This window comes from Strongylocentrotus purpuratus, unplaced genomic scaffold (assembly GCF_000002235.5).
Source record: "Strongylocentrotus purpuratus isolate Spur 01 unplaced genomic scaffold, Spur_5.0 spur5_scaffold_4, whole genome shotgun sequence".
Lineage (NCBI taxonomy): Eukaryota > Metazoa > Echinodermata > Echinoidea > Camarodonta > Strongylocentrotidae > Strongylocentrotus > Strongylocentrotus purpuratus.
The window spans coordinates 12647429-12791607 of NW_022145610.1; the positions used below are offsets into that span (position 1 = coordinate 12647429).

The following is a 144179-nucleotide window of genomic DNA, read 5'->3' on the forward strand; positions in this document are numbered from 1 at the left end:
TCATGAATAATAGAATCAAAGGATGATTAGAATTGGGTTATATTTATGCAATTATTATTTTTGTTAATACTGAATAATGATGATACAGAAACGTATGTAATGCAATGCGGTAATGTTTATTTTTATATATATTTACTTCAATATATATTTACTTTAATATGTATTCTCTTTAACATATAATTACTTTGATATATATTTACTTTGATATATATTTACTTTAATATATATTCTGTACTGACATTAAAAACAGAATGATGATTTCAATTTCTCATCTGAAATATTGATTAAAGATAAAAACGAATATATATGCACCAATGTGTCTTGTAGGTATATTTCTCTACTCCCATTCAACGATGAAATTGAATTAATCTGTGCATGTTTCTTTCTATCCAAAATATTGATTGAAGATGATATAGTGATGCATGCACTGCTGTGCGGATTATTCCACATGATATGTCACCCTAGGTAGTCTCATTTCCAGTCATATAATTTTCAACCTTTATCATGAACCTAATCTAAATATGTTGTTAAAAAGGCTATAAAATATCAACAATTTAAAGCTCCCCCTAAAAATTTTATTTTTTTATTTTTTTATGAAATACAAAATCAGGATGTGCAATAGCATATTCAGTCTATAATCTCAAAAAGTCTCAAAAGTCTCAAAAAGATAATTAGTATGTGCAGTGTCTGGGAACAAGACTAGAACAATATTAACATTTTCAAGTCTCAAGAAAGATAATTAGTATGTGCAGTAATGCATGACTATGCCGGAGGTGCTACATGCCGTTTATGGTATGCCCGGAAAATACAAGTCAAGCTCTTCCTTCTTTATGGCTTAATATTGAATATTAATTGCTTGTTTTTCCTTCAAGCACACATAGCAGTCCGTCATATTTGTTAAATCCATCATTGCAGGTTTTGTTGTGTTTTCATTTTGCCATATCTTATTAAATATTACTTCATGATCTTTGTCTTGCGATTTGTAGTTCATTATTTATTGTTGATCTAGAGAGGTATAACTGTGGTGTGTCTTCTACACATTTTTTTGTTTCCAGCTTTTTCATGTCCATCTTTATTTGAAGGGGACAACTTGATGCTCCATTTTTGCATGATCTATTTCTAGAGCTTTGAATATTACTGATTTTGTTCAATAAACTCATGTGTTTTTGTGAGTTTTTTTGTATGTCTTGTCTCGCTTCATGCACAATAAAGGCACATAAAAAATCTGTGATTTTCCTTTGTTTAATGTCACCCGTAATCCCATTTGTGTCTGTTTCTTTTCTTCATTTTTCTCCTCCATCTCCCTCATTGTACCCATCTCTCTCATTCTCTCTCTCTCTCTCTCTCTCATTCTCTCTCTCCCTCCCTCCCTCCCTCCCTCCCTCCCCCTCCCTCCCCTCCCCTCTTTCTCTAGTGTCACCCTCTGTCCATTTCTCATTCTGCCCCAATTTCCCTCCCTCTTTCTTTGTCTCTCCTTTTCTTTGTTCTCTTCCTCTTCCTTTCTATCCCCCTGTTTACCTGTCTCCCCCTTATCTCTCACATTTTTTTCTTTCCCTTGGTCTCTTGTTGCTTTCCCCTTCTCTGTTCCCTGTTCTTCTCTCAATCTTCTCTCTTTGTTTACTCTGTCATTCTTGACCTTTGTTTTTGCTTCTTTCTGTCCTTAAGCCGTGTTCTATCTGCCCTACTCTCTCCCTCTTGATTTTCCTCTTTCTCTCTTTCCTACTTTCCTCATCGCAACTCCACTCTCCAATCTTCCTTTTTCTCTATCATCCTCATAAACGCAATCATATTCACTTCTTCAAGGCTTTGAACTCCACATCACACAGCGTGCCACCGGAGATTCCTATACCCCATACACACACTCTCACACACACTAACACACCACAAAACGCACGCACACAAACCCTCACACACACACACACGCACACACCACCCCACCCACACACACACACATGCACCAACCCACACGCATGCTCTCACTACAATACATCCACACAATGCGCATCCCTGTCCCCTGTATTAAAGTGCTGACGGCTCCCAGTCACATATGGCACGTACATCACATCATCACCGGCCGGGGCTCGCTCAGTTTAATTCTTTTTCCTTTGTGGCATGGGTAACAACCCTTATTGGAGAGGAGTAGCTACATTCTCTTCCCATCATGGATTCCCATAAGGAGGAGGAGGAGGGTCAAAATACCGTTTGGAAGGAGCGAGCGTTCACTTCGATCATTGGAGGTAAACAAAATACAAAAATGGGAAATAAAGTGGTTGATTTGTGCACAATCATCACTTCGAGAATTTCTAAATAGTCTCTGGGGTTCAGATGCCATTATGTTTCAGCTGGAGCTCATTTTGCAGTTGGATGACCATATTGTCGTTGGTATTCTCGTCTCGTTGTCCGACGTTGCTCAAGGCCAATTGTTTATTGATGATGTTGGGAAAGATACAGTTATTATGTTTTCTCATCACTGTGTATGTTAATAAGGTTTCATTCAGGTAGGGATTGTGCATGATGTGATGAAGCAGCTTCAAAAAGATTTGTTCTTTTATGATTTGTTTTGCGTAAGGTCAAGTGGTTGTCAAAGAAGATGTCCTTCTAGTGATCCAAAATTTGCTCCGACAGTAATTGATACAGGATTAATTTTTTCATCTTGCAGCTTCAGAAATATTTTTCTTTTATGAAAAATATGTTTGTTTGTGTAAGGTCAAGTGGTTGTCAATGAAGAGGTCATTCTAGTGATCAAAATTTGGTCAATAGTAACTGCCTCCGGATTAATTTTGTCAAAGTTATAGTGTAAGGACTTGGGTTGCAATTATTTTCTAATAAAGGATTAGGGTTAGAGTTCTTGGTGGGTGAACTTTTGTTTCCTGATTTGTAGTTAAGACTTTAGTTAGTGGATTTTAAAAATTGCCACAAAGAAATTTTAGCTAGATCATGTGTCACACAACATTCCAGTTGTATATTAACGTTGCAAGTGATGATTCTAGAAATACTGTGAAAAATTTACAGGAAAAGAGTGATGTGTTGTGATGTGTTGTCATTTTAATGAGAATCCACATGCTGAGTAGGTTGTAGAGATTTCTGGAATCATTAATCAAATAAGATTTCACTTAAATCACTGTGATGTGATAAAGCATTACATTTCTTTTGTGATTTTAATGATGGTAATCATTTTGATTAATCACATTAATCAATTGATGTCACTTTCATTATTATTTCACATACAGAATACTCACCTTGTAAGAGAGTTGAACTACACAGTTTTACATTCTCAGTTACAGGAAGTGTAAAAAGGTCATTCATAATCTGGCTTTGTTTCTGGTATATTTTTGATCAATGATATTAGGTATCATGATTGCAAACACGATCTCAGTAAGATGTGAACTTTTTTCATCATCTGTAAAAGAGATGAAATTGAAGAACTGCGCAGTTGAATATTCACGACTACAGGGTAATGTATAGAGGTCATTTATATTATATCTTTGTTTCTGGTATATTGTTGATCAACAATATTAGGTATCACGTTTGCAAACATGATCTAAGTTAGATGTGAACGTGTTTGATCATCTCTCAGAAATACATCAGGTTTTTAAAGGTACTATGTCCCTTTTGCAGCCAACCTCAAATTCTGTAGAACTTTGCAGGAATAATGAATATGTCATGTATGTCCTATCTGTGAAATTTAAACGTTATCAGTGTCCTCATATTCAAATTATGCAAGGAAACCCGTTTACTTGCTAGACTTCACTATCAGACACTATTGAGTGACTGACTGGTTTTTTTCTTCTTTGGTAATAACATACATGAAAAGAGTTGTAAAGGGTACATGAGCATTTGTCTACATCAATAACCCACTTCTTGTGATGGCCAAAATTAAACTGAATCGGTACAATTGTCTGAAAATCAAGACTATTACTTTTGGGCTCTATAGCCCTAAAGTCGATTTTACAACTAATAGTCCTTATTTTCCCACTTGAAGACATTTTCAAGCCCCACCTTTTTTAGGGAAGTTCTAAATTAGTATTATCTTTCAAATGCAGTTGGAATTTAACTTTTTCATTTTTTTGGCCTGCAAATGGGACATAGTACCTTTAAGTCACATTTGAGAAAATCTTTTCACGAAAACAGATGAGATAATGAGGGCTTCTTTGGTGCCATTGACCTCTCACTTCGTTCAAGAAATGATTGTAAAATGCTTTTGTGACTCATATGGCAAGTGATCTCAAAACAAATGCTATTACTATTCTCTGGATTTTCAACAATCCACTGAAAGATTGGTCAAAAAAATGGAATTAGGTAATAAAGCAATTTTTTGGATCCATCCAAAACTTCAGCAAAAATCCTAAAAATGAATATTTGATATTGATATGTATTGCTATTATATGTTATTAGAGATGAAATTTTTACACTTCATAAATTAAATAGTGTCAGAGCATTCAATCCTTAAGGCATGCTTAGGATACTTTTAAAGGACTCTTTTGTGATAAGAATGAATCAGGTAAATACAGTGTACTTATACCCTGAGTAGTTCTGTCTAATGCAGGGAGATTTAAAAGGAATGTGGCAAGCCAAAGACTGTTCTGTTTTATCCTGTCTTATTTCTTCTGTCGCAGTGGGATACTCAAAGAAAGTAGCAAGCTTACAAGACTATTCTTATCCATCCCCGACCTTCCATCAGTTGACAGGTTTACAAGATTTTCAGGAGCTTAATAGTCTTCTCTTTTATCCTGAACCCTTTTATCTGTCACAGTGAGATGTAAAGAAATGATAACAATCTAAAGGTTATTCTTTAACGGTCTTGTTGGTCTTGTATCCTGCATTCTTTGAACTGACTTGGCAAGATGTAAAAAAAAAATGTTGCAAGCTCAGGAATACAAGGTGTTGACATTGTACTTGTGTCGTAGTATGTGTCAAACCTTTGAGGATGCTCTTTTGTCTAAGAAGGGCCATAGGACTATAGGTTATTCTTCATTGCTTTTGTATCCTGTGTTCTTTATAGTGACTTGGTAAGATGTAAAAAAAGAATGTTGTAAGCTTAGGAATACACGGATATGGCATTGTACTTTTGGTCATAGTGTGTGTTGAATCTTCGTGGTAGCTCTAGTTCCTTCTCTCAAAAGGCCATAGTACTTGTCAGGTGGATCAAATGCAAAATGAAAATGCCATTGAGTGAGGAGGGTCTGGAAAGGGAGTTGTATCATTAAATTGTGATGATGCATTATTCCCATTCCAGGAGTTGTCTTTCTTTTCTCCTTTTCTCCAAATGCGATCTCAGTAAGATGTGAACTTGTTTCATCATCTCTCAGATAGAAATGAGATAGGATTTAAAAGAACATTTAGGAATACCTTGTCACTAATACATTAGGATGAGATAATGAGGGCCTCTTATGTTCACCATTTGATGAGGGGGAGAGAGACATGTGTCATTATGTCTGGTGCAGGAAATGAAATGCTTTCAAAACATGACAAAGAAGTAAGGGGAGCGTGTGGAATGGCTAATGGGGCTTTATTGATCATCTTCCTTCTTTTGATGTTGCCTTCCAAATTCCAGTTTTTATTCTCTTCTCCCCCCCCCCTTTGCTATGTAATGGGGGAAGGGAGTGTGATTGTGCCCCATGCCCCTCAGTAGCTGCACCCCTGATACCTACCAGTAGTAACCAGCAGTAAGACAGAGACCATTTTCCTGCATCTCGCGTCCTTCTCTCCGCCGCAGCTCGATGTTTACCAAGCTGTAGTCGTGTCGACGTGCGTCAAGACAGAAAAGGGATATCCTCCGACCTGCTCGTTGTGTGAGCGCAACGCATATGTCACCATCCGAAATCAATATCCAATATGCTACTCAATTTATGGCGGTGCCCTCTGTGCCAGTAGCAGGTGATATATATTAGAAGGGAAATGATGCAAGGCTTGTCTTCTCGGAGAGGACGATAGGAGGGTGGTGCGTCGTTGGACAGAATTCCTCTTCTTGATAGTTCTTTGACATTTAGATGGGGTTGTAAACTTGGGGAATATAAATATGAATGATGTTTGGTGTGTGGAATGCAGATCATAAATCATTCTCAGTTTGTGTGATAAAGAAATTTGAGATGACTAGAAACAGGCTTAATACCAGGACAGTAACACTATCTATTCCCCCCCCCCCCCCTCAGTTCTAAAAAATGTAAAAATCCAATACTTTTAAGCTAATTATAAAGTTATAATATAAGACCATTTAGCTAAATTGAATGTGCATGTGTGGCATTCATTTGCATGTGCTGTATTTGTTCAAGTACCTTACAAGTGATGTACCGTTTTCAGTTTTGAAACAAATCATTTCAAACTAATCAACAATAACATTTTCTTGCTCTGTATAACACCTTATTAATTATTAAATTTAATTTGTGTATTCAGAAATTAATTAATTGGAGGGTGCACGGGTCTTCAAAAAGACGACGCATTATGTGTCATGTCAGACTCTATGTGCTCTGGACCAGTTGCTATTGTTATAAATTTTATGGTTTTCCATCAAAAGGGGAGGGGGGAGTGGTGGAGTATATGCCAGCTTCACCTAATGCTGGTTGAAATGCTGATTTGTACCTAAAAGCCCTTGTAATAATTACTGTATGAATAATTAATGAGAAATGTCTGACTCCTATGTTTAGATTCATTCTGTATTCACTTTAAAGATTACCCTGTTCTTTTTCTCTATCTCTCTCTCTATCTCTCTCTCCCTCTTTCACTTTCTCTGTTTTGGTCCCTCTTTCCTTCTCTCTGCTGTCTTCCCCTCACCATATCTTCACTCTCCCTCTCTGTCCCTTTCTCTCCTCTCCCTTTCTCCCTTCTCCCCTCTCTCTCCCTATCTCTCTCTCTCTCTCTCTCTCTCTCTCTCTCTCTCTCTCTCCTTCCCTTCCCTTCCCCTAGCTCATTATGTCTCTCATTAGTATCTGGTTTCTTGGTGAGGATGGGGGGGGGGGGGGGGGGTATGTAGTTACTTTCAACCTGAAAGCTAAAAAATAAGCCAAATGGGGAATCGGTAGTAAAGAAAACCAGCATGACCCCCAACCCACATCTAAATGCTGGCTATGGGGATATGGTTTCTCTATTTCTCATCTATCTATGTCTCCCTCTTTATCTTCCCCACCCTATAGCCTGGCCACTAACTTTATTAAGCTTTTTATTCCCCATCTGCCTCTCTCTCTCTCTCTCTCTCTCTCTGTCTCTCTCTTTCTCTCTCTCTCTCTCTCTCTCTCTCTCTTTCTCCCCTCCTCCCCTCCCTCTCTCCCTCCCTCTAGCCAGAGCTCTGGGATCTGTGTTCTTCACAATTAATTAGTTTTTCATCTGCATCCATATTTCATAAGAATCCATATTTGATGAGAATGCATATTCCCAAGACTCTTGTGGTCTAGACAGACAGAGAGAGGGAGAGAGATAGAAATATATTAATAATTGAATATCCCCAAGTAAATGTAGCTGTTTGCTTCAATAATAATATATATATTTCATCTTATGATCTAGAGAGAGAGAGAGAGAGAGAGAGAGAGAGAGAAAGAGAGAAATATATCAATCATAGAATATCCCGAAGCAAATGTAGCTGTTTGCTTCGATAATACTATTTTTTATGAGAGACTAGCTGGGTCGCTGGATCTAAGCATCAGTTGTACTATACATCTGCTTGCAGAGAAATTTCTTTAATGTCTTTTTCATGTTCTATGTTGAGACATTTTTTTCTTGCTCTATCTTTTGTACCTGAATGACCTTATACTTGTGTTACGAATGAGCACATTTCTGTTTTTACTAATATCAAAATGTGAAAACACATTATGGTGAAGTTGCATCCTTACATGTTACATATTTATAAAGAAGATTAACAATTGAAATTTGATGTGTAGATGTACGTAAAGAATCATTGACAGTTCATTTTACAGACTTTGCAAAATCTGGCCTTCAGGCAAACACATAATAAAAATGGTATGTTTGGAGCAATGAAGGTGTGAATTCATATACCTTAACGCAGGTAAATGCCCTTCATGTTCATCAAGTTTCATTCCTATACCGTTTCACTGCCAGATCTACTCACTCATTATCACCAATCTTTGAACTTGACTACTGCAACTAGATATTATCAAAAACCTGTGTGTTTATGTTTAATTACCAGAACTAAACTTTTTTTTAAAGCTTTGTTCAATATCTCTACCAAAAAAAAAAAATATCACAAACCTTTTGTTAACAAAACAACCAGAAGGAAATGCATCTTTGATTTTTGTTTGAATTTCACTACATGAACTAAAATATTATCTTCAATCTTCATGTTGAAATTTCATTACCAGAGCTAAACATTATTTAAAATCTTTGTCAAAATTTTACTACCAGAACTAAATATCATCATAAATCTTTGTCTGAATATCACTACCTGAACTAAAAATTATCTCTAATATGAGTGTTTTTATTTCACAACTAGAACGAAACATTGTATTTTTTGTGTTTGTTTATTTTTTTATTCAAATATCAGAACTTTAAAATTATCTTCACTTTTCATCAGAATTACATATTTTCTTCAGTCTCATATTCAGATTTAACCACCAGACCTCAATATTGTCTCCAATCTGTTTTGTTTCAATATCACTTGATCATGATTATTAACACTGGAAGTAATAGTACACAAACTTTTATAGATACTACAAAAAATATATAAAAGTAGAAAAGAGAAAAATCCCAGGTCATGTTTTATTATTAACAATGCAGGGCTGATACTTCATGTTATTCATTATGGCATACATGATACATCACATTCACAAATATTAACAAACTCGTTTAACCATGTCATCTGTTTGGGGGTCAAAAGGGCGTTAACTCCATGTCAAAGTAATATGGATCAGTACCATTGTAGCTTCACACAGATGATTATTATATTCCACCACCAAAACTAAATATTTTGTTTAATTTTTGTTTTTTCCTTTAGCTGGTGAACCTGATGGAGGGATAGGATGTTGTGGAATGATCTTAACGTTTTTCTCATGGATTGTTCTCATCTGTACTGTGCCCTTTTCACTCTTTGTCTGCATAAAGGTGAGTAGCAAAAGGTTATCTAAGGTCTGTATCTTAAAAAAAAAAATTAAAGCACATTTTTCTGCATTTATTGATAAATCAAGTACAAAACATTCAAATAATAATAATAGTATATAATATTAATGATTTACATAAAAAGTGACAACTGAAATACACACACACATATATAACATATATAATTGAAACTTGAAAGTATGGAGATAAGAAAAAGAATCAAGATAAATGCAGAGGCCAACTATCATAAGCATGAATGCTTGAGTCGATAGCAGCTGGGAAAAGGGGGAGGGGGGTACATGGAAATGCCTGTCAAATCCCAAAAGGATGTAAAAAGATATCTAAGGTCTCCAACTCATGGAAAATTGTATTGCAAAGATTTGTCTCAGTCATTGAGTAGCAAAAGAATTTTAAAGGAAGTTAAAGAACGTTGCTCGCCGGGAAGGATTTATGATCTTATCTTTCCTCTTATGGATTGTTCCCAGCTGCACTATGCCCTTTCACTCTTTTTCTGCATTAAGGTGAGAGCCAATATAATATTGTATGCTGTATTAATGTCACTGTGTATGAATAATATTATTATATTAACTCTTTAAAAGCCACCCAAAATAATCTCCCTGTGCCGAATTGGATAGATATACCAGAGGCTTCAAGATTTTAAAAACTGTTTCAAGAGCAATATTGATCTACACCAATGTTTATAAAAGGGTTGTCATCAAGACCACAAATGTGAAATGTTGCACATATTTTGTCTCATTCAAAGTAATCCTTCTCTCAATTGGTGCCTATTGTTTTGTGCAAAATTGCACGTGTGGCAAAGGAGGCAAAGAAAGCAAACAAGTGCCGACAGAGCTTTAAAGGTTAGACAAATCAAAATGAAAAGACAGAGATGTGAAAAGCAATATGCTTGTTAATTATGATTGATGGTAATGTGTAAAAATCATGTTTTTGGTAATAATGATAGTTTTAAAAATAGTGTTGTCTTGTGTAATGCTCATGTCTGGCACAGTGTCACTCCTGGTGCTCCAATATTATTATTACCCTGGCCTTAGCATGGCTGCCATTTAAGCATTATGAGGAATGTAATTCCTAACAGATACCCATTTAACTCACCTGGATAGAGTGTAGCAAATGTAGATTAATGTCTTGCCACAGGACATAAGTGCTGTGACATGGATTTGTACTCCGTACCTTGGGGATCACAGTCCGGAAACGTATCTACTGGACCACAACACCTGTACATGTTGTACACTAATATACCACAGTCTCACTGAAAGAGCTACTAATTTAATAGTCTTTAAGAGACAGACAATATGATATAAGATATATTTTGTGTAGATATAATGTAATGTAAACTTACAACTTTCTTCTCCTAGACTCTACACAAACACTGTACTCCTGCTCCTTCAACTTAAATAACTCTTGCACGTCCTAAAAATGCAACCAAGTTCTAAATAAAGGAGACAAAATGATGAGACCTTGATGTTTGAAGTTTCACACTTCACTATCTATACTTTAGGGCTTACATCACTTTTGTATGTTATTTATATTGCAGCTCTTGACCTTTATACTTTACTCGGGGAAACTCAATTTTAACCAATCAAAACATGTGTGACATAATAAATAAAGAACCAATGAGACACATACAAAATGGCATAGTACAACATAATGGAAGAACCCAGGGAGAAATAAGAAGCAATAGACAGTATGGAAGGGTGATCATGAGGTGTTCTGAATACAAATGAGAACTAAACAATAGAACAATGTGAATCGGAAATGGAGTGAAAATGAAATGGAAGAAACTTAGCATGAAACTGGTAGCTAGAGCGGTGTGTGAAAGTGGAGAAGGGGAATTAAGGAGGTCATGAGTTGATCTCTAAATGTAATGTAATGTAAGTCCTAGAGTATGGAAAGTGGAGTGTGAAATGTTAATTAAAAAAATTAAAGAATAATCACTACAACATATAACGGTTACGGTGATATCTATAAAAAAAACATGAAAAGACATAGCTGTGAAAAACAATATACTTGTAATGATTTACATGATAATGTTGAGACGTGCATTTGGTATACATACACTGTATGTGGTGCAGCAAGGCTATTGTTTACATACGAGCATGCATGCCAGTGCTATATACACAAGGTACATGCACGATCTTCGATGATGGTATTGAGTTTCATCAAGCGTGAAGTTCTTATTGGATCAGGGCCCCCAGGAAAGCAAAGCCCGTGCCTCCCCTCAAAGCCAGAACGTCATTAACTCATCATTTAATACAAGACCTACGCCCTTCTGCCTGTCAACGCTTGATTGGATCAGTTGAATGCGTTTTCTAAAGTCCCCTGTGGTTTTAGGCTGGGCAGTATCAACCAAATTGCAAGTTATTGCAAAGTTAGCACATAATGGTATTGATTTTGTCGCCTTCCATCCAGGCTAACGAAACAATTGAAAGTGGATTTAAGTAGGTCACCAAAATTCTGGAGCACATGCACTTAGTGCATCTGATATATATTTTGTTAAAAAGGGCTGCATGAGTTTGACAAATATTTAAAATATTTAAAAAGGTCAAATTAATTATTTCACTGCTGAAATTGTAATTCTTGCAATTAATACTACAACAATGCATTTACTTCCATCAAGCCTGATGATACTTTTTGGTCTATCAAAGTTGCGGTCATGTGTATTGTCATTGTTATTCATTAGGGTATGAGTTAAATCATTGATATTTAGAATGAATAAATACAGTAAAAATACTTTTCCTGTTGCCACCCACTGTCCCGCCATGACCACTACCACCACCAGCACTACCACTATCACTCACTAGCACTGCCACTGTCACTACTTACCACCTCCACAACCTGCCATTACCTATGCTATCATCGCTACTACTACCTTTACCACCTGCTCTAACACTACCGCTACCTCTACCACTACCACTATCCCCTACCACTACCATCTTCACTACTACTTTCAAACCCTCTACCTCTGCCACTCCTGCCACCACTATCACTACACCACTGCCACTTAAACAACCACTGCCACTACCACTACCTATGCAATACCACTACCACTAGGACAAAAATTATTCCTACAACCTCTACAACTATGATGAAAACTACCACTACCACAATCACAGCCACTACCACCACCACTACCACAACCACAACTTCTACTCCATATACCTATTCATCTACTACAAATTTTTACTAATCTCCATGTTTCTTGCGCCATGCCCTTTCCAGAATGAATCTAGCAGTCAGAAAATTTGGCTAGATTGAAAATGATATCACGCATCACTCGCTGTGTTGAAATATTTCATTAAGGGGGATGCCTAATTAACAAGGTGAGCTCAATACCACTTCAAGTGTGAAATTGTAATTGATTCTGATCATACAATCTCCCAGGTAATCAAGTTGTTATTCTGAAGGGTAATGAGATCAAGGAGGAGGGGAGAGAGCAAGGGAGAGAGGAGAGGGAGAGAGAAAAAGTATTAGGAGATAGAGAAGATAAAGAGATGGGGATAAAGAAAGAGATGGGGATAAAGAAAGATATGTAGATCAAGATAAAGTTATAGATACGTAGAGACAAAGAGAACTACTAGAGATGACAGATTTGGAGAGAGAGAGAGAGAGAGAGAGAGAGAGAGAAAGTGAAGTAAAGATAAAGATAGAGATAGTAGAGAGACAAGTGGGAAAAGTTATTAATATAAAGTAATGTTAGGATAGCAGGGATAATACAAACAACAAAGAGAGAGAAAGAGAGGGCGAGAAAGATATAGAAGTAGAAGAAGAAGAAAAAGAAGAAGAAGAAAAAGAAAGAGATGAGCATAGAGTTGAGTTGGAGACACTGGGAAGATAGTGGGGAAAAAGAGTTAAAAGATAGATAGAGAGAGAGAGAGAGAGAGAGAAAGCGATAGAGATATAGAAACCGAGGTACATAGCAAGAGAGAGACAGAGATAGATAGATAGTTAGACTAGTGGCGGATCCAGGGGGGTCTTAGGGGCGCACGCCCCCGCCCCCCAGGACAAACAAATCTAAGAAATACTCACGTAAATGTTCAGTTTACGCTTTCAGAATTCCCACAGAATTTATCATAGAGCATCTTAAGTTTCAACATTTTCAGGAACCCTCGAGTGAAGCCCAGACCCCCATGGCATAAAGGCTTATTGCTCTCAATTTTGTTCATTTCACGCCCATGCCCCCCCCCTTTCGGAGAATCTACGATCCACCCCTGTAGGCGGAGAGATAGAGAAAGACTGAGAAGGAGGGCAGTTCAGATGGACGGAGGAGGAGGGAGGGAAAGAGATACATGAAGATAGGGAAAAAAGAAAGAAGGGAAAAGAAAGGAGAAGAGAGAAGAAAAAAAAGCCTGGAAGTCTAATTAGCTTCAGTAGATGTGAACACATTCCTGTCATTTCCCCCCCTACCAGGGCCTTGCCTATAATTGGACCGTGACATTTTAGGGCTTGAGAGCGCTACCACTTCTCCGGCCCTACGTTTGGCGGGTTTCACACCATCTTAAGGTAGAAAAATGATCACCAGTCTAGTCTCGCCATGGTTTTGGTGATTGAAAATTACACAGCCTCTCAATTTGACATGATCTAGATTGAGGCATGACGTAAAAGTTATCGAAAATCTCTCTCCTCCCGTTTTAGCTCTAGCCGATTCCTGAATTTATCATTTCTGCATGGCCTTTAATGCGGTTCATGCCTTGGAATAAATCAGGGTTCTTTGGAAGCATGTTTTCCTGAATTCAAGAAACTAATAGATTCATGCAAAGACACGAATTTGCTTCTACATGTAGCAATTGGTTACTATTGAATCACAGAGACAGAAGACAGAGAATTACATTTTTATTTACAAGAGATCTATTTTTCTTTACAAGTGATTTCCCCACGGCATTTTAGAAGGTTACTGTAACTAGCATTTGTGAACACTTACTGAAATTGGAATGATACAGAAAATAAGGGCCCTGTGTAAAAAGATTACATGCACAACAATGACAAGTATTCCAAAATTATTGGTGCAAATAATACACAGGACTTTCTCCCAACGAATTGAAGAGCACCATTAACTTAATATTTGTTGTATTTGCCATGGATTGAATCCCTAGACTTCTATGTGTGTCTGTGAGTATCATACATGTGCTCTATAGGTGTATGTACATTTATGTGTGACAAAAATCAAATATGGCTGTTCCATTGGTCGACCAAAGCTGACAGAGGGTTAAAAATTAAAACAATAACCAAACCAGGCATAGAGATACAAATTAAAATAACAGTCATAGCTGGCAAAGACTTAATTCAAATAAAAAATAATAACAGGTGTATATGTATATGTGTGTGTGTGACAATAGTCAAATATGGCTGTCTCGTGTTGCTTCCATTGGTAGACCAAAGCTGACAAAGGGTTAAAACTTAAAAATACAAACAATAATCAAACCTGGCAAAGAATTCAAAAATGAAAACAATAATCAAAGCTAGCAAAGAGTTACAAATAAAACAATAATCAAAGCTGGCGTAGAGTTAAAAATACAAGCAACAAGAACAAAATCATTTAAAAGATGTTTTTCCCTTCTAAGTCAGCTATTTGGTAGAGTCAACAAGGCAATTTAATTAGGGGGTGGTGTAAAGAGGTCTGTCGTAGGCTGATCCTACTAAAAGGGTTCCCTGGCATGATTTTTGTCAAGAAGGGCAGGTGCTAGGAGGCCAAGATGAACATTGGGGTATCCCTAGAAAAGCATCGAGGGATCCCAAGGATTGAGAGAAGGGGAGGGAGGGGGAAGGGGAGGAGGGGAGGAGGGGAGAGGGAAGAGGGGAAGAGGGGAGAGGGAGGAGAGAGGGAGGGTGGGGGAGGGAGAGGGAGGGAGAGGAGAGGAGGAGAGAGCAGGGGGAGAGGGAGGGGAGAGAGGATGAGAATGAGGTGTAGATCTAGGGAGGAGGAGGAGAGAGAGGGGGAGAGGTAGGGGGAGAGGAATGAGGGTGAGGGGGGGGGGGGGATAGGATTGAGGTTTTGAGATTGTAAGAAGTTCATTATTTTTGAGAGCCAGAAGGGCATTAACTAGCTCTCAGCAATTAAAATGTATCCTGTTTGATTTGAAGTTATAATGATGAATACTGGACATGAATGTTTCAATGTTAAATAAACCTGCCTATAAAGCCCAATTTTCAAGGGAAACAAAAATGTGTTCTTTGTAGATGGATGGTCTTTATATTCAGGTGGTCACTAAAGCAGGTTTAATTTTATCCAGAAGTTATTCTGAATGGCTGATTATGAAGTGAATATAGGCAGTAGGGACCATAATCATTATGTATTATGAGGTTTCTGAAGCATTAAAATTGTAACAAATTGACTGAATCTTGTTGAAATCACAAACGAAACAACACTGAACACAATATGAGCCTACATGAGACTAAAAATATATGGCTTCGTGATTTGTTCCAAAGCACGTTGGAAAACTACATGAATTTTTTTTATTTTTTAAAGCGAAACATCCAAACTTGTCGTAGCTAGTGGCCACCTGTATATAGTGGTCACCTGTAATGTTTCCCTCTTGGATGAAATGTGTGTTATAGAACCTGTCTAGAAAGGCCACCTGTCTACAGTGGCCAGTTTTTCCTGTTTCCCTTGGGTGACCTCTTTAGACAGTTTTGCTGTAATAACAAGAATAAGAAAGCTGTTTTTTTTTTTTGCTCACCTTCACCAGAACCCAACCTTCTCTTTAAGGTGAAGGATAAAAAACGCACGAGTCTGGAAAATGCAATAATTAGATTCCTCCTTATCGGTACTGGCGTCCAAGGCAATGTACACACGCCGCTATTTTGAGAAGGAAGACTTGTAGGGCCGACCCAGGGGCGGACAGTTTACTTTCAATTATGCATTCTGGGCAGTACCGAGGTATTGTGTGATTGGTTCGGAGCAGAATGTTGTGAGAGTATATACCTGGAGCCTTGTTCACATTTGGCATGATAAAACACCTTTAAAAAGATCACTGGCGCAAAATATTTCTTCATCGTTCAGTACTTTTAAATAAAAACTGAGAGCATTTATATTTTTTTCATTTCACTGTTTGCAGTATAGCTTTAAGCTCAGCTGGGCTCTTCTGTGCTTTATATTCTTATATTATTATCTTATAAGACACAGATGAGAATTAGATAGTATAAAATCAGAAAATTTTGCTCATGATAAGGACAGCTATTTCTATAGCAAGAAACTTTTGCAAATTTCACGAAGCTTTGGGTATTGTCAAATCATGTAATTCAATTATTTTGCAGTATACGTCTAAGCCACTTGTAAAATTCACGAACATAATGAGATTTCTTGGTTTTACCCTATGAGGAGGAGACTCTGATGCTTAATTTTCTCACATCCATCAGCCATTTAGATTTACACATGACTGTTTGCTACAGATTTGTATACCTTGTCATATTTGAATGTGGCTTTCGTGAGAGACTTGAATTCCCTCATGATCTTTGAATACAATCTTTCTGTGAGAAAGCAAATTCCACATTTTTTTTTTTACTGAGATTGATATGAATCTTTGCTGCAGAAATCTATTTTCTTGAGGCAGTTTACCTTGTCATATATTAAGAAGGCTTTAGTGAGAGACTTGGATTCCCTCATGATTCTTGATAACAATATGCCTGTGAGAAAGCAAATTCCACTTTTTTTTTATTTTACTGAGAATGATGCATCTTTGATGCAGAAATCTATTTTCTTGAGGCAGTTTACCTTGTCATATATTAAAGATACTATGTCCCTTTTGCAGCCAACATCAAATTCTGTAGAACTTTGCAGGAATTATGAATATGTCATGTATGTCCTATCTGTGAAATTTAACCTCAGCAGTGTCCTAATATTCAGATTGTTCAAGGAAACCCTGTTTACTTGCTACAAATGCTAGACTTCACTGTCAGACACTATTGAGTGGCTGACTGGCCTTTTTCTTCTTTGGTAATAACATACGGGTACATAAAATGAGCTGTAAAGGGTACATGAACATTTGTCTACATCAATAACCCACTTCTTGTAATGGCCAAAATTAAACTGATTGAATCTTTGGCAGCATAAAACGTACAACCATTCGGTACAATGGTCTGAAATTCAGACTATTACTTACTGGCTCTATAATTCTTATGTCGAGTCGACAACTAATAGTCGTTATTTATCCACTCAAAGAAATTTTCAAGCTCCCTTTTTTTTTAAGGGAAGTTCTAAATTCGTATTTTCATTCAAATGCCATTGGAATTTAACCTTTTCATTTTTTTGGCCTGCAAATGGGACATAGTACCTTTAAGAAGACTTTCGTGAGGGACTTGAATTCCCTCATGATCCTTGAATACAATCTGCCTGTGAGAAAGCAAATTCCACATTTTTTTTAAAACTGAGAATGATATGAATCTTTGATGCAGAAATCTATTTTCTTGAGGCAGTTTATCTTGTCATAATTAAGAAGGCTTTCGTGAGAGACTTGAATTCCCTCATGATCCTTGAATACGATCTGCTTGTGAGAAATCTCACAAAAGAAATTTGAATAACATGTTTTGTTGTGAAAGTGACATTGAAACGATCAGATAGTGACAGTTTCAAGATTTCAAGATTTATTCATTCCATTCAATAGAAAAACATATGGTTAAGATATTACATGTGTAAAAAAGAAAGAAATACAAGTTATACAAACATCAGAAGGTCACTGATCAATACATTTAAAGGTAAAGAAATTAAATGGAATTTGGGTCACTGCAAAAGTCCAAATAAATTTGAACTTGTCGAGGCTGTGCCAAAAGTTTGAATTAAAATATTTTTGCAATGGATAACTACGTACATGAATAATTTACTGGACAATAACAAAACAAAACAAACATTTATATATAAGTAAAGAAGGAAAAAAAAATGAAAATTCATTTTATCACATCAAATAATATTACAGGGGTTACGTACTTGCTAATAAATAAGATTTGAGTTTCCTTTTAAATCCATTAAAACAGTTTGAAGCATGCATGAAGGTTGATATGATTTGCCTCAAGGGAATCGTCCATTCTGAGTTTGAAGGGACTTTAAGTCTGTGTAAAATGATATGACTTAACACGTACCCTTCTGGCTCTATAACAGATGAAATGGGGAATCTTGTGCATGCTGAATCACTCAATGAATTGCTGTTGCTTTACTTCCCTAGAATGTTACCAAGCTTTTAAGTGTCATCTAAATTAGTGAGCTACATTTTAGCTTAAGCTGCCTTTCAGGTACGCGGCCTTTCGCGAAACAGAAACGTGATCATGTGAAGATGCAAGTTAAGGACACAACCTTTCGTAGATTTGCTATAGGGTTTCACACAAAATGTTGGATAAATTGGACCAGACCAATTGTAGATGAGAGGGGTTTATTTGACAAACATTACCCCAGACAATGTGCGAATAAAGGGGCATATATTTTCACAAAAGGTCGGGTACAGTGACCACCCGAACCGATGCGATGACCCAATGATTCTGATTTAGCCGGATATTTCTAAGCCATCAAATTGTCCAACAATACGTTTTAGGTTGTGCAGGCAATTTCTGGCTATTGTATTGATTTTCAAAGTTGATTCCACTTTTACATGTATAGCTTGTGTTGATGTATGGTGTGGATATGTGGAGTAGTATTTCAAATAGTAGATTTCTTTCTAAAAAGGTTAACATTTGTGCTTGGCTGTAACAAGTCATTATTTAATTGACATATTCTTATTTAATCATCAATTTGTCTAAACACATCACACTGAAACGTTATTAAGTAGTATTAGAAAAGTTTTAAGAAAAGAAAAATGCAAGTTTAAATATCCAATGCTTCTCATTAATTTTACAGGTTGTTCAAGAGTATGAGAGAGCGGTTATTTTTAGATTGGGTCGGCTACTCGCTGGAGGTGCTAAAGGCCCAGGTAAGTCTCTCACACTTCCTTACGTCAATGCTGTCTATGTGTGGTGTTGTACTATGTGCTCAGTACAAATGTCAACTCCGCTATAAAGCAAGCGGGGGCGATGGATATTTGCAACTCGTGCTTACTTTTGCCAAAGAATGCGTATCACATTTCAGAATGCCCAGGTATAATAGTGCATTTCTCTGGATTTCCTGTCTTAATTTATTTAAAATGCAAAGGCAGACAAAAGAACAAAGAAAGAAAATACATATTTTGCCTTCAGTCGTTTGACAGGTATTGTCACTCTATATGAAGCTTGATGTACATCTTCTTTGTAATACTATACTGTGGATATAAATGTCAGGTGAACAAAGTGGCCATTAACAGAATATGTATGTGACTAACTTTGACAGTTTTGTGTCCCCAATTTATAACTTGGCATCACTTTGTCCAAAATTGTCATCAAAAAACTATTAAGGAAAAGGCAATTCTGCTCGATTGATAAAAATATTTCCAGAATCGAATATAATATGTATAAAATACCGGTAGGCATGGAATCGCCCAAAGATGCTTAGACACACAGTTACTGCAAGGTCGGGCATATTTACCCATTGTGTGAAATTTTCAAAATGATATCAATTCATTATTGTCTTAATGTCTTAATTATAACACAATTTAATGTTATCTTTGACAGGTATTTTCTTGATCCTGCCTTGCATTGAGAGCTACACTAAGGTGGATCTCAGAACTGTTTCATTTGATGTACCCCCTCAAGAGGTGAGTCACTATATAGTTTAAATTTGGAGATCCACCCCAAATCAAGTTTTTTTTTTAGATAAATAGGTAAAAAGATCGGGGGGAATAAATGATGTAGAAGTCAGGAAGGAATCTCTTGAAGAATACCAAAGCTATCTCGATATGTATCTCAAGTGTTGAAGATCCCTTCACATAGTGGCAACACTATAAATGCAACGCAATGCTATATATTACGATCTTTTCTCCAATTGTTTTCCACTGGAAATGTTGGATAAAGTAATATATTTATTTAATGGAGATGGGTTGCATAAAAGGGAGATAATACATTTATTTAGGTGTCAGAGAGCTACACAGGGTTTAAATGTACACACATATGAACTATATGCAACACATGTTGCATTCTGACTTACTTATCATTATGGCTATCCTGATGAAAATCTTGATGCACATGAATGCTTGAACAAGATTTCTCAATTTCCAGTCCATGTTTGAAATTCTTGTTTGATTGATGAACCAAGCCTTTTGGATTCTTAAAGGTAATACAAAGTTTTGGTAAATTTTGAAAATTTGGTGGATAGTGATTCTTTACAATTTTGATATATTTGGATGCCCATGTGGATTTATTATAAGCATTAGAAAATTTAGCCACTAAAACACTTCTGCTTTTGAGAAAAATTGAATATAAATATTTACTGGTGCTCCCGGTAAATTTTGTTAAATTTCAAATAGCGCCTACGGCTGTACAATAGTAGCTGCGACCATCAAAATCTCAGAATATGTAGTTGTGATATGTAATTTTCAAACGGGAATAGCTAATTGGTCGATTTTATTCAAGAAACATTATTTTACAACTTAATTAATATCTTGACCTTGAGAGGGAGCTATACAACATAAAAAGTTTATTATTTACAATTTCATAACTTTAGACTTGATTTCAACCGGGACATCGATCACAGAATATTGTAGGGTCGCATACGCTTCCAATATGTCCATTTGAACCAAATACATGACCGCATACTAAAACTTTGTATTACCTTTAATTTCCATATCTCTTTAATTTATGATTCCCTAGTCCTGTGTGTTGTCAGACTACATATCTTGTCATCATGGAAAGCTCGTAGATTTGTTCTCGACAGCGAGCTATAACGGCGACATAGCTCGGTGGGTGCCCGATGCCTCCTTGCTCCTAGCCTATTAGCATAATGAAAAACCCTGATCTTGCTCTTCAGGAGCTAGTTGCCTAGAACAAGCCTCAGTTCATGCTCTGGAATCCTGACACAGCCAAAGGCTGAATTTAGCATGTTTACATTGTCTTGAATACATATTTCACATGAGATCATACACAAAATATTATTACATATTACTTTGAAATTTGTATTTGTATTGCATTCATAGAATATTATACAAAATTACAAAATGTTAATACATTTTTTTCATAATGTTATTAAAAAGATTACTAAGTATTATTACAATTTACAAAGTATTATGAAAATTATTAAAATTTACAACAACAACAAAATTTTTTTTTTAAATATTAAAAATTACGGAATATTATTAAAATTTACATAATACTATTAAAATTATACTTTATCATTACCCCATAGTATCCTCCATTTATCACAAGAAAAGTTTGACTGCAAATCATAATTGTCTTGTTCATGGTTTCAGATGATGATTTGAGTCAGTGGCCCCAGGAGCAAACCACTTACCTAAATTAATGGATATCTTACCTCAACCGTCTTCAGAGAGTCAGCAATTCTTGAAATTCAGGAAAACATAATCCTCAAAAATCCTCATAAAGTATTGGAATATTTTCATGGATTATATGTGCGTATCGCATCCATCATGTTACATACTGTATGTGTATCTCATGGGTCAGTGGGAATTCCTTGATAGCATGTTAAGTATGATGCGATGCAGGTGCTTTTTAATGCCTTTACCATGATAGGCTGCTTAATGAGTAAGAGACCTATTGTGTGTTCGGAGCCAGAAGGGCATTAAGTCGTACCCTTTTACAGAGAGTTAACACCCTTCTAGCTCCCAGTACTACCCAGTATGCCTATTACCCGATGTGATGGGTGTTTACAGGAAGCTGCCATGCTATCATGATGATAAATACATCATTATGACACCAATATTATGTGGAACTATAGATGCCTATGTAAGCCTTCTGCATTTTTTTACAGAGAGCTAATGTTATGGGTTAAACAGGTTTTTGTAATATTTGTAACCCTTTTATTATTTGCACGATGTCGTGTGAAACTTTGCCTAACACCACATTCTGCAAATTAAAAAGTGGCCTTAATATACAAGTTTGACAGTAGTTCGACAATTTTAACATTGCTTCTTTATGCTGGCCGGGGTACACAGTAGTAGGGTCTGTGACATAGACTAAAAATACACCATACTAATGCTCATCCTATTGCATGCAAAGTGAACATGAAAGACTGTATATGCAGGCAGACAAATTGGGTAGATGGGACTGATCGGTCTGGATTTAAGACTGATACAAACAAGATTAAAGATATATCTGGGCAAGGTAGGGTTACGGGTCGGAGAATTCAGGAGGATCCATCGTCAGGCGTCGACTACGTCGGATTCATTACCGAGATACGATCTCGTTGTTTTGGATGGTTTAAATGTGATGGGCCCATGCATACAGCTCTTCTATATTCAATCTATATGTAACTGATGTGCCTCATAATATGGACATTTTGTGCTCCAGATTTCTTTAAAGGTATTTTGTGTATGTGGATATCATGATGAGTTAAGAATTCTGATTTAAAATCCCTTTGAAGCACACGTATGCGAATTTGAGAACAAATGAGCAAATATTTAGACCACATTTGTTTTCTAATTATACTTTTCTTGGCAATATTATTGGAAATTCAAATTGGCCATAGGTCAAAAATGCTTTTAAAAAAATCAAATATTTCATATGTGCAAACAAACAATTGTATCAAAATCTTCTCTAATTAAATAGTCCCTTCCTTGTATGGGAAATCGGAATTACCAAGTTCAACATATATTTCAAATCATTCATACATGTACTGGTATTTGCAAGTGTATGAATGTGAGAACTAAATCATTGCAAGTTTTTTTCATTATGTGAAATCAGTATTGTCTTGAGGCCAATTAATCAAGCTCAATACCTGTTTTGAATCTTTAAAATGAAACAATATTTTTATTTGATTCTTGTCATGATCCTTTGAACTCACCCAGAGGTGGATTTAGAAAGAAGACCAACTGCCCCATTATCCCCCTTTTAAACCAATGTGGCATAACTAAACTTTCAACCAACTTTTTCAACATTTTGTCCCCCCCCCCTTTTTTTGTGTGGGCATATCCTGGATCTGCCCCTGCCCCTGCCCTTTCCTTGCAATACTCAACCTCCTCCCTTTATCTGAATCTGAGCTTGCTTAGGACTTGATAAACAGTAATTCAATGCAGGAGAGAGGAGGCAATTTATTTGAGCTTATACCAAAGCAATCCCCTCTATAGCATAAGTGCCGTGCACTGTCAAATATGCAGGAAAGAGGGCCGGATTTGAACTTGTTGACTTGGCTTTAAGTCTATTTGGATAGAGAGAAAGGGAGAAGGGGGGGGGGGGACAGATAGAGGGATATAGAGAGGATAGTATGGAGGAAGGGAGTGAGGGAGGGAGGGATGGATGATGGGGGTGGATGGCAAGAGAGGAGGGGTGCCAGAAATAAAAAGTGAGCAAAAAGTCAGATTGAGATAGACAGTGAGGAAGTGTATGTGTGTGTGTGTGTGTGTGTGTGTGTGTGTGTGAGGGAGGGGGAGAGAGAGAGGGGGGGGGTAAACAAAGAGAGATAGCAAAGAGTATAGAGATAGAGTAAGATTGACAGAGATGGGGAAGAGAGAGAGAGAGAGAAAGAGAGAGAGAGAGAGATTGAGACAGTGACCCCAGACAGACAGAAACAATTCAGCAGAGATAGCGAGTAAAAGGGGGTGGGGATGGGGGGGGGGGGGGGGGGGGGGCCACTTTGGCCTGTCATGGGGGCACAAGGTCCAAAATACATTAAATAGGCTTGACTTAAGTTGTCTTTAGTGTCATCATTTTTAGATGGTCATCGCAGTCACTAAGAAGGACATTGCAGCAAAATGCCTTGCAGTCTGTATATGTAATCAAAACCGTGGAGAGAGAGAGAGAGAGAGACGCACATACACCCACACTTTACAAACTTACAATGAGACGGACATATTGACAGGCCGGCATAAATTACAGAGACGGGGTAAAAGCGTGATCACATAATGGGAAAACAAGGCATCTAGCTGTGCTATGAATGTCTGGAGGCTGGATGGTACATGCATCAAGCCCTTGTTATGCAGCTTCATAATCCATGTGCATTACAGTTATGTACATGTAACAAAATTTACATCTCTTGTTGTAAACATGCACTTTGAAAAAATGAATAATTCATCTGTTTGGAGCAAGAATGGCAGTATTATTTATGGTTATACTATATAATACAGAGTAAATGCCCTTCTGGCTCTGAATAGCGAAATAAGACCTAAAAAAAATAAAATTATAGTCATATTTTCACCGTTATGTTTAATAAAGGGTGCTTAGGGAAATGCAATGGTATGTAATTATGCAGCCTGAATACAAAAGGTGTTTTTTTAATTCGTGATGTAATTACTTCAAGCTAGAACCGCTACAGTGTCTGTTTGGAGCCAGAAGGGCATTAAATCATGTCATTGCAGAGTAACTGCAACAAGCACAAGCAGTCCTTGAGGGTCATGCCATTTTGTCAGCTGAGAGCCAGAAGGGGGTTGACTGCTAGCACTTCACATTGAGATAACACCCTTCTGGTTTAGTTCAGAAGATTTCTCCTCGGTACCTTCTGACAGAACTCTTCTTTTTTTTCTTCAATTGTTTACGATATGTTTAGTAAAATGTGTCACTTAAAGATAACCCTCGTGTAATCATATGCTTTAGTAAATATGTTAATTCAGATACCCTAATTCATATATTAACCTATGAGCCGGGACCTACATAATACAAGCTTTGCTTTTTAGTAGATCCCCCACTTTATTGATTGATTTATAGGATTGTATTCTCTGTTATAACTATTATCATGTACATTATGTTTTGTATATTGTATGTTTAGTTATAATAATTACCATTATTCATTATGTTCAATTATGTTATCTTTGATAAAGTGAAATAAATAAACTTGAAACTTGAAACTTGAAACTTGAAACTTGAAACATGATCTAATGCTGATGTTAACCTATACCCTTCAAAGCAGAGTATGTTGCATCGACTACAAGCCAAATTTCTACCAGTACCATGGCAAAGGCATACTTTACAAAAAAAAATGTGAAATAGAGGTGGCATTTGGTTGATTTCACCTAGTCTATATAAATAAAACAAAATTTTGCAAAAAAATGTCTTCATTGCCAAGAGTGGAAATAGTCTTTCAATACCATCACTAAAATGCTCAAAATTCACTATCCAAATGAAGACATTAAGTACTGTGTTAACTATTGTCCTGAATTTGTGTCTATTACACAACTTTAGACCATCTGTTAATTGTGCTCAATCATATGTTTTACCTTGTTTATTTACTGTTAATGTCTAGAATTTTTGTAAATTGTTAATCTGTATATGTTTCACCAGCGAAGAAATAAAATATCCAGAAATGGAAAATAAATACTAAATACAATACATATCGCCTAAACTTTTCCAGTATTTTCAGCTTAAAATGGATTATGCACAATTAGGCACTTTCACTTTTTACTAAAAGAAATTAGAACATGACTTTCGAACTTTTCACTGTAGAACATTTTTTTATTTTGGAATATATGTGTTGACATTGTGTTCAAAACTTGGGAAAACAGTTTCGTTTTAGTGTGTAATGATTCATTTTCTTCTCCTGTTTCATAGATTCTCACCAAAGACAGCGTGACGGTGTCTGTGGACGCGGTCGTCTACTACCGAGTCCAGAACGCCACCATCAGCATCGCCAATGTGGAGGACGCCAATGCCTCGACCCGCCTCCTGGCCCAGACCACCCTGCGGAACGTGCTCGGAACCAAGAACCTATCAGAGATCCTCTCAGACCGGGAGGGTATCAGCCATTATATGCAGGTATGTCCGTCTGGTTACGGATCTGATTATTATTACTATTATTATTTATTTGACGTATCAGAAATCATACAATGGGTATAACAATCAGATAATACATAGAAATTTCATAATACATGCCAATAGTTTTAGGAAAGGGGAGAGGAGAGAGAGAAGGATACAATCTGCTGGTCAGGGTGACAAAAGAAATTTAAATTGCTATTACTCGAAAGCATGTCACCCCCACAGGCTGCATCCTGGAAAACAAAGAGTAAAGAACAGAATAAGAATTCACAGTATGACATGTATCAGGATAAAATTATGATAATTTCAACAATTACCAATATATACATCATTACTTTCATTACATTATTTTGTAATTACGATGGCTTTACATTTATCACATAAAACTAAAAACTTTCAAAACAATAAAGTGGTGCCTACATTAATAGAGACATTTGATTGGATTATTATCAGGAAGAAAAGGACTGGTAATGTAATAACATGATACGGTACAGTACCTTTTCTTGCAACATATTCCATCCAATGACTATATCGCTGGTTTTGAGACAGAAGGGCGTTAACTCCTATACTTTGATACAGAGTTAATGCCCTTCTTTCTCCAAATACAAGATATTTTGTCACAGATCTGCTACTTGTTCTCGTGACATATTTTGTCCATTGACTATCGCTGCTTTGGAGTGAGAAGGGTGTAAACTACCATACTTTGATACAGAGTTAATGCCCTATTGCTCCAAATAGAAGATAATTTCTCTCCTGACATCAAAGAGGGTAAGGGCATGGGTGATGATTGGGTGTCAGATAAGGTATAAGATAAGGGTCAGTCAATTAGCAAATAGATCAATGTCATCTGACCATTGAGCAGTTGTCACAGAAAGAGCATCATTGGGGTACAATCGTTCAGTCACTACTGTGTCATTTTTTTCCTATATGTCAATTATGGAATGTAACCTACCACTATGATCATAATAATGGGACACAGAAATGCTACATAGTGTCAATGGGACATGGTTCTAATTCGTCTGTAACTTATCAAATGTTTTATCTCTGAGGAACCGATAGCAGTCTTAAAAATGTGCTGTATAAATAGATAGCATACTTCGAAGATACAAAATTGCAACTTCTGTAGATGGCTGTCTAAAATTGCGCTTCACTTTTTCCAGAGCTGATAAAAACAAAACAGTACGAAAACAAGAAGTGATTGTGTAGTATCTAGATGTATAAACACATGTCTTTTTCTAATCGTTACAGTCAAGTTTGGATGAGGCGACAGATCCTTGGGGTATCAAAGTCGAACGTGTTGAAATGTAAGTATTGAAGCAGCCATTTTGTTTCTTGATGTCAGATAGACAGTGTTGGCCATGTGCAACTCCTAAAGGGGTCAATGTAATCCTGAAACAAAATCTATGTAGGCTTTTATAGGATGTATAATTATAGCCTAAAGTAACCTCTTGGTTTTTTAATACTCCTTGATTAAACGAACCCTGTAGGAAATAATATGCATAAAGCCAAAGTGCCTCATAGACTTCTAACAGCCTTATGTATTTTATTGCTTAGGAATTGCAGAAGGGAGGCAGGTTATTTAGGTAGCTTAATAGCGAAATCCAATGGCATGAAAAGATGCGTCCAGAAAGTAAAAGGTGAAATAGTTAGTGATGTCTGTTAATCAAAAGTTCTTTTTATAACATATCTGAATGAAAGTGTAGCTAAATTTAATGTCAGGAATATTCAAAAGGTTTCACTATTTTTAAATTTCAAAAGGCTTTCATTATTTCTAAGCAATTGCTCTTCGATGAATCAATATATACCCTCTGAAAATGATGAGTCTTGACACTATTAAAGGATGCATTACATTATGGAAATGTAGGAAATCAGTTTTTTATAATACGAGCTTACTGGAGTATGCAAAAAATGTGTATTATTTGAACAAACACTTTTTATTGCATTAACATTTACCCTCAGTGTATGATAATTGATGGGAACAACAACTAAGGGAGAAGAAAGGAAACTAGTAAAGTAACAATACTGTGGCAAACAGATTACCAATCATGTCTTAACCTCTGTGAAAAAAAAGTATATGCAGTGGTCATTAGCGTGCATTAAACGGCAGGTGGAGAATCTATTATCTATAGAAAGCCTATTTTGGATGGCCATTACATGGACTGGCGTTAATGGGCAAATGGACGTACAAATATGCTAAAAGCATAAATTATAGACTGTGATGGTAGTTTCCATGGGGATAAATGTAAATGAAACTAACGCTATTTACCCAGACTGAAGTTTTATGCTCTGTGAGAATTTGAGTTTAGCTTTTGGAATAATAGGGAGGAGAAAACGAGACAGGCTGTTTTTGAATATAATTTAATGGAAATCTGAAGGACACATGTGATAGAACTTGTTTGTCTGGCTGAAAAGTGCAAACAGAGGCACGGCCAGGCAATGAATATTTCTAGCAGAAAATCATTTGTGATATTTGTATCGTTCTTTGAATACATCTACTCAGTATATTTCAGTTTGTACATTGTCTGATTGTAATCAGTGATTGGTTTTGAACTTTTCCACATTGTTTCTTTATCGTTTCATTAGAAAAAACTAAATCATTGAAACATATAGTAGAAATTCCAGTTTGTGACTTTGACAGGGAACAAGAGTAGTAAGATTTCTGACGGTACAATGCCATCTCCTTGAAAACCTATCCTTTATCCTTGTCCAAATTAATGCTAATTTGATTTTTCTTTTTTTTAAAACAACGTCCTATACATAGTTATGTCATGTGCCGTAAATTCAACACTGCCTCTTTTCAGAATTCTGTCATAATTCCTTTTCATGTTGTATTTTTTTGTCATTGTCTTAATTCATCCTTGTGGCTAAAACCATCAGTGCCACACAAACTTATCCTATGTGCCAATAAATCCCACCCCAGGCTTCCATTATACAAAGTTTGATAGCATAATACATATCCATGTTCATCATCATCATCATCATCATCATCATCATCATCATCATTTCCAGTCATCACACAACTACTTCCCACTATCTAGCAAAAGGAAGAGCCACATCGATCGTTAGCCTCTGCCAGGCCCCTCCCAGTGCATGTGTCAGGCAGCGTGTCAAGGCTCACTGTAGATGGTCCATGGTCTGAGGGTGCCCTTCATGCCCGCACTCCAAGTGCATGAAGCAAAGACAATGATGATACTGTGGGTCGATGTCCTTTTTTGTGAGTCAATGTCCTTTTGTGTGTGTGAAGATTCTGATACGTTACATGGACTTTATGACTAGATTACAGAATTGGGGCCATCTGTTACCATTGTCTACCTAGATCCAGAAGGGCTTTACCTCTGTGTGATATGATATGAGGTAAGGTCCTTTTGACTCTCAGCAGATGATACATGCAAATGATCACTCTCTATACAGTAGATTCATGAAGTTTTTTGGCTCAAAAAGACGCTTCCGTAACGCAAACTACATAATTGTTGAAAATCATAATGTTATCTTACAAAGGTGGATCCATATCATTAGTATAAGGAGCTGGTAAGAGCATATACCATCTTGATGAGGCTTAATATTAGCTAAACAAATATTCTGATATATATTACAAAAGAATTTAAAAGAATATATAACGGACATCATTATTAAACTATTCTACATTTTCCTAAGCTACCTAAGACTTAGTTTGACAAACAGGCCATTACAAGCGATATCATCTGAGTTTATCCAATTTTGCACGAAGGTGGAACGGAGCATGCAGGTGTAAACCTTGCCATGGTTTCATTATGATATATCAAGGAGCCATTAAGAAGTGCAGAGACGATGCATGTTTGCGTACCCTCTGCTATTTTCTGCTATTTGCTCCTGGGCTTCAACCAAAATGACATCCACACCCTCGCCAACACTCTCTCTATATCATCAACGTTTCAGACATATTTTGTTATTATTGCTCTTGAGCTGTTCCTTATTTCTATTCAAAGAGGTGTGGTGAACTGGATGGCCATGTAGTCTGTCCTCTCCCTTTCCAGAAAAAATAGGATTCAAATGGTATTCTTCAGACCTTTGTTTGCTTAACAAATAATTTGAAGAGATAACACATTTCTGAAAATTAAGAATGTCTTCTTTTATTTGTCTTATTACATGATCATGTGTACCCCCGTCTCCCCCTCTTTGAAAATTACTGGATCCATCCCTGTTCAAAATCAGTTATTGCTTTAGAGATATGGCTATCTTTATCCATGTCATTCCCTCCATTGCAACAAGGATGCAAGCTTTGATGTGCTTATGATAATATCCCATAAATGTTTTTTTTCATTACAGCAAATATGGTCATCTACCTGTTCACCTATAATGTAGAGCGTGATATAAAAACAGAGTCTAAGGCATCACTATCAACCTAATTCTCTCCATTGCAGCAGGGATGTTCCTATACTAACATAACCTGTTCATAATTCATATTTATTACAATACTGTATGTTGCCGGTTCATCTTCAGAGTGCTACATTACTGAGACTTGGACATCGCTATCCATCCCATTCTCTCCATTGCAGCAGGGATATTCTTATTTGCTTATTGTGACTTGACTTAGATGCGTAGGACGTTGTGTACCTAGCTTGCTCTGCTACGAGAAATCATGCTCCATTCTGATCTGTCCTGGGCTTGTTGCTCTGCGTCTTGTGTGGGTAATCCCACATCTCACCAAACTTGGTCCTTCCATCTCGTTGGAGGGCGTCCCCGAGGTCTGCGTGCATCAAAGTCATTCTGGCATGCTTGGTATAGTTGGCAATGATGCGGCATGCGTACAACTTGGCCAAACCATTTCAAGCGTGGTTTAGTTATTTCTTCGCATATGATGCTTAGGATCATCAGCCTTATAGTGCTTAGGATGAACAGCCTCATAGTGCTTATAGTAATATCCTTTAACATTTTTGTTTATTACAGCAATATGTACCTGTTCAGCTTCAGACAGATACAATATAGTGACTTGGCCATCTCATTCTCTCCATTGCTCAGGGATGCATTTATGTGTCTATTATAATCTATTTCACATTTCTTTTCATTACAGTAAAGATGTTCGTCTACCTGTTCAGTTACAGAGAGCTATGGCTGCAGAGGCTGAAGCTGCCAGGGAAGCAAGAGCAAAGGTAGGTTTATCATTCTCTGGCCACAATTTTTCCACGGTCATTCTTAAAGGTAAAGGCCAGTTTTGGAAACGCACCCCTCTCAAAAAATGAAATGGAAGCTCTCATTACCAATCATGTGAAAGAATATTTTTTGACTAATACGTGATGATACAAATTTTGACGAGAAACTGCCTACTAATTGATATATTTGGTAAATTATTATATCTATCCGGACCGGATAGATATCGCACATGTTTTGCGTAGTCCCATATACATCCGGAGTGTTGGCTCAGTCAGTAGAGCGTCCGCCTCACAACCGGGAGGTCGTGGGTTCGAACCCCGGCCGCGTCATACCAAAAGACATTAAAAGATGGGAGTTGTTGCTACCTTGTTTGGCGTTCAACAATAAGGGATAGAGCAACGTCGATCTGGCGCTACTCAGTGGCTGCTGGGCTCACGATCAATTGGGCAAAAAGAATTTCCGTTTCGGTTTAATAAAATTTGGAGTGGACTATTAGGCTATTATTATTATTATTATTATTATTATTATATACATTTTTCTGTGTACAGTGCTTGTAACTTTACCAAGACTGGGCCAAATTTCTTATCGTTTTGATGATTCCAGAACCTTGCAGTACACACTAATACTTAAATGCTAGATGATCAACCTTTTCTGATCGATTCGACAATGTTTCTTTCACAATGCAATCGCATGACCATAACTGGTCTTTACTTTTAAACTGTATTCCAAGCTTTAAATCTTAATCCAAAATTATACCTAACCCAAAGCCTTTCCCTAACCTAGAACACACTCGCACGTGAACGCTATCTGCATATATTTTGTTTATGAATTAGAGCATGGACTAAAAGTCTTTTGCTAGGCTCACAGTAATGCCATCATTTCTATCAAGGGTCATTTTTTTCAACAGCTCTTAGATTAAAGGATCAGAAACATATCGTTTTCAAGTCCACTCAATAATTGTACACAATTAACAGGGATTATGAATGTATACAGGCTTCATGTATATGTATCTAGTATGTATCTAGTATAACTCTTCTGTAGACCTTCCAAAAATCTTCCATAAATCACGTCATTGTCCCAATAAATTGGCAAAATACTCTAGGCAAGTAGAATAAATATTGGGTCATTAGCTATTCAGATCAAACAATCTTTTGTATCAAGTACCAAAAAAAAGGGTTGTTTTGGTAGATATTAAAAGAGCAAAGCTTGATGTAGTTAATCATTTGTTGATGTTTTAAATTTTCCTTTTCATATAACAATGTATCATATTGTAAGTTTTAAATCCCCACTGCACTAGTTTGGCCAGGAGGGATTAGACCTCCCTGCATGGTCACTGACAGGTGGTTATCTAATCAAATCAGCCCTCACTTAACATAAGAAAAAGGGGATCATGGGGGACCAATGGTCACCGCTTAGGCATTGTTTGCTATATAGAGGGCACAAGTGGATACAAGTAGTGCAGACGGGCTTTAAAGTTTCCTTTTATATGACATTGTATCATATTCAAGTTTTCATGAGAGAAATTTCTACTTTGAATCTCCACATACGTTCTTAGGTAATAGCAGCAGAGGGAGAACAGAACGCCTCGCGAGCCCTGAAGGAAGCTGCTGATACCATCTCAGAATCCCCTACCGCTCTCCAGCTTAGATACCTTCAGACCCTCAACACTATCTCAGCCGAGAAGAACTCAACAATCATCTTTCCTCTGCCAATTGATCTTCTAAAGTAAGTCTCTCCAGTATCTTTACAAGTTGATCTTCTTCCCCTGATGGTATCACACTGTATCTGATGGCTACCGTGTGTTTCAATGGTTCTTAAAGTAGAGGTCCTAGCCCTCTGGGATATTGAATAATGAGGGTAATTTTATTTTTTTTGGTGGGGGATGGTGGTTTAGGGGGTTAAATAAATCTTGAATTGTATGCAAAAATATCATTAAAGTCTAATGACCCCATATGTCGGGGGGGGGGGGTGCCAAAATGTGACATTGGCATGGAATGCCTCATGGTTTTGGAACCAACAGAGTCAGAGTACTGACCAAAGATTTTTTTTTTTTTTTGTTTTTTAAAACCATTAAAAACACCCATTTGTGGTGTCTACACCAACAATCTATTTCCTTCTGGATTTGAGACCTGACCTTGGGATTATTTATAAGAATGTTCGAATTTTATGATGACACAGACTTTTCACCTACGATATCTTTAGAGGGTAGCTGTTACAGCCATTAGTAAAATCAAATTTTTAGAGAAATTACATATTTGTAACTTTTCATGCAATATGTATAAACACTTGGCTTTAATACTACACATCACTTGCTTGTATTGAGGAAATTGCTTTTGTATTTCTTGTGTCACACATGTTGCACAGTTTTTGATAGATGCAGGGATGCATGTTGAATTCCCCTTCTATTTTTCTGTGACTGTCCAAACTTTAATTCTCGACTGGGCCCTTCAAACTGTTATGTCCCGTGTTTTATGATAAGCTTAACGAGTATGAAGAGAGTCTGAACAAGCTTATTTAATAACAGCAGCTTGTTAAATCTCTAGTTCCATGAAGTTTAATTTTGTTGGTGAAAAACAGTAAACGATCTAGTTCCTTATTTTCTGCATTTTCACTCTCAATCAGAATCTACTCCTTTTAATATCTACAACATCTGTAATTTCTCAGGCTTTGCTACAGTTCTGGAATACAAAATTATGATTGTTCTGAATTTGTTGAGCTTTTCTTTCTCTGTTTTCACCACTCATACACCATATTTTTCAAAACTGTTCACTCACATGCCTGACCTGGGGCAAGGCATGTTGCCTGTCAATTACTCACATTCTCTCCTTCTCTTTCTCTCTTCCTCTCTTTTTTTTTTGCACTGCTTTTCGTATCAGGAGCCTTCAGAGACGGAAATAGGGGACACTTTGCATCTTTCGGCCAAACTTTCATTTCTGTCATAGGTATGCATTGCTCAGCACAGTTTGTACCTTCTTTTACAGCGTTTTTTTTCTTCTGTATATCCTTCATCTGATCGAACTTTGGTCTTTGTTTGTGAATTGTGTTTTATTTCATTCAATCATTGACTGAAAGATTGTTTTGATCTTTGTTTAAAGGGCAAGTCTACTCCAAAAAACAACTTACTTTCAATAGAAGCAGAAAAATCAGACAAACCAATCAGAAAAGTTTCGGAGCAAAATCGGATAACTAATAAGAAAGTTGTGAATTTTGATGACATGAAAAACTTTGAAAATCACAAGATAAATGGGCAACTCACTTGTGAGTCTGTGACGTCATTGCCTCACTATCTGCAAATTGTTTTCTTTTATATTGATAATATAATTTCCAATTTTCCCCCTAAAAATCTTATTTCCTCACACCAGCATTCAAGTTAATATATTGTTAGTAATATATTTTTGTGTGGAAGAATTATTAAATATAGAGTAATTTTTTTCAGTTAGATAATGAAAAATGTGAGGTTTCATAAACTGATTGTGAATATACAATATTCATAAAAAAAGTATAAATTCTTCAAAGTTCATAAAAGATTTTGTGAAACGTCATGCATGCAATATGATACAAATCATATTACCTGGGTAAAGGCATGGGGAAATTAAGTTTTGGGGATTAAAAAAGGTGAATTAATGGGACAAAAGATATATAAAGCAATTTATAAATACCAGTAGTGAGGCAATGACGTCACAAACTCATAACCAAATTGGCAATTAGTGTAGTGATTTTCTAAGTTCCATAGTTATACAGTAGCTTGCGGATGCACCATGTGAGAGAGGGAGGATTGAGGAGTCCTGAAAAGGACTCTCGGTAATCTTTTTTGAGGGAAAGATTACAGAGAGTCTTTTTCAGGACTCCTCAATCCTCCCTCTTTCACATGTCATGGTGCAACCGCAAGCCTACTGTATATCTACATCACCATGCAAGCCGATATCACAAGCAGCATCTAAGTTCCATAGTGTTTCATACTTTTTAAAAACTTCATAACTTCCTTATTAGTTATCAAATTTTACTCAATTCTGTTGTTGCTCTGTTTCTCCAGTTTTTCTGCATCTATTAAAAGCATATTTTGGAGTGGACCTTTAAACACATCAAAGACAAGATACACATAGTGTCTGTCAAGAACAATTTATTTCAAATTTTTTTTAGTATCTTTGTGAAGAATCTACGCTCTTACAATCACTTTGAATCACTGTTTTTTAGAAAGCTGTATGTATTCACGCTAAATTAGATATTGTTATTTTTTCTTCATTTTAAACAACGTTAACTGATGATGCAAATGATTACCATCGATATTTGAAATGAAATATGTAATTTTAATGTACACATGACATGTTTATTCAATTATTTCTATCTTTTTCTTTCACATGCCTAGTGTCATGAAGAAGTGGTAATGCATAGGAGACATTGGATTGCATTGCTAGATCTCAAGGCCCAGCATTTTTTCTACGATAGGAGACCACCCCCCCCCCTCCCCCTCCTCAAAATGGCAATGGTATTTTAATCCCATTCTGTGTTTAACCAATCAACCAGTGTATTGTTCTACATGATGTATAAAACTGAAGTAGAATAGAACATAAAGCTGGAAATAAACAAGGAATGCGATGTCAAGATGTTATCTAAAGTTTTAGCAGAATTTTCAACAAAAAATTATTTCACTTTTTAATTAGATTCTTGTGCAAAGTAGGTGCTTAATATTCGTGCAATAGTGGTATTTTTCTAGATGCTAAAATGTTCCTCTGACAGCTGATATTTATTAAAGAAGTTAATATTTTGTTTGCCAAAGTTATCCAGTTTTAATTTTGATAAATACAAAACATCTGTTTGAAAATGGATGAGAAAAATTTCTAGGTATGCGAATATAGTTCTTAAACTACTGGCAAATGAAATAATTTTGCATAGAAATATTATTTAAGAAATATTTAAAACAAGAAATTAGATTAAAAGGTAGCATGCTCCTGTACATGGAAATGTGCAAATTCGATGTTGGACATGCAAATGGAAAGAGCTCTTTTTGAGAATAACATGACCAAAATTCATTGAATGTTTTTTGTTCAAATTAACCCTTCATGATTATTTTTTAACATTGTAATGTATAATATTATTAAGTTGTACTTGTATTGTTTGTGATGTTGTTATTTTCTGCATGATAGCAATGATGAATATGTGATTTTCACACTGTTATTGTCATTTTGAATTATTATTGTGTCAAGATATTGTAGCAAACAAGAAATTCCAGTGGAACCATTTATCTTTATTTAAACATTTTTCTTTGTTTTATTCCGATCGAAGTACCTGCATTTAAACTTTCAAGAAAGTAAACTTACTATGAAAATGTTTGAAGATTCATGAAGTATGAAAATGGTAACTATATACTAGAATCAAATGGAGGTATCTTACCATTTTAGGGGGCATTCAGCGTTTTGAAGATTACTGTAGCCCAATTATTTGTGAACACCCTCCCTAACTCACAAAATGAATCAGTTATACCCTTAGATTTGGCTCTATGAATGACTGCTACCTGTGATAAGTTTCATATAAACCGTTTAAATTATTAGATCCTTGTCAGTTGAGAAAGGTATTTGGAATTTATTGGAAGAAAACAGATGTGGTTGAATCTAATGTTGTGTTGTAAATATCAGCAACTTGTAAAAATACACAGAAATCATATCTATTTATTACACAGCACTGTATATTGTGTCACATTAACTGAGCAAAGCATATAGATAATTAAAACTTAACATGCTTTGGTAGACATGAGTATCATATTGTTAATGCAAGCATCTGCCGATGACATGATAAGACAGTAATAGACAATCTTGAGAAGCAGTTTGTAGATTTTTGTCTTTCATGAAAGTTTAGATAGTTTGTTTATATCATTTAAACTAAAAAAATGCAGAGTTTGCATTGCCCCTGTTTAAGTCATAATCCAAGTATGAAACATTACAATATATTGCAAGTATGTGACAATTTAGACATATATAAATTATGTTGAAATTTAATTAGAACAAACAAACTAATTTTTAAGTATTCCCATTTAAATCAATCACCTTTACAGTGAAGATTATGTATGACGGCCTGCCTGTATATCTTTTTTAAGAAGAAAAAATATGGGTAGAAAAGAAATCATATACATGTGGTTTGTGTATTTGTCATATATTTTCTTAATAATTATATATTTGCATGTTTTTTATCACTTTTTGTTGATGTTGTTACTTAAATCTGTTAGCACCATACCCATTGTAAAACTGATTAAAAATTTCCAATATGTTCATGTGTACTAAAGCCCAATTATTTAATTTGGTCATGCATATAACGAATATGACTACATTATGTAGAAATTATGTTTACTCTGATAATATATTCAAAAGTAGAATAAAGTGTATATCATGCACTTAAAATAACAAATTTTCTTACTTTTTGAAATCAAGCTCATCATTTTTATTTGACTCATCAAATTTTGATGACTATGTCAATTAAACCAAGAACCTACTAAATATACTTTAGACTGTATTTTTACTTCACTAGGTAGCATTCTTCTGTGTGTTACTAAATTTATATCTTGTAAAAAATAGCTGCTGAAATCACATTTTCTTTTCATCTTGCTGTTTGATTTTCCTATTTTCCAATCATATCGACCAATAGGATTTTATATCTTCCAGGAATTTTTATCTGGATTGTTCAGTTGACAACCTAGTATGCAATACAAAAATATTTAATCACAAAATAGTAGCATTACAGCTGTTTTGCTGAGTGACTTCAATTTTGTTTTATATATATATGCAAGTATTCTTTTTGGTGAGTAAATGGATATTTAAATGTGACAAAATTAAATCTCATGCCGATTCAATTGACCTCAAATTAGAGTTCAATGCCACCGTCAAAATGAGGCGTGTCAAAATAGAAACATTTTATAACCTACATTAAAACAAAAAAAGACAATTAAAAAAAGATATTATTTGGACTTTTTGATCATTAAAAAAACAGAAGAAAAAAGATGGTATATAAACTTTTCAAATGTCCCTCTATTTGGAGGCTTTCCTATATATTTACAGTTAGACCCTTTTTGCTTGTGTTTCATTTTCATAAGTTATGGACATAAATGACAGTTATTTCATACAATGTATACCTGTTAATAAATATTGATACTCTTTCATGTTATATCGCTGTGTTTGGCTCATTCTTTTGTTGTGTTGATAACTTTTTATTTATATATTTAACACGATTCTTTATACATGGAATTAATGAGATAATGTCATGTACATGCAAGAAGGTATGAGGAGGCAGATTCTGGATTCTGTGGCCAGGAGGGGGGGGGGGGGGGGGTGGATGGCAACATAAGTCAGAAAAGTCTGTCAAAAACAACAAGAACATATAATTTTCTTCTTCAAAATTCTCTGACAAGAGACCCCCCCCAAAAAAAAAAAAAGTGTTTAAATTGTTCAGATGCCTTTTGGAATCTAAAACTGCTGTTCTAAGGGCCGGGGCACATTAAGGGGGCATTTCTTTTAGGGGAGGGGGGGGGGTCTTTATTGTGTATATTTAGGTTTGCCAGATTGGATTTTGCTAGGGAACAAAGAAAGTAAGAGAAATAATTGGAGAGGTTATAAGTCGGAAGATGAATGTTTTTTCACATTTCGTAACTTACAAAGAGTCCCGATATATTCATATGAAATTTAAAAAAGACAACGACACATCCCTTTAACAAAAAGCAAATAAATTATAGACTGAGGAAGAGGGGTGGGGGGGGGGGGGTCAATATGAGACCCCTGTCAAAATTAGTGACTACTACATGAGTTGATTCAAACGGTGATCACAATGTTTATGACTACTTTAATACAAATCATTCGCTCCTTGAAAAAACCGAAGTCATCAAAGATGTGACAATTTCATCACCTGTTAAGTGGTGGTGGTGGCCCCAAAGTGAGCTGAAATAAATTAAGTTTGTCTACAAAGTACAAACATACCAAAACCAATAGCTTTCCATAAAAATTAAAATTTCTTAAATGGGGGACCAATAAGACATATTGTATGACATAAGATCACCACCGCTGCCCCCCCCCCAACACTAAAAGGAGAAATTCAAACGAGCATGTTCAACTAAGAAGCCTAAGGGACATAATAATGATATCTAGCAATGTGTTTCTACAAATCAGTCATATTCTAATTCAAAATAACATTTTAATTGTGGCAAATGAAATCCCTTTGTTCTTGAAATGGACATCCTGAAAAAAAACAGCATTAGATTTTAAAAAAGATAGAGAGAATAGGATAGTGCAATGATTGCAGATGATGGTTTGGCTCCTACTTCCTATCTTTGTTGTTGTTGTCTATAAGTTTTGAGGGACAAGCTAAGCTTTAATAAGGTCTCCCCGTCTTTTTTTTCCTCACTTAAATGCATTATATGAACTTGATCCCTAAAAGTGTACCTTTTATACACTCTACATGTTATAGATTTGTTAAATTGTATTACATTCATGTTGGAAGAGAGACAAATAAACTCGAACTTGAACTTGAATCATCTCTCTATTAATCAATAGCCACACAATCGTTCGTTCGTTCGTGTCTCCTTAGATCAAGATAGTTAATATGTAAAGTTCCTTAATTAAAAGTAAATTAAATTAAATTAAGTTCTTCCATCGCCCGATTGCTGCAATGGCCGTTTCATTAACAAGGGCCAGGTCTTCATCTGTGCAACCCGTGCACAGATGAAGACACATCAATGAAGGCCAGGGACAAGTCAGAATATGGAGAGAGAAAGAGATAGAGGAGACAGGGAGAGAATCCGAGAGTGATAGAGAGAGAGAGAGAGAGAGAGAGAGAGAGAGAGAGAGAGAGAGAGAGGGGGGAGGGGGAGACAGGGAGACAGGGAGAAAAAGAGAGAGAAAAGAGAGACAGAGAGCGACATAGAAGGAAGGTAGAGAGAGAGAGAGAGGGAGAAAGCGCGAAAAAACGTGACATACATGTCCCCTCCTATCTTCTCCCTCTCTTTTTATCTGCATTTGACAAACCAGAAGGAACCTCCTCCCCCATGAACTTGGCCTAGGTGTATAACTATTAGGGGAATATGCCCCACCCCCACCTTCCCCAACTTGATGGCGAGTAAGGAAAAACAAACAGAAAAGAAAGAAAAAGAAAGGAACAGGAGAAGGTAACATGGAGGGAAAATGAAGCAACACCATATATTCCTCCCGCCCTTCCCATTCAATGGCCTTGATCGAATGTATTTCATCCACAAGTTGTAAGATCGCCCCCCTCCCCATGACATACCCGACCAATTGCTTGATCGACTTTCATGTATATATATATTTTTAATGGTCAATAAATGAAATGATAATTAATTATGCCCTGCATGGTTGCCCTATCTATTACACTTTCTGAAATATCCGGATTTCGCCGCTATTGAGATGGCAATAACCGTTTTCAAATCATGGTATTAACGTCACTCCTAAAACTTAAAAGATGATGACGTGTAAATGCACGATTATATTTGTTGGAATTTATTTATTCATTTATGTATATATCATAGTTCATTTTATTTCTTCTTTCACAAAAAAGTAACAGGAACAGCAGAATATCAATATGACAAACATAATTTGAAGTGCAATATTAATATTCAACATACAACTTTTGTCATTAACCTAATAAATTCTATAAAAAGTTTCTTATGTATAAAAGATCATGTTCTGTACATGAAAGAAAGAGGAGACCATTTAGAAGCTGGGTTTGTAAGAGCAAGGTCCCCAAACAGAATATAATACCTGAATGCTTTAATTACTTTGAAGGAAAAAAAACTGAACAACTAAACTACTTTATAAGACTAGAAACGAATACACATGGGAAATATTTACAAAAGAGATAGATTGATGTATTTGAAAAGGAGAAAATGGGAAGATATATACAAAAGGATTGAGAGCGAAACGCAAAACGGAAGAAAACAACAACAGAGAACTGAAGTTGAGAAGGAAGAAAATCATATGTAGGGGAAATGGTGATGGGGAAGAAATAGGAGAGAGAGAGAGAGAGAGAGAGAGAGAGAGAGAGAGAGAGAAAAGAAAAAGTACAATTGAGCAAAACAGAACAAAGCGAGTTTGCTACTACATGATGAAATGTTGTTAAAGTAAGATAAGGACCAGCCTGGAAAAGAGGGGGGGGGGGGGGGGGGGGTACAATGAAGCACAACAAAAGTAACATACTATATCATATGTGATGACACAGTTTTTACATTAAATATGTTCAGCATAATGCTTTTAAAAACAGTGACACTGATAGAGCGAGTTACATCAATAGGAAGTGAGTTCCAAAACGAGGGACCAGTACAAGCTAATTTTTTCGAAGTAAAGGCAGTTGCCTGTCTTGTATTATAACTGTAAATTTGACTGTTCTTTTTAAATAATAATATTGTACCAACGCATTTGGGAAAGTACTATTTTCAAAATCATAAATAGATCCTAATTGCAAGAGATATAGATATATTTTACCTTTAATACAAAAATGAAACAAAACATTCCTATGAGCACGATAATTTACATTAAAAACAATTGCAATATTAAAAAGAATTCTAACCCTTCTCTGAGCGAAATGTATCTTATTTAGTTGCGTTTTTAGTGACTTTCCTCATGCCTACACTCCATAATTAAAATAAGGCAAAGAAGAGTATAAAATAAGCAAAATTGCAGTTTGTGGCAGTGGCACAATAGAACGTATTATACACCAGTATTTGTAGACAGAATCTTCTCTGCCTATTACCTTTGAAAACTATGAGAACCTAATATTATTTTTTTTTCTTTTCAGCACATGTAGAATGACTTGTGTCCTCAAGGCTTAAAGAATCCGTTACTGCTTGTCAAATAATTATTATGCAAATAATGAGGTAAAGAAACAAAAAAAGGGAGGAAAGAAAGAAAGAAATAAAAAGCAAGGAATTAAGAAAGACAGGAGAAAAGAAAGAAAGTAAGCAAAAGATTAAATGAAATTGAAAAAAAGGAGAGAAAAAAGGAAACATAGAAGGAAGAAAAATGAGAAAGGAAGGAAATAAATTAAAGGATATAAGAAGGAAGGAAGGAAGGAGAGAGAAAGAATAGAGAAAGAAATAAAAACAGAAAGAAAGATTAGCAAAAGAAAAAAATACGGGAGCAAGAAAAAAAGAAAGGAAAAAAGAAATAATGGAACAAATAAAAGAAAGAACGAAAGAAAGAAAAAAGATAACAGTAAATGAAAAAAAGGAAGAAATATATAGAAACAAAAACAAGATCGCCGCACACGATACGCACCAGAATTGTTATCACTGAAGGGAACGTATTTATTTTATTGACCTGAGAATATGCGTAACACATATCTGATTTGCACCCCCAATGTATGCCCGTGTAGCCGTATTAATTATAATGGAAAAAAATCCGAATCCCGGCTACTGAAGTTTTGCACTTTGCCGCGACTTTTCATCAGGGAATTCAATTATTAACTTGTAAGGTAGGGCATGTTTAGAATTTTATATGACATATAGATAGTTTGGAATGACATTGTATTCTTATTATAACAGGTTCATATTGTAAGATAGAGAGATTCTGATGTCGGTGAACATATTTTTTTGCGAACATGCAAAGCGCAATGCAATGTCTATAGGAATTGTGAATGCGTGAATCACTGTGTCTGCAGTGCGTGCATTGCATTGCAATGGATTGAGTTGGTGATGCGAATGAGTGACTGATGTCTGATGATGTGATAAAGAATGGGACATGTCAATGTAGAGTAAGCCACCCACGTTTTTAATCCCTATTCTTATGATGTAGGCAGGTGTCAAACTATCAAATAAATATCATGAAATGAAATGAGATCGAGAGCTACTCGTTACTCCTTCACCATGTTCACTCAGTTCACTCAGTCCAGTGTTGCGTTTTGTCTGTCAGTCAAAATCACATTCCATTTATTTGTCCATTTTCATTGTCTGTGTCTTTCCATCCCTGACTCTGTTACAGTGTAGACTCTAGGCGTAGTCAATTAGTCGTACTTGTAGACAATGTTGACTGTAGACTTGCAAGCAAATGTTTAACAATAACAGTGTGTGTGTGTCCGAGAATAAGGATCAGCCACATACATACAGGATACAGGATGTCCTCAATTGGACGTAAACATGGACAAATAGCGTCCTGAAAAATAAGGATCGTCTGTACTTTCTCGGACGTTCCTTATTACCGATCCACGCATTGGGGATGCAAAAAAACAGATTCTGCGATAATGCTCCGTGATGCATTTCTCACTTTCGCAGGACAAAGACTTACATGTTATGAATGATAAATCTTCGGGAAGGCGGACAACCCATGAAAGTAGATGGTGAACTGGGGGTATTTTATTATCCATTTTTCACATTGCCAGTGCGCGGATCAGGAAACCTACACCAGCAGAGCGCCGTAGTTTGGAAGAAGGGTCATCGATTTCATGGTTTTGTAGATGTAGATTGATCTGTTTGTGTCCTTTCATAAACGAGTGGACAAACTGTACATTATTCCACAAACTGTACATCATTATCTAAAGTGGTTTTAGTAAAATGCATCTTACGCTATTTTGCAGGACACAAAAGATTACATGTAGGAGATCCCTATCATCGAAGGCAAGATGAGTAGCTCCGAAGAAGTATCGTGGATTTCATGGTTTTGTGGACTCAGAGGAAATGAGTTCTTTTGTGAGGTGAGTCTTTTGTGAGAATTTTTTTTAAAATTTAACTTGTAGGGATGCGTTTCCCAAAACTGTATTAAGTGCAAGTTCCCCCACAGCCCATTGAAACAGATTTATTAATTTAATAGGCCTTTCAATGGAATGTTAGTGAACTTGTACTTATGACGGTTTTGTGAAACGATGCCTTGGTCTCCATATAATATTATATTTTTTGTTGAGTTTGATATTTTTGGATGATTTCATCTACCTCACTAATTATTTCAGGGATGTTTTACTGTCCTTAATGAAATTTATTGAACCTCTTTATAATAAGCCCAGTAATGCCAGTTTTCACGCCTCTAGCGTGATTCCAGACTCTGGCGCTCTCTGCGTTTTTAAAAAACATCAGACAGAATGTATGGGACCAAACCGCCCAACATGATGGATCTCTGTTCAGGTTAATCCATTGCGTACTGGAACCGGGTGGTTCCTATAGTAAACAAAGGGGGATTTGAGAATTCAGAAGTCAATGGTTTAAATGAGTTTCAAAATCAAAGTTCTGGTATATGTGTCCATAATTAATTTATCGGGCAATGGCATTCATACTTCCATGTGTAATATAGACTAGTAATAATAAATGTTTATTTTATTATATAGATCCTTTTCCAGAGGATACAGGGTGCATCTATTTAAATTTTCACTATCTATCTGTTCTTCTCATGTTTCCAGGTGGATGAAGATTACATCCAAGACAAATTCAATCTAACGGGTCTAAATGAACAAGTTCCACATTACCGACAAGCGTTGGACATGATCTTAGATTTAGAACCAGGTGAGAAGCCCAGTGAAACAGTTACCCCATTTAGCCGCAAAGGTAATTACCTTCGGGTAATTTGGCCGGCAGTTATTTTATGTATGTTATTACCAACGAAAAAAAAAGAAGTCAGTCAATCAGACACTAAAGTGTCTGACAGTGAAATCTAGAAAGTAAACAGGTTTCCTTGCATAATTTGAATACTAGGACACTGTTAACGTTAAAAGTTCACAGATAATTATAATTCCTGCAAAGTTCTACAGAGTTTGATGTTGGCTGCTAAAAGAAATACATTACCTTTAATAAGTTATATATATTATTTTGGTAGAGACCAGGAATGTTATTAGGAAAATAGGCACTAAAACCTTATTTGCAACATGTTGAAAGGTTGCAGATTGCTCTTTTTCTTTGAAACTGGTAAATTTGATAAATTTTCATTGCTATTTCTCTTCATGTTTGTCCTTTATTGATACATTACCCTAAAAAAAAAAAGTAGCATTTGAAAATAAATTATGAGTGTTGTCAATGGAGATAAATGAAGTATGTTATTTGAAGGTTTTGAAGGTTTAATCTAGCCATGCTTAATAAGGGTGTATTCAGTGATTTGACTTATGCTTGGCTTTATATTATCCATGACATAGGGTTAGGGTTTGGGTTCGCAAATATGTTTTAGGTTAGCTTTAGAATTAGGGTTCAGTATATTTTTGGGGTCAACAGTTAAAATTAAGAATTTGAGTTATAAATGAGATTGACTGCTGAGTGAGCCAGAGCCTTATCACAGAACTGTGTATGTAATAAAATTGTTTCTTGTTTCTTTGTGCAGATGATGAAATGGAAGAGAATCCCAACCAGAATGACTTGATAGAACAGGCAGCTGAAATGTTATATGGTTTAATACATGCAAGGTTCATCATGACAAATAGAGGCATCGCACTCATGGTAAGTATGGGAAGGCAGAAGGGTGCTTACAAACTTTTTAAATCAAAATTTCAATTATATTTTTGTTTAGTAGTTAATGGATAAAGAATGATAAAGGGAAATTGTATCCACTCACTGTAAACAATTTGTTACGATGTATGAACTGAAAGGTCACACCAAAATTTTCATTTTGATTTCATTCTGTTTCTGTATTTTTGAAATGCATGCCTTTTCCATGCGTTACTATCCCATAGTGCATTCTTGGTTTGAAGTATGCGTTTCAACGTGGAGAAATTAAAGTGGAAACGCAGTGGGAAATTGAAAATTATTGAACATGTCCAACATTTTCTCAGGCCTTTGCATTGTCAATCCGTTTTCCCTAAAAACGAACGGGAAACGAATCGATGTCACTTCGGATCCAATTCAAATCATGCATTCCCAGATGTCAGCTCATTTCACCAGTTATCACATGCAAATGGAAATGTATGGGCTCAACGCATTGGTGTGACCTAGGCATTTATAAGATTGTTATATGCTGTATATCTTTCATAATTGACCTTAACACATTTTGCCTTTGTATAGCATGAATTTAAATTGATTTTGCTGTGAGAAGTATCTACATGTATGTCTAAAATATTCTAAAGTCCAGGACACACAGACTCGCAGTAAGACATGTAGACCTACCAGTAGAATCTCTGCAGAGCATCTGTTACCTTTGAATACAAGCTGGCAACAGACAGATCAGTGACTTGTGAAAGATGAAGGAGAAGTGAAGAGATATCAAAGTATTTTTGTTTTCTGTAACAACTGCATGTGCCTCTCTTGTTCTTTTTCAGCTTGAAAAATATCAACAAGGTGATTTTGGTCACTGTCCCAGAGTGTATTGTGAAAATCAACTTGTTTTACCAATAGGTAAGCAATGCATGTCTGATTTGTTACTGTTTGGATACGCTCTACTTTGATATTGAGTATGGTCATATGAAGGGAGTTAAGTAGAACAGTCTGCATCTTGCTATATCTGATATTGAGATGATTGTTGAAAATTAAGGTTATTTGGTTTTGGATCAATGTTAATGTGGAGTGTAGTTTCATATTTTTATCATGATTAACTGTTCTCCAACTAGTAAAAGTGTTGTGATGTCAATAAAAATATGTTTTGAATATGGATAAATAAAAGAATCTATCTATAAGGCCTAAAAAAAAAAAGTGGTATTGCCCTTTAGGTGCCAAAACATGGGTCGGTCGGTCAGATATCTTTTTTTTTAATACTTTTTTTGTTTTACTCCCTCTTCGGGCCGATATTTCTCAGTTTTGAATGCCTAAATACATTTTTTTCTCTAAAAAACAGTACAAATTTTTTCTTCTTCAAGAAGCCGACCATAGATTTCAAGATTTTGGGTCGGTCGCCAAGGGCAATACAACACCTTATTTTTTTAGGCTGAATGTCGCCTCATTGACTGTCTCTAATTTATCAACATGGATGAACTCTTTAAAGACTGTCTCAGTCTTTAAAGAGTTCATCCATGTTGATAAATTAGAGAATACATGACACGTTGACCATCTCTTTTCCTTCACTACCTGGTCCACACCTGACTCTCTACTCTACAGGTTTGTCGGACGTCCCGGGCGAAGCCATGGTCAAGCTCTATTGCCCCAAATGTCAAGACGTGTACACCCCCAAGTCATCCCGACACCACCACACCGACGGCGCCTACTTCGGTACCGGTTTCCCACACATGTTCTTCATGGTGCACCCGGAGTACCGTCCAAAGCGCCCACCCAACCAGTTTGTACCAAGGTTAGTATTTGTTTGTTTGTTTGGATTAGCTGTGTGTAAGGTCTGCTCTTCAAACCGAGGTCTGTTCCCCATAAAAAAAAAGAACCAATCAACAAAAAATAATAAAAAAACAAATCAAAGGAGAACAAATATTTAACCATAATTTTGCAGTGACATGCAGGCGATTTGGAAGTTATTTTTTGTGCAGTGGTGAGATTTAAAATACTAATCTTCAAAAGATATAATTATGGAATATGGTTGCAAAATACTAGTGAAGACGATTGTCCTTTGAAGGAATTATGTTGCGTTCTAATGCCTCCACAAGTACTTAGTTGTTGACGTCAGCATAATGAAGACAATTTTTTTTTGGAAAACTGTCTGTAATTGTTCTTGTTATTTGTCATATTAAAATTAATTTTATGAGCAAATTGTGCCTCAAAATTTTGTTTCATGTTGAAAAAAATCTACTCTTAATTGTGGAACATTTCTTTCATCAGTAGTGTATTGCATTCAGTGAGCCCCAGTCGTTGCAGAGCAGACCTCTCATTTTCGCTTTGTGTAAATGTTTTCAAAATACAAGTGGTGTAAATGGATTGCAATGTTCAAACATTCCTTACTGAAATAGTAGTTGACATTTTATAGGGACATTTCTAAATTAAACATTTTAATAACATTAGATTCCTTATTTATTTTGGACCGAATACACAGCTTTTAAAAATTCTGTATCAGTTTGTTTGATTGAAAGGATTCAAGACCTTTTCATTAATGAGGTTTAAACAGATGAGAAAAACAAAACACCAACACCGGTGTACTCTTTTTTTTTTTTTTCTTCTTCAAAGAGGGATGTACTATTAAAATTCATAAATCAAATAACATCAATCCAGTTTTTGTATGAGCTTTATTTGGTGCATGTTTCATACAAATATTAAAAGATACTCAATTAAATGTGTTTATATGTACGTTACATGAATGGGAGTGTTCACATTGTAATTTAACCATGCATTGGTCGCATGGATAGTGCCTTGTCTTAACCACATATCAAGCGCAAGTATGAATGTACCTGTACGTTTTTAATGAAGTGCACATACAATCCTATTCACATACAAGTGTATGACACTTTTTTGTGTGTATTGAAATCGTTGTATAGATATTTATATACACATATATTTTTTTCTCAATGCATTCTTGTTGTGTAGTATTTGATTAACAACTCATTTCCTGGTTTTTGGAGCTTCTATGGAATGGGCATGAAAATTTGAAGATTAATGTCTCTAATACTCATTTTTATGCCATAATTTTTTCATAAAACCTTTGTTGAAAAGGGGTGTTTACTTCCTTTGATTCAAACATTGGCTAATATATTTATTTCATTTCATTTTCAGTGTGAAGGCTATTTATTTTTTAGTGTGAAGGCTATTTATTATCATACTATTCTTGTTTAATAATATGGGGCCTTATATGGGCATTCCTTTTTCTATTGCTATTGGCCACCTCATTGGACTTGACTTATTTTCTTCTCTATCAAGTGTAGGAAGTTGATGCCCCATCAATTTGCATGTAAACATGTTTGATGAATGAATAGACACTTGATCACTTAAATTTTAGTCTACCTCCCTCTATGTCTAACCGAAGAGTTTTATCCTTTTATATATATAGGTCTTGGCCGGATATTCACTTGTTCTCTTTGACCCTCCCAGCTTAACACTTGCTTTATTTCCTCCAAATTTTAAACATAATAGATTCATGTTTGTTAAGTGCCTAACATATTGTATTTGTGGAAGATTTCCCTTCTCTTTTCAATATCTAAACTTTGAACATGATTTTCAATAAAAAGGAATCTGAAAGTACATGCTTTTGTTAAAGACACTATGTCCCTTTTGCAGCCAACCTCAAATTCTGTAGAACTCTATAGCTCCTAAGTCGATTCAACGACTAATAGTCATTATTTTGCCACTTAAAGACATTTTTAAGCCCCCTTCTCTTTAGGGAAGTTCTAAATTAATATTATCTTTCAAATGCCGTTGGATTTTAACCTTTTCATTTTTTTGGCCTGCAAATGGGACATAGTACCTTTAAACCAAAACTTTCAGCAGACAACACTTTGCAATTTTTTTGTTCTGCCTTGTCTGCTTGCAAAATGCAAGGAAATTCTGTGAATGGCAAAATTTCATGTTTGCGTTTCTTTGATATTTAATGGCATGAAAATTTTTTGCAAATCTGGATCACTGCAAAGTTTGCATAATTTCTTGGCGGGTGTCACAGTCCAATTCCCTCTACTGCATATATATATATATATATATATATATATATATAGCAATATACATTCGCATAATGCATTGTGCCTCCAATACCTCAGCTACTTTTTTTGTAGACACACTAACTTCCGGTGATTCTAAAACACATATTCTGCTGTACAAGGATATGCTAGTGATTCATTATCTGCAATTTTTAATCTTGCTGGATAGTTACACATTTTGAAAATTTCACAAGCAGTAAGCATATTTATTAGTTTAAAAGTAATATAACAGCGTTGGCAAACGCCAGGGCTCTGAGAAATTCTTGGCACTCTGCAACACAAGTGGCTTCTTTTCCCAAGCCATAGTTGTGTGTTATTGTCAGTAATTTTTAAGAATTTTTCCGTAATATTCAGCATGGTCACATATTTGAAGAAACCAAAGGCCTACAATTTAACAAACTTGCCATCAGACATTTAGGTAAAACTAAACTTAGTCCTATGGACAGTGAAGTGTGAGTCAAATAGTGTGGCCTGTTTTGACAAATTTGCGAGTAAAAATAGAGCGCCACTTCAGTTGAATTTTGATTAGCCTTGTTTCGGCTTTGCAGTCTGCATTTTATATTCCTCCCGCTGTGTTCGAGCATCAGGCCATATTAACGTATTTGTGCATTTTCATCTGCATGAAAAATGTATTGTTTTGTCTCTAGCTCATGTTTTTGTTTTTCTCACTACTAACACTTGTATCTTTCTCCCTCTCTTTGATTGTATTTATCAAGAGAACATCAGGATATGTGTTACTAATGTTGCTGTTGATGTATCCTTGTTATTCCTTCCATCTTTCCTTATTAAAGATATAGCTGGTGTGCCACAAGGCTGAGAATGTAACCTTTAATCTTCGTCTAACACGTTTCCTCTTCATCTAATCAGCATGCAACTAAACCTAACTCTTTCATGTTTTAACAGCTGTTCATCATTGTCTCTTTTATCTAATCTAACAATTTAGTTGCAGGGCATCACCTAAAGCCAACATTTTTTTTCTTTCTTTTTTTCATCCTTCCTCCCACCTGATTCCGTGTGACTCTTCTCTGTCCGTCCCTATCCCACGTCTCTTCTTTCTTTGTGTTTTTTGTGCATCATCTCTCCCTAGACTCTACGGCTTCAAGATCCATCCTCTCGCTTACGAATTTCAGTACCAAGCGGCGTCACGCACCCGCTACAACGCCCGCCCGTCCAGCAACCCCAAGAAATAACCATTTCCTAATTGCGCCCTCTATGCCACCGTTCTCCCACCATCCATCCAAAAGCTCTGCGGTGGATGAGGGACTTCGCTGCCCAGATAAATTTAAATCTCAACGTGTGAGTGATTTTATGTGTAGACAGGGAGTGTGTAGGGATATTCATGGTTATCAAATTTTTTTCTTGTGTTTTTGTCTACTATTTCCTCTTCGCTCCGTTTCTACGTGGTATTTATACAGGTTATACGGATTCAAGATTCATCCACAAGCGTACGAGATACAGCTCCAAGCTGCCGCCGCACGCAGCCGTTCCTCCACCAGTCGCCAACGTTCCGCTAAACCACAATACAAATAAATAGCGCCCCCTCCTGCATGCACAGAGATTCAACCTTCCGCTGCAATTCGGGTTCTATGTCAAGAGATAATATTCCAAGGACTTTGAAACCTATGAAATAATCTTTGCCTCTTGAGGCGTACTTTAACATCAAGGTGATTATGAATACTACACAGTCTGCACATATGGGGAAGTATATCCAGTTCAATTTCATCTATTTTCACTAGAAAAACCCTTTATACTGCCATTCACAATGCAGACACGAACATTTCGCCTATACCAAAATGGCTGTGATATTGACCTTGCAAGAACATGTTCTCATGTTCTAGAGCTAATGCCATCAATTAAAAAAAGATTTTTTTTTTTTATTTATGTTTATAAAGTGATTCTGCTATCTGACTTTTACAAAGCGTACAATGCACTTCACAGGAATGTTAAAAAAATTTTTTTTAAAACATTTAAAAGAAGATTTTTTTGCGAGTGAATGTAAGAATTTAGAAATACTTTGTAAATCTGTCTATGACTTTTAACTTATAGTTTATTAGTTTCAAGGCCATGCCATGAAATAAAATGAAGGATCTAGAGAATTGAAATACTTGTAGAATCTGTCTAGATGGATGTGACTACCATACATATTTCCATCATCCCTGAGAGCCACTTGCCTCAATACACGTACATGTAGCTGAAAACTAAGACATTGGTAGTTTAAAGTACATTTGACTAGATGGTGAATTCTATGAATCATAAAACATGATAGTACTTTTGACCAACTGAGGTGTATACTTGGCTAGATACTTGTAGCTGCTGACTTTCAAATTGTTTTTGGATAGTTTTGAATGTCATAGATCATCGTTGACAAGGGAAAAAAATATAGCAGATAACAATTCACGTCTGTGTTTAGATTCTAGTTTACAATTTACAGAATGCAACCAAAATTACTTTTTACCACACAATTCTGGCTGCTTTGTAATTGATACATATATGTATATAATTTTATGTTTGAAAGGTGGTATATTTTATATGTGTGAACTGTGAAGGAATTTTGTCACAAGAGAAGGCTGCTTAAAACTTTAAAAGTTATGAAAAATCAGTAAATGTTACATTTTACTCTATCATTCGAATGTTCTGTTACATATACAATGTAGATACAAAATTGGACATTGAATGTTAGACATTTATTGAAAGGCGTATTATTTTGGGGGTACCTAACATTTGTACCTTTATACAATTGACACCATTTTTTTCACATGTTGATTTTAGAAAGTGAAAAGTCTGACTTAATATGAACATTACTAGTGTACAACCCATATTATAAAGCATTTCTTTTTTTGGAGGCAATCATTGACGATACAAAAACATATTTGTGTTATTTTTATATTTCTGTTCCGACTTGAATAGTCTTGATACTGTCTTGTATTTTTGGCACAATTTTGTTAGTAAATTTATCAAATTATTTCAATGTTGAAATGAGACTTTGTTAACGGCAAATCATAGCATGTGAAAATGCTATAAATTAGAAGCGATAAAAATGAATTGTTTCGCGATATTATATTTGTTAGTGCCCCATATTCACAAGGAACAAATGTTGGATAATGACTTTTATTCATAGTGTAAAAAAAACTTTATTAAATACTGGCTTCATGCACACTTTTTGTTTTCTTTTCAAACGCTTTTGCTGTCTTTTCTATACAATAGTCTGTACTGGTGTCATGGTTATTGTATACAGAGTCAGACATTTATGATAGCCACCTCTGTACAAAGGTAACCAGACTTCAGTGGTCACTGTTTGCACTCAAGAGACTACATACGTATTGAAAGACGTTTCTATATGGACCTCTTATCTACAGAGCAAGTTATTGCGTTCCTATTTGGGGGGCATTAATTTTCTTTTTCTTTTCTTCATATGAATCTCTCTTTCTCCTCTCTTACTTACTCTCCCCCTCTTCCTACCCCCCCCTCTCTCTCTCTCTCTCTTACTCACTTTCCCTCCCCTCTATTATTTTTTACAAGTAACAGAATTCAGGAGGTTTATGTGTCTGTTTGAAATCCACGATACATACATGTACATCTGTAAAACAACGAATTATACATGTGAATAGAAGAAAGAAAACTTTCTCCATATTTCTTTTTTTTTTTACAGGTATTTAAGTTTCTTCCTAGCAGTGTCAATGTAGATACTAATTGCTAATGACTTGGTACTTTCTAGCGACAAATGGGCATCCTAAAATATGAAGCTGTATGGACATTTCCATGTACTATGCGTTGTACCCCCACCCTAAGAATTTCAACTAGAAACGTAATTGGAGCTTTTCTCTCTACTCCTTTAAAGTCCCTTGGGGGCTGGTATGAGCATCAAGTTTAACATGAATTTTCTTGCTTCACCTTGTTTGTTGTTGAAATTTTTATCATCAGACATGTTGACTGTGTATGTTTAACCCTACAGTATTTCCTATTACACATCTTTCTTTGTCTTTTATATCAAGTTAATCATTGCAGTATACATGCATTTCAAATACGGCTAACATACAGTTTTCTAGCCACAGAAATACGTATAGATTGCAGGTAAAGGGTTTTTATTAACAATACTTGTAAAATGACACAATACCTGAATTAGCTAACCATCTAACCCCAAAAATTGGGTATACATGTAGTTTGCATCAGGTGTGCTTGTACAAAGGATATCTGCTGCTGCAAATCCAATTTTCGAGCATTTATCATTGTGTGATTTTACCTGGTATATCATAAACTTTGCAAAAACATTTTTCAAAGGCATTATTTTGGGTTGTACAGTGCAGAACTTGAAATCTGATTCAGAACTCTAGTATTAGAGCTAATTTGATTGCTCTGTATGTGTTCTACCGGTATGTCTAAAATGAGTGTTATTACCAATATATTGTAAATCTATTTACTTTCTTTAATAGAGCAATTACTGCTGGATATTTTTCCAATTTTTGTGACCCTCTCTACATGTATGTTGTTGGCTGCCTGCAAGAGGGTCGTTAGAAGTAGAAACAATTATTGTCAATGGCATTATTAGCCTTCTTGCAGGTAACCAGCGATATTTGATGTTCACCCAAAACCTTTAATAAACATAACTTAATTAATCTCCTTTGCCAGAGTAACTGTGTTTCATGATTCAATGATATAACATCTTGAAATGATTAATAATGTTTTCAATAGCCAGTATATGGTTAGATAGCAAGAGTGGGACAGATGCTTTGTTATTAGGGAAATTCTTGAACATTTTTATTTAAAGCTAACCCTTTGATTGTTAATAATAGCATTTTAATGAATGTGTCAGGCTTTTGGCAATAGCTTCCTCAAAGGTATGTACCTTAATGATTGATGTACAGAGTACACGTATGTATTTTCATTTCTTTTTGCATAATAAACATTGAATGTAAAAATATAGCAGATATGGGTAAACATATACATATCATCTACTCATTGAAATGTCCTTTTCGTACATTTATGTCATTTTTTCTTTTCATGTATTATAATGCATGTATGGGAGGACTTTTTTCTTCTAAACATGTTTAATTTTTTCTAAACATTATTCATATACATGTATCAAAGGATAGTTTTTTCTATACATGTATTTGAATGAATGCATGTAAACTAAAGGAAAAATCATTTCATAATCATTGCTCTGATTATTATCATTAGAAATTGTGTTTATTCCTCTTTGAAAAGATACCATATTTGTCATGATTTGGCATCCATGGAGTGAGCAGTACATCAGAATAGGGGGCAGGGTCAAAAGGGAACAATTGCCAAATTTAGAAAGGAATAAACCCTCTTTTTAATGATACTAAACACAGCGATAATTATGTAATACTCAAGTTTTTTTTGAGGAGTTTGGAATGATGAGCGCTCTCTTAAACATATTTGTCAGGTACTAGTCTGCCAAGCAATAAAGGTCTGTTGTGTTTCTCTCGATTTTAAACAAATCATTATTGCTTGGTCGGATTTCTGTATAGAGTATTAAGAATGGACTGGTATTCACTTCAATACTGAAGTCGGAAATATCAATAATTACTCAGTTTTGGAGCGAAGATAAACAAATGTTTAGCCAACTTTTGCGTTCAGTTGTGGTTTTCATTTGCAGTCACCATAAGCTGCGCATAATTACGTTAGCACACACTTTAATGCGACATGTGGTATTATGCTTAATTTTGGATTAGCTAAGTGATGTAGCAGTGCAGCCATCAGTAAGCATTTTACCTGATTTTTGGGTTACTTAAGTAAAATACATGTACCGGTATTCAGATCTAATCTGAATATTAAAGACTTGAGTCATTTTACTTAGCTAAGCTAAATACTAAGTAAAATACTGACACATAGTTCAAGTATTGAAGTGGAAACGGGCCCTGGTCTCTCCTTCTTATTGATAGCACAACTTATTATTATGTTAGTACATGTATTATAAATTATGTATGAGCATCTTGTCAGTGTACTGAATAAATTGACATGTTCGTGAGGAGACATTGTAATGTAATTTGTCGTCATTTCTGCAACTCTTTTGGCTCGTTCAGAAACGACGCCGTAAACTGCCGCAAAAAAAATATGTGTAAATGAATGGCAACTGTTGAAAAGTTAAAGGGTTAAAGGAAAAGCCAAGTTCTGGTCTCATGAAAGAAACCGTCTGGAAAAGATTGACCATATACATGTAGCACAGAAGTATTGGTGTATACTGTGAGGTTTTGGAATCGTCAAAATAAGAAATTGACCCAGTTCTGCTAAAGGTAACATGCACTCAGGATGTAAGATTACACAAGCATTGGCATGAAAGTGTGGTCCACAACCGTTGGCTGTTACTTGTCGTACTTTGAATATGAGGGCATTTGAAGAGCCATCCTTTTGAGATGACATATTTTCTATGATACTCTTTGACACCTTTCCCAGAACTCGACCTTCTCTTAAGTTATATCCCTTGAAATACAAATCATAAACCCAGAGTTGGGTGTATTTGAATCAGTAGAATACAGACTGAAGGGTTCATAAAAGACTACCGTATTAATACATACATTTTTTTAAAAGAAAATTTTATTCCCATTGACATAGAAATATTCATGGAATTGCTTACAAATAACAAATACAATGTACATAATATTCCAATATTCTTATCCTCAACAACACATCATACACTGGGGGACAAAATTGATAAAGTATTGTGTGCACAAATTCAATATGATTTCTTATGTCACTTACATGCTTAGTTGAAGTACAACTAATAATCTAAATGCACATTTATTTCTAATTCTCAAATATTTAGACTTTCTATTACTCATATTTATATTTCCTGTAAAGAAGATTTACAATAATGCATAATCGATTGATTGCATGCACGTATCACTTTTGTCTTGAAACTAAAATTTAACTGGAACTAGATAAATAAAATATTTTTAGACAAGAGAATAAATTCACATGTTTTAGTGAACATTACAATAATACAGGATAGTCAGTCACCATGGCAATATAACACCCTTGTTTTTTTTTTATTTTGTCAACAAATGACCTTTGATTTGATGTATACACCATTGGCAGTAAAAGAATGATTTTCATTGCTCCTCCCCCTTTCCTCTCCCTCCCCTCCAGGAATGGATATTCAAAGCGTACATGTTTGGAGATAGACTAGATGGCACTTTGACTGTCGAAAATGATGCCTCCGCATTAGAGCAATTTTACAAACCAAAACGGAAGCAACTTTTAAAATTCAAGTTTGATTGCAATCCATCTGTCGTCTTTAATAATGCATTCACAAGCTATTTTTAGGCATTCTTAATGAGCTCCATGACCTTTGACCTGATGACCTTAAAATCTAATCAGTTCATTGGCTCTGCAAGATACATGCCTTGAGTTTGATAGTAATCTGTCTTGGTTCTCATGATAATGTGATCACAAGCTATTAATCCAGTGGCTGTTGCTTTGCTTTCAAAAACATGAGGGTTGTCCAGAGAAACTTTTATTTTAAAAGTATATAGAAAATTTAACAGGACTATTATACATCTACACAGAAATTCCTTACAGGTTTCACAGTCTAGCCTAAATCTTATTCATATTTCTTAAACATCCATTTTCCAAAATGCATATAAGAGCTAGAAAGTAAACATAAGTCACATGTACCCAATAATCTGGAACATATAGTGCTTGCAGCAGAATACAATTAAAAAAAAAGAAAATCCTAATTTGGACACTAGATACTGAACTACTTGGCACCGGCCACAAGGGACTATATTCTTTCCATACACAATTTAACAAAAAACGATTGTTGCCCTTTAACTTATTCATCATAATCTTAACATGAAAATTTGAGGAGCTCAGTAAAGATGAAGTTGAGTTGTGGTCATGTGATTGCATTGTGAAAGAAACGGTGTGGAATCCATCAGAAAAGGTTGATCATCTAGTATTTAAGTATTTGTGTGTATTGCAAGGTTCTGGAATCATCAAAATGATAAGAAATTTGGCCAAATCTTGGCAAAGTTACAAGCACTGTACACAGAATGATGTATATGGGACTACACGAGCACATGGCGAAAAAAACCTACCCCGGATTTTTACGATGTTTCATGTCATATTTAGAATATGAAGGCATTTGAAGAGCCATGCTTTTCAGGGAACATGTTTAATCTGATGTTCTTCCACCCTTGCATAATAACAATGATAACGCTCACAAATAATTTTTTACCTCTTCCCAGAACTCAACCTTCTCTTTAATCATTTCATTCTTAAAATGAATTGAAATATATTATGAACAACATCTTTTGCAGAGAGAACGGGGGGAAAATGGATTCATACTTGCCTAAATAAGGAATACTACCTACAAGTAAGTCAGCATAAGGGGCGCCCTAGGCAAAAAGCAAGGAAATATATTGTCTGGCTCTTGACCCTCTTTCAGACAATAGCAAATTTGCTCACAACCATTAAATTGTAATCAATTTCACTAACTTACCTACTTGTTATTATTGCAAACAAGTTTGATGAAATAGGGCCCAGGGAACCGTCTCATGAAGCTGTTTTAAGTACAAGTTCACAGACATCCCATTGAAACAAGTATTTAAAAAAAAATAAACAAATTGTGTATTAGAATTTAACTTGTCTACTGGAACCAAGTGGTTTCTGTAGTATACCTATAGGGAATATGACAATTCGGTAGGCGATGGGTCATCACACGTTTCAATGGGTGTCAGTGAACTCGTACTTAAGACGGTTTCGAACCACGATGCCCTGCGGGACGTTTCACAAAACATGTCATCAGTGACAAATGACAATTTGTGTTATAAGCTACTGAAATCCTTGCTTCTGATTGGTTATCAGCAGATTTGTCACTGATATTTGTCATTTGTCATTGAAAAAAGGATTTGTGAAACAGGTTCCTAATCTATCACTTCCACCATCCACTGTGAATTCCTCAAGCTGTCCTGAGGATGATGTGTATGCCGGAGTCTGTGAAAACTGGGTCACTCATCTGGCCGACCTCGAGTTTGAAAGAGGCTTCCTCAAAGGGCTTCTGCATCTGGTTACGGCCAAAGAATCCGAGATCGCCCTTCTTGTGCGCCGAGCTGCAGTCGCTTTCCGTACTGGCTAGGTCTCCTAATGTGACGTCCCCTGCAACTATCTTCGCTCTATGACCTGAAAAGAGAGGCAGAAAGGATAAAGAGTCAAACATGCTTTAGCGATCACCTACATAGATAGACAACCTGTCTATAAAAAACTATAGTTTGGTTTCCCTTGAAGATTTCTTTCTCATCAAAACCTGCCTACAAAGATCGCACTCTGTTCATGGTATACTCACTATCCTGTACAAACTTACCAAATTGGAAAGAAACTTCAAACTTTCTTCAAAAGTAGCTACACAAATTGTAAATAATGAGTACTTTAAACTTATTGCAAACAAATTGGAAAAGGTTGACAATTATGCTTTTATTGCTTTTAACCCTTACTGTACTGGGCTATTTTGAGCACCTCGTGACTGGGGGGGGGGGGGGGGGGGGGGGGCCTGTGAGCCTATGATCTCGGCCGTCGATAGTCCGATGAACACAAAAATTTGCATGTATGTAGATATTTACGTAAGGAACAAGATGGCATAATTAGTTTTTTCGTAATATGCAAATTTTTGTTGTTATAGCCTAATTAATTATGCAAAATGCTAATTTTATGCATTTTACAGAAAACTCTACATTTTTGTATGTAGACTTGTGAAGAATCTTGAAAATGTATTGAATAAATCTCAAATTCATGAGGTTACATTATTTTTATGATATTTGAAAATGCATAGGTTAATTTGCATAAATTATGAATACGCATTCATGAATATCAAAATCTGGAAATATACAGGGAACTAGAGTCATTACAAAAATTGTCAGACTCCACTTTTTGAATGTTAATTGAAACTCATTATTCATATGAAACTTCTTTTTTAACACAAAATAGTTATTTTGATGCGATTTTCAAATTTTTATTTTCTTTTGTATTTTATTGTTTTTTAATTCTTATTATATCTATTGTTTTATTTTTAATGTATTCAAAAACTTAATGTTTTGTTCTGGAATACATCAAGTTACTTTGAGAAACATATAAAAGCAATTTGATATCAAGTCATATCTCCTACTTAGGAAGAAATACATCTGAACCTGTATTCACATTTCTGCTTGTACATGAATATATGCAATTATAGCATATTTTTTATGACATGCGCATACTAATTGGTATGTAACAACTTACAGGTATATCAGGCCTTAAATTTCAATATTTTTAGGGCAAGGCCACTTTTCTGTAGGGCATATTGCTATATTACAGCACAAATAGGAAGAATTGGAAAGGGCACAAAAAATCTCCAAGAGGCATTGAGGCCAATCAAAGGGGCATCCACGGCCATGGCCTTGGTGGCCTTGGATTAATTTAAGCCCTGGGTATATCCGGTATCAAAATGTGCGTAAGACTTGAGGGAAAAAAGTCAAGAAATGACAATTCAAAATTCCAAGCGGTTGCGGCGCAATCTCCAAAAATGTTCGAGGGGGGGGGGGGGGGGCCTCCCAGGCCCCCCCCCCCCCCCAGTACAGTAAGGGTTAAAGGTGTCATGGTGGAGTAGATAGCCATCGGACCGCATGGTTCGTGGTTCAAGTCCTGCTGGGGCACCAGTGTCCTTTGGCAAGACACTAATCTACATTTTCTAGTCTCCACACTGGTGTAGTAAATGGGTACCTGGCAGGTATTTATGCCTTATTGCTGCTTATAGCACCTTAGGGCAGCTGGGCTATAGCCAGGCAAATAAAAGTAATTTGCATGCAACTTGGGCTTCACCTGAAAAATGTAGCTATCATTATCATTATTATCACAATATTCAAGAAAAATGAAATAATATGGAGATTAATATATTCCAATAGAAATTTGTCAGGGATGGCTTGCAAAATTGTATTGAGTAACATACTACCCTGCAAGAACCAGACAAAAGTGGACTCAAATTATCAAATTGTTTGCCCTTCAAACTCTAGCAGTAAATATTCTAAATACTGGTATTCTATTATCGTAGAACAATCGATCACATTTTAACAGAGCAAAGAGATAAAAAGTAGAAACAAGGGAAACGCTCTCGGCGGTCTCGCCTGCATTACGCAATTCAATATGATGAAAAATTGAGGTTGGGACATAATTCATAGGCAGGGTGGCCCATTAGTAGGCCCCCCCTCCCCCATGAAATCCTCTGAATATAATCAGCATTTTTAAGTAAATATATTGACCCAAGAGTCATTGGAAGAATTATTTACTATAATTTGTACCAATATTAATAACTTTAATGGAACATGAAAAAATAACAATTTTTTAAAATCCTCATAAACTGACCTAAAATGACCTTTGACCTTGACTTTGTGACCTGGAATTTGCGTCATAAGATTTGTGATACTTGATAACCCGTGTGTACAAGTTTCATGGAATTTGAACAAAAACTTTTGAAATTATGCTAAAATTTCAAAATCTTGATGTTGATGCCACAAAAGAGTCTAAGTTTGTTGACATGAAATGACCTTTGACCTTAATTTAGAGACCTAAATTCTACTCACATGATTGGAGATACTTGATAACCCTTTAGTGTAAGTTTCATTGAATAAGAACTTATACTTTCAAAATTATGTTAAAAATTCAAAACTTAACCTGAGGTTAAGTTTTCGATGATGATGCCACAACATAGTCTAAGTCTGTTGACCTGAAATGACCTTTGACCCTGATTTTGTGACCTGAAATTCTGCTCACATGATTGGGAATACTTGATAACCCTTTAGTTCAAGTTTCATTGAATGAGAACTTATACTTTCAAAATTATAATAAAAAAGTTTTTGATGTTGACGCCGCCGCCGCCGCCGCCACTGCCGCCACCGCTGCCACCGCCGTCGTCACCAGAAAACCAGCGCCTATGTCTCGATTTTTGCTACGCAGGCGAGACAAAAATGAAAGAAAGAAAAGGTCTTTGATGTACCAGGAGTCCGAAAATTGATGGGAAACTTACATTAACTTGGGACTTACTTGGTGGATGAGATAAGAATTAGCAATCAATTCCTTCCTTTTTTATCAGTGTAAAAAAAAATAAAAAATTTGGGGGTTGTCTTTTGATGGGGCAGGAAATTCGCCCCCTCCCCCAGTAGCTATGCCTCTGGTCGAGGAGGAAAATGGATACTAACCTTTGAGTATCTGAAGAGCGTCGTCTTTCGTCCGAGTGATCCTGTCATCTTTCCAGGAGGCTGGTCTTCTGGAATCTCTGTGTTTCACTAGGAGATGGGAACAACGTACTTTGCCTGCTGGAGGGCCCTCAGGTTTGTCCCATCGACTTTCCTTTGAAGCCATGTTATAGTAGTAAGGTTGACCTGCATGTATTGAATGGATTAAAAAACAACAACAAGGATTTAATAAAACCAAGATGGCAGGAATGTGCAAAAATAAAAGCAGCCAGGGGATGTTTCATCAACTAAAATTGATTTCGATTTTAAGGCTGAGTGATATCAAATCAATTTGAAGCTAAAATTGATTTTATTTATTGCATAAAACCGCTCCTAAAATTGAAATCAATTTTAAGATTGATCTTAGGGTTTAGTGAAACACCCCCCTGGATACAGTTATAACATGACAAGAGAAAGAGGGGGACAGGGATAGTGAGAGAGCGAAGCGAGCGAGCCAAAATTTGAGCTTATGTATGTTGTGAAAGTGTTATTTATCACCAAAATATACGAGATAGGATATTTAAAAAAAAACTATTCGGGCAGCTCGAATATTGGTAATTTTTTAATTTTCGGGGAAAGGCTGCAACCCCATCCCGCATTAACTGCAGGTGTTATGAAATGAAATTTGAATCCTTGTGGAGTACATATAGAAACCGCTTGTACCATGATTGCAATGAAAACTTCTATTTATTTGGAAGTCCAGAACAATTAAATTCCTGTGGTACTATATTTGTTTTACATGACTGTCATTTTCTTTACAAATTGATTTTCATGAATGACGTTATCACTCCTGTTTGCTTTCACAATACCAACGTGCTCATATTACTCAGTATTCCATATGAATACAATACAAATATAAGTCTCTTTTTTGTACAAACCATGTTAAGAAGCAAAGCCGTCGATTCTTTTTCATTGTTTGGGATGATATGAATTATCTTAGTTCAAAATGCTTTATAGGATACACAGCCCAGATATTATCAGAGGCTACTGCGCAAGTACTATTCTGATTCAGGCCCTATACTATTTTGTAAGATTCAAATAATAGTTATAACCTATGAAACAATCATGTGAGAGCACACAAGTACAAAATGAAAGGGAAAATACAGGATCTATTAAACCTTCCCATAATACAAGTATCTGCACATTTATATTATGTAGGAATCTTAGATAAATACAGTGGTCTTATAATGGAGGATATAGTAAATAATGTAGTTTTGCTCGGCTGAAAGCTATCCGTGATGACATGTAGCAGATGTATATTAGATATTAAACCAAATCCTTTTCAGCAACCGTTTGTATTTGTTTTTACTGAAAAAAACTAGGGAATTCTGGACAGGGGTAATTGCAAGGGTATCATAGTTTTCGTTTTATTGGGCGAGGGAGCGTAGTGACCAAGCAAGATTTTGCCATTTTGAATGCTGAAATTACGCATTCTAGAAAATGCCAAAGCCAATATTTCCTTCTAAAGACATACAAAATAATGTGCCCTTCTCAAATTTCTCACCAAAGAGTGATGACTGTTGTAGCGCAGGGGTGTTTTTAACGTTTAACTTTGAATCCATGGCTCAGGATTTATGCGACCGGCCCCCTCTATTCAATAACGTCTCCCAAGCCTTCTGGAATGATTCCCAATCTCCTCATTACAATTGTGCTCCTCTTTGTGAGCTTTATCATGAGTGCCTTTACATGAACCTTGTTTCGATAATAAATGCTGGATTCCGACTAGTGCTGTAGCCAAACCGACGAACCGAACGGAAGTTCGCCGCACATGGCACTTCCGAACCGAACTGAACCGAACCGAACGCAAAGGCCTGGTTCGGATGTTCGGCAGAAAAATGTAAACGTTTTTGCAAGCTAATAAACTTGTCATTTTGTACCTAATTTTCATGTCATGATTGCTCATTTTATATTTACTTTTTTTTCCATTTTCCGCCTTTGTGATTTATGCCTATCCAGTGGTGGGCGCGACTTCACTGGCGCCATTTAAATCCCAAATCCTGACAATGCTAAGTCGCGATCGCAATGCATAAACAAGAATACATGTGCGTGATCAAAACATGGTCAGCTCAAACCCATTCAACAAAAAAATAATATTTTAATTCTAACAATATCGGACAAATTTTACAAAATAAATAATGAAATAAATATATATTATAGTATGGTATTTATTTATCGAGGAAAAATAGGGATGTTATATTTTTCCTATTGAAAATAAAAAATTATAAAAAACAGTTATAGACGAGCCTGCATGAGTCTCTATTCAAGATGGCAGCTTTCATGACTCTAACATTAGACAACAACCGTCTCGGAAAATCTTTAAAAAATATCATTTATTGACAAATTGAAAACATGATTATCTAAAATTTGAAAATAAAACACGATTCAAGACGGAAATACGAATGTAAGTAGTATTTTTCTTCACAAATAATTACGTTTAGAGCAGTTTTTAATGTGAAATTCGTGCTGGTTGAAAGCACTGTGCAGAAGTCCTCCGTGCTGGTCGGGCCCGGCAGGCCGGCTGGCCCGCCCAGTGCCGACCGCCGTGGCTATAACGCTGCTTGCTATTATATTACCGAACCCCGAACCGAACCAAGTTCGGGTGAAAAATTGCCGAACTCTGCCGAACCGAACCGAACATAGCGTCTGACTTACAGCACTAATTCCGACCCAGATTGCACTGATAGGGTGATCATCCATAATACGCTTGCAGTTCACTTCCCCCTCCTCCTTATTCCCTCCTCCATCTCTGCCATCACTGACATTTACGTAGGGCCGGCCCCCTTTTCAATAACGGCTCCCAGGCCCTCAGGAATAACCCCAAAATTTCCTGATTACCATTTTGCCACTCTTTGGAGGGACCGGCTGGCCGTGGCCTCTTCAGAAGTGATTTTACACTAGAATTACGGCTTAACATGAACAAGAGCATGCTTAATATTTTTGAAAATAAGCTGAATTCCGACACAGTTTTGCACAACCTAAAAAATTATAATTTCACACGCGCGCATACCCCCCCCCCCAGTTTTTCCCTCATTCGTCGTTACTGCCACTTAGATCTAGATCTAGTGCCATTTCCTAATTGTAACTTTCTCCCTTTCTAACACTGGCTTCCTTGTCTCTTTTTTTTCTCTTCTTTTTTTCACTTTTCTTTTCTATTCTCTGCAGTCTTCTCCTTAATTCTCTTTTCTCTTCTTTTCTTCCTTTCTTTTTGCGCCGCCAATAGGGGGGGGGGGCGGCCGTTTCAGCCCCCCCCCCCCCCCACTGTACCAGTTAGATAATTAAGGACCTACTTTCTGTTTGGCAGACTTATCCTCATCATGCATTCATTCATTCGTTTAATTTATTCATCACGTTCATAAAATCATCATAGCTCATCGCACTCAACTACAATGTGTGGTCCCACATATTCTCTTGCGTGTCCCGTTCAGCCCACAACCAAACCACAGTCACAAAATGAACTAGATCTTATTTTCTTATCTCACACAATAATACAATTATTACTCACCATTATGGGTTTTACTGTAACGAATTTCCCACCCTTCTGGCAGGTCATCAGCCATTCTTAAAAAGTGGGAATTTGTAACTCGAAGACAGACAAAAAAAATGTTCGTTGGTTGACTCGCTACTCTTTTCCAGGCGGCAATGGTAGTCTAATTCTTAACCCTTTTCTAGCAGTTTCTCTCAAAATGCTTGTTTATTGTTTCTCACTTGTAGATCTACACTTCATTAAAAAAATCTATTCATATGTTCAATAAAATCAGCCTGCACGAATCATTTTTTACAAAGAGCGTTTTCCCTCATCAATAATGAATAATGATTTCATATCTAAAATATTTCCTGATAATCAGACTACATAGATGCATCTAGGGGTCCATGCATGCATCCACGCACCTGAGCACTGTTTATCAGGTAGATTTCACCTCCAGTTTTCAAGTTAAAAAATCTTGACAATAATATAGACTCCATTTAAAAATGGACTAAAATCAAAGATCTTCATTTTAAAATAGTGGCACAGCTGGAAAGATACAGATTACTGATGAGCCCTACTTTTTTCTTCTTCATTTTTCATCTAAACTTCATCTATATTTCTTTTAATGTCTCCTGCGTACAATTTCCAGGTGTAATAAAATGAGTTGGTTTCAACCGTGCACAAATCTGAAAAACAAAGAATTATTGGAATTTTGAAACAAAAGATTGTTTGATATGCTAGATGTGTATGTCTCACAACCCCATTTTATATTGTTCCATATGTCATCCAGCCCTCTCTCTATCCACCTTCTCTTTCTAGGCCCTCTCACTCTCTCCATCTCTGTCACACACAGCCTCTTTCCCTCCCACAGTCTCTCCGTACACTAAATATTTCTTATCTCCTTCTCTGACAGCTTCCTTCTTCTCCCACATGCATCTAAGACTCTTTGTCTCCCACATTGTCCCCTTTCCCTTTGTCTCTTGCTCTCTGATTTTCTCTTAACTTTTTCTTCACTTAATCTGTTATTGTCCCCCATCTCTCTTTCTCGACTTATCCTCCTTCCATTCACTCCCATCTCCATCTGTTTTCCTTCTTTCCCATCCTCTTTAATATTATATTTCTCTCCTCTTTCTCTCTCCCTCCTTTCATTCACTCACATCTTTGTTATTATACCTGCTTTTTTTCTTCTCTCTCTCTCTAAACTTCCTCCCATCTATCTGTTTACCTTCTTTCCCCCTCCTCCTTAATATTCCATTTCTCTCCTCTTTCCCTCTTTTCATTCACTCATATCTTTGTTATTACCTCCCTATTTCTCTCTCACTCTCTAAACTTCCTCTCATCTCTATCTGTTTACCTTCTTTCCCCCTCCTCCTTATTTCTCTCCTCTTTCTCTCTCCCTCCTTTCATTCACTCACATCTTTGTTATACCTGCCTTTTTTCTTCTCTCTCTCTGAACTTCCTCCCATCCATCTGTTTACCTTCTTTCCCCCTCCTCCTTAATATTCCATTTCTCTCCTCTTTCTTCTCTCTTTCCCTCCTTTCATTCACTTATATCTTCGTTATTACCTCCCTATTTCTCTCTCACCCTCTAAATTCCTGCCATCTCTATCTGTTTACCTTCTTTTCACTTCTCCTTAATATTCCATTTCTCTCCTCTTTCTTCTCTCTTTATCTCTTTCCTTCCTTTCTTTCACTCATATCTTCGTTATTACCTCCCTATTTCTCTCTCACTCTCTAAACTTCCTCCCATCTCTATCTGTTTACCTTCTTTCCCCTCCTCCTTAATATTCCATTTCTCTCTTCTTTCTTCTCTCTTTATCTCTTTCCCTCCTTTCATTCACTCATATCTTCGTTATTACCTCCATATTTCTCTCTCACTCTCTAAACTTCCTCCCATCTCCATCTGTTTTCCTTCTTTCCCATCCTCTTTAATATTCTATTTCTCTCCTCTTTCTCTCTCCCTCCTTTCCTTCACTCACATCTTCGTTATTATACCTGCCTTTTTTCTTCTCTCTCTCTCTGAACTTCCTCCCATCTATCTGTTTACCTTCTTTCCCCTCCTCCTTAATATTCCATTTCTCTCCTCTTTCTTCTCTCTTTATCTCTTTCCCTCCTTTCATTCACTCATATCTTCGTTATTACCTCCCTATTTCTCTCTCACTCTCTAAACTTCCTCCTATCTCTATCTGTTAACTTCTTTCCCTTCCTCCTTAATATTCCATTTCTCTCCTCTTTCTCTCTCTCTCTCTCTCTCTCCCTCTCTTTCTCTTAGTGTATTCCCTACAAGTGCACTAGCTGTGTGAAATTCATAGCTCTGCATTAAATCCACCAAGTTTCATTCCCTGAAGACAAATAAATCAGACAAAACAAGTCGCTTGAGTGAAAAGTAGAAATATAATACTGTTTGCACATAATCTTGCAGAAATGTCAAATAGATTGCAATAGAAATATCACATACATTATACAAGTTTTAATTTTTTTTTATTTCAGAAGTGAATAGAACAATATGGAATGCAATACATCCCTGCAATGCATCCATACAACAGCTGTATGTACATGCATATACAAATGTACAATATTTACAGAATATTCATATGAAAATTATGCCTGGTAGGTTGGTATGAGTATCTTTACTAGACAGTATTTATTTGCACACAGTATTTCCTATGAAAAGAAAAGAAAAAACTACTAGTATACAAATATATTCTTGCATTTTGTTGAATACTGTTAATCATACACAGATAACAGACAATGCTTGTCTTTCTTAAGATATCCAAGTTTTTACTGAACACAGAAAAGTGAAAATGAATACTGTTTTTTTTTCTCCATAAAAAGTGGATAGATTGCATGGGATACTCTGGAAGCAACTATTGGAAAATACTGTTGTGAATCTGACAAAACAAACAATGTAAATAGTCCAAATGCAATATAAAAAAAGGAAGCAAATACTAATGCAGCCCCATATAAGCTTTCATTCAACGATTGTTACACATTTGAAACAAAAGTTGTCTTAGTTGATACCACATAATTCTGATTGCAACGTGGAAAGCTTTTTTGTAACTGACCCTTTTCATAAAACTTGTTATCAATAACAACTTTCACAAATCTATGACATATCTGCTCATAGATAGCCAATCAAATGCAAGGATTTCTGTAGCTTATAAGGATTATGGGGGGTGAGGGAGGTTAGAGCACTAATTTAACAATAACATTAACATTCACACCCAAAAACAATTTTTTAAAAATTGTTGGTAACATTAATTTAACCTCAAAAATAAAGAAGAAGACTAAGACTAGCCGCCTTCCCCTGGCTATATTTCAAGATCTTTGGTTCTGGCGGCCTGAGAGAGATTAGCACAGCTGGCGCGAGAATCTACCAATGACAAGGCCTGACAGTGGAGTTCGGCGTTATGAACATTACGGCTGTGTGAATGTATTCTCGAACCCATAGTAGTTAGGGATTTCAAGGAATCTGAGACTAGTCTACTATATAGAATGTTGGTTATTCATTTTATATAGTACGAATAAAACTCTTATTCGAATATAAGAGAACGAATATATGTGAGTGATGTGCGGGAAAATTTGCAGGTGGCACATGAGAATGCCAGAGAGAAGCTCGGAATAGCTGCAGACAGACAGGCCAGAGCATATGACAGGAATACGACTCACCGAACGTATACAGTGGGAGACTGGGTGTGGCTGTATGATGCATCAAGGAAGAAGGGAGTTTGTCCTAAACTAACAGTGAAATGGAAGGGACCATTTATGGTAACAGCCAAGTTATCTGATGTAGTGTATCGTATTCAGGAGTCACCAAAGGGAAAACCAAAAGTACTACATGTCGATAGACTGAAGGCGTATACTGGAGCACCACTAGACAATTGGCTGAATCATTCAATCAGGCGTAACCCAAATAGAAGTAGATTACCACCATTGAGATATAGGGACTTATAATAGCACAAGAGTTTGCAGCATTAACATGTACTGTCATCTAACTCTAGGGATAACAAGATATATATTTCACATGCATTTCTACTCCCTCTTAAATCTATGAACTACAGGACATGGTGGTGTGTGACAAATGTACAGCGGAGCTGCCTGGCTACTACCAGTATTTAGAACATTATAAAAAAAAACATCAAGGCTTTCCAGTAGTCACTTTGACTTGCCACCGATGCAAGGAGGAGTTTGTTGAGCGAAAAGACATTACTGAACACTATAATGTGAACCATCCTCAGGACTTAGATTTTGTGAAATACCTACGGTATGAATCTGCCTCTCCAGAATTCTTGAATCGAAGGAAGCAGAAGAAAGAACTTGAAAGGAAGGAAGAAGAGAAAAAGAGGAGAGAAGAAAAGAAGAGGAAGGAGATGAAGGAGAGGAAAGAGCAGGAGGGGAAAGAACAGGAAAGAAAGGAGAAAGAAAGGAGAAAGAAAGGAAAGAGCAGGAGAGGAAGGAACAGGAAAGAAAGGAGAAGGAGCAACAGCTGGAGAAGAAGGAACAGGAAAAGAAGAAGAAGGAACAGGAAAAGAAGGAGAAGAAAGAACTACCAAAGAAGGAACAGGAAAAGAAGAAGGAGAAGGAAAGGAAAGAGCAGGATAGGAAGGAACAGGAAAGAAAGGAGAAGGAGAAACAGCTGGAGAAGAAGGAACAGGAAAAGAAGGAGAAGGAAGAACTACCAAAGAAGGAACAGGAAAAGAAGAAGGAGAAAGAGAAGAACCAGGACAGGAAGGAGATAGAGAGAAAGGAGCTGGAAAGAAAGGAAGTAGAGAGGAAGGACTTGGAGAGAAAGAAGAAAGAAGAAAGACACAAGAAGAAAGAAGCTGAGATGATGATTGAACTGTTTGGACTTGACAGCGAGAGCGAGAGCGAGTATGAATCGCCGAAAAAAAAAAAACCATACTTGGAACTCCTGAGAGAAGATAGCTCAGACACAGACGACATAGTGCTTCAGATTCAGAAGGCCCCTAAAGGTGTCCTTCGTGTAGTGAACAAAGTAACAATCCACACAAGTTTCTACGTGCCAACACTAACTGGATACAGCCTCAAGAGGAGGTTGGTTGAGACTAGGTACCCAGAAAAACCTCCAAGCGTTGTTGAAGAATAATGTTTTGATGTTTACTATCTAAATGATTGATATTCATATGTTGTACATAGACACATTTCTAAATTATATGCTGGCAAAGTGTGCATATATTGTGCATATACATTGTATATATTTGTAAACTATGTGTAGACAGTTATGAGCTCTCACCATAAGTCTGAGAATGTTTTTTTTTTTTTTTTTTTTATCACTGGGGACAGTGATTTATTTGGTGGGGGGTAGTGGGGGGTAGTGTGGCGTAAATGCCTATCAAATTATTTTTATCTTTCTCTTATGTTGTTGAATTTGACAACACGGTAGATTTTCGGTCCAGAAATGTGACCTACTTTCAAAGCAAAGGTCTTTGCCCTTTTAATCAATTAATAAGCGTATTTTTTTTACATATACGCGCGCGCAAGTTGAGTTTAGATACGCGCAATATCACTAATCAGTGCTAGCTACTGCAGCAGCAGAAACCATATATGGGATTAGTAGGAATTTACGTAAAAAACGCAAATAAAATGAATTATTAATATGCAATAATATAACAACTTACTTAGATGTGTGTAGTGCATGGAAGTTGGAATTGCAGATTTTGGTCGTAGTTTCTTGTAATATTTATATTGAAGAGTAGTATTTTCCTTTATCTGGAAAGTGATTCCTATGATGAAGCATTTGTATTAATCCTTATGGACGCACCGTGCGTGCGTAATAGTTTTGGTTAGGACATATGAGAGTTTTTGTGCGTAAGCCCGTAAGTACAGGTATAAGCGGGAAATACAAAATTTTGTCGTCTGCCCAAAGTCTATAAATAGGGGTGCATTTTTGGGAAAAATTAAGTTGTTGGGGAAGACCTCCCCAAGTGAGCTGGAGAAAACCAGAACTAAGCAACCATCTCTGGACGTTTTGTTTTCCTCTTCACTGGATCTGGCCATAAGCATCACAAAACCCTTGCCCACCATGATTTGGGTTAGAATACTGCGATCTCTCGTTACGTAATACTGTCAAGCGTACAACTTCCAAAAAAAAAAATCATTCAAATGATTATTTTAAATCGTAGCGTGTACATAAGTTAAAAAGGAATTATTAATCTGACATGTAAATTGTAAATAGACATTTAACTATACAAATAGAAAAGTACAAAAATTACAAAGCCAATTGTAATAACTTCTTCAGCTGCATCTAGAAGCTGATAATTATTTGATGTTACAGTAATACAGATTATTTATCAGAGACATCAAAATGAGATAACTTAAGTTATTCACTTTGAGTAGTAATCAACTTGAGAGCTGTTTTATATTTAACTGTTGCTCAGACAGCAGAGAGAGGTTACAGTTGGTCGACAAGTTCTAATGCTTAGAAAGATAACTGTGTGAATGTATTCTCGAACCCATAGTAGTTAGGGATTTCAAGGAATCTGAGACTAGTCTACTATATAGAATGTTGGTTATATTACAAGTTTGCACCGACAAAGTGAGTGGAACTTGGTAATGAGCTGTAAGGCTGCTGAATAAGGCCCGTTGAGAGGTTGTCAGGAATTGAATTTAGAGGAAGTTTCCCCACGGTTGGTAATTAGCAAGGACAAGTTACTGAGTAACTGCAGGCAGTTGAGATAGAATCAAGTTGGCTCCCAGGGGGGGGGGGGGGGTTATAGTAATTATTTTTGCTCACTACCCCCCCCCCCTTCCCCTCTCGTTGAGCATAAACAAAAATAAATTAGTGCTCTTCCCTTCTTCACCCCCCTGGTATATCTACTCACCAATTGGGGAAAACATTTGTGCTCCTTACCCCCCCCACCCCCTTTATTCGCCGCTAAATATTTTCCCACGAATCAGGCCCCCTCTTTGCCCCCCCCCCCCCCCCCCCCCCCCCCCCGTTGCTGCTGGCTGGATCCACCCCTGATTGAATATTGGTTGTTATTATGGATACAGATATTTGCTTACATAATAAACATATGCATTTTAGCCAATATTGTTGTATCAAAATATTATCCTCCTTCTTGTGACCTAGAACATTCTTTACTTCTTTATTTCTTTCAGAGGGTGCGCAGTTGGAAGACCAAAAAACTGTTTGTGAAAAAAAAAAATTCATTGTTGGCGGGAGAGCTGACATGATGCAAGTACCATTGTCAGGGTTCTTACCACTAATGAAGAAAAGTAGCTGTGAGAAACTTGAAGAACAAACAATATTTTCTGAGAATGGACCTATTCTGGACCAAACTTTTGAAGTTGAACAGAAAGAAGACCTTCCTAAATAATAATAATTATGTTTAGACACATTGTCACTACAATATAATATTTTTTGATTATCTTGAAGACTTGATTTCTTTTGGATTTTTTTTGTTTACTTGCTGAGTTTAAATTTACATTTGAGATTTAATCTGTATTCTTTCTGGTATGTTTACTTCTCACCATGTGATGATGTGTTCATGTATATGTATGTCTTTATATGTATTTTATGTTATGCAGGGCCCCCAAGAATAACAGTATTTTATCTACTGATGGGGCTACCCTATTGAAATAAAACGAAATAAATAAATAAATAAATAATGAAGGTAATGAAGGACTGGGCTAGCCTTCAGCCACTCCTCGCTAGTGCATATATTGAAGGTCATGCGCCATTCATGAATGGAACATGCATACTCTGCCCAGAGGAAGTAACAATTGTGTGTGCAGACTGTGGCGTGCATGCTTGCTATTGCAAAGACTGTTCTGAAAGGTTCCATACAATTCTGCTCCATAAACCCGTGGCATGGATGGTAATTATTTGTTTCATTTTTCATTTTTTGCACACATATAAACAAATTTATTGAAATCATCATTAGCATTTCTTATCTTAATTCCTGATACTAATTCCTGAATGTTGATTGAAAATGTAATTCTGAAATAATAAAAGCAATTGCATAAACTGCAGAATGATATTGATTAATGTTGGGGTTACCTACATGTACATCAAACGTCCTGTACAGAACACAAGCTCCTAGTTGCGGCAGAGGCTGGAGTCAGATTCAATGAGGGAGACTTGAGCACCAGGCAACAGCAAGGGTATCAAAAAAACCCTGCAAATAAACATCCATGAAATGGGTGCAACATCTTTTGACGGAGCACTGGATATTGCTGTGGGAGTTGAGAGAGCAAACCGGATGGGACAACCGTCAATAGCACCAGACTATACTATAGCTTCAACTTCGCCGAAGAGAAATGATACCAGCTCGGTGACACTTGAAAAGGTCTTAAAGTCTTTGGATGAGCCTGAACTCAAGCTGGAGAGACACCACTCTAGATCAAAACATCAATACTCTGATGATTGTCGTCGCTAACCATCGAGATTGCCCAGCCCATATGAACACCAATCTAGATCGAAGCGCCAATATTCTGATGAACATAAGAAGAGGATGAAGCTATGCTAGGACGTCCAAATAAGCCTTTCACTTTTAAACCCACGTTCACCGCTGACGAAATGCAAGCAAGGCAACGGGAAAGACTTCAGTGTCACGGCGGCAGCGACGAAGACGAAGACCCACCAGCCCCAAATCCAGACGGAGACCGTCTTGCTAACAGCGACTGGTGTTTCTGTGGGGTATGCACCCCAATGGAGACTCTGTTACAGTGTCGATATTGTGTTGAAGTCATGAACTGTCGACGCTTTTTGAGCGAAGTTATTCCTTGCATTACTGTTCATGAAGACTTTAGTAAAGTTTGTCTTGAACGGGCAGTTCTTAGGACGTCCTTGATTGCCTCGCTTGGATACGAGAGGGCATAGGGACCGAATACCGGATAAGCTTGAAAATGAGTATGTTTAATTCTAGTTTTTTATTTTCAAAGTCAGGTAGTACGTGCAATGTATTAGTAATTGGTTGTAACTGTATTTTAGGAGGTTGTATGTTTGGATAATAAAGCTTCTGCCTAGGCCATGCCTTTGGCTTTTGATATAAACAAATTTGTCATAATATAATTACCATCATGAATATTTTTTCTTCTTGCGTGTCCAACATAGCTTAGTAGATTTATGAAACACTGCTTGTAAATTCTTTGAATAATGGTTGAAATCTCGTGTCCAGATAACCAACCTGTCTCGACGCAGGATATTTGGGTGTTCAGGACTTTATGTTTTATTTATTACTTCTATGGTTAGCGATGGCACCTTGTGCGTGAGTCGTGAGAGGATACAATAATGGTTTGATTGTCAAGAGTGAACGCCATGAAAATATGTGCAATACTATTCCTAAAAAATGGAAAAAGAAATTAGTTTTTAATATTAAACTGAAGCAGCTTGTCTCATTCTCACTCTTTTTTTTTTCTTTTGCTACAGGTCTTACAGATATGCAGGCTATCGAATGTTTACCTACTGGGTCCAAGGCCTACTAGGGAGAGGGGTGAGGAGAGTCATACCAGCCTGCGCAGTTGAATTGATCCGCAGCACCTTTCCTAAAGCAGATGGGAATTATGTTGAATATAGGTATGGATGAGTAGCAGAGGCGGGACAATATCATTGTTAGGGGAGTCCCCGAGAACCCAGAGGAATCTACTGGGAAGCTGGTGGTGGAGGTTGCAGCAGAGGCTCAAATCGGGTTCAATGAGGGAGACTTGAGCACCAGCTTCCTGCGTTGTGCAATGCTCTGCAAGTCACAATTACCATTTACAAGAAATCACAGAATGATGGGTGTTATACACTAAGCAAGCATCCCCCTGGCCGTCTTTGCAAGGTTTGTCAGACATGATGACAGGGTTCAGCAACTACGCAATAAGAAGAAGGAAAATGTAGCAGAAGCTAGGAGGGAAGTTGGAAATGAAGGAAATAACTGTATGTGGGGATGGGAGGTGCGATTCCCCTAGGCATAATGCAAAGTACTGCAGTTATTCCATGATGAATATGAGTACAAATAAAGTCTTGTCCATGGCCCTGGTTCAAGTGTCAGAAGCTACAAGCTCTGTGGCAATGGAAAAGGTAGGTTTCAAACGGGCCATGCAAGAGCTGGTGGAGGCTGGTATCAATGTTAGCACAGTCGCAACTGACAGACACGTTGGGATAAGAAAACTAATGAGAGAAGAGTACCCTGATGTTGAACATCAATTTGATGTTTGGCATGTCTGCAAATCAGTCAAAAAGAAGTTGCTGGCCAAAAGCAAAAAAAAAGAAAATTCAGAACTCGACCAATCGATAAGAGCCATTACAAATCATTTGCGATGGTCAGCCTCAAATTGCAATGGACATGAAGAGCTTCTCATCAAGATGTGGCAGTCCATCACATCATGTGTGTAATGTACATTCATGGAGTTCTGGAGAAAACTTTCATGAATGTGGCCATGAACCACTTCCACCTTTGATTCGTATTCGCCTTCGATTATCTGAGTTTTTTTGTACACATTTATATTGGTCAATTTTTGTGATATTTCAACATCATGCCTGTCGCCAGAAAGGGAAAGAAAAAAGCCATTGTAAAAATGAAGGAAGTTGTTGACAATGCTTGTCTCACTCTCACTCTTTTTTCCCCTTTTGTTACAGGTCTTACATATATGCAGGTTATCGAATGTTTACCTACTGGGTCCATGGCCTACTAGGGAGAGGGGTGGCGAGAGTCATACCAGCCTGCGCAGTTGAATTGATCCGCAGCACCTTTCCTAAAGCAGATGGGAATTATGTTGAATATAGGTATGGATGAGTAGCAGAGGCGGGACAATATAATTGTTGGGGAAGTCCCTGAGAACCCAGAGGAATCGACTGGGAAGCTGGTGGTGGAGGTTGCAGCAGAGGCTCAAATCGGGTTCAATGAGGGAGACTTGAGCACCAGCTTCCTGCGTTGTGCAATGCTCTGCAAGTCACAATTACCATTTACAAGAAATCACAGAATGATGGGTGTTATACACTAAGCAAGCATCCCCCTGGCCGTCTTTGCAAGGTTTGTCAGACATGATGACAGGGTTCAGCTACTACGCAATAAGAAGAAGGAAAATGTAGCAGAAGCTAGGAGGGAAGTTGGAAATGAAGGAAATAAATGTATGTGGGGATGGGAGGTGCGATTCCCCTAGGCATAATGTAAAGTACTGCAGTTATTCCATGATGAATATGAGTACAAATAAAGTCTTGTCCATGGCCCTGGTTCAAGTGTCAGAAGCTACAAGCTCTGTGGCAATGGAAAAGGTAGGTTTCAAACGGGCCATGCAAGAGCTGATGGAGGCTGGTGTCAATGTTGGCACAGTCGCAACTGACAGACACGTTGGGATTAGAAAACTGATGTTGAACATCAATTTGATGTTAGGCATGTCTGCAAATCAGTCAAAAAGAAGTTGCTGTCCACTGGATAAGAGCCATTACAAATCATTTGTGGTGGTCAGCCTCAAATGTCAATAGACATGAAGAGCTTCTCATCGAGATGTGGCAGTCCATCACACATCATGTGTGTAATGTCCATTCATGGAGTTCTGGAGATAACTTTCATGAATGTGGCCATGAACCACTTTAACCTGATGAAGAGAGAGTCACACGATGGTTAACACCAGGTTCTTCAGCACATCAGGCAGTCCAAGAGGTCCTGTTCGACAGGAATCTTGCGAAAGATATTCGTCAGTTAATGAAGGCTTGTAAAACAGCAGATCTTCAGGCATACCACAGCATGCTTCTGAAATATTGTCCCAAGAGAAAACATTTCCACTACCCCGGTATGCTGGCAAGGCTAGAGTTGTCAGTTCTTGACGACAATTCTAACAATGGGAGAAAACCGGAAAAATAAGAATATCTCTGGATTTCTCATTTTCCAATCTCTGAGCAATCTCTAGCAGCTCCTTCTTAGCTTGCTGAATGCCTTCCGGGCTTCCCTCGAGCATAAAAGGGTGAGGAGCAAGTTTTTTTTTTTGCTAGAGAGATCTTCCAAGATCTTGGCTTCTCAAAGCATATCCCTCTAGTATATGTCCATCGACTGTCCCGTCGTCCTCTGCAAGGAAATGATCGGCAACAAGCAGGTCCGGACCCCATTATTATCCGCTTCAGCTCCATGATAGATCGTGATGCAGTCCTCAATGCTAACCAACAAAGGGTGATGAAGAATACAGCAAGAAAAGTTGGAGATCAGTCGTCGAATGAGCCACCTCTCACTTATCCACAGTTGACGATGGTGATGGATCTACCTGCTGAAATGAAGCGTCAGAGATACCTGTTGGAACAGGAAGCATTCACACTCAGAAAGGAGCATAACAAATCTACAAGAATCAAATTGTTTGGTGTGAAGCAGGTCCTGTTCGACAGAATCTTGTGAAAGATATTTGTCAATTGACAAAGGCTTGTAAAACAAGAGATCTTGAAGCATACCACAGCATGCCAAGCACCACATATTACCCAATTTCCACCTCCAATCAAATCAACAGCGATAACGACGACGTCGACAATAATAATGATGATGGAACAAGTATCGTATCCGACTGCTGTCAGCTCCATAATGAAGTCTTGATCGAGATTCATCATGAAGATGATAACGATTCATTGTTATCTGACACTACTTCTAGCTTGATCAGATTCATGGACAAAATGGACAAAGATAGTTTCACAGACGTCTCCAGCATTACAACTGACAATGAAGAGGATGACGACACGTTTACGACAGTCACCGATTATTGTCCCAAATGAAGTATTGTCCCAAATGAAAACATTTCCACTACCTGGTATGCTGACAAGGCTAGAGTTCTTGACCACAATTCTAACAATGGGAGAAAACGGAAACAAATCAAGAAAAGACCAAAAAGAGTGAGGAGCAAGTTTTGAGTTTTGCAGTAGAGTATCCAGAACATTTCATATTTCTTTTCTGTCGAGGAGTTCCTTTCGTGGATGGAGCTAGGGGTTCAACAGTTGTTGTGTTGACTGATTGACCAGGTTTCGGATGGAGAAAGAGTTCTGGTGCTTTTTGGAGTGATATTGTTTTTGTTTTAGATTCCAGCGTTGAGTAGAGGAAGCTGGTACCATTGTTTGTCTTCATAGCAACAAGTAGTTGATTAGCAGTCCTAGTCGGGTGAGTCAGGATGGTAGAGCATGATAAATAGTTTTTAACACAAACATTATTTGTTATATTACTTCTGTTTCAGGTACTATAATAAATCATAGGTAGGCAGTCAACATACATTAATTAGACTGAAAATCCATGACTACGCATATTTCAGGGGATTATTCTGATATTGATCTTAGAGTTGATGCTTTCATAATTTTGTGACATGTATTCATATACTGTCAGTGAGGAAATTGATTAGTCATATTTCACACCTAATAGCTAAAGGACATATTTTGGAATGATAAGTAATACATTTTCTTCTTTTACATAGAATTACTCACTCGATGAATATTGAAGTATCATTGACTTGGTTTTAAGAGATGTACATTTATTGTTGACTCTGAATTGTTACATGAAGAAATTTTGAACGTGTAGTTACTGATGTTCTTTCGTTTGTTGTTTCTTTTCTGCTTTTGCAGACATTTTTCTTCTTTGTAACTTTATGCAGATTAGCTCAAGTGGGAAATAAAATTCCGCGCATATCCTACAACTTCGAGTCGTGTAATTGTGTTCTGGTAGTGCATTCTTCCTGACAACCGCCCCCCCCCCCTTCTCTCGAATTTAATACCAGAATACTACAGTGGTGTCAGAAGTGGGATTGAACTTGAACCACAGCGACAAGCTTCAGAGGGAAGATTCGCTGCAAGGAAGATACGGCTTAGAAAAGCTCCAGACTACAGGGGATGTGGGAGTAAACCATTAAATAGATTTTATCAGGGATGTATAAGCTTTGTAGAGTAAGCATAGTTCAAATTTATTGCACTGAAGTATTGTTGTAAATCAATGTCAATAGATTTCTTTTCACAACTGTAAGCCAGCAGGTTCCAATTGCTTTGAAGGGAAGTCAGCATTTAAAATTTGACAGACATACACAGGACGCAAGATGCCAGGTGGTGTTGAAGATGACCCGACTACCGCAACAGGAGCTTCAGCTCAACCTCCAAGCCTCGCTGAGATGGTGGCAGCCCTTACAGGGGCCTTTCAGAACTTGTCGTCCCCAAGCTAAAGATGAAACAAGGTGTTATGACTCTTCAGTCAGGAAGGATACCAAGGCTTTGAAGAAAGCCTTTAAGTCCCGTTATGGCCTCAAGGAAACTGTGCAGCCACTCAGCACGGAGTTGCATGCCATGATACAAAGGCCGGGGGAGACTTTAGCGGACTTTAGCAGTGCCCTCATTTGCCTTTATGACCGGATGGAATCGACAGCAACAGGAGATGAAAAAGCGGCCCTGAACATGTTGCGGGACAACAACCTTAAGGAGCGATTTGTCACTGGAGTGAAGGACAAACAAATCCAGAGGGAGCTCCGTCGCATAATGTATTCCGCTGAGGGCAAGTCTTTCATTGATATGCAGTAGGAAGTTCTCTGAATGTTCCAGGATGATGACACAGTGACGTCAAAGCCCAGTATCAGAGAGTGTGAGGTAGAGGCAGCGAGAGCATCACTGACAGCTGAAGACCAAACTATCCAAAGCATGAAGAGTGAGATCACTGAACTAAAGGAGACATTGAAAGAGGTGGTCATGCCATGAGAGGAATGACCAGCAATTATAAGCAGAATTCCACATCATTCTGCTATTACTGTAACAAGAAAGGGCATCTAAAGCGAGATGATGACAGGGTTCGGCTACTTCGCGATAAGAAAAAGCCTAAGGATACCAGATTCGATAAAGTAATGTAAGTTGGCGGAGCACCTGGCACCAGGCTGTGCGAGGCTCCCCCGGGCTGTGAAAGAGAACAGCGATACCAACAATGCCTTGATCACTGAAGACAGAGTGGTATGCAACTGCAAACGCCAGCAAAATGGTTTAACTGTATTACTGTTTTGGTGGCAGCACCAATAAAGCCATTGGCTTTCCTAGCTGTCTCCACATTCATATGATATTATTGTTGTTGTTGTTGTATTCTATTGTAAATGTTTCTCTTTAACTTGTATGCTATGTTTTGCATTTTATATGTTTGTTATGTTTTTATGATGAATGGAATAAAGATCAATTCGATGCTATGCATACCTGAATTTAGATACATTGACAGACCTGCTTGGTTTATTCAGCACTGTATGAGAAAATTGGAGCTGGCAGACACTATCCCACAGACAAATATCAGGAGGGTTTCATCAAATACCTTTGAGGTGGAGAGTGACACTGAGCAGAAGCTGACATATGTTGTCAAGCTACTGACCCATGGCCCTCTCAGCTGCACATGCTGGGATTGGAGGTGGAGCCAGATGCCCTGCAAACATCTCTTTGCAGTCATGAGGGAGTAGGGGAAAGTGGGGCATAACGGACCCGGGGGCAAAATGGAACTTTGAAATTAGCGTATGTTAAAAAACCACTCTTTATTTCGAAATATCATTCATTGTTGAGCCAGTAGGTGCTTTAATCGCTAATCTGTTCTCTGGGTATCAGGTGGTAGTTGGATAACCTCAAAAGCAACGGGTCTATTTTTGCAGATCGTCTTAAAGATGGTTAGAAGCTACAAGCGGAAATCGACAAGACAGACGTGGGATGAAGAGGCAATGAAGGCTGCCATAAAAGCCGTTACTAATAATGGTCTAGGACTAAAGAAAGCCAGCGCCGAGTTCTCGGTACCAAAAGCCACCCTTCGTCGAAGAGTCAAAGGACTTAACAAATCTGCAATAGGTGCAGCAAAGTTAATGGGTAATTTCAAGGTAGGTTTATTTTGAATATGTCTAATGTTGAAAAAATATAATCATTTCACTTCATAAATTTGGTAAAACAAGAACAACAGAGAACAAAAAACAGATGCCAACAGAATATGCGACCCAATCTTCTCACTTATTATCTAATTCTTGAATGAAACTTGCAATGCATTTTTAGGTATGTATAAAAATCTAAGAATAAAAAATGCCCTGTTTAATTACCAAATTATTAAAGTAGTTTTGCTTTTCTTCATTTCCAGCCAACGTTTCCTGAAGAGATTGAGAAAGACCTCGTAGACTACATCCATCAAATGGAATTGATGATGTACGGACTGACATCAAACGACTTACGTTGTCTTGCTTTTCAACTTGCCGAAAGAAACGGGATCGCACATCAGTTCAACAGAGAGAAGCGAATGGCTGTATTCCTTCATTATTAAACGCCATCCAATTTCTCTGAGACAACCAGAAGCTACTGTACCTCTGCAGCGAGAGCACGTTCGTTCAACCATACAAACGTGAACAAATTCTTTGACCTGCTCGAACCTCTGATGGACAAGCACAAGTTTCCACCAAAAAATATCTACAACGTAGACGAAACGGGTATAAGTACTGTGCAAAGCAAGCCATCAAAAGTTCTTGCAAAGACCGGAAGGAAACAAGTTGGGTCCTTGGTTTCAGCGGGACGTGGTCAGACCGTCACATTCGAAACGTGCATGAGCGTCACAGGGTCTTTCATCCCACCCATGTTTATCTTACCACGTGTCAGAATGAAGATGGAACTAATGAACAGAGCTCCTCCAGGATCAATCTATGAGTGTCACAAGAGTGGATGGATGCAGATGGACATATTCACAATCTGGTTCAAGCACTTCATCCGATCGTCTGGCGCTTCTAAGGACAACCCGATCTTGTTGATACTTGATGGGCACGCAACACATGTCAAAAACTTGGACGTTATAGACCTTGCCAGACACAACAGAGTTGTGATGCTGTGTCTGCCCCCACACTGCTCTCACAGAATGCAGCCACTTGATGTGAGCTTTATGAAGCCACTGTCAACATACTATGACCAAGAACTGAAGAAATGGTTGAGAAACAATCCAGGTCGAGTTGTCACGACCTTCCAGGTTGCAGAGTTGTTCGGCAATGTATACATGAGGGCAGCAACTACGCAGGTGGCAGCTAGTGGGTTTCGCAAAACAGGAATATATCCTACCAACAGAGATGTCTTCCTCCCTCATGAATTCCTAGCGGCAGATGTAACAGATCTTCCCATGGACGACGGAGGCAACGAACAACTCAGTGAATTAGGAGTGGAAGTAGCTGCTCCAGGTAGTGAGGATAAGGTTGATCGTGTAGGAGGCATTGCAGAGTTGACTGCCACAGTAGACATCGAAAGACCTCACAAGGAAGATCATGAAGCAGTGAAAGAGGGGTCCAAAACTGCTCCAAACCTGCTTGCCGATGCAACAGATCCTGATACTAACAACGGTAATGCAGGTCCCTCAAATTCTAGGTATCAATCACCATTTGACATTTCCTCACCTCCTAAAGCTAGTGCTACCTCGAGGAGCAAGAGATCAAACAATGCACGACGTGGCAAAACTGTGGTTCTAACAGAAAGCCCTTACAAGTCTGAATTATCCTCTCAAAGACAACTCGGGCAAAGGGAAAGGGTTCAGCAAAAGCGCGAACTCCTGTCCAGCCTAAAACCGGTGGGAAAAGGAAGCGCAAGACAGATAGACCAGTGCTGAGTGACACTTCATCAAGTGAAGATGATGCTGGTGATGCCGAGTGTATCTACTGCAGTGAACTGTGGAGTGCAGGCAATGATGGCATGATCCAGTGCTCAATCTGTTCTGAATGGGCACATGAAGCTTGCGCGGGAAAAGAGGGTGATCCTGATGAAGAATTTGTGTGTGATCTCTGTTCTTAAAATGCTATTCAATGACATCATGTCTAGATATGGCAGAAGACATCAGTGTCAGGGATATAGTTTGTCAATGTTAATATACATTTAGCAGTTTACATGACTTTTTATTGTCATTGGTTGATAGAAATTGACGCCTTTCCAAATAACTTACAAGAGTTTTTATTTCGATGGTTTTCGGCATTGCAGAGATGAGTTGCATTTCCAGTGTTTCACTTGTTTCAACAATTTGTTGTGAAAGTTAAGGTCCATTTCCTTTTTTGAAAAAGGTATATGTTAAAAAACAAGAATGAAAAAATATTTACTTTTTATTGCACAGTTTAGTCAGTCACGGGAGTGATTAATGTTCAGTCGTCGTTTATACGCGTATTATCCTATGGCGACATTATAGCACAGAGACAACAAATGCATAAAGGGAATAAAAATCAACATTACTAATTTTGTTTTGTCTTGTAAAATAATTCACAAAAATAAACAAAATGCTGTTTTCGCCCTTTTTATAGGGGCCTGTTTACCAATGTTTCATGTTCCATTCTGAAAGTACAGTTGGTTCATGAAACAAGTCGATAGTTGTTCTAGTTTCCCCAGCCAGTTTTAGATGTATAAGTTAGCTGAATTCAAAGTATGTGCCTAGCAGTTGGTTAACGTGACTAGTGGTTGTATCAGAACGAAACTGTGACCCAGATTCCAGTCTAAGAAATTTAGAGTGTAGTGCACATTTTACAAGTCTATATTTTCTACTTTTAAACCAGGCTTTATTACGATTACCTTCCCAGTTTTGCCCCATAAATGTATGAAACTACTATAGGCTTCCATTATGCAGCTCTGCCCACCAAGTATGCTTAAAGTTACTTTAGGTACATTACTCAATATAGAACGTTAGAGTTATGATGGGGCCATACGGATCCGTAGATCCATTTTGCCCCAGGGGGCAGTGCCATTATGCCTCAGGGATGGGGCAAGTTGGATTTTTCTTTTGTAAAATTCGTTTCGAGTTTCTCTGCAATTTTACCGTGGTTTTTGTCGGTTTTTCGTTGACATAATAAAGTGCATACAACATCTATCTGAAACTGTTATTTTTACTGTTTTTGTGTCGTTGATGACATCATATGTCAAGTTTGAAATTAAGTGTTCCATTATGCCCCACTTTCCCCTACCCGGAGAAAACCTGGGAGTCTCTGCCTGCGAGTTTCAGAGAATCCCCTCACATCACCCTTGATCAAGAGGCAGCCACTAACCTGCAGGAGGCTGACCATCAACTCACTGAACCAGCTCTAGATCAGTACGACAGCCCAGACCAGTGGCTGACCGAATTGATTGAACGAATGTTCAAGGACGAGTGCATCACACTGGATGAACAGTTGGGGAAAGATATTAAACAAGTTGTGGAGGAGGCTTCGGATGAGATAGAACATTTACTGAAGGACAATTCACCACAGAAAATTCTATGGCAGGAGCAAAGGAAAGCGTTGAAGATTAAAGATAGAAGACCATTAAGATGGCACCCAACAATTGTTAGGTGGGCAATCGCTGTTCACAGCAAATCACCTGCAATATAAACTGATCAAAGACAGTGGTTTTATGATCTTGCCTGCCATTGGAACATTGCACAGGTATACTCACTACACGGAAGCCAAAACTGGGGTTCACTGTAAAGTGATACAGCAAATGATAGAGGACATGAACATCACAGACGATTACCAGAGAAACGTAACTCTTGTTTGCGATGAAATGAAGTTGAAATCGGGTCTGGCATATTCATCCTCCACTGGACATCTCCTTGGTTTTGTATATGTTGGGGACATCAATAATGAGTTCAGGGTGTTTGAGAGACGCATCAAAGAAGACACTGCTGAACTGGCCATGCATGCATTCATGATAATGGTTCGTGGGATATTTTCATCTGTGCAACAGGCTGTTGCGTTCTTTCCCACAATTGCTTTACGCAGTGGAGAAATTTATGACTGCATCATGAAAACCGTTCTCAAGGTAGAGACAGCTGAGCTTCGAGTTCGTGCAGTGGTATCTGATGGGGCATCCTGCAACAGAAAATTCTACAAGATGGCAGGACATGGTACTTTGTAGTAGGTTTATGGTTTAAGGTTGTGTTGGTGAAGCTGAAGCGAGAGGGGCTGGGAAGCACCCCACAGAAAGCCTCAATTTCTGTGCTTGATATGAACAAGATCCAGACCTCTTCAGAGCTAGATTGCACCTCCCCAAAAGGCTTGCAAAATAAAGTGTTTCTAGATTTAATGACTTTCTTTTGTAATAGAGGTCGTGAGAATGTACGTAACTTCAAAGTGTCTGATTTTACAATCTTCACCGATGAAGACGGACTGCGCTATCTAACGAAACGTGACCAGCTCACCAAAAACCACCGAGAGAATGACGATGAAGCGACCGGAGGTTTTATGTACGAAATTCCAAGCAGTGATAGATGCCCCGTGAAGTCATTTGAGATTTATGTTTCAAAACTGCAACCATCATGTGAATGGTTTTGGCAAAAACCGAAAGCTAGTCAACCGCGCGATGGAAATGAGCCGTGGTACTGCAACAGCCCGGTTGGTATCAATACACTCTCAAACAAGATGAAGACAATCTCCACCGCTGCCGGATGTAGTAAAGTCTACACTAATCACTGCCTGCGTGCAACGTGTGTCACGTCACTCGACAAAGCTGGTTTTCAGTCAAGGGACATCATGTCTGTGAGTGGGCATCGAAGCGAAAGTTCCATCAAGATCTACAGCAAGACTAGTGATGGCCGAAAACGGGAGATGAGCTGAGAAATTGGAAAACAGATGTCCTATGCTCCTGCTACATGTTCAACCGTAGCACTAGCACCACCACCTTCTACTACTACCGTAGCACTAGCAGCACCTCCTCCTAGTCGTACTACCCCTCTCATGCCATTGGCATTAGCACAAACTCCGTAACCCCGTGATCTACTCTCATTGTCTCTGTCATCAGAAAACAATATGCGTGCCACCAGTCACAACTTTAGTTTAAGTGACTGTGTAGTACACATTCAATAACTAGACTGTAATAGTCTACAGACACAGTGTAAAGACGTTCAGTGTTCTTTGTCCCTGTTCAGCATTCATTATTTTTGTTGTTAGCATTGATTCTTCATACTTGACTTCACAAGTTTCATGTTTAAGGTAAGTCATTACATTTTTTTCCATCCATTGCACTAAAATTTAAAAATTATGCAAATTTAAAAAAAATCATGCTTTCCGGTATTTACCGAATTACGGAATTGTGTGCACGCGGTACCTTTGAATTTGGTCTAAAACCATTCAAAGGTACCTTGTGCCCACAATCCCTACCGACGCACTCAAACCTGTGCATCATTTGTATATTACTACCCTTCTCCAATCTTATATGCTGAGTGCCTAGCTAGAAGGCAGAAGGTCCCATTGTTATAAGTCTGTGGTATGACTCGGCCGGGGTTCAAATCCACGACCTCCCTTTCATGAGGAAGGCACTCTAACCACTGAGCCATCCCTGATTATGACACCGCAGGAAAAGGCATTCAAAGGCCTGAGGGATTCAATTCTTAGCGATAAGTTTGTAGCTGGAGCACGTAGTCATAGCACACGCCTTGAACTACGGCGCATCCAATTTGCTAATTCAGGTTAAACATTTTTGGAAATCCAAGATTATGCATTAGATTTGTTGGATAGCTTCGACACTAAGGCCGAGGGTACTACTACTAAACGTGTATAAGAGGTGTCAGTTAAAGATTGTCATGAAGGGGCAGACAGTACTCCCATGCACACTGATAGAAATGTAATCAATTATTTGGTATAACAACAAGCTGCATTAGAACAATTGGTAGGTAACAGCAAGGCAAACCCCGCCCTATCTTTGCAAGGTTTGTCAGACATGATGACAGGGTTCGGCTTCTATGCAATAAGAAGAAGCTTAAGGATACCAGAATCGATAAAGTGATGGTGGGGGAGCACCTGGCACCAGGCTGTGCGAGGCTTCTACGGGCTGTGAAAGAGGACAGCGATACCAACATTGCCTGGATCTCTGAAGGCAGAGATGGTTAATTCATTGCTTGATGCAGCATTTACTAAAGAGGAATTATGAAGTCATTCATTGCTCGGAAAGTCATGTAATGCGACTGAAAAGCCCTACACAAATGTTGAATTGAAAATTTTGGCAAATTTATTTTAATTTGGCATGTCCAGTCACTGACTGAGCCGAGTCAGTGGGTATTTTTAATTAAAAAAAAAAAATATATATATATAAATTAGGCCTACAGCCTACATGTGTAGCCACTCGCCATCTGTGACTAGGTGAGAAAAATTCTGCACAGGCAGAGGCGAAGGCTGAGCATGCTCCAAAGAAAGTGCTGCCAAGTGTGATGGACATGAGTGCTATACAAAAACACACTATTATTATTTGTAAAAGTTTTTGTATATTTCGAATTAAATACATGATGAACTTGTTTATGGTGTTTTGCAGGTAGGCCAACTTGTCAAAACTGCAGCATACAAAAGGCGCGTGATCACTCTGAGACAGCTGGGTGACGACACTCAATCTATACCAGTCACACTTTGGGGCGAGAGCACTACTCTAGAGGTAGTACAAGGAGTGTCTGTACTGGTGACGGCCGTCACCAGAGACGACAATGGACTACAGGGGTCGGTGTCTACCAAAATTGAGGTAATTTTGTTTGACTATAGTTTTCCCGCCCAATTTTATCAGAGTTGCATTCGAATTCATAAATAGGCATTTAAGTTTAAATGATATTCATCAACTCTCTGCTCTCATGGTTCTTTGAGCTTTCAATTTCGTCAAAACTGAATAAGTTTTCTATTTTATCTTGTATTGAGGTAATTATATTGACAAACTGGATAGATATCTGATAGAACTGGACACAAAGCCTGTGGAATCAAGTGGACAGACAAGAAAATCTATGTGAATTAAGGGAAAAATGGCTTTTCCGGTACCTGAACAGCCACCCAACGAAAAGACTGCGAATGGGACTGATGACAATATTAAGTACCGTACATGCGTCATTACACTGCTAGATATTATGTAGTCTAATTTCAATCTACTTGAAACAGATTTTTCTTCTACAAAACGAAATGTCAGGGAAATTGAATGTAGTCAAAAACATGCCATGAAACAAATTGAGGAAGTAAAGAGTAAAAAGGAAGAGGTCGAGAGACTTTGGCAAGATATGTCCAAGGAGGAGACATTTTCCCCACAAGGAACAGCTAACCCCATGCCAAGGACGGTCTACATATCATCAGGGCGCAAATTGGAGAGGTTCAGTGGACGTCCGGAGAAGATCAGTGATTTCATCACTTCAACAAGCGCAGGCCGTGGCTTTCTGTGCAGCTTCTTCATCTCTTTAGCTCAGCTCGGACACAGACGTCTGGAAACTTGTAAATATGGAAGTAGATTTAAGATGCAACAATTTTGTGTATTTTATGAGTGTTGTAGCTAAGCCAGTTTGATGGTTCAGAAGTTTTCTAAAGAGCTACATTGTGTTTGGTTAGGGTAATTTTCTTGACATGATCTTTTAATGGAATACATTAAGTGTGTAGCGACTGATGTTAAAGTGTCAATCAATTTTAATTCACTGTGTTTTTAATCCAAAATGGCTGCCACAGAAGTTGTAGGGAGTTTGAGGATTTTGGTATTATGCCATACCTTCGGATTTATTAACTAAATGACGTTTATTCATAAGTTTTTCGATTACATGATTAATTAAGATAGATGTGCGCGTGTTTTAACCAATCACGCTGCAGTCGTGATTGGGGCTTTTCTGATTTTTCCTGTGTGGGAATCAGTGGGCTTTTTAATATCGGTACACACAGGTTGTTATTGTGTAGTGTTTATTGTACCGTCAAATTTTATCCAACGAGGATTGAACGACTTTGTCCCTGGACCATTCCCGGTGGACTTGCTCACCGATTACGTTTTGTACTTTTGCAAGATATATTTTTGACTCTTGTGTTCTTCATTGACAACAATTTACATTCTCCGTGCAGTGAGAATAATACATTATGATCGTTTTTCTCACCTACATCATTGTTTGCTTATTATTATTTTTGCCTTCAGATAATCATTTTACTTGCCGATACACTTATTGAATTTGGTTTTGTGAACAGTGGACATGGCACGGCGTCATGACCAAAACAAATACCACCCAAGGCATGTGCGCCGTGGGCGCAGTCAGCATTAAGCTGCCCCCTTTTTGGAAGTGGGACCTGGAAGCGTGGTTTGCGCAGGCAGCCGCACAGAGGCATCACCAGACACTAGTTATAGCAACATTACCATTGGAGGTCGCGCTGGAAGTTTGCGACATGTTGATCAGTCCGCCCCCTACCAAGCCGTATACAGAGCTACGTGCTCTATTGATATCGCGAATGTCCTCCTCAGAACAGCGCCGCGTGCGAATGTTAGTGAACGAGGAGGAACTAGGCTTCTCAGACGAATGCAGCAGCTGCTTGGCATGCAGCAGCATGAGAAGGGAATTTTGCGCGAATTATTTTTGCAGCGCTTGCCCCAAAATATCAGGCTCATTCTTGCCTCGTCAAACGTTGTGCTTTTGCTCCCTGAGCTGGCTAATTTAGCTGATAAGATTTTGGATTATTCGCAGTAACTGTGTGCATGTTTGGTATAATGGATATTGTATTGTTTTATACTGAGAGTTCTGGTATGTAACTGGGATTTGGCTAGAATTACTGTTGGACTTGGGCGGGATGAAGTATATAATGTTTACTCCGCAAACCTCAGCATGAGACCGGAATTGCATGATACACAGGAGGTATATTTTGATATAGATTTATAATTAGAGATATTTCCTGTCCAGGCTTAGTGGTGAAATTCGATTTCTGAATTTCTGGTGGAGTTAACTGTGTGGAGCAACCGACCACTTTAAGAGGAACTGCCCCCAACTGCAAAACCATTTAAAGAGAGTGTTACTACGTCAGCAGGTTTAGAAGGGAAGGCATAAAATCCAAGACATATGGCAAGGAAGGCCATACCGCATCAGCGAAAGAAGGAACCCAACAGGGCATGTGTATGAAATTGAACCGGTTGATCGTTCTAGGAAACGCAAAACGAGAGACAGGGCACTAGCGGGAGGAAGGCAGATGGCAGAGCTCAGAAGTCCACGAACAGGGGGCGAGCGCTGTTAACAGCCCGAGCATGTCGTTAATCGTAGAAGCCTTACAGAGACAAGGTCAGCTGGTGACTACACTTTTAACCCAGCAGGAAGAACAGAATCGGACACTGAATATGCTGCTGGACCAACAGAGTGAAGTAAATGCAACAATCTGTGTAGAGCATCATTTTCCACTAAACAGGGACTCTGGGTACCTATTGTCACCTATCTGTGGTCCAGTTATCGCAGGACACCAGGCAGTGCAGCTAAGAACAGTGTGACTGATCAGTTAGCTTGAGAAAGTCCACAGGAGTGGACGAAAGCTTGCGCAACAAAATTCAAGGTTGGTAGAAGCTTCAACTACATTTCATCATTTTCCTACGTCACATTATTTATGAAAAAGGGTCCAGAGCTCTAGCAGGGCTATCAACTTGCTGTAATGATCAGGACCCTGTTTCATAAAACTTGATATCAATAACAAGTTACAAGCTACTGTTATAAGCTACTGAAATCATGGCATCTGATTGGTTGAGAGCAAATTTGTCATAGAAATTTAGCATTTGTTATAGATAACAAGTTTTATGAAAAGGGCCCCAGATATACTAAAACTATGCGGTCAATAAGTTAAGGTACACACATGTAATTGGTTATGACTAGTTATGACATCATTAATAGTTGGACTTCGCTACAATTCAATTTGAGCACATCTCAAGTCAATAAATATGTTTACTTGCATAATAATAGTAATTCTAATGTGCAAATTGTTGTCCTGAGAATTGCATCTTGTAGAATGCCGGTACAGAAAGAGATGGACCGGGCCCTGTTTCATGAAACTTGTTATCAATAACAACTGCCACAAATCTGTTTACAGCCAATCAAATGCAAGGATTTCAGTAGCTTATAACAATTATGGTAACTTGTCATTGATGAGAAGTTTTATGAAACAGGGTCCAGCCCCTCCTCCTGCCCCCTTCCAGGAAACAGATCAACAACCCTGTGGTGCAATCACATGAATCAATGAAAGAGGCTCTTCTGGGGCCTGTTTCATAAAACCTGATATCAATAACAAGTTACAAGCTGCTGTTATAAGCTACTGAAATCATGGCATCTGATTGGCTGAGAGCAAATTTGTCATTGAAATTTAGCAGTTGTTATAGATAAAAAGTTTAATGAAACAGGCCCCTGGTTCACCTCTGAACCCTGATATGGCAGTCGATGAATACAATTCAAAATAAACTCAGTATAAATGTAATATACATTCAAATTTTTATCTTGTACTACAGGTTGTATGCAGTACAGAGAAACATGTACATAAAGACTGCTCAAGGGAAACATGAAAGGTGGTCTTTATAGGCAGGTCAGATGGTCTTTATGTAGTGGTTGCTTGAGTTCAGGTTTCAATGGGAGACCATGTTCAAGGAAAACAAAAAAAATGGGGTCCTTATAGAAAGGTGGTTTTTACTATTCAGGTGGTTGCTTTAAACAGGTTCGACTGTATAATGTGATTGCTGGTGTCATCTGTAGTCCCATGCATTGGTGTTCAGTTGAGCAACTTTCTGATCTTTCAGCTGGTTGAGAGAATCCATAAAATGCGACCCTAAAAGAAAGTTTGAAAACGGGGAAAGACAAAATAGACAAAATTAACAAACAAATCATTCCTTTTCTTTTTTCACTATACTTTTTAGTGAATATTTGGTTGTAGATCTTATATTTGGACCGACCTTTGTATATATAAAATGGGTGTTTTTTTATAGAAAACCTAACTCTGTTATTGAGAATTTTTTTACAGTTTTGAAATGAAACACTCAGCACTTTATCGCATGGAAATGTTGTTACAGCTGCCGGTAGCCAAATGAACTCATTACAAATGTTGAATTGCCCTTTAAAATTACGGTTACTTACAGTGTTGACCTGAAGGAGGCCCTCTCTCGGGGACCTGTGGAGATAGAGGTGACAGAGGTAGACGCCCGACTGGTGACCTGCTCTTTCTCCTATGATGCCTGTATGAGTGAGACCTGGAACGCTGAGATGTGGTCACCTGTCAAACAAAAAGAAATAGTGAGATTTAGTTATTTACAGATATCTTAACAATAGATAATTCAATACAGATATAGGGACAATTATTTCTTTTTCTGATTCATATTCAATTTAAATGATTTCCTTTATCATCATTATTTAACTTCCGTTGCAAAAGAAGGCCTTTCTCTAAGCCATCCAGTCATTGGCATCCATTCTTTCTCCTTTCAAAAGATTAAACATGCACGTATATGTAGAGACAGGATAGACATCGTTTAAAGCACGGACCATTAAGACATAAATCACATTACAATGGAGATTTTTACATCTACAAGTATGAAGGAATGGAAAAAAACTGTTGCTAATTTGATGAAGAATAGTGATTAATTTAGAAAAGAAGTTAACTCTGAACTGCTATGGTTTAAAAAGCAGCAGTTTTAGTCCTGCGGCTTTTCCATTATAAACTGGCATATGACTGACTACATGTCACAGAGCATTATGATTAGAAAGAAAAAAAAGACGTACACATACCTCACTCTCTGATCCTGCTACTTCTTCGGACCTTCGTCCACTCCTCTCTCCATCGAGACCAGTAGTACCCCTCGCTCTTTCCTCGTGTTCTGTTAGAGTACCTCCTTCTTCCTGCAAGGGTGTCTTACGCTTGAGGATCCCCTTCGGACGACTGCTCCTATCTCCATGGTCACCCTTCCCTGCATTACTATCCTCACCACGAAGTGAGGGATGCCTTTGCAAGTCGCCATCTTGATTTCGAAGTTCATTTATTGAAAGAGCTCCCTCGTCCATCTGGTTGGCCCCACCTTGTCCTCTGTCACTAACATCCCCTGAAGCACCGTTTTCATGTCGCATTTCAAATTGTCTAGTCCTTGAGGTAATACGTCTTTCATACTGAACTTCCACATTTTGTTTGTAATTCAAGCCTGGATCCAAACCGCTATTCTCCACTCCTCGACTCTCGTCGCCTTCATTCTGGAGTGGAACTAGATCAATGTTCTGGTTGACGTTGTGTCTCTGTACGATGCTCTGGCTTACTCTCAGACTCCGGGTGTGGGAGGAACTGCTGCTGACTAGCTCCTCGAGGTGGTTCAGCTTGTGACGTAATGACTGGATAGTCGATTCTGACTTCTGTTTGATCCCGGCCAGAACCTCCGACTGACGAGACATCTGCTGCTCAAGTCTCAACTTGATGGATAAATGAAGGTAGACAATTTTTATATATAAATATGTTTCCAATTTGGCAAATTCTGTACCTATAAAATGGGACATTTTCACGATTCTTTCAAGTCTATTAGTCATAAAATTACTTTAGGACGATCCTTGAGAACCATGAAGGCGCCAAAGAAATCAACAAGCATCGCAAGGATTCAGAATGTGCAATCGTCGCCGCAACATGTAATGTACATTTTAAATTGAATTCCTTTGGTTACCCTTTATGGGCAACATATATATATATACATGCAGACATAAAATGAATGTTGTTACCTGAAAATTTATTAATCTTGAATATGATTAATTCCAGAAATAAACCATATGGATCAAATATGACACTAACCTTGAGTAAATCCTGCTCCTGCTGCAGCTGAAACTCCAAGTCAATATGCTTGCGTTTACTGTTCTCCTTTTGAGCGCTAATCTCTGTCATTTTAACCTGGAAAAAAGAAAAATAGGGTAAAGGAAGTGAGACAGAACAGGAAATCAGCTCAAAATCAATGTAGACTGCGTATGTCTCATGGGCCAACGTATACTTCATTGCAGAGATATTGTGCAATACTGTTTGAATAGTTCACATATTCCTGGGACAAGATCAAGCAATTTAATGACATACCATGTGATACATTTTTGTAAACTTCAGGCGTCATAGGCAAACCGTAAAATCAACCCTAGCCCGACCTTCTTTATTCTGGACTTTACTACATTAAGTGTCTTTTTTAAAATAAATTATGTACATCGAAAAAAACCCAAATATTTGCAATTCCTCAAACTCCTCGTGGCAAACAATGGCTATCACTGACAATTCTTAGAAGATTCTAGTGCAGATTGAGTAGTGTCCTCTATTACCTGCTTGAAGGATGTCAATTTCTTGCTGATCTCAGCCTTCTGGTGGTGGACCTCCTGGAGCTCATCGAGGACCTCCAAGCGAGACATCTCCAGGGTGCGCAAGCCCTCGTTGACCTCCGTGTGGATCTCCTCCTTCAGATGCTGGAGCTGGGAGTCAAGCTTGTTCTCCTGGTCCATTAGCTCCTCATGGGTATGGAGCTGGAGAAAGGTAAAAACAGAAAAAGGGTTAAAACTCTTGGAATTACAGGGAGGCTTGAATATAGAGGCATCTCCATGGTGCGTAAGCCCTCAATGAACCCCGGTCTGGATCTCCTCCTTCAGATGCTGGAGCTGGGAGTCAAGCTTGTTCTCCTTGTCCATTAGCTCCTCATGGATACGGAGCTGGAGAAAGGTCAAGGGTAAAAACATTTTAAGTGGGATAAATAATGGGAATAACAGAGACTTGCATGTGGAGGCATCCCAAAGTTGCCTTGGGCATTTGACTGTCAAGTGGATTTGGCGCCTTATACATCTTATGTATAATTATTATTATAGTTCCTTGTTGACCTCTTGTTGATCTATTCCTTTAGATGCTGGAGCTGGGAGTCAAGCTTGTTCTCCTGGTCCATTAGCTCCTCATGGGTGTGGAGCTGGAGAAAGGTTAAACCAGAAAAAGGGTTAAAAGTCTGGGAAAACAGGGGGACTTGAGTATATGGGAGCATCTCTGAGGAGAGGAACCCCTTGTTCACCTCTTTATGGAACTCCTCCTACAGTTGATGGAGCTGGGACTCAAGCTTTTCTCCTGATCCATTAGCTCCTCATTGATGTGTAGCTGAAGAAAGATGGTAGTAAAAGTGGTCATTAATTTCAGAAAATGATCTTTATGGACAGGTCGTTCTAGTACAGGTATCAGTCAGATACACTTTAAATGAAACAACATTTACAGCTATTGACTACTTTGAGGATAAAGGGTGAGGATTCATGTTATTTAATACAGAGTTAACAAATTTCGAGGTCAGAACATAAATTATAGTTTTTACAATACCAGTTTCTTATATAGTGCTTAACCATTAACTGACCAAAGTGCTTGCAGTATTATTTACTCCCTGGGGAGCATTCCAGCTAGTCTCCTTTCTACAGGTACAAACATACTAATTCAACCACAATGACGATGGCATCTGACCGGGTACCCGATTAACACTTTGGTGGAGAGAAGCAATGTAGATAAAAATGCCTTGCTCAAAGACATAAGTGCAGTGCTGGAGCTCGAACCCACGACCTTTGCATTTCAAGTCAAGTAATTACAACATTCAACTATGACACCTCTACAGAGAGGTGGTCTTTCTATACAGGTGATTGTTATAGCAGGTTTGACTGTTACCTGTTGCTTGGTGATGAGGTATTCTTGTTTCCAATTCTCCACCTCTTTGCTCATCCTGCTGGCATGCTTAGACTCCTCCTCCAGCCTCACCTTCAGAGTTTCAATCTCCTGAGTCAGCTTCCTGTGCTCGGCTCTAAAATCCTGTGGGAAAAAAAAAATTGTAAGCTACAACTCAACACTGGCTTTTTGGGAACTAGAGGAAGAACTTAAGCACAATGTCATTCATTCAAATGAACAAAGGTTGAATAAATGTTTTCCAATGTTTATCACAGGTGGAATAAATGCCATTCGCTTTACTAGACTATGTTTCAGACTCTTTAATGATAATCTATTAAAAGAGATAAAGTTTTATTTACGAAATAAACATTTCACTGTCAGCTTGTTGAATGTTGAGGAATACTGACCAATGAATTGCGGTCACAGTGAAGTGCATGAGTAATCAATAGTGCAATATTAAAAAAGTGACACAAGCAAAAAAATGTCTGGTCATTACCTTTCGAGCACTGCTCCATTTCGTTCTTAACTGTTCATTTTCTTGATCTGACTGGTTCTTCTCTCTCTCGATTGCCTTCTTCTCCTGTATCACCATACAAAAACAACAACAAAAACAAAGGGATGACTTTGGGAACATGACTAATTTGTTGATCTTGCCACTGAAAGCAAATATTATTAACACTGCAGTAGGGGGTTGTTCGCAAATGGTTAAGGCATTGTCGTTTAAAATTGAGGACCTGTGTGTGTGTTTAAATACTGAAGATGCTTTTTCAAATTCTGCCGTCTTTCTAGATTAAAGCTTATGTAAAGTTTAAATGGAAATTGGAAAAAAATGTGTGAAGTATACTCTCATGTTGTTCTTGTATCGAAAAAGATATATCTAGAGCTCATTGGATTAAGTATTTTTGTTGTTGCAAAAACAACCATTTTCCAAAAACCATCTTACCTCTTGAAGTGAGGCTACTCTCATTCTTGCTGCTTCAAGTTCATCCTTTGACTTCTCTCCTTTCTCTTGTTGATCTGAAATTTCATTTTCTGACAAATTTAAGAGATAAAAAGCACAATAGAATGGATTATAATTGTAATCTCTTCCTGAGCATGAAATGGAGAGTTTCTTTTTGCAAGTATATATATTCCTTTGTTTACAAAAGATAACAAATTGCAGCTACATGTAACAAATAATCTAAACATCCGAACAGTTTCATTTGTTAACCCAAAATTAACTTCTGATATTGCAACTAAATGTAACACAGATTAAAAAAAAATTCTACAGGACACATGCTCTGGCAACAATTGCTATGATTTATCACATTAACTGAATTATAACTGAAACCCTAAACCACAAACAATACCCAACCCTAATCCTAAACTGTTTCTAAACCTAACCTTTAACTAACCCTAACTAACCTGTCCTTAACCATATTCCATTACCTACTTTAATCAAATTCATAACTTAAACCATACCTGCCAACATTTGAAAATTAGAATTAGGAATTTTTAGCACGGTATGCCTTCAAAAATATCAAAGAAAGCGCACTTGCAGTGGCAGTGTAACTGGCAATACGCGGTAAATCTGTACCAAAAAGCAAATACAAATTCGCTGCTTGATCATGCAGCCATTCAACGCATGCAATACTTGAACTCTCAAATTGTGGCACATGATAAAACAAGCTTAATTTGTCTAAAGCACAAAAAGCACAACAAATATTTGAAATTTTGAAAAATCAGAATATTCCGGATTTTCAGGTCCTAGAAAATCAGAAAATCAGAATATTCTGGATTATTCGTAAGGGTTGGCAGATATGACTTAAACCCTTAACCACACACGATACCAAACCCTAATCCTAATACAGCCCTAACCTGCCCCTAACTATAAATCTAACCCTAAACCACACACAATATCTAACCCCAATCCTTCCCTAAACCTAACCCTAAATTATTTAATCCTAACCCTGCCATAACCCTACTCTAACCCTAAACCCCTGTTGCAACTATAACCCCAGCCCTGTATCTTGAATGAAATAACAAAACTGACTAATTAAAGGAGTAATTGTAACTGGAGCAAAATGTTAGTTCACCTCCTGTCAGTCTATACATGTACCTACCAAGATCTTGAATCCTATTCTTCAGATCATCATACTGAACGAGATCTTCTTGATTCTGATGTAATCTTGACTGGATGGAGTCTTTCTGCTGAGTCAGCGTCTCTAGCTCTCTCTGTCGGTTCTCGAGCTGAGCTCTCACCGTCTCCTGATCTCTAGAAGTCTGCCTGGAAACCTGGAAAGACCGTCGAGTAAAATGTAAAAGGTTAGGACATAATTGAGAAATAATTTTTGTAACTCCAGACTCTCAACTCCAGATCTTGAGTCTTATTCTTCAGTTCATCATACTGAATGACACCTTCTTGATTCTGATGTAATCTAGATGGGATGGAGTCTTTCTGATATATTTTTCAAACACCCTCAGGTCGAGATCCATGTCACATACTGAGCTGAGCTCTTGCCACCGCACGCCATCTTACGATTTCTAGCTGTCTGCATTGAAATATGTACATGTAAGGCCACTGAAATAAAGTATAGTTGTGACATGTGTAGAGATTGTCAGGAATATTTCAGATTTTCAGATTACAATTTAAAAGCAAAAACACACCTTAGGACCTGACTATAAAGACTAGATTGGGGGAAATATTAGGTAAGTTGATAAAAATCTAGATTCTTTCTTATTGAGGTCCTGGATAGTCAAGTGAATAGTCATATAGACAAGTTATTAGGTGTTGTGACACAATGCCTACTGGTAATCAGTTGTGAATCGCAGTAATGTCATGCCAGTCACAAGTCTATCCATAGTGGGTCTTTTTTCTTTCTGCTAGGCATAAAGCGTCCATCAGTTTTTACTATCATTATTCTTTTTTTTTCTGTAGAAATACCATGTTGTTGGTGTATCTTCGTACTTTATATTCATACATTCCATTATTTGACTGTCTGTAAAGGCCAATAAACACAGGTCTAGGGAGGCATCTGTGCATAACAACCTGTCTTGAAGGCCACTTGTCTATACTGGCCACTTTTGAAGTATACCGTGGGTGGCCTTTACATACAGGTTGGCCATAATTCAGTTAATAAAATCAGGTCACCTTTGAAAGTCTGTCCTCCTCCAGTGCGACCCTCTCGGCCACCTTCTCCAGATCTCTCTGACGTCCCTCAAACTCTCTTCTCTTCTCCTCCAGCTCCCTTCCCATCATGCCCAGGGCTTCCTGTTTGGTTCTCTCCTGCTGTTCGCACGATTCCAGGGTCCGACGATGCTGGTCCAGGACCTCAGAGAGCTGGTCTAACTGAGAAGACAGCTGGACCTTCTGCCTCACAAGTTCCTGTATCTCCTGGTATAAGAAAATTACGAATAACCTGTTGTTTATAATTTGATTTTGGAAGAAGACACAGTTTCAATACCTTACAAGACCTGTTATCTCAGGCTTAGCATTCAAAGATGATATTGAAATGTAAGGATGAGGTCTAGATAGATATAAATGCATTTAAAGATGAAAGAGGCTCAATTTGCCATTGTCTGAATGTAAAATTCTTTATGTATGATATTTCCACTTTGCAGTGCTAATACAAGCTTCAAATCAGTTCAAGGAATTTTTGTAACATCCCTTTATAAGTACAAGTATTTTTATTAGATAATTGAATCATTTGGTAACATCACTTTTTACAATGCTTCAATTGATAAGACCCTGGGACCTGGGTCCCTTTGCATAAAACTTAGCATTGATGGTAACTGTGTCATTGATGGTAATTTCCATGGAAACCCTGATTTGATTGGCTGTTGAGTGATGTTGCCATGGTAGTTAATATTGATGGCAAAGTTACCATTAGTGGTGAGTTTTATGCAAGGTGTCCAAGGTCTTGTTCTATGGGTACCTCGCTTTGTTCATCTCCATTTAGGGGGAACCCTTTCAGATAGCCATACTCCAAATTGACTGTGACTTTATATGGAGTGACATTATCGTGAAAAAAGTGTAAATTAGGTTTTTACAGACGTTTACCAATCAGATATGAGTATTATCGCCTTGGGATAGACCTTTAACATCACCATCAGAAACACATAACTCAGTCTTGAAGCAGAGTCCGCCTGAGTCAGTTTGTAGTTGAACACAGGGATTTGACCATACCAAGGACATTACTGCTAGGCCAACCCACAATAATGTACAAACACACCTCTTGTAACCGTCCCTGCTGACTGCCTGCCCCTTGTAGGTCTGAGTTTGTATGCTTCAGGTTAGACTTGGCCTCTGATATGAAAAGAAAAAAGAAAGAGAATAAGATAAAACCAAGAGCTCAACAAGCAACATCTGGATGCTTTAAAGCCCATCTGCACTAGTTTGGCCAGGAGGGATTAGACCTCCCTGCATGGTCACTGACAGGTGGTTATCTCATCAAATCAGCTCTCAATTAACATAAGAAAAGAGGGATTATGGGGGACCAACAGGCACTGATTAGGCATTGTTTGCTATATAGAGGGCGCAAGGAGCTATAAGTAGTGCAGTGGACCTTTAATAGCTATATCTTCAGCACATTCTTTTATATACATGTAGCAGGAAAGTACTCCCAAATTCTTGAATATCACATCAGGCATGCATTTGTATATTTGTTGAAATGCATAATTAAAACAATCAAATACATCAAGACATCTAGCATAGTTTGAACAAAAACAAAAAAACAACAACAACAATCCGACAAATATGAATATGAAAACATAATGAGAGAGTTCCAATATTCTTTTGAAAATAAAGCTTACAGATTTGAATGTATATAAATACAATCCTATTATAATAAATAGATCCCAACCTTTCATGTGCTGTTTAAGGTTCTGTAGCTCCCTCATTGCTTCAGACTTTCTTCTCTTGGTGTCCTCCAGGTCTGTTTCCATGGCAACTAGGTCTTGTTGGATGCCTTCCAGTTTGTGTTGATTGAGATGCAGAGATTCTAGAGTGCTTCCATGAGTTCTGAAACATTGAAACAACATTATATTTTAGAGGAAATGTTTAGGAAAAGTAGTGTCTACAAAGACAAACACGGATTTCGTCAACCTAACATTCAAAATGTAAACACACTATTATTAATTATTACATTATTGTAGTTCAGATACTACTTGTAGTATACAGACAAAATAGGTGCAATTAAATATACATGTAGATGTATAGATTTTGCATTCAGTATTTAAGCCCTATTGAAACTATCACCTTCATGAATTGCAATAAATGTGTTCATATGGACTGTTGCAAGCTCAAGAACTAAAATGAGATGGAGGCATTATTTTCATCCATTTCCATAATTTCTTTTCTTCAACATAAAGAACAATAAATAAGTGCTCATACAGGTTGTAAATCTAATAACCTGACACACAGAGAAGTTGATTTCAACTAAACTCTTACATGAAACTTTCGCAAAATTTGTAAATGGTCCACAATCGCAAAAGTTTCTTCCCACAAAATACTTAAAGTGGAACATTTAACGTTTAAAATTCACAAACTTTCATGCCGAACACACTATGAACATGACAGACAAAGAAAGCGGACAAAATATACAGTTCCTCAGGTAGACAAAGGAACATCCCTTCACTGCTATTATGTAAAAAGGTGAATATGCATGTGACACCTGTTCTACACATTTTTAGATAATAGCAGTGAAGGGATGTTCCTTTGTCTACCTGAGGAACTGTATATTTTGTCCGCTTTCTTTGTCAGTCATATTCATAGTGACATGTCTTTGTACAAGTAATTTCTGAGCTACTAACGTTTTGAGATGGCTGAGTTTAACTTCCAGTGAGTTGCATCCCTGTTTAAGAGCACTCTCCTCCTGCGTGAGACCTTCAATGCTCTCCTCCAGGGAACGCTTCTCGGAGAGGATGCGCTCTCGCTCCTCCTTGGCTCGTCTCGTTTCCTCCCTCATCAGCTCTGCGCCGGTCCGGTTCCTCTGGCTGTCCTCCTTCAGCTTCTCCAGGGATGCTTTCTCCTGGAACGCATTAGGAAAAAAATGATAGAGTCACAAAAAATTCATACTTCTGTGTACTGTTTGTTAGAGCAGCAGCAGAAAAAACAATTGGTCTTGTAGTTGGCATAGAAATCCTTAACACTTTCCTTCCATATTTAGGATAAATATTACATGCAGTAATAGGTTTGGCTACATTTAATTATTAATTTTTCATTTAATTTCAGGAAAGTTTTAGGGTCAGGATAAGGATCACAGTTGGGGATATCCCGATACTGTACTGACCTGGAGAGCCACAAGCTGCGTCTTCTCCAGCTCTGCCATCTTAGCTTCATGCTGCATCCTCAGCGCCTCCAGCTCCGTCTTCTCAATGTGCACCATCTCCAGGGTGTGCTTCAGCTCTGCCTGCTGCTTCTCGATGGCTGATTGGACATCATGATGGGCGCCCTCTGCCTCAGCGAGCCTGGTCTGGAGGCGAGAGAGCTCCTCCCGCCGTTGATCCACAGCCTGGCTGGTCTCCTGTCGCTGCTGTCTCAACCGCTCTAGACTGTTCTTGGTGTCCTACATGCAGAACAGTACACAATTTTTAATGCGTGGGCGCACAGTCGTTAAAGTTTCCAAAGACCTGGGGGGTGTTTGAACTTAACTCTAAGTTAGACTTAACAATTATGGAAAGCCGTTAGCATCTATGAAAATATTTTGTAAAAGTTATTTCATTTAATCAAATGTTGATTCAAATCATTCATATTTTCTATTATCAAGGAGATTTCATGTTCTTGATGAGGAATTTATAAAAAGTCTAAAATACTTAAATTTTCGCATTTGAATATAATTTATTTCAAGACTACAAATAGCTCTCCATAATTTTTAAGTCCAACTTAAAGTTAAGTTCAACTAAAGATCTTTGTGAAACATCCCCCTGTTCCATGTTTAAATTGTCTGTTGAAAACCAGGTTTTTAACTCTGTGTTAACATCTATTTGGCTCTGAACATACATTATTTTTTTGTACAAGACAATATGTCAATGTTTATTATAACTACAAAAGGCAACTTATATATCTGGTTGACTATGTTTACATGAGATTTGGAAGGGTAGGTAAAAATTGTCTAGAAAGGGAAATATGGAAGACACACTATGAATTTTTGGACCCTGCAACAAAGAACTCATCTTTATTGAATCTTTATTACCACACCTGGTAATGCCTCACTTTACAAAATTAATACGCACAGAAAAGACTACATGTAATTCACATTATGTTGAATAGAAAAGAAGTAACATAGTGCACAGTAAAAAATATCTGCAATAAAAATCTATTTGAATGATAGCAGGTGCTCTTTACTTTGATCTTTTGTTGAGTTGCAGATATCTCACTCTCCCCTTCTTGTAGCGCTGAAACAAGCTGCTGTCGATGCTTGTCGGTTTCAGAGGTCAAAGTTCGAAGGTCGGTTTGCTTGGCCCCTATCTCCCTGTTGACCTTCTCCAGGGCACGTTGCTGATCATCAAGCTGGAAGATTATAAAAGTGAAAATTTTGGCGTTCTGATTTCTTTTTCTTTTAAAGGTATAGACCAGTTTTGGAAACACCCCCCTCTCAAAAAATGAAATGGAAGCTCTTATTATCAATCATGTGAAAGAATATGTTATGACTAATATGTGATGACACAAATTTTGCCGGGAAACAGCCTACTAATTTATATATTTGGTAAATACCGGATAGATATTGCGTAGTCCCATATTCATCTTTCTGTGTACACTGCTTGTAACTTTACCACGACTGGGACAAATTTCTTATCATTTTGATGATTCCACAACGTTTCTTTCACAATGCAATCGCATGAACAGAACTGGTCTATACCTTTAATAACATACATGTACAGGGCTAACAAATAACCAAAAGTCAGATACAGCCAATAGTATCATGGGTATGTCTTGTACATGTATGTCTTTTCATACAAAGTGAGACAACATTTTCCACACATGTACATGCAAGCTACATGACTATGATGGCGAGTCACATAATTGATTTCTGCTAAATACATATATGCATACAATTTTGTTTCTCCTATTACACAAAAGAAGGTAGCAGGGATTTTTCTTTCTTTCAATGTGCAATATTTTACCTTCATGTAAGGGTGATAATCACAACAGAAAGTGACATGAAATAGACATAACACATCATACCTGATCCTGTAGTCTATCTAGCTCACTCTGCCTGTTAGAATGCTCTCTTTCTCCATCTCTCAATGACGACTGGAGCTCTGAGAGCTTCTGCTCGGCCATGATCACCTCAGACTTCAGCCTCTCGAGCCTGCATCAATCAGAAGAGATACAATCATCTTAGGGTAGATGAACACTTTACTTTCTTACTTCAATACATCTTGTAATTCCCATGCTGATTGCTAGAGTATTATCATTATTATTCAATTAAACATCTGAATTTATTAGTTGCTCATTCTGCTGCTGATCTTGGCAGTAGCCTACATCCCAAGATCAAAGAAACTAGATGGAATTTTGACTGCGCGCAGTCGAAAATGATGCCTCCGCCATAGAGCAATTTAAACAAGTTTGGAGTTTAAATCTCCAGTGGTTCTTGAGATATCATGATAACAATCTCAATGTATGGAATTTCATAAGTTGACCTCTGTGACCCTTGACCTTTGACCTACGTGCTCCAAAATCTAATCAGATTGTCTTCCTATGGTGATACACACTATCATTAAGTTTGAAGTTTAAATCTCCAGTGGTTCTTGAGATATTATGATATGGTGATACATACTATCATTAAGTTTGAAGTGAAAATTCTCCAGTGGTTCTTGAGATATCGCGATAACGATCTCAATGTATGGAATTTCATAAGTTGACCTCTGTGACCCTTGACCTTTGACCTACGTGCTCCAAAATCTAATCAGATTGTCTTCCTATGGTGATACACATTATCATTAAGTTTGAAGTTTAAATCTCCAGTGGTTCTTGAGATATTATGATAACAATCTCAATGTATGGAATTTCATAAGTTGACCTCTGTGACCCTTGACCTTTGACCTACGTGCTCCAAAATCTACTCAGATCGTCTTCCTATGGTGATACATACTATCCTTAAGTTTGAAGTTTTTACATCTCCAGTGGTTCTTGTGATATCATGATAACAATCTCAATGTATGGAATTTCATAAGTTGACCTCTATGACCCTTGACCTTTGACCTACGTGCTCCAAAATCTAATCAGATTGTTTTCCTATAGTGATACACACTATCACTAAGTTTGAAGTTTAAATCTCCAGTGGTTCTTGAGATATCATGATAACAATCTCAATGTATGGAATTTCATAAGTTGACCTCTGTGACCCTTGACCTTTGACATACATGCTCCAAAATCTAATCAGATCGTCTTCCTATGGTGATACATACTATCCTTAAGTTTGAAGTTTAAATCTCAAATGGTTCTTGAGATATCGCGCTAACAAACTCAATACAAGGAATTTCATAAGTTGACCTCTGTGACCTGTGACCTTTGACCTACGTACTCCAAAATCTAATCAGATCGTCTTCCTATGGTGATAAATACTATTCCCGAGTCTGAAGTTTAAATCTTAAATGGTTCTTGAGATATTGTGATAACGGTCAAACGGGACGGACGTACGGACGTACGGACGTACGGACGTACGGACGGACAACCCGAAAACATGATGCCTCCGGCACCACCTTCGGTGGCGGAGGCATAAAAATATTTGTAAATGTGTAGGAGAAATTAATATGTATTTAATATTTTTTTAATTATCTTACCGTACCTCTTATCCATTTTTTGTCTTCCTTTCTCAAATACTTGAAAATTAAAAATTATTATGAGACATTAATCTCAATCCATAATTTAAAATTGAGTTACACTCATATCTCATATCATATATTGTAATATAGTACCACACTTTTCTGGTGATAACTTTAATAATCATGCTTTCATGAAATTGCTCTTCATCAAAAAGTATCCCTCCTTCCATTAATGACTTTCTCAAATATTGTCTCTTCTAATGCTCTACATGTACCACTCTGTGACTTGTCACAGAATAGATTGCATTCCAATCACACCACTGATCAGTCATACGCTTTTGATTCATTTATCTATATACAGTGAAACCTGTCTAGAAAGACTGTTCAAGGGAGACAAGAAAAGTGATCTTAAAAGGCAGGTGGTCTTTGTGTACAGGTTTCTGTCATACAAGTATCAAAGACAAAGTCTATTCAAGGGAAATAAAAAATGTGGCCTTTTTTATAGACAGGTGGTCTTTCTATACAGGTGGTCGCTAAAAGCGTAAAAGATCGATTTTAAGTTGGACTTAAAGGGAAAGTCCACCCCCAAAATAAGTTTGTTTCGATAGAGGCAGAATAATAAGAAAATCAGGTGAGTGAAAGTTTGAGCAAATTCTGAATGAAAATAAGAAAGTTATGAATTATTGAAGTTGTGATCAATCAAATACAAATTGGCAACTCTGTGACTTATTATACGAGCTCTCCTTCATTTGCTTTGTGCATAATATAAGTTTGTTTCGATAGAGGCAGAATAATAAGAAAATCAGGTGAGTGAAAGTTTGAGCAAATTCTGAATGAAAATAAGAAAGTTATGAATTATTGAAGTTGTGATCAATCAAATACAAATTGGCAACTCTGTGACTTATTATACGAGCTCTCCTTCATTTGCTTTGTGCATAATATTCCATAAAATCATGTTTTCTTTGTTATTGATGACGGAATATACATTTGTTCCTTGCAGGGGGAGTATAGAAACATATTTGCAATTATTATATTTAGGGTGCATGTATGGTTGAAATTTTTCTTGAGGGAAAATGAAAATTTTAGATTTTTTTAGTACTGAGCAAATGGAAGTTGAGCTCGCATGATACGTCATAGAGTTGCCAATTTGTGTTTGATTGATCACAACTTCAAAAATCCTAACTTCCTTATTTTTAATCGGAATTTGCTCAAACTTTCACTGACTTGTTTCTCTCATTTTTCTACTCCTATTAAAACTAACTTAATTTCAGGGTGGACTTCCCCTTTAACTATGGCAGGCCGTTCATGCCACTGTTTGCTCTTACCATTAAGATCTTTAGCCAGTGTTTTTTCCTTCAATAATAAATTATCAAAAAATGTCAATTCTGTAGATTTGTACGTCCCTTGAGAGACCAGTAAAGGGTGAGAGCAAACAGTGGCATGAATGGCCTGCCATAGTTGAGTCTAACTTAAAATCGATCTTAGTCTTTGTGAAAAACCCCCCAGGTTTCACCGTATAAACAATATACCTTTTACTGCTCTGGTCTCTCTTAGCTTCCACTGCTCTCATCTCCATCTCCCTGCCGTTGAGCAGGGTCTCCATCTCACCCGCATCCCTCTCACAGGTCCTCCTCTTCTCCTCCATCTCCTCCACCTCTTTCTCCAGGACCAGGAGCCTTTCTTGGGCCTGGACCAGGGTCACGGCGACCTCGTGTGACCTCCGCTCCAGCTCCTCGCTCTCCTCTCGGGTCATGGCGAGGTCGTGAGTTGCTTTGTCGTAATGTCTGAGTGTTTCACTTGCCTAAAGAAAAAAAAAATTAACCAAAAAGGTTAGTGACTTCCTTGTATCCCTCAAAGGAGACCGATTACGCACACAAATGGCAGATAGTTAGGGACATAAAATTATCCCTTGAACTGCCCAAATTTTGTCTCATCATCGGTGGGGTGACAAAACCTCGTATCTCAAAAATCATGAATTTTCAGGAGAGCGTAAAAACCTTTCCTGTCTCAACAGATTTAGTGCTGTGACAACGTCCTTTGTGTGGAATTTGTGAAAAAAACGAGAAAGGAGGCGTTCCATGGATTTATCAGGTGGTGTAGTAGGCCATTAGGTACAAAATTATGCAAAAAAATCAAAATCTCAAAAAATTGAGATACAAGGTTTTGTCACCCCACCGACGTCATGTTCTTGGACCAAGAAAACAGGGTAAAAAATCTTGTGAAGTTTGATATCATCGAACACGATATAAATCAATAAGAACAATGGTAAATGAAACAGTATCTAAAACTTATCTCACAGAATCTTACAATATAGTTGTTTTATGTTTGTAAACTTGGTAGCACTGCAACAGTTTATAGTCCAGCGGATACCCGTCTTGAGTTGACCCTCTCTGCTCAATGAGGATGGAATTGCTACAGAACTTTGGGGATGAAATGAAGCTTTACAAAATAACAAACTGATACAAACTTCACAAAACCAAACTGAACAAGCTTAAAGGGATCGTTTAACAATGTTAAATCTGAGATGCACGGCCCTACGTGTTATCAGTGTCTGTGATATGGTGTTATATTGAAGCCCTGAAAAAATTGCGCTTCAAAAGATCATACTCGTTTCCCCCAATAGACTGTAGTGTTATGAAAACTGTTTGGCTCTCAATCATAAATATCTTGATAATCAGATAGGCAATCGGCTTGTAAAAAATCATGGGGTTCCTGACTGACCTAAAAGTTTTTTATTATCATTGCAGCATGAGCTAAATCAAGGATTTTTTTAAAGGATCTAAGACAAAGTTACCGGATCCCTTTAAAGATTGATGGACAAACTCACCTTATTCTGAGCTTCATGTAAATCAGTCTGACACTGCAGCAGTAACTGATCGGCTTCCCTCAGCTCTGCTCTCCTCTTTGCTATGGTGTCCTCCAGGCACTCAATCTCGTCTTCAAGGAACGCACTCTGCTGCATGCGCTGGTGGTCGTCCACCCTATCATAGTCCTCATAGTCCTCTGCTCTTGGTTCAAACTGGCGACGGTGCTCCAAGAATTCCCTGGAAGAAAATGTCATTGACGTGAGACTTTATCCACAAATCCAATATCTCACTATTACATGAAATGTATATATTATTTGGAAGCCATGCATAATACACATATACTTCATACCCAGCTAAAAAAACAACATAAATGTAGCCTTTCGTGAAGACCACATTAGGTCAAATGTGGTATAGTGGCCACATCCATATAAAAACCTACTGCTTATAGTGGGAAATGTATACTGTCTATTTCTAAAAATAAATAAATATTACAGAACCTAACAAGAGAACCTCCTTCAGGCAAATCCATCTATCAGGGTCACCCAAGGTCACAGAAAAAGTGTTCACGGTAGACAGGTGGCTTTTTTAGACAGGTTCTATAACAATATAGAGCAACGTCGATCTGGCGCTGCTCAGTGGCTGCCGGGCTCACGATCAATTGGGCAAAAAGAATTTCTGTTTCGGTTTAATAAAATTTGGAGTGGACTATTAGGCTATTATTATTATTATTATTATTATTATTATTATTACATTTCTTCCTCGAGGGAGACAAAAGATATGGCCACTACAGAGAGGTAGCCACTAAGGCAGGTTTGACTGTATCTATCATTTGTGAAGCCTTAAAGAGACTGTGAATTAAAAACCTTCTAGATCTTCTTTCATCCACATTCCTGCCTAAGTCCTTCAGTTCCCTCCGCTTGGCCTCCGTCTGGTATTTCAGATCTTCATCGTCGTCTCTCAATCTGTTCAGGGCGCCCTGTTGCCTGGATACAGCCAGGTCCAGCGCATCCAGCTCTTCACGCTTGTCCTGAAGATAGATAAACAGGGGGGTGTTTCACAAAGATCCTAAGTTCAACTTAATGCTAGGACTTAAAGGACTTAAAAATTATGGAGGGCCATGTGTAGGCTCTAAACAAAATATATTCAAAAGTGAAACTTCAAGTATTTTAGACTTTTTATAAATTCCACATCAACAACATGAAATTTCCTTGATAATGAATCCAAATTTTATGCCTTTTAAAATAACTTATACAAAATATTTTCATAGATGCTAATGGCTTTCCAAAATGGTTAAGTCCAACTTGGAGATAAGTTCAACTTAGGATCTGTGTGAAACACTCCACAGGAGGAGAAGGGTGGGTATGGACTGATGGTTACAAAAAAGGTGGGCAGGTAGGGGGGAAAGACAAAGGGATGGATATCGTGAGGGGTGAAAGTTTAACAATGACAAAATGTCATGGCTACATCTGTAAAATGGCACTTGGCTGGAATACTCCCCAGAGAGTGGAGAATGTGCATATATTGTGTGTGGGCAAGCCTGAATCCGATGACCGGGGTAATAATATATCTGTATAGCGCTTAGAGACATCATAGATGTTTCAAGCGCTATATAAACGTGGAATACTATTATTACACGCATACATGAAGAAAATTCACAGCAGAAAACAAGGAATCGCTCAATGTGATATCATAACTACATGTATTTCATACATGATCTATACAGAACTCTTTATTAGTTTGAAGGCCACCCACCAATATGAATAATTCCTTTAAAATAGGAATGACCGTCAGATATGCACATGGTATACTCATCAATAGGCCATTTTCATTATGTAATAACATTTATACATATATATGCCTTTGTGAAACGCCTCAATACGAATGATTTCATTCATCTGTTACAAATAACTGTATAAATAATAATAATAATAATATGATTATTTATATAGCGCCGGTATCCGTCAGGCTCTGACGCTCGTGGCGCTTTACACATATGACCCTGGTCGTAGCCAAAGAAATTAGCGCTCAAGCATATCAGGTACCCATTTACACCTAGGTGGCGAGTGGCAAATAGTCAGAATGCAAATGGCATACATTAGTTGTTGCTAGGTACGACAAACATTTGGCTTGCCCTACCTAGCAACACGTAATAAATGCACTATGCATTCTGACTGTTGAAAAACAATTATTCATATCAAGTGGGAAAGTGACAAAATATCAAGTCGAAGGTGGGTGTTTTAACTCACCATTAGTTCATGCCTCAATCTAGACATTCTTCCTGATGTATTAGGTGAACTTTGTCTTTCTGTCCGCTGTACATCAATATCATAGAAAAAAAAACATTTGAATAAATATTGTTCAATGTTTCTGACCGAAGCTGAAATAGAAACAATACCCCAAAAGTCAAACTAATATTTTGGTAAGGTAAAAGAAAAGGAAAAAAACTAGATGCAACTCCGTCATAGGGCAATTTTACAAACCAAAACAGAAGAAATTTTTCAAATTCAAGTTCTATTGTAATCCATTAACAGGTTCTCAGAATATCGTGATTACAAGCAATTTCTCATATACATATATGACCCTTTGATCTTTGACCTCATGACCCTAATATCTACTCAGTTCATTGGCTCTGCAAGATGTCCTGAGTTAAATAGTAATCCATCTGTCAGTTCTAATGAGAATGCGTTCCCAAGCTATTTTTGCATACATAATGAGCCCATGACCTTTGACCTTATGAACCAAGAATATACTCAGTTCATTGGCTCTGCAAGATACATAAATGATCTAAGTTGGCAGGAATCCATCAATCTGTTCTAATGATAATACGATCACAAGCTATTTTTGCATACATAATGAGCCGCATGACCTTTGCCCTTGACCTCATGACCCCAAAATCTAATCAGTTCATCGGCTCTGCAAGTAACATACACATGACCTAAGTTTGGCAGGAATCCATCAATCGGTTCTTGAGATAACGCGATCACGAGCTGTTTTTGCACACATAATGAGCCCTGTGACCTTTGACCTCGTGACCCCAAAATCTAAAATCTAATCAGTTCATTGGCTCTGCAAGATACATACATGACCTAAGTTTGGCAGGAATCCATCAATCGGTTCTTCAGATAACGCGATCACGACGTACGGATGGACGGACGGACAACCCAAAAACATAATGCCTCCGGCTACTTCGTAACAGAGGCATAAAAAGGATATATGTCCTCACAATTTCTAAGCAGCCGTTCATCTACGAATGAAAGGTGACAAAAAATTACGCCCTAGACAGGAAAGCAAATTCTTCATGAGCGGAAGTCATGTATAAAACAAAGGGACAGCTGTGTTTGCATATTTTGTAAAAATACATTTATAATATAAATTTTGAAGTGCATTATATGATAACACAATGTATTTACCAAAGAAAACTTATCATTTCCACTATCATATGGTTTTCACAGGAAAAACTATGTACCTTAGATCGCTTCAGCTTGTCGAGTTGTTTGCGGAGTCTATCAATTTCATCCTCCTGTTGTAAACAAAAAAAGAGACACAGAAACATAATGCCCCAAATGGAAGTTAAAATCATGAATATCCTAATAAATACATGTACAATGACTATAGCACATTATCGAAAATACTGGAAATACTACAAAACAAGAAACAAGATACAAAATTACATGGCAGATCACTGGAAGTTTAGGAAAAATCTGGACCCTGTTTCATAAAACTTGTTATCAATAACAAATGCTAAATTTCTATTACAAATTTGCTCTCAGGCAATCAAATGCCACGATTTAAGTAGCTTGTAACACTTGTTATTGATAACAGATTTTTTATAAAACACGACCCTAGAAACATTTAAAATGAATACTGTAAAATGGCGACTGGCTTGAATGCTCCCCAGGGAGTGGAGAATGTGCATACATTGTGTGCAGGTAAGCATGACTGGGGTAATAATATATATATCTGTAAAGCGCATTGAGAGGGCCTGCGGTCCTGAAAAGGTGCTATATAAGGACAAACTATTATTATTATTATTATCAGAAATGGCCATGTTAAACTAAGATATGTACTCTCAATTTGTTTCTTACTAAGTCATGGTGCTCTGGTACATTGCAGAAGAGTCCTTCGATCGGTCCGTTCACTTGCCTCAACTTGCCCCTCCTACTTTCACTAATGGTAATGTCCTGCTCCCTGCCTAAATGTACTCCCTGAGTAGCAGGTGCATGTTGAAGTTGTGGTTGGTACATTGCCTGTCCACTAGTGGTACCTCCCATAGGTACAGCACTGCCTTGAGGCGGTGCTCCAGAGAGTCTGGGCGGTACTGCAGTAGGCTGTATAAAGGGTACAGGGCCTTGTAGTGGTGGTTGCGTGGATGGTGCCTGAACACGGTGGCTCTGGTCTAAAGGTGCAAATGACACCGAAGGCTGGAAGCCGGTTCCTGCGGTACTCTGCGCCACCATAGGTGCAGGTGGCAATGTGGAATGTTGAGGGGTATATGGCAAGGATTGTGGCGCATAATTCATGTTCCCTGGGGGTGGCGGTTGGGATGGATGACCTGGCAGCATAAATGATGAGTTTCCATGGTATCCTGAAAATGTAACACAATATTTTCATGTACGATATGGCTATAAATGAACTTTGCTAGTGTATTAGAGTCTACAGAATGATATGATTTACAATACCAACATATCCATACACAGGGAAGTTCAAGGCACCTACAAAATTACAATTACCGTGGCTTCAGTCAATCTGCCTTTTAAAGAATCAAATGTGAAGAACATTTCTTCTGTCCAGGTTAACTTTACACTTCAGACTGTAAATTAATCAACATGTACATAAACAATGATTTAAAGAGAAGAAGAGGTAACTACTGGCAGGACTCTATTTGTTATCACTCAATATCATACTATCTAATAGGAATTATATGTATGGTTCAATAAGTTTCCTTAGGTTTGCAATATTCAAGATACTATCCACAAATATTTTAAATCAAAAAGAATAATCTTAGTTCATGAGATGTCAATGCGTACCTCTATCATTGAATGCAGGATCTGCTGCAGGGGTGAAGGGGGGTAACGGTGCACCCCTACTTGGTCCTCTGTTGTTCATATGATGCTGCTGCCCGTCCAAGGCTTGCCTCAATCCAGCTATCTCTCCCAATAAATTCTGCAGATCAGTCGCTGTCTGAGGAGCTATAGAAGAGATTCATTATTATTGCAAGGCTTTCTTGAAAAGGATATTGACCAATGTATATATGAATAGGACATTTGGATATTTCCAGTTGATCAACTGTACGCATAATTGAAGAGAAAATGGTGCATGGCAATAATACAGTGATAGTCATTAGTCATATGGGGTGATTTTTTTGATTTTTTTAAAAACAATAAAGACAAGTACTACAACCCCAAATAAGCAACTTTAACTTATGCAGAATAATGCAAAGTAATATAATCAGATTTTCCATCTGTGGTTAAATCCACCCAGAACCGAATAATTCATACCCGACTGTTCTATAGGTTTGATTGAACCAAGGATTCTTTGAAGTAAACTGAATATAATAATACTAATATAACAGCGACTATATGAATATACTCTGCTTATACTGTGCTTAATCATATTATTACCCGGCTGTAGCTGGCGCTAATGCATTCAAGGAATTCTTTCCTACCAGTTACCCATTTACTTCACCATGGTGGAGAGTGGCAAAAATATATAGATTAATGTCTTGCCAAAGGTCATTGGTACTGGTGGGATTCGAACCGGTACCACAGTCCGGGGGAAGTATCCATTAGACCACGATACCTTGGATCATACATGTTCCTGACTGTTCTACAGAATATATTCATCAGGTTTGAGTCAACCAAGTAATTCTTTGAAATGAAATGAACTGATTGTACCTGATGGCTCTTGCGCTCGAGTCACCCCATCTAGAAGATCCTGTAATCGCAGGATTTCATCCTTCTGTGCTCCCAGGACATCATGCAATGCTCCAATTTCCTCCTGTTGATTAGCTTTGGAAACAAACATCGTTATTCTCATTATCATTAGTGGTGGTAATTTTACCTGACTGCTAAGAAAGTATAAATGCTTGTTAGTCAGCAACCATAGGACCGACGGCTTTAGGTCCTCTCCGAGGGACCTGGTAATGAGGATTAATACCTTTATAATACCAAAGGGAACTAGCGTATCGACTTGGTTTTGAACCCGGGTTGCTGGATTACAAGATCACTGCTCTACCAACTGAGCTATCCCGCCTATTAAATTCCAATTTAATATCTACCGTAACCAAGGACAGGAGCGAGAAAAAAATATGAGTAAATCATATTCCCACCTCCTCTCAAATTGGCTGTATACTTATCCCAACTCTGATCATGGCCACTATTAAAGCATTAGAAAGTAATTGGAACTTGAAACATAGACATGTTATGAAAATGGTTATACATATTATTTACATTTGGACAATCAAGAAACAAATACATGTATATACATAAACTGTATATCAATTTGACATTGATTGTGTATAGGTCGAATTGAAAACGCTGGAGTATTTATATGATGATTTTGACACAGTTCGCGTGATGGGAGAGATTAACATTTTAAGGTAGCCATTGACTGAATTGTGAAAGCTGCCCCAATTTGAAGTGAATGGTTTTCGTAAGTGGGGGTGTAAATAAAACAATGTAATCATAGAGCTCACTTTCCTGTGACACCTCACACATTAAAGTGATTTTGGACAGAGTGTAGCAACAGAGGATTTAACTCTTTAATTGTGAATATCCTAATGCTTTGAAAGTGCATTTCGGACAAGAAAGTACATATCCGACAAGAAAGTACATTTCAGACAAGAAAGTACATTTCTAACAAGAAATCTTCAATGTGTTCAATACCAATGGCATGTGAAGCAGTCTCCCCATGGTGTAATGTCTCCTCCAGCTCCCTCTCTCGGTTGGAAAGTACTTCCTCCAGGCCGTCAATCTCCTCTTGAGCCTTGGCCAGTTCATTGATAGCTCTCTGGGCCAGGTGCCCTCCATCAATCTCCGCCTATAGACAGAACAAAATAAGAGATGATCAGTACTACTTCAAAATCAATCTCTTCTTGAGCCTTGGCGAGTTCATTGATAGCTCTCTGGGCTAGATGCCCTCCCTCAATCTCGGCCTACAGATAGAACAATATAAGAGATGATCAGTACTACTTCAAAATCAATCTCTTCTTGAGCCTTGGCGAGTTCATTGATAGCTCTCTGGGCCAGGTGCCCTCCCTCAATCTCCACCTACAGACAGAACAAAAATAAGAAATGATTAGTCAGGAAAACTTAACGGATGCACCATGTTTGTAGTCCTTATAAGGACTGGGGTATTCTTTCTTGGAGAGATGAGTTAGTTCTTAAAAGAACTGTTGTATAATTCATTCGTGGCCGTGGGTACAGTACTGACAAGAACTTGCAGATCTTTCAAGCAAGAGGTGGTCTCAATGTTTCTGACAGTGTGCTCAGTCATTTGTCAGGAGAATGGCTTGAATGAGAAAAAACATTACAATATCAGGGCCCCATTTCACAAAACTTGTCATCAGTGACAAATGGTAGTTTCTTTTATAAGCTAGTGAAATCCTTGCTTCTGATTGGTTATCAGCAGATTTGTCACTGATTTTTATCATTCGTCATTGCAAAAAGGCTTTGTGAAACGGGTCCCAGGTGAACATGCAGACATGAAGGGAAACTGGTGCAAATAAGGACCCGGGTGAAGCCCAATAGTTCCTCCAGTCCCAGTGGTTCCCCCAGTACTTATAAGGATTACACACACGGTGTATCCGTTAAGTTTTCTTGACTCATCTACCTCACTATGCAAAGAAAAAGAGATGATTACCGGTAGTACAGTCAAACCTGTCTACAAAAACCACATTTTTCCCTTGAAAAAGGTTTCTCATTGAAACATGTACTGGAGGAACCTGTACATAAAGACCACCTGCATATAGTAACCACATTTCTTGTCTCCCTTAGGTGGTCTTTATATACAGGCTTCACTGTACTACAAAATCAAAGAAAACAGAACAAATGATAAACAATAAATATTTCTTGACTATATTTTAGAATATACATGTATCAATCTTTTCCTGAGTCCTTGATAGTTATAATTAGGCACCTATTTGATATCCTATTCTGATCAAACGTGGGACAGATCATTGCAGGTTAGGTTTCTACCCACAGGACTCTCTATGACTAGGAACTTGTATACAACCTGCCCCAAACAACTACATGTACTCTCCAGCTATTTAACTTAGACAATTACCCCCCCAAACACTGAAAACCACTAACATAAATACTCTTTAACTCCTCAGGTAATATTAGGTGGACAAAGGGCTTAATTATTTCAATATATTATTTCATTTATTTATTTATTATAAATTTTATATATATATATATATAATTTTTTTTTGGGGGGGAAGGGTTTTAATCCTGGGGGCAGGGTTGGCCAGAAGAAGGGATAGTTGTCCTGCTGACATGGTTTATTATGAAGCAAGAACTAACCTGTGCCAAAGCAGAAGCGTGTCTCAGCTCTGCCTCTCTTGCTTCTCTGTCCTGAGCCTTCTTCTTGCTCCGTTCTCCTGCCCTAGCTTCCTGCTCCCTTTTACGGAGCTCCGCCTGGAGCTGGATTATGTCATTCTCAGCATCTGCAAGCTATCCACAATAAAAATAATATCTTCTCAATTAGCAAATGTGGATGGAAACACATTATTACGGCCAATTCAAAAGTGATGCTCCATATTGAGAAGACATCGGTAAAAAAAAAAACAGACCTCTAAAACGTGCAGGCACTGTTGAATTGAGATAGAGCTGAGTGCATTCAAGGAATGAATCCTACCAGGTACCCACTTACTACACCTGGGTCGAGTGTGGCAAATGTAGATTAATGTCTTGCTAAAGGACATTAGTGCCATGGCAGGATTCGAACCCTGTACCATGTGGTTCACAACCCTGAGACTTACCCACTAACCCACCACACCTCTAGAAGAACTGTAAAACATTACAGAATGAAACTCTTAGGGATTGTAATTCTACCTACCTGCTGTGCAGCCATTCTGTCCTTGTTCTGAAGCTGGTTCCTCAAATTGGCCACATCACCCTGCAACCTCTGCATCTGGTCCCTGACCCTGGGGTCAATCCCAGGGGGTACACTCCTAGAGTCTACCTGGGTCATTACAGCAGGGGGTTGAGGAGGGGGTCTGGGTGGGGGCTGAGAATAGGAACAAAATATTGCAGAAAATATATAAAATTGGAACAATGTTTCAAACCATATTTACTGGATTATTGGTCACCCATACCTTTACAAAATGAAATTATTATATGATTACTGAATAGTTACATATAATTTCAAATTCTTATTTTAGGCCATGGAAGACTCCACATGGGCTGTCTTCTTTTTTCAAGGAGACTTATCAGAACTATAGATTAGCTTTAACTGAGCTAGTATTTGACTTTGAGGTACTCTGGCAACATTGTTCACAACTGCATCACAGCCTTTAATAAATTCCACATAAGATTTCACTGATAAAATGATAAAGTGATTATTTATCTAAATGTGCATATATGTTAATGCCCCACCAAATGGGCCATAGAATGTGTAGGAATTTTTAACAATTTGTATGTTCTTGTGAGAAAGTTTGTCTAGGTCTTAGAAGATGTCTTATAACCATTCACAAACAATTTTTATCCTGCTAGTAAGCAAGTATTACAATATGAAAATGAAATGGAGCATTGTATAATCACCTGCTGGTTCTTGGCTTGTTGGAGCTGTTGTTTCAATCTCCCAACCTCATCCCTCATCCTCTCCATCTCCTCCTCGTCGTCCTCCCAATCAGCATCCTTACCCTGAAACACAACATCAAATAGATAATATAAATTAGCATAGATAACAAACCATTTATCATCCTCTCATTCTGGATCCCCCTCTCTCTCTCTCTCTCTCTCTCTGACACCTTTCAATCAGCATCCTTACCCTGAAACACAACATCAAATAGATAATATAAATTAGCATAGATAATAAACCATTTATCATCCTCTCATTCTGGATCCCCCCCTCTCTCTCTCTCTCTCTCACTTTCTCACCTTTCAAACAGTATCCTTACCCTGAAACACAAATTTGCATAGATAAAACAAGCGATATACTATTAATGAGCATCTCCTCTCCTCTCATCTCTTCCCCCTCTCTCTTTCTCTTTCTCTCTCTCTCTCTTTCTATCTCACTTTTCAATCAGTATCCTTACCCTGAAACATAAATTTGCATAGATAAAACAAGTGATATACTATTAATGAGCATCTCCTCTCCTCTCATCTCTTCCCCCTCTCTCTTTCTCTTTCTCTCTCTCTCTTTCTATCTCACCTTTCAAACAGTATCCTTACCCTGAAACACAAATTTGCATAGATAAAACAAGTGATATACCATTAATGAGCATCTCCTCTCCTCTCATCTCTTCCCCCTCTCTCTTTCTCTTTCTCTCTCTTTCTATCTCACTTTTCAATCAGTATCCTTACCCTGAAACATAAATTTGCATAGATAAAACAAGTGATATACCATTAATGAGCATCTCCTTTCCTCTCCTCTCTTCCCCCATTTCTCTTTCTCTTTCTCTCTTTCTATCTCACTTTTCAATCAGTATCCTTACCCTGAAACACAAATTTGCATAGATAAAACAAGTGATATACCATTAATGAGCATCTCCTCTCCTCTCATCTCTTCCCCCTCTCTCTTTCTCTCTCTCTCTCTCTCTCTCACTTTCTCACCTTTCAAACAGTATCCTTACCCTGAAACACAAATTTGCATAGATAAAACAAGTGATATACTATTTATTAGCATCTCCTCTCCTCTCATCTCTTCCCCCTCTCTCTTTCTCTTTCTCTCTCTCTCTCTCTCTCTCTTTCTATTTCACTTTTCAATCAGTATCCTTACCCTGAAACACAAATTTGCATAGATAAAACAAGTGATATAACATTAATGAGCATCTCCTTTCCTCTCCTCTCTTCCCCCTCTCTCTTTCTCTTTCTCTCTCTCTCACTTTCTCACCTTTCAAACAGTATCCTTACCCTGAAACACAAATTTGCATAGATAAATTAGTATACATAATGAGTATAAGATGTTCTAACCTTGGTTTGGTCCTGGTCTCTTGCTGCCATGTCTCTCAACCTTGCTTGCATCTGCTCAAGCTGATGTCTCAGAGACTTGGCTTCACCCTCCGCCTGTTGAGAAAAAGGTCATAGCCTAATTACAGGACCCATTCAAACATGACAAGGTAAAATGGCTAAGAAAGATGCTGCTGCAGCAAAGTAAAAACTCTTTTCTGTTTTAATAAACGGCAAGTTGGAGCGAAAATCTAGCTGCATACAACATAGGCCACCATACATTATATACTCGTTGCACACAGCACTACATGTATATCTTATACTATTTTGCAGCATCTTTTTTTAATCATTTTTAGTAGTTTCCTGTTTATATGTGGACAAGGCCTTTACCATTTTCAGACCAATGCCACTCACCATCTCCCTCAAAAGGAATGGATGGCTCAGCAGTGAGAGGAGTGGTCTCATTGTTAAACCAAGTCGATGCGCTAGTGCCCTTTTGGGAAAGGATTAATCCTCATAGTCCCTTGGAGAGGACTCAAAGCTGTCATTCCCCTGGTTGCTTACTTACAAGCAGTCGGGTAAAACAATCAAACAAACATGATAATCCCTGAAATGTACGAAAGAATCCTACTTTTTGCTGGTATCGCTTGGCCCTCTCGGCCTCCTGCTGCGCCTGCCTCATCCTCCCCGCCACCTGGCCCTGCAGCCCTGCCAGAGATTCCCCTACTATATCGCCCTCTCCCTGAGGTCCTACCAGGCTCTCATCTTCCCCCGGCCCCGTTGCCATGGCATCACCGGCGTGGTTGATACGCTGAGCTACATCTTCGGGGTGGAGGGATGAGTTGAGGAGGTCGTCGTACTGTGCTTGCTGGTCGCGGAGACGGTTCTTCAGCGCTTGGTTGGCCTTCTGTTACGAACAAGTTCAAATTGAAATCAGTTATAGTTAACATCCGTTAACAAACATATTAGTTTCACCATCAACCCATGCATCATAAACATTGTAGAAATGGGATACAAATGTGAAACAAGTATGATCATGCTTTCATTTAAGCAATAATTACAGAAAAATGTCCATTTAATCAGTTGAGATAATGAAAAATACGATTCTAAGGAATGTATTAAGCAGAAAGAATATGTGTTATTTTTTTCTTGTTACGACCACTTGAATATCCTAGTTTTAAATAAACAAAAATATACATGTCGAGATATATTTGCAAATAAGAAGGAAGAAAGAGACAGGCGTGGGGGTGGGGGGTACTGGGACTGAACCGGCTTCTTACTTATAACCTGAGAGTAAAAATGCCATCAGTCCATTTGCAATAGACCATTTTCCTGATTTAATCAATTTAGTGCCTAAATCTTTGTCAAGTGCCTAGTTACAAATTACTTCATTTCACCTGTTATGAATAAATCAAATAATCAGAATGCGATTTGCATATATTAAATATTGCTAGGTAGGACAACGTTATGGCTTGTTCTACCTAATATGTAACGAGGCATGTTACAATTTATGCATTGAATTTGATTACATTACGAAAATGGTCTATTAAAGAATATCTATTGCATTGTAAGATGTTGGTGGCCAACTGCACCTGTGCCTCAGCTAACTGTTTGGCTGCAAGTATATCCCGAGCCTCTGCTTTGCTTCCCTTGGCTTGTCTGGCCTGGTCTGCTGCCCTCTCCAGCTCACTGCGTCTTGCTTCTAACTCGTGCTCTAATTCCTCCTTGTCAGCCTACATATAAACAATGTCAAATGGGTTGATTGGTGGCAGATTAATCAGTTGTGTATAAAGTGCACCCCTCTTGGTAAAGTCTTTCTGGAAAACTAAATAAACTTTATAAAGCCTACAAGATTTTATCTAAAGCCAAGCACTTAGATACGGGTATGCACAGACTCATAATATATTTAATAAATTGTTAACATTATAATAATATTACAGCTCACCTCCGTTCAAATAAAATACAATATCAGGGAATAATTTTCAGCAAAAAAATTGCATAGCAAAACTGCTATACAAAATAATTTTTGCATAGCAGTTGGATAAATTTGTATCGCAATTTTTTTCTCATATAGCAAAGCGCACATTTTCAGCCCACTACAATAAGATGAATGTACATGTAAACATGGTGGGTGTACTCACATTTCTAGTCCTCAAATGGATATGGCCACTTGCTGCAGTGACAGTAAACAAACAACTCCCAGGTACGATCATCGCGCACATGCGATGCATGTAATTAGATCCCACGTGCATTGTCATTGCATTGTGCAATGATCGCGCGAACCATGCCTCAAAACAACAATCGCGGTTAGAAAGTGATCGTAGCATGCCATGTGCTTGCGCGACAATGGGTGTATGTGTATAAGCTTCACGGTTAGAGAGTGACTGCAGTATACTTCACGCACAGTAGTTACGCTGTTAATGCAAACATACAAGTGCGAGTGAGTAGCCAATTTCGCGATCGCCGGCCCTGTATTCTGATTACAGGGCCGGCGATCGCGAAACGGGCTACTCACTCGCACTTGTACTGAGGTGTGATGAGCTAGCCTAGTAATTCAGATTATTCAGATCGCGAAACGGGCTTCTCACTCGCACTTGTACTTGTACAGAGGTGTGATGAGCCCGCCCTTAAACATGTATGTTTGCATTTGCATCGCAGCAATTGCGATTCCGATTCATAAAAAAAGATGTGTAGCAAATGGCTGAAAATGCGTCGCAAATTGCGATGCGATACCGGGAAAATTATTCCCTGAATATTTGTCTTATCTCTTTACATCATTCCGCTATCAGAATGATTTTCAACACCAATACAGAGTATTTTCGTTTTCAAAGCTATAAAACTCATATACTGTACCGGTACATGTATGTATCATCGTCATCAAGACTGTCATCAACTCTGTCACCACTATGCCACCATGACTTCTACCAATATCCACCTCCTCCTACTATTACTACAACTCCTCCTCCTCCTCATCATCATCATGATCACTATCTGCATGATCATCACCACAATAAGCATAACTAATGGCATCATCATCATTATCATCATCATCATCATCATCAAGAATATCATCGACTCTGTCATCACTACCCCATCATCACTCTCACCACTATCCTCCTCCTACTACTATAACTCCTCTTCCAAATCATCACCACAGTCATCACCATAACAATCATCATCTTCATGAACATCACCAAGTATTAACATCATCATTGTCATTTTTATTGTCAAAATTACAATCATGATCACCATCATCACTGTTCGAATCACCATGTTCATGATTATTACCGCAATAAGCAATAACATCATCACCATCATCACCGTTAGAATCGCCATGGCAACCCTTTCTTACCTCTGCCTCCCTCTGCTGTCTCCTCAGGGCATTCTTCAGTTTACCGGCCTCTTCTATGGCAGCTTTGAGCCTTGCATCTTTCTCAGGGTCTGGTGAGTTCATCCCTCTCTGCGATTCCTTCAGAGCCAGGTTCTCGGCCTCAATGTCCTGTTTAGCGTCTTCTGCATCTCTCAGTTTCTGTGAAGAGATGGGGGTATTTACAACATTCAGTACTTTAAAGGTACTTGGTAACATTGTTCAGATGAGAGATAGTGGAGCTAAGGTAGTGACTTCAATACTAGATGTACAATTAAAGATAATCTGAAAATATGAGTGAAAACGGACCATGATTCATGGTACAAATTGGGAAAAACTTTATCTGATCGATTCCTTAATTCTCCCAACTATATTATTACAATTAATTACATTTTAGGTGAATGAAAATCGTCACAAAGCAATAAAATGGCTCTTCATTCCATTCCAGACATTTAAGTGTTGACTGATTTTTTATAGCCTGTTTTATTTTATATGTTCATGGAAAAACGGTTGGGAAAATTCAAAAATGGTTGAGAGAATTTACTGTTAATCACTGTTAGAGGGTGTCATACATCGACTCCTTCAAAGAAAACCATAGATATCTTCATGGTTTGAGAATTTTTTCAGGATTTTTTGCATGTCAGAGGGTTAGTACAGTAGAAGGAATATAATAAGTAACATTTTATACAAAACTTAAGCAATTTTTTCGTCAACCTTCAACAATGTTACCAAGTCACTTTAAAGGGAGATGGTCGTCAGACTCCAAGCGCAGAACGTTATAATTCGCTGACACCAGACTTGGTGGAAATACCATTAATGGGTGTACACGTCTGCACACAGCAAACTCGTAGGCCAATCAAGAAATACCCTCTGTCTCTCGGAGAGTCTTTGGGTGATGCAAATGTCAGATAATGACTTTACCATACAGGGAAAAGACAGAGCATTACATGTACATAAAGCCTGTTGGTCATAACACTGCAGGCTAATCCTGGTAATTCTCGCTACCCCAAATAGCGATTCTGCCGAGATCCGGGGAAAATCCTGAAAACGCGCATTGCATTATGGGATAGCTTTTCGACATTACAGCTTCCTGTGCCGTCCTCCACAACAACACAGCGTCGCTTTCGCTCGGAAAGTTCGTGATCACAACCCTCTCTTTCACGGTAGAGTTTAACGGCCTTTTGTGCTAAAGTCACTAATTCTGCCCGAAGCTTTCCATTGCATGGTATTCCTCTGTCCGTTAAGATTTTTTAAAGTTCCGAAACTGTTTTTTTATCCATTTTGTGGTCGACGAGAAATACATGAACTGAGTGTTGTCTCTACACTGTTTACTGTATCGTCTGCTCGTGATTGTGACGCTGGTCGCTACATGCACAATTTTAAGACAATTATTTTTTTTTTACTTTTAGATTAACAGAAAAAAAACATGAATAAAAATAAAAATCTTTCCTGTAAACTATTTTTTGCTTTTTATTGTATATTCAAATTGAATAAAAACAAACTAAATTTAATGCATATATTATAATCTGTACAAATTACACTGATTGGCATCGATTTTAGCGTGCGTGAAAACTCTGCACAGCGAACACAGGCGCTAGCGCCAGCGGGATGGGACTCTATACCGGAAGTTGTAGTGACGACCCGAGAGAGTGAAAATTACCTCGTCTCGCGAATTTCGAGATTTTCGTACCTATTTAGGGTAGCGAGAATTGACAACACTCCCATGAGAGCCCACTTCTATGTGTTTTTAATACAATATCTGTGAAGCCTTCCATTTTCTCAATGACAGGTACATGTGTAATGTACATGTACACTCAATTCAAAATTGTAAGCATGCACCCTTATATTTTCCAATGTGTTTATTGTATTACCCATTTTTACACCAATAGAATTTGTTGCTTCAACCCGGACCAAGCACAAACACCACATCTAACACCAAACCTAACTTTAACCCTAAATCCAACAAATTTCAATTGGAATCCAAGCCATGATTCTACATGTATTTCTTTGAGGAAAAGCACCACTGAAAAAGTTGGATCAATTACACATGTTGGAGAAGGAGACTCAGATGAGTCCTGAGTAGTTTGCTTGCCTCTAACAAAAAAAACTAGTTTTCATGTTTTTTTTTCTTCTTTTGGACAACAGTACAATCCAGTCTTTCCATGGCACAAACACACTTCTGCAGGCACTTTATGACAACTGCTGAATACCAACTGCAAATCTTGAAGTGGTACATGAACGTTGGTATAGATATACATAAGCAGTGTTCCCAAAGATAAACCAAAAGATTGGTGCTTGTGAATTTTACCAGCAGACAAAATGTGTGAGAAATTAAGTAAAAATCAAGACATTTTCAAGTCAGAGAAATGAATGTGTGACAGAAAGAAGGGAGCAAAATAATGAAGGAAGTATCTGAATAGAACGTACTTCAAACAAATGAAATCCGCAAAAACACAATGCCTACCGTCTGGGTCCACCACAGCGCCAGCTTGTGGCCATCAAGTGAAGAATCAACAAAGATTTTTTTTAACCAAAGAAACCAAAGCGATCACAAGTAAATGAATTAATTGGTTGGGATTAGAAGAATCATAACACAGCCATTGTATATAAATTACATAATTCAAAAACTCATAATAGAGTGTAAACAATGCGTGTGATATATTTTGTAATAATTTTTAAAAACATATTATACATCATGTATTATTTTACAGCTGCACACTCTCAAAGAAAACATGAATATTATGTTTGGTGACATAATCTCAATTTCATATGAATTCTTTTGCAATGAAAGGTTAAAGAAATGATATAAGGAGAAGTTAAAACTAGCGTGTACTTTAATAGCCATTTGGTCTAATCTCCAATAAGTAGACTACCCATTTGGTCTATTGCTCATTTAGTCTAATTTTCCAGTCTGTCTACTATCCATATGGTCTAATAATCATTCAATCACAGCCAGTAATAATCATCAAATGATTATTAGACCTCATAAGACGGCATTTCAGGGAGGTAAAAAATGATAGACTACCTTTTCCAGAGCATCCACCTTTTTCTGTCCTTCCTCTTTCCTCCTCCTCTCTGCCTCCTTCAGTCTCCCTAAGAGCTCCTCTCTCTCCTGCTGGAGCCGGGCATTCTCCCTCTGCTGCTCCACGACCTGACCTTTGACCTGGTTCAGGTAATTGGTCAGGCCTCCCACAATGCTCTGCAGCTCGTTACGAAGCTCGTCGTTCAGATCGACTTGTCCTAAAAATTAAGATTTGATTTTGATCAGTTTTAAAGAAAAAAATACTTACGGAGCTTTTAAAAAAAAACAACAATAATATAAGTGAGATTTTGGCAGAGAAATAAATAATTGTAATGTAGTAGTTCATTACTTATGTTTTTACCAGAGATCTTTACAGTATTCATGAGCCTCAATGTATATTGCTCACTATGTTCTTGTTCATCATTTTCAGTGATTTTGATATCAATGACGTTTTGGTGGTTGCAGTCATTTGTATTAAAATGATGTTCAGAAATGTTAATCACACAATAAATTCATTCATAAATTAATTGTATGGATGAATAAATGTACAAAACTTAGAATGAATAACATCAAAGTAAATCAGCAGATGACATACACTCTATGAAATAATGATTGACTGAATATAAAATGGTAAACAAATAAATTGATAGATAAAATGAATGAATGAATAAGCAAATGAATGCATACATGAATGACAGGTACATGAATTATTTAAACCACAGTGGTCTATGTACTCTGATTATCATTGGGTGTTTGTATAATTTTACCATTTGTAATATTGTATTTTATGTACTTTTAAAATGTTCTTGTAAAATTTGAACAATTCAGCCAATGGCTGCTAATCGAGATTAGTCTTATACCATGAATAAATGAATAAATAAATAAATAAATAAACAAACAAATAATGTACAGTCAAACCTGTCTATAGCAACCACCCAAGGGAACACAAAAAGTGGCCTTTGCAGACAGGTGGTCTTTGTAGACAGGTTCCTTTCGTACATGTTTCAATGAGAAACCATTTTCAAGGGAAACAAAAAATGTGGTCTTTGTAGACAGGTGGTCACTAAAGCAGGTTTGACTGTATAGGCGGTGTCACACAGAAAAATCCCGACCCATCTTGAATGAACCAGATTTTAGAAATCTATTTTTTGCATTATAAAAACGTCGGTGACAGACAAGCTACAAATAATCCGGATAACTAAAATCCGGATTTTTGATGGTCCATTATAATATAATTGTGCGCAGGTTATGATAGCGCATTAAAAACCATATGCCAACCTATCATTGAGTCAAACATTGACCTTACACTGACCTTAGAGGATTAATTCAACATTGGTGTCAGACAGAAAAATCCCTTGAAAATTGAGAATTATCTTGCTTCGTTAGAGGACTTTTAAGGGATTTTTTAAGGGATTTTTTAAGGGATAATTGATGACAGACAGCCAATTAAGAGGATACTAAAATGATTTTTGGCCTCTGTGTGACACCGCCTTATATGAATGGTTACATTAGTGAAGGAGTTGAACCTCACCATCTGCTAGTTGTTGTTCTACAGCTTTCACCCTATCCATCTCTGCAGTGAGTCTACCCAGGGTGTTATCTAGATCATGCTGGAGGTTGGCGTAGTTCCTGGCTACCTGAGCGGCCTGGAGTTCCCTGTCAGCCAGCTGGGCATGAAGTTCAGCCTAGGAAAAGAACAATAATAATATTAATAATCCGTTCTTATACAGCACATAACACATTATAATACAACGTTCCTACGCGTTTCAAAAGAGCTTTAGCTCTGGCAGCTGTTATCAGCACACAGTGCATTTCAAGGAATAATCCTACCTGGGGGCTGTTTCATACATAAAGATCCTAAGTTGAACTTATCTTTAAGTTGGGCTTAACAATTATGGAAAGCTGTTAGTATCTTTAAAAATACTTTTAAAAGATATTGTAAAAGGCATAAATTGTTGATTCAAATCATCTGTTATCAAGGAGATTTCATGTTCTTGATGTGGAATTTATGAATAGTCTAATTTTTGCTTTACAATATATTCTATTTTAATGCTACAAATGGCTCTCCATAATATTCAAGTCCAACTTAAAGTTAAGTTCGACTTGGGATCTTTGTCATACACCCCCCAGGTACCTGTTTACCTCACTGGGCAAATGTAGATTTAAGTCTTGTGGAGGCTTGTTTAAATGATTGTTTTTTAGTGTCAGTGGTGTTTTCAAATCATTAATTGAATTGAATCTTGTTTATGAAGTGTTAAACTGGCATAATATTCTAAATTTGTTGAATTTCATTGATTTTAATCATTGTGTTTTTCTTCTCCACCCTCCTTTAAATAAAGTGGGAAATGAATGGAAGTCTTTCAATTTTTTCCATCACAACGACTTACGTGTCTTGGGTCGCCCTCCTCCATCAAGGCCAGCTGTCTCTTGAGATCAGCCATCTCTCTATCCTTAGCCTCGATGATATCCAGAGTGGTCGCCATGCCATCCTCCAATTGAGTGATGCGATCCTTGAGCCCCGTTACCGAGCGCAGATGCTCGCCTAGCAACCCCTCCAGGCGATGGCGCTCCTCTTCTTCGAGAGGCTGGATGGAAAAGAGGATTTATTGGTTAAAGATAAAGTTGAGTTCTGGAGGGCGTTTCACAAACTTTAAGCCTTTTTCTAATGACAAATGACACCAATTAGTGACAAATCTGCTGATAGCCAATCAGGAGCACGGATTTCAGAAGCTTATAACAAAAACTGTCATTTGTCACTGATGACAAGTATACATTTTGTGCCAAAATTGTTTGGCAAATGACATTTATTTGTAATCTTGAACATTCAGTGTAAGTTTAGTTTGATTCTGTGAGAAATCTTTCTTTTTTTTTTACCAGAACTCAAGTTATCTTTAAATCTCCCATTTTAAAAGACAAATTTATTTCAGTGATGCTTAGTAAAATAAAAATATATTTTGTATCAAAGTAAAAGGTATAGGTTGAGAAAAAACAACACTGAAGGTGACCTAAGCAAATTCCAAGATATTGAAAGTATTCATGCACACATTTATTGACATCTAGTTTTGTAATGAAAGGATTAAGAAATGATATAAGGAGAGGTTATAACTAGCATGTACCACCGGTAACAAGTTAGACTAAAAATGTGTCAGCTTACAAGAAAAAAAAGAGGTAACTCTTCATCAAGTGTCCCCAAGGATGTGATTGGGTGGGCAGCAAATTAATATGCATTTTGAGAACTACATTTATCCATTTTAAATGTTTCACCTGTCTTTCAGTTTCATGACATCTAAAGAACACTTTTCGCTCGAAATCTATACACGATCAACACTCTTAACCCATTGCTTACTGGAACCTGGTGGTCCCTGTGTTAAGTCTATGGGAATTAGATAATTCAGTAGTCAACCGGTTAACAATGAAAAGTTACACCTTTTCCATAACATTTCTTTATCCTTACAAAAATTGAAAAGTGGGTATTTGTAACACATGAAAATATGACCACTATCTTATCGTTGAGAACTCCAAGCTTGTGAAATCTTACAGGTTTTTTCTCCATCCTATGCTCTGCTTCTCGCAACCTGTCGTTCACCAATCTGATTTGATCATCTGCATCAGCTAGCTGTTTGTGTAATTTCTCCAGTCTTTCTTCAGCTGTGAGGTTGTGAAGGAAAAATTATAGTGTTGGCAATGACTAGAGAATTTTGATTGATTGATTGATTTACTTTTTTAAAACATGGTTAACTGACTTAACTCCAGCAACTAGGCTGGTTTGCAATGGGGACATGAAATAAATACGATTAAATATGAAATACAATTACAAATATCTCAAAACAACACAAAAACAAAATACACATAAGCATAAAAGTATTGGATGTTACAGAGCATAGTGATTGCTGTGATTATTGAGGTTAGAAGAATACAAAATTGCAGCAAAAATAGAACGTGAAATGCATGTACATAGTAAAATACAAAACATTCAAATATTCCAGGGCAGGTCCAAGCTATTGTCCCCTCTGGGGGTCAAATTTCATCTTTATATACATTTAACAAACTATACCTCATTTTAAAGCTGAAACTATGAATTTTATGAATCTGATAAAAAAAAATTAAAATTATCAAAATACGAAGAGTGCCAAGGTCGCGAACTTCGATTTTTATTAATTAGCGTGACGTACGGGACATTACATTTTAATTTTTGTATCTCATTTGAATTATTTGTTTAAAATTAAATATCTCAGGACATGTAGACCATCATGCTAGAAAATAGGAAAAAAATATAAAAACTTTCAAAATTAATTAATTATGCAAATGAGGTAGGTTCCGAAGTGTGATGTCCCGTACGTCACAATTTGATCATAATTTGTTTAATTTTAATTATGAAAATAATTTTTTTTTATAAAGATATTCTAGGAAGTTCTAATTTAGATGAATACCTAACAAAAAATAGGTTTAACAAAAATTACAAAAATTCTGTGTTGATTACATAATCAAATTAAGAAATGTGACGTACGGGACAAGTGTGTGACGTACGGGACAACCCCATACAAAACCAATGCAAGATGTGAAAAAGGAAATGACCAAAAGGAGAATACATACTGTGTAAGGAAACTTGTTGTATACAGGGATATATGAACATTCTAACCGGGTCCCTTCTAGAAATTTAATTGTTTGTACTGAATTTGATGTAATTAGTCTTCAAGCCAGACCCCTGGTATTATCAACTTTGGTATTTTGCCAGTTGATGTCCCCAATATTGGCAGGATGCTAAATATGTAAATCATAATAGTGTACTAGTTCCTGGAATGAGTCTAATGAAATTATATGGTAGTAGATGCACCAGAAGCTGGCTTTTGCAACTCATAGATGCTGTAGGTTATAATAGCCCATGGTATCAAGCTCTCCATGTGAGGTTGTTTTAATATTCTATTTAAATGTCATATTTAGATGTCATATATGATGGTAAAGGATTACAGCATACACTGTACATGTTATGGAGCCAGCCCAGGAATTCTGATCTCCTAAAAACTACATGTAAATCATAACTTTTAAGGAAGGATAGCCTTTTTGAATATTTCACACTCTCACCCACTTAGGATTTTTATCACTTTTACACCCATGCATTTTTGTTGATTTCACTTTAATCTTTTGAATTGTGGAAAAGGTCACACAAACCTTTAGGGTTTTAATTTCTCATACAATGTACCTGGTGCCAGGTGGTGTTAATAAGATGTCTTTAATCAATACGAAATACATTCAATTTTTATATTTTTGTATCCATCTTTCACAAACATGTAGGCTACATTAATGTACATGTACATCAAAATTCTTGAATATCTGACAGCAACATACATATGTATGTACATGTATGTACATGTTCTAATCTGTGATAAAAAGATTTAGAAAAGACAATATGTTCAGCATTATCTTTGAATTCCTTCAAAATTCTATGATATTACTATCAAGTAATTCAAACAAGCTATGAAGAAAAGACTTCATATTTGTAATGTATCTTTGTTCACAAACACTTAGAGCATAACAAATGTTCTTTGACAAAATATGATGTGCCGAGTGTGCCCCTGTGTTTCAAACAAGTTTAAATAAAAGTTTTCAAATTCAAGTTCATCTTCTTCATTAATTATTATCTAAAAACATTTAGCAATGTTGAATGGAATGGATCAAAGAAATAAGAAAAGATTGAAGCATGACTGCACATGATAGATGGGTAAATGGAATAAAAATGGTAATATAGTGTATATGAATGTAAATCAATTTGTTTTCTTTATTAAAGTAATATTTGTATTGATTTACCTCATAAATTATCACAGAGGATATTAAGTGATGGTCAGAGGATCTAATTGGGTTCTGAAACACTCTAATTGCCACTGATTTAAGTTAAAATTGTTCACATTTAACAAATTTTGACGAAAATTCTTCATTTCAATGCATTTTCCCATAGGGAAAAGTTGTCCCGTACGTCACGTGTCCCGTACGTCACATACACACATTTTTGTTTTGGTATATTACATAACAACGGAAGGTCAGAAAAATATAGTAATAGTTGTGATTAATGCTTGATTCCATAATGAATTAAGATATCATTACCATAAATCTCATAACTTAATAAATTCAGAGAACTTTTATGATGAACTTATTTTTGAAAAAGTCAGAAATTCTCTGGTCCCGTACGTCACGCAGCGCATTAATTACATTAAAAATTAATTTATGAATTGGTGAGAACTAAAACTTTTCACAAATGAACCAGCCCATAAAAGCCACAGACTAATACCAAAAGATAGCCATATAAATAATGTCATCCATTGTTATTTCTTGTTTAAAGTCTCTGAATGTCCCGTACGTCACAAAGCAAATAGCTTGGACCTGCCCTCCAATATAAATATATAGTATATAAAACGACACAAAGCATAAGATTGCATAATAGTTTTGGGTGAATGTATTCTCTGTATCATCAATACCAATTCTAAGAGATCATCATGACAAATATTAACAAATCTAAAGTATAAGAATGAGTTTACGCATAAACCTACCTACACAACTCCTAAAAATTTAAATGTACAACATATCAACTTACCAATTTAATCATCTACCATACATGAAGGTTTTGATGACACTAAAAATATTGATAACAAATATTGACACATCTGAGTCCAACTGGTCACTGCTTATCCCCTACAACATCTATGTTTTCCAAAACTAAATAAATTGAACACCAGTTTAGGCCTGATAACATCGCCATACCTCCATTTCAGTACATGTACATAAACAATTTGCAACCCATATATCTCTTCACCAAACCTGGTACTGCAGGCATTGTTGCCATGGTTACCAACCAAGCCAGGAAGAAGGAGCAGGTGCAATGGCAGAGAAGCTAGTCTAGTTCACACACTCAGCTTTTATTTTATGACAAAACTAATAAATTAAAAAATGTCATTAAAAATGAGTAGTTATGACTTCATGAAAAATCTTAAAAACAATAAAAATACAAACAAAGCAAACATAAATGTACATGTACATTATCTCCTCTTAATGTTGACTAATTTTCACCCATATTTCAGATATCACTGTGATTTTTCAAAAAGAGTATATACATGTTTGTATACAATTATTTATTTAATTATTATTATATACTTATATACTTATTATATTTTTTTTTTACTTATTAATGATTTAATTTATCCATGTTCTTTTTTTACCTTGTTATTTTTATTGTTATGCATTTTATATTGTAAACTGACTTGTTTAGTCTTCGGACTTTTTAATCAGTACTCGAATAAAACCAAATATATATGTATCTATCTATGTATGAGAAATTGCTATCCCATAGAAATATATGAAAAATTGCTATCCAATAGAAATATATCATAGCTCGGAAGCAGAATCTTTACATTAACTGTTAAATCAACTGTTAACAGTTCAACAATACTTGTCTTGAGCAGCCAATTTTATTTATGTTATAAATGTACATCACCTTGAATATATATTTGTTAATTTGTTCCAAATGAAAATCAATAAAATCCCTGTGGAGGGAAAAATATGTAGTTTTGATTGTTGTCTCCACAAGTGTTTCATTCATAGAAATCCCTACATTGTACAGGGTGTGTAAAGAAAAATGTTGTATTCACGTCTTTTTCACGATTTATTTACATACACACTAATGGATATAAAGTGACCTAAATGTAGTATTGAATACAAAATTGATTTGAGTAGACTGAGAGGTATCACAGGAAAATGGGGGCAGCTGCTTTAAAAAGTACAGGGTGTGTCAATAATAGTAAAAGTGGGTGTAATGGTTTTAGTTAAAAACTATATGAAATTTTAGGGCTACATATAAGAGCAAAGTGAATTGAAGATAAATGTACATGCCATCACACCACTCAGCCAAAGGTGCAAGTTTGCTATGTGGGTAATATTTAGTGCTAAAATGGTGTTTGGTGCGGCAACTTGTGCATTTTAACATTTTGTCACAATCAGAGTACATGATGTTATACACCCACAACCCATAGCTAATCTTACCCTCAAAGTCAAAATGCATAATACAATTGTATACCCAGAGGTTTCTTTTCATGCATTATTAACCTGGTTCTCACATCTACAATCTCTTTTATTGATCAAGGGAGCAGTCATTGTCATTATGCCTTGCACGCTTTAACAAACTTAATCTAAGAATTGATTATCTCATTATCTGTGTTTGCGGGTTTAACAGTACTGGTAGGTATCCATTCTGAACATGAGTACGCAGACACATCAGATACATGTATAAATACAAAGAATGCAGAATAAATAAATCAATAAAAATCTATTTCATAGCTATGTAGATAACATCACATGTCTGCTTGCACCTAAAAGCCTTGTTTACACATGAAGCAATGAAACACCTAAAACAAAACACGCTGCAACAAAGCGTTAGACATATCATTGCAAGAGACGATTTCAGAAAGGGGGAGGGGGGAAGGGGTAGTTAACGATGACCATATATGCATATTTGCCACAGCTTTCTTTCCAAATCTCAAAATACAGTGCTACAAAATTTTACATGTTTAATTGCAAGAGGCAGGGGGGAGTTAGGGGTGTTAAAAATGGCTATATTTGCCACAGTTTTTTTCTTTTCTTTTTTAGAAGATGTTTACCGCTTCACATCTAAAAGGGCCTTCATGTATATATATATATAGACCTATGCACGATTCTCATATGCTTCATCACCTCTCTTTGAATCTCTTTCTCTTTATCCCAAAGAATATTGTCCAGGGTTTCATTGATTTGTCTTCTTATGGATTGGTCCAACCCAAGGTATGTGTTGATTGCATGTAAACATATACGCACATGGGGACATGGATATCCCCCCACCCCCATGCTTATGTGTATTTTCAACAGCCTCAACAATTGTTGTATTTGCCACAGCATTTTTTTCTCTTTTTTTTTTCTTTTACAAAGAGGTTTACTCAGAGCTGCCAACCTTGTGCAACCCCAAAAAGGAACCATGATGGCAAAAAAAGAGAGGAATTTCAAGTAACAAAAAAAGAAGGAAATGATTAAAACAAAACTTACAACCACAGGCGACACAATTCCAATGCAGAAATGCCCATTCCTCATGCTGTTATTTTCATTTTAGGACCTACAGTGTATTTACAAGAACCGGCAGGTAATTTTTTTTGTTATTTTGTTATTGGTATTATCAGCGTTTCATTCTCTTCAAGAATAATTTTCTCTTGAAGTAAGTTTTAACCTTAGTTTTCTATTGAAGTAGTGATACAAATTTAAGGGCCTTCGGTTGATATGCTGTATGTTTGAAAAAAATAATTTTAAAATAAAAAAAAAAATGAAGAAAAAACGTACTACCGTACTTTAGAGAAAAAAACCGAAATAATTCCCGGAAAAACGCAATGGATGGCAGGTCTGTTTACTGCTTCAGAAACATGTCTCAGATGGTTTTTAATCGTTCTCACCTCTACCAATCTGTTTCTCTTTATCAGCCAAGGTAATGTCCAGGGTCTCGTTGAGTTGTCTCTTCATGGAGGGGTCCACGTCTGCACTCCCCGGGGTGAGGTGGTACCTCAGCTTCTGGCCCCTGGGGGTGAGGTACTGCTCCGAGGCAAACTCGTTGCGTCTGAAGCTGGCTTGGCCGATGTATGCACTCTCTTCCGTGCCACCATCAACCTGAATGGAGGAAAGTACCGGAAATTTCTTTTTATTAGTTTCTTTTTTCCTAAAAATAAAAAGCATCCTCAAGATTAAGCCATTAGCACCTAAACTACCCGGAACTGCCCCTCCTTTAACCCTTTACCTTTACTGCAAGAATGCTGAGACAGCAGTCGAGCTTCCAGGTCTATCTTCTTGGTCTATTTTCTTGTACTCATACTCTTTAATAATAATTTTCATTATATACAAGGGAGGCAGAGGGCAAGAGGTTGCATCTGAACAGCCCGAAACAGCCTGTCCGTTTTCGTCGGATTTCAACGTGCTATAGTATCCGTTCTAGGGTCTACCGAGATAGTATCATACGTACGTAATCCTTACGATGTCCACAGTAGGATTCTGCATAAAAAATAGCGCATGTTTCATATTGTTCAGAACAATGTAAAAATGAGAGCAATATTTTTCAGTGTGTAATAGGCCAGTTTTACACAATCTCTAATTGCTGTTGGGTTAATATAAACTTGTACATACCGGTATTGCAAATTGCTTGATCAAAGGCTGACAAGAACAATTTTTCTGATATAGGTTTTATTTGTGCCAGGAATTTTTTCATTTTTCTTTTACATCATGTCTTTTGGAACTCAATGAGTTCGTTACACAGGAGGCCTAAAAAAAAAGATGTTGTATTGCCCATTAGGTTCTAAAACATGGGGCGGTCGGTCGGAAATCTTTTTTTTTTTAAATAACTTTTTTAACTTCTTTTTTCCTCCTCTTTGGGCTGATATCTCTCAGTTTTGAATGCTTTAATATATTTTTCTCTAAAGAGATTTCAAGATTTTTGGGTCGGTCGCAAAGGGCAATACAATATCTTTTTTTTTAGGCCTGATTCATATACAAATGTAGTGTACATGCCATTGCCCATACTGAATCAGCAGTGGCAAAATATCACGAGGGTCATGATATTTTAATTCCATAACAATTTTGGGATAAGTTTCCGCTTTATAGGTGCACCAGAATATAAAAATACTTATAAGCTGTATTGACGTGACACTACAATATGCATTGCTCTATAAACGTTAAAATCTGCATGGAAAACAACAAAACAAAACAATTTAAAAAAATCTCTCCTTATAAACAATACTACATGTATATAACAATACTGGTAATATGATAAGAATTTCTTCTCCAAAACTTCTGGGCTACACAGCATATCACTGTTTTTCATTCATCAACAAACTTATGAGTACTAATTCTATCAACTTGGCTATGCCATCAAAATTCTTTACCTGGTCTACAAAAGCCATATAAGGGAGCGGTTCAAACTTGGCGTCGATCTTATGGAAGGCCAGCTCCTGCTCCAGACGATACTGCTTCTCACAGGCCTTGGTCAATTCAGCCGTCTTCCGTCTCAACTACATGTTCAAGATCAAGTTGATATATAGTCCATTCATTCATTCATAAAAAGAAAGATAGAAAAGATCATAAAATAGCAATAGCTACATAGAACAGAAATGTGGACATGCATGCAATAACTTATGTTTTGTATTCAACAGAATCAATAGCTAACAGTGACTGTGAAACGTTAAATTTTCAAGGAATCATTGATTTATAATTATGGTTCTTTGCTGCGTTCCTGTTTTTCTTTTCCGTTCCTGTAACATTGTTTCTCTCTTTCTGTCAATTTCTTCAATTTATCCTTAATTTCAAATAAACAAGAACGATACTTCAGGTTCTCGATGAAATTAAATACTGCAGATTTTTCAAGTACGGTAAATGGATACCTTGCAGTGCACTGTCATCAGGAAAATAACAATTTTTTTGGCAGAAATTCCATGTCTTCTCTCTCCCATTTCCCTTTGTTACTTCATTCAATATTTAAATAGATAAACCAATATCGGTAAGGGTATCCTCATCAGTAATGACAATGGTCCTCCTGAGGGTCCAGCCACTATCATTACCCCGGCACTGCCATCCAACCATTTTATTGACCTGGGTCCAGGCGAACAGAAGTGGGCGAAATATCAAGTACTGCACAGAGGACCTCTCGTATAAGATTAAGAGTTACAAGCCATCACCAACGAACACAACCATCCTAACAGCCATCACCCACATACACTATGAACATGACGGACAAAATATACAGTTCCTCATTCTACCCTCAACAATTGCTGTGGTAGACAAAGGAACATCCCTTCACTGCTATTATGTAAAAATGTGTAGAACAGGTGAATATGTATGTGACACCTGTTCTACACATTTTTACATTATAGCAGTGACGGGATGTTCCTTTGTCTACCACAGCAATTGTTGAGGGTAGAATGAGGAACTGTATATTTTGTCCTCTTTCTTTGTCCGTCATGTTCATAGTGATACCACAATGGTCAGCAAACATCATCCCTACTTCTCCTGCTCTCACCAGTTCATCCTTTGCTTTGAGTTCACTCTCCAGCTCTTTGACCCTCTGCTGGTCAAGTTGGGACTTCTTCTCCAGTGCCTGGGCCTTTCCCTCTGTCTTCTTTTTCTCGTCCAGGGTGGTGGTGTGGTCTGCTTCCAGGGCATGGAAACTCTTATCTCTGGCCTCCAGCTGGACCTCCAGGTTCTCAATCTCCTCTGAAAACAATGATAATGGATTTTCAATGGATTTCATCTTATTATTATTTATTTGACCAATCAGAAAACACACAGTATAACAATCAAATAATACATGTACATAGAAATGTCATACTACATGCAAACAGCTTTCAGAAAGTGGAGAGGAGAGAGAGAGAAGGATACAATCTGCTGGTCAGGGGTGACAAAAGCAATTGAAATTGCTATTACTTGAAAGCATGTCACCCCCCTCAGTCTGCATCCTGGAAAATTAAGAGTAAACAGAATAAAAATTCACAATATGAGATAATAAATATATAACAGGATAAAAATGAATTTCATGAATTTCATCAAAACCATTTATATTCTTCTCGTCATCAGGCCTAAAAAGAAAAAGTTGTTGCATTGCCCTTTGAGACCTACCAAAAAATCTTGAAATCTACGGTCGGCTTTTAAATTTGTTATATTGTTTTTTACTGTATTTTAGAAAAAAATGTATGAAGGGCATTCAAAACTAAGAAATATCAGCCCAAAGACCGACCCATGTTTTGGCACCTATAAAGAAGGCAATACAACATTTTTTTTTTAGGCCTCATCATAATCATTATCATTATAATCATAATCCTCATATTTATCATCATCATCATGTTCTTCATATTCATCATCATCATATTCTTCATATTCATCATGGATAAAATAGCAATCAGCATTACCAGGTATACGTGTACTCAAAAGTTTCATTATAAATGAAGTTCATCATCTTTATCATTAAAATAATAAGAATCAATTTTATCATCTGTAGGTTTACCACTTGTTAAACAAATTATGCTATCATTTTATATCCTTTTTTTTAAAATTGAATTTATTAACCATAATATACATGTAAAAGCAAACATACAATAGAAATAGAATTCATACAAAATACAAAGCAAATACATGATCAGGACCGCAAAGAAGCAAATTGCTTATAAATAGGGCCCCCACAAAAACCAAATTAAATTAAATATAATTCAGTCACCATAACCAGGTTACTCACTTTCAAAAAACACAATCATCATCATCTTCTTCATCATAACCATCATCACTATCATCACCACCACCCCACTACCACCACCACCACCAACTCCCCCACCACCACCACCACCATCATCACCTTACCTTGAGCAAACCTCTCCTCCGCTTCCATCCTCTCCCTCTCTGTGACCTGCTGCCTATCCAACAGCCCTACAGTTCTGAGATGGAACACGGCATAAAGGCGGTAGTGGGCCAGGTCGCACAGAGGATTCTTGGACAGAGACAGACTCACCAGATCTTTCAGAGGTCGTAGTCGAGCTACATCGCTCAGCTGTAGGAAATGTGACATGAATGGTATCAGGGGGGCGTTTCACAAAAGCCTTTTTTCAATGACAAATAACAAAAATCAGTGACAAATGTGCTCATAACCAATCAGAAGCAAGGATTTCAGTAGCTTATAACACAAATTGTCATTTGTCACTGATGACAAGTTTTGTGAAATGCTCTCCTGATCTTTCTTGTTCCTTGTAAAAGTCAAATAATAACAAGTTCTTCCACTGCGCATTTCAGGACCGTAGGCCCTAACAATTTACAAAGTGCAATTTACAATTTATGGTAACACTTATCAAAAAGTTAAGTTTTAAGGGCTTTTTTGAAGACTTTGACGTCTGTGACGGAGCGTGTCGAGTAGCAATACTGGAAGAGCGTTATGATGTCTTTTGGGCCTCCACATGCCAGTGCTGTCGCCATAGGTCTTTATAGAATAGAACCAAATGTTTTGTAACAAATTTGAATAATAGTGCATTGACACTGTTTCCAAACAAATGCTATACATGAGTTTCATCATCTCTATATAAGGGTGAAAAGAGATGTTTTCTTTGTCAATTGTTTTATATTGGAATACATTTAAATCATGATTTTCACAATGTTTGAGTTACTTTTTTATTATTCTGATAATTTTTCAATATTTCAGAACTGTATTAGCTGGATTTATATCAATATAGCACTTTATTCAGAGGATATAAAAGTGCTGAATGCTGTCATGGTCCTGGGCCCCATTTCATAAAACTTGTTATCAATCAAAAGTTACAATAACTGTGATAAGTCACTGGTACTGAAATCATGGTATTTGATTGGCTAAAAGCAAATTTGTCATAGAAAATTAGCATTGATAACAAGTTTTATGAAACCGGGCACTGGCTTTAGCTGAGCCACCATGAGGCACTTAATATTTTCAGGTAATTTTTCATACCAAATACCCATTAACTTCAACAGAGTGGAGAGTGGCAGATGTAAATTCATGTCTTTTCACGGATGTTCAGTGTGATGGTAAGGATGCAAACTGTGTAACATGTCAGCCATAGTCAAGCAACTTACAAATATCCATTAGACCATGACATGAACACAGTAACCATACCCACCAACCTTCCATGGTAAAACTTAGGAATCTCTAAAGACAAAATTAGGAATACAGTCTATTTTGTATATTTTTCACACAAAATATTTCAGAAAAAGATATGAATTCAGGGTTCAAAACAATAGCTTGAAGGCCCCAAAATAGGAATAATTCCTCTTATAGGAATGGTTGGCAGCTATAATTGCGACTTAATCGATATTTTCCTATTGGCATTACTGTTGAACTATTTTGCAAACAAAGTATTATTTTTGCCACGTCTATTATTGCAGTGTCATATCTTTCTAAATGTCCTATGATATTTTATTTTAACTGTTCTGTATAAACGTTATGCTTTCTGATGTAAATATGTTCATGTTTATTCAGGGCCCCATGGAAGACCACTACTTATTGGTGAATGGGCTACCCTGACGAAAGATTATAAATAAATAAATAAATAAATGAGTAACCCATACCTGCCAACATTTGAAAATGAGAATTATAAATTATAAATTTTGAAAAAACAGAATATTCCAGATTTTGGGGTCCTAAAAATCCAGCCAAACAGAATATTCCGGATTATTCAGAAGGGTTGGTAGGTACGGTAACCCCTTAGAGCCAGTATTGACTCTAAAAACGTCACCTCTCCCACTTACAGAGAAGAGCATGTTGCCTTCCATGTGGAACTCCCTCAGAGCCTTGAGCCTCTTGCCAAGCCAAGCCGGTATGGTCTCGATCAGATTGTGGGACAGGTTGAGGATCTGGATGTGCAGCAAGGTCTCCAGGCCCTCGATCCGAGCGATGCAGTTACAGCTCAGGTCCAGCTCCCTGAGACGGGTCAGGTGGGCCAGGCGTTCCATCTTCTGGATCTGGTTGAAGGACAGGTTCAGGACCTGGAGCCGCTTCAGTCCCTCAAGGTTCTCAATGTACTGAACAAAGAAATAATAATAATAATAATAGCTCGTTCTTATATTAGCGCTTTTCAGGACCGGAGGCCCTCTCAAAGCGCTTTACAGATAAGTATATTATTACCCCGGTCATTGGATTCAGGCTTACCCGCACACAATGTATGCACATTCTCCACTCCCTGGGGAGCATTCCAGCTAGGCATCATTTTTACAAGCGCACACTTGCTAATCTAACCACAGTAGCTTTCGCATGAAATAAGATCTGTAAGTACTTGGAGTGCTGCTGGCTAAAGCAGGGGTCTTGTTAATTATTTTTGAAGGAGGTAATTTGAATTTTATAGGAGGTACCATCACTGCGAGGGAGCGACCGAGGGGGGAGGGTGTGGGAGGGGGGTGTCCCCCCTCACACGGTAGGGACCTTTTGGGATTTTCCACTTGAACTCGTGCAATCTGGTGCATACCTAAGAAGAAAATTTGTAGTTATCTTTCCTACCTTGTATTACACTCATGTTTAATATTACATGAACAATCATAACTCATAAGAAAAGTTATTAAGTTGATAATTATTTATCACTTTGTACCATTACTTTGTAATTTTTAATTAAACTGAGATGATGCACCATACTCAATCTTTCTACATTATGATTTGTTGAATACATGTACAGTATTTAAATAATGGGCAGCAGAGGCTAGATTTTGATTTTTTTTTTTACTTGTGACTTTTATTTGGCTCCCCATATGAATTCTCATTTAATTAATAGCTGCGGGGGTCCGCCAGGGACGGCCGTGGCCGGCCTTAACTCAGCCGAGTTCAAAACTCTGTTGCCGATTTGCGCATCTCAGAATCTAAAGTACGTTGTCTCTAGACATTGCACGCACGTGTATAGGCCCCGGTTTCCGTGATCTTCAAATATCAAATCGGCAACGGATAGTTTGGTTACAGCGAGCTAGCTTCAGTTTTGTTATGATCAGTGTGTATATATTTTGTGCAGTGCACCGTCTTCTCGCGTGCACATCGGGATCGCAATGGGGTAGGGACGGGCGGGCTTGGCCGCCGCGCTGTGGGGGGAGAACTGCGATGTAACGTTAGATAGATAGGTCTAGGTAAGTACGGACGACGTCGCGTTCGTGATCGTAAGGGATTTCGTCGACTGCGGCCGTGTATGTGCGGCACTAATTATATCTTGGACGAAATTAAGGAAATTTTGGATTAGCATTGATTTAGATCTACTTTCTGTGATTTTTGCAATGTTTATTATAGGAATTATAGCCGGTAAGAAACGAGTGAATAGGCGGCAAGTTTTACCGGTAACCGGCTTTAAACGACAGCCCTGTAAAGGCAAAATGTATATTAATGTTCAACAAGAGCAAGTGCTATGACAAGTACCCCTGCTTTTGGAAATAAATCCTTTAGTGCTGTACTACTATTTTTCGAAAAAGAAGAGCAAGGCTTTCTTCTTGAAACCAAAGCAGGTTCATGATTTGAGAAGTCAAAGATGGTCTTGTTCCACTGATTGTATCAAGACAAAAGGCTCTGGGATTAAAAAACACATACAGCGGAAGTAAAATGGCTAGACATGCCTCTAACTAAGCATTTATACATTATTCTTCTTCTTTTTATGAGGGTAAGTTATATGTTGAAATTAACATTTTAATCACTGCTGTATTATAAACATAATCTTCATCAAACAATAATGCCAATGATAGTGTAAAATCACAATTCCATACCCTTATTTTCTTGCCATCATCTTTCCTGACGGTGAGGCGAAGGGATAGCACATCAGTCAGGCTTTCCTTCCCCGTAGTCTGTTTGATCAGACCCTCTGTGATGTAGCGAACCGGGGACTTTGATGGGGATGCTGCAGTTAAATAACAAAGATTAATTAATTAATTAATTACAAGCATTTCTATAGCGCCGTCTATCTAGAAATCATTTTCCGAGGCGCATTAATTATTACCCAGGCTTAATTCCTGCCAGGTTCCCATTTGCCTCGCTTGGGTCAAGTGTGGCAAATGAAGATTAGTGCCGTATCGGGGATCGAACCGCGACCTTTGAATTTCAAGTCAAGTGCTTAAACCACTCGAGTGATTGAGTGATTGATTTTATTTTAAGGTGAAGACTGAAGAATGATTTGCGAGCTTCCTTTGGATCTCTATCGACATGTGGATGTCACATTTAATGTGCTGTTTTTTTAAGATGGAAGGAGATTCCTGCATTTTAAAATCATCTCAGATAAACTGTTTATTTTTGTTCTCAGAACCCAGTGAGGCACTTCACTATACATGTTTTGTATGATATAGTAAAGACAAGTGCAACTTCAATTTCATTTAATTCCAATAAAAGCATATGCATGTACGGTACACATACAAATCAGAAATAAAGCAAAGATGCAAATCATTATACATGGAATCAAGGGTGCCATAAAAAACCAAGGCGGTCTTGTAGAGAAAGTTCCCTTTGCTTGAACAATATTGCTCATGAAATATCTAGAAAAACAATATCAAAACAAAAATAACAATTGAAAATTAACAATCAGAAGAAAAAAAAGGGAAAAAAAAATCACTCACTCTCTTCATCTCTGTTCTCTGTAGGAGGTGCCTTTTTAACAGGGGCAGCTCTCTGGGGTGTTTTGGGGAGCTTCTTCGATGGACCAGCGCCAGGTCTCCTCTTGATAACACCCGTCTGTCCTCTCTTCATTGTAATGCCAGTCAAGTCTTTACAATGTATAAATGTAGACGTGGGTCCCAGGAACAGCCAAATTCATGTTGTAATGGTTCGTCTTGCTCTGTCTTGGTTCTACCATGCAATGTCAAGTATGTAAGAGTGGAAAGAAAGAGATATTCAAACTACCAGGTTAACAACAATATATGTTTTTCAAGAGAAATGATATATTATCTATTGATTTTTTAATATGTCTTTACATTTGATATTCAAAATGATGTAATTTATTGGATTTTCTGCGTGGATTACGCTTTTATCGCAAGACTTTTCGCGTGTACAGTAGGACGTCACACTCGTTGAGGCTGGTGTTAAGCCATCGATAACGTGCATGTGTGATCAGTATCGTCCTTCTAAACTGACCGTCGGTGTTACTTGGAGCTCAGTTCAGCAGCCTTTCCACGTTCTCAACACCAACGGCAACACCAACACGGCAACACCGAACACCATACTTGAAATCACTCAGTGATACTACCAGATTACAAACACAATT

The 144179-nt window shown here is 37.5% G+C and overlaps 5 protein-coding genes across 9 annotated transcripts in view; 3 read left to right on the forward strand and 2 right to left on the reverse strand.

Moving 5' to 3' along the window:
* The first annotated feature begins 2062 nt into the window (after positions 1-2062).
* On the forward strand, positions 2063-36136 carry LOC115929256 (band 7 protein AGAP004871-like). The gene is made up of 10 exons (XM_030997926.1): positions 2063-2237; positions 8942-9048; positions 18881-18953; positions 19627-19709; positions 25603-25806; positions 27055-27110; positions 30857-30935; positions 32492-32661; positions 33813-33878; positions 35303-36136. Exons 1-9 carry the CDS (start codon positions 2162-2164, stop codon positions 33832-33834), a joined length of 870 nt encoding a protein of 289 aa, XP_030853786.1. The 5' UTR covers positions 2063-2161; the 3' UTR covers positions 33835-33878; positions 35303-36136.
* Positions 36137-42284: 6148 nt separating this feature from the next.
* LOC115919018 (casein kinase II subunit beta) lies at positions 42285-55377 on the forward strand. 5 transcript variants are annotated; one of them, XM_030997073.1, is made up of 7 exons: positions 42285-42396; positions 43495-43611; positions 44308-44452; positions 45216-45331; positions 46147-46222; positions 46919-47108; positions 50799-55377. In XM_030997073.1, the coding sequence occupies exons 2-7, from the start codon at positions 43540-43542 to the stop codon at positions 50911-50913; spliced, it is 714 nt and encodes a 237-aa protein (XP_030852933.1). In that variant the 5' UTR covers positions 42285-42396; positions 43495-43539; the 3' UTR covers positions 50914-55377. The 5 variants fall into 5 exon arrangements, with proteins under 5 accessions (XP_030852933.1, XP_030852936.1, XP_030852935.1 ...); XM_030997076.1 differs by having other exon boundaries at positions 44308-44410; XM_030997075.1 differs by lacking the exon at positions 50799-55377 and adding an exon at positions 50471-50756.
* Positions 55378-57563: 2186 nt separating this feature from the next.
* Positions 57564-65235, reverse strand: LOC115929030 (peptidyl-prolyl cis-trans isomerase pin1-like). The gene is made up of 3 exons (XM_030997078.1): positions 65107-65235; positions 61569-61751; positions 57564-58524 (listed from the first exon to the last, which is right to left on the reverse strand). Exons 1-3 carry the CDS (start codon positions 65159-65161, stop codon positions 58304-58306), a joined length of 459 nt encoding a protein of 152 aa, XP_030852938.1. The 5' UTR covers positions 65162-65235; the 3' UTR covers positions 57564-58303.
* A 3004-nt stretch (positions 65236-68239) lies between these two features.
* LOC115929310 (histone-lysine N-methyltransferase, H3 lysine-79 specific-like) lies at positions 68240-70177 on the forward strand. Its single transcript, XM_030998040.1, has 2 exons — positions 68240-68255; positions 69450-70177. The coding sequence occupies exons 1-2, from the start codon at positions 68240-68242 to the stop codon at positions 70175-70177; spliced, it is 744 nt and encodes a 247-aa protein (XP_030853900.1).
* Positions 70178-91033: 20856 nt separating this feature from the next.
* The window catches only part of LOC105444149 (centriolin-like), a 55589-nt gene continuing 2443 nt past the window's right edge, over positions 91034-144179 (reverse strand). Inside the window, exons 2-44 of the mRNA XM_030998042.1 lie at positions 143536-143764; positions 142696-142826; positions 140716-140988; positions 138811-138997; positions 137480-137673; positions 136350-136475; positions 134874-135084; positions 128954-129063; positions 127803-128000; positions 126947-127100; positions 125419-125633; positions 122379-122555; positions 120619-120759; positions 119658-119933; positions 119051-119143; positions 117677-117778; positions 116973-117143; positions 116438-116587; positions 114800-114953; positions 113810-113923; positions 112943-113104; positions 112001-112500; positions 111382-111435; positions 110162-110227; positions 108779-108942; positions 107936-108152; positions 106638-106909; positions 103526-103652; positions 102686-102850; positions 101631-101906; positions 101152-101369; positions 100203-100360; positions 99573-99646; positions 98492-98734; positions 97464-97635; positions 96305-96393; positions 95858-95941; positions 95365-95505; positions 94005-94202; positions 93499-93594; positions 92460-93128; positions 91815-91950; positions 91034-91509 (exon numbers count right to left, since the gene is read on the reverse strand). Coding sequence (XP_030853902.1) covers positions 91427-91509; positions 91815-91950; positions 92460-93128; positions 93499-93594; positions 94005-94202; positions 95365-95505; positions 95858-95941; positions 96305-96393; positions 97464-97635; positions 98492-98734; positions 99573-99646; positions 100203-100360; positions 101152-101369; positions 101631-101906; positions 102686-102850; positions 103526-103652; positions 106638-106909; positions 107936-108152; positions 108779-108942; positions 110162-110227; positions 111382-111435; positions 112001-112500; positions 112943-113104; positions 113810-113923; positions 114800-114953; positions 116438-116587; positions 116973-117143; positions 117677-117778; positions 119051-119143; positions 119658-119933; positions 120619-120759; positions 122379-122555; positions 125419-125633; positions 126947-127100; positions 127803-128000; positions 128954-129063; positions 134874-135084; positions 136350-136475; positions 137480-137673; positions 138811-138997; positions 140716-140988; positions 142696-142826; positions 143536-143665 — 7671 coding nt within the window. The 5' untranslated portion in view covers positions 143666-143764 and the 3' untranslated portion in view covers positions 91034-91426. The remainder of the gene's footprint in view (positions 91510-91814; positions 91951-92459; positions 93129-93498; positions 93595-94004; positions 94203-95364; positions 95506-95857; positions 95942-96304; positions 96394-97463; positions 97636-98491; positions 98735-99572; positions 99647-100202; positions 100361-101151; positions 101370-101630; positions 101907-102685; positions 102851-103525; positions 103653-106637; positions 106910-107935; positions 108153-108778; positions 108943-110161; positions 110228-111381; positions 111436-112000; positions 112501-112942; positions 113105-113809; positions 113924-114799; positions 114954-116437; positions 116588-116972; positions 117144-117676; positions 117779-119050; positions 119144-119657; positions 119934-120618; positions 120760-122378; positions 122556-125418; positions 125634-126946; positions 127101-127802; positions 128001-128953; positions 129064-134873; positions 135085-136349; positions 136476-137479; positions 137674-138810; positions 138998-140715; positions 140989-142695; positions 142827-143535; positions 143765-144179) is intronic.

Bases quoted from the DNA above. Each gene is read 5' to 3' on its own strand.
- LOC115929256 (XM_030997926.1), top strand. From the start codon at position 2,162: ATGGATTCCCATAAGGAGGAGGAGGAGGGTCAAAATACCGTTTGGAAG. The intron at 2,238-8,941 runs GTAAACAAAATA...TTTTTCCTTTAG, and splicing joins GTTCACTTCGATCATTGGAG to CTGGTGAACCTGATGGAGGG. The intron at 32,662-33,812 runs GTAAGTCTCTCC...TTTTCGTATCAG, and splicing joins CTGCCAATTGATCTTCTAAA to GAGCCTTCAGAGACGGAAAT.
- LOC115919018 (XM_030997073.1), top strand. From the start codon at position 43,540: ATGAGTAGCTCCGAAGAAGTATCGTGGATTTCATGGTTTTGTGGACTC. The intron at 45,332-46,146 runs GTAAGTATGGGA...GTTCTTTTTCAG, and splicing joins ATAGAGGCATCGCACTCATG to CTTGAAAAATATCAACAAGG. The intron at 47,109-50,798 runs GTTAGTATTTGT...GTATTTATACAG, and splicing joins CCCAACCAGTTTGTACCAAG to GTTATACGGATTCAAGATTC.
- LOC115929030 (XM_030997078.1), bottom strand. From the start codon at position 65,161: ATGGCTGATGACCTGCCAGAAGGGTGGGAAATTCGTTACAGTAAAACC. The intron at 61,752-65,106 runs GTGAGTAATAAT...CAATACATGCAG, and splicing joins TTACAGTAAAACCCATAATG to GTCAACCTTACTACTATAAC. The intron at 58,525-61,568 runs GTTAGTATCCAT...CTCTCTTTTCAG, and splicing joins CGCTCTTCAGATACTCAAAG to GTCATAGAGCGAAGATAGTT.